The sequence below is a fragment of the Equus caballus genome, chromosome 10 (assembly GCF_041296265.1).
Source record: "Equus caballus isolate H_3958 breed thoroughbred chromosome 10, TB-T2T, whole genome shotgun sequence".
Taxonomy (NCBI): Eukaryota; Metazoa; Chordata; class Mammalia; order Perissodactyla; family Equidae; genus Equus; species Equus caballus.
In genome coordinates, this window is record NC_091693.1 from 6544803 (window position 1) to 6681750 (window position 136948).

General features: G+C 52.0%; 7 protein-coding genes and 3 long non-coding RNA genes across 17 annotated transcripts in view; 4 read left to right on the forward strand and 6 right to left on the reverse strand.

Moving 5' to 3' along the window:
- Positions 1-26885: 26885 nt before the first annotated feature.
- FFAR2 (free fatty acid receptor 2) lies at positions 26886-29994 on the forward strand. Of its 2 annotated transcripts, none has more exons than XM_070224049.1 (3): positions 26886-27417; positions 27822-27905; positions 28412-29994. In XM_070224049.1, the coding sequence occupies exon 3, from the start codon at positions 28413-28415 to the stop codon at positions 29394-29396; it is 984 nt and encodes a 327-aa protein (XP_070080150.1). In that variant the 5' UTR covers positions 26886-27417; positions 27822-27905; position 28412; the 3' UTR covers positions 29397-29994. The 2 variants fall into 2 exon arrangements, with proteins under 2 accessions (XP_070080150.1, XP_070080149.1); XM_070224048.1 differs by lacking the exon at positions 26886-27417 and adding an exon at positions 28047-28199 and having other exon boundaries at positions 27820-27905.
- Positions 29995-33652: 3658 nt separating this feature from the next.
- Positions 33653-38920, forward strand: LOC138915886 (uncharacterized). The gene is made up of 2 exons (XR_011422306.1): positions 33653-35107; positions 38356-38920. It is a non-coding gene; the product is annotated as an uncharacterized lncRNA (long non-coding RNA).
- A 17341-nt stretch (positions 38921-56261) lies between these two features.
- KRTDAP (keratinocyte differentiation associated protein) lies at positions 56262-59998 on the reverse strand. 2 transcript variants are annotated; one of them, XM_014733647.3, is made up of 6 exons: positions 59055-59998; positions 57757-57795; positions 57621-57662; positions 57410-57454; positions 56680-56727; positions 56262-56414 (listed from the first exon to the last, which is right to left on the reverse strand). In XM_014733647.3, exons 1-6 carry the CDS (start codon positions 59139-59141, stop codon positions 56376-56378), a joined length of 300 nt encoding a protein of 99 aa, XP_014589133.1. In that variant the 5' UTR covers positions 59142-59998; the 3' UTR covers positions 56262-56375. The 2 variants fall into 2 exon arrangements, with proteins under 2 accessions (XP_014589133.1, XP_014589135.1); XM_014733649.3 differs by lacking the exon at positions 57621-57662 and having other exon boundaries at positions 59055-59206.
- A 4678-nt stretch (positions 59999-64676) lies between these two features.
- On the reverse strand, positions 64677-77043 carry DMKN (dermokine). 2 transcript variants are annotated; one of them, XM_023649560.2, is made up of 18 exons: positions 76659-77043; positions 75876-76055; positions 75716-75772; positions 75404-75454; positions 74756-75235; positions 73585-73647; positions 73312-73362; positions 71795-71842; positions 71600-71647; positions 71385-71432; positions 69091-69147; positions 68721-68768; positions 67215-67262; positions 67058-67099; positions 66699-66767; positions 65668-65691; positions 65514-65560; positions 64677-64982 (listed from the first exon to the last, which is right to left on the reverse strand). In XM_023649560.2, coding segments are annotated over exons 1-18 (1488 nt in total). In that variant the 5' UTR covers positions 76785-77043; the 3' UTR covers positions 64677-64981. The 2 variants fall into 2 exon arrangements, with proteins under 2 accessions (XP_023505328.1, XP_070080139.1); XM_070224038.1 differs by having other exon boundaries at positions 71795-71839; positions 76659-76989.
- Positions 77044-83149: 6106 nt separating this feature from the next.
- On the reverse strand, positions 83150-87986 carry SBSN (suprabasin). The gene is made up of 5 exons (XM_070224073.1): positions 87079-87986; positions 85807-86808; positions 84347-84409; positions 84196-84240; positions 83150-83320 (listed from the first exon to the last, which is right to left on the reverse strand). The coding sequence occupies exons 1-5, from the start codon at positions 87937-87939 to the stop codon at positions 83297-83299; spliced, it is 1995 nt and encodes a 664-aa protein (XP_070080174.1). The 5' UTR covers positions 87940-87986; the 3' UTR covers positions 83150-83296.
- A 2871-nt stretch (positions 87987-90857) lies between these two features.
- On the forward strand, positions 90858-101710 carry GAPDHS (glyceraldehyde-3-phosphate dehydrogenase, spermatogenic). Of its 3 annotated transcripts, none has more exons than XM_023649564.2 (12): positions 91821-92009; positions 93214-93441; positions 94539-94680; positions 95440-95536; positions 95729-95835; positions 98756-98846; positions 98930-99048; positions 99446-99527; positions 99826-99977; positions 100141-100303; positions 101313-101410; positions 101492-101710. In XM_023649564.2, exons 4-12 carry the CDS (start codon positions 95477-95479, stop codon positions 101562-101564), a joined length of 945 nt encoding a protein of 314 aa, XP_023505332.1. In that variant the 5' UTR covers positions 91821-92009; positions 93214-93441; positions 94539-94680; positions 95440-95476; the 3' UTR covers positions 101565-101710. The 3 variants fall into 3 exon arrangements, with proteins under 3 accessions (XP_001492038.3, XP_023505332.1, XP_005596217.1); XM_005596160.4 differs by lacking the exons at positions 91821-92009; positions 93214-93441 and adding exons at positions 92528-92638; positions 92957-93071; XM_001491988.7 differs by lacking the exon at positions 93214-93441 and having other exon boundaries at positions 90858-92009.
- On the reverse strand, positions 96520-101849 carry LOC138915885 (uncharacterized). The gene is made up of 2 exons (XR_011422305.1): positions 101712-101849; positions 96520-101407 (listed from the first exon to the last, which is right to left on the reverse strand). It is a non-coding gene; the product is annotated as an uncharacterized lncRNA (long non-coding RNA).
- A 24-nt stretch (positions 101850-101873) lies between these two features.
- Positions 101874-103648, forward strand: TMEM147 (transmembrane protein 147). 2 transcript variants are annotated; one of them, XM_001915953.6, is made up of 7 exons: positions 101874-102065; positions 102134-102203; positions 102667-102726; positions 102810-102946; positions 103083-103167; positions 103245-103366; positions 103450-103648. In XM_001915953.6, the coding sequence occupies exons 1-7, from the start codon at positions 101989-101991 to the stop codon at positions 103571-103573; spliced, it is 675 nt and encodes a 224-aa protein (XP_001915988.3). In that variant the 5' UTR covers positions 101874-101988; the 3' UTR covers positions 103574-103648. The 2 variants fall into 2 exon arrangements, with proteins under 2 accessions (XP_001915988.3, XP_023505335.1); XM_023649567.2 differs by lacking the exon at positions 102134-102203 and having other exon boundaries at positions 101893-102065.
- A 2781-nt stretch (positions 103649-106429) lies between these two features.
- Positions 106430-119405, reverse strand: ATP4A (ATPase H+/K+ transporting subunit alpha). 2 transcript variants are annotated; one of them, XM_023649561.2, is made up of 22 exons: positions 119397-119405; positions 119160-119300; positions 119006-119065; positions 118378-118581; positions 117121-117234; positions 116629-116881; positions 116085-116353; positions 115263-115461; positions 114788-114897; positions 114576-114710; positions 113876-114068; positions 112699-112874; positions 111459-111595; positions 111222-111372; positions 110959-111127; positions 110715-110869; positions 109425-109548; positions 108926-109071; positions 107724-107857; positions 107227-107328; positions 107047-107138; positions 106430-106867 (listed from the first exon to the last, which is right to left on the reverse strand). In XM_023649561.2, exons 1-22 carry the CDS (start codon positions 119403-119405, stop codon positions 106839-106841), a joined length of 3102 nt encoding a protein of 1033 aa, XP_023505329.1. In that variant the 3' UTR covers positions 106430-106838. The 2 variants fall into 2 exon arrangements, with proteins under 2 accessions (XP_023505329.1, XP_070080175.1); XM_070224074.1 differs by lacking the exon at positions 119397-119405 and having other exon boundaries at positions 119160-119342.
- Positions 119406-136049: 16644 nt separating this feature from the next.
- The window catches only part of LOC138915887 (uncharacterized), a 1492-nt gene continuing 593 nt past the window's right edge, over positions 136050-136948 (reverse strand). The window contains exons 2-3 of the long non-coding RNA XR_011422307.1: positions 136725-136948; positions 136050-136366 (exon numbers count right to left, since the gene is read on the reverse strand). The exon at positions 136725-136948 is cut by the window's right edge and continues 128 nt beyond it. This is a non-coding gene — a long non-coding RNA (uncharacterized lncRNA). The remainder of the gene's footprint in view (positions 136367-136724) is intronic.

The following is a 136948-nucleotide window of genomic DNA, read 5'->3' on the forward strand; positions in this document are numbered from 1 at the left end:
TTGGTATCTTCCCCTCCTGGAGGGGAGAGTGGTTATGGGACTCTAGGACCCTTACGAGAAGGATGAGAAGTAGAAAGGGTGAGAGGGCTAGGAGCTGGTTTCCATGAGGTGCGTGACAGAAAATCCAGGAAAGAAAAGAAATGGCCAGGTGAGATTAAAAAGGCAGTAGGCACAGTGAGCTGTGAAGGAGAGGATGCAAGGCTGTGGTCCAGGCTAGTGTCTCACCCCAGTTATCAAACAGCAGCATCGCGACTTTACCGTGTCACATGCCACCTGCACTATGATTTACTTACAGATTTTTAAAAAATTGACTTACTTTTCTCACATATAACTTAGCCTTACCCTAAACAAAAATGAAATAATAACAGTAACAGCCAGTACTTATAAGTTCTTGCTATGTGCCCGGCACACACATACATACATACATTTACACACATATGTACACACATATACACACACGTGCATGTGCACACACATACATAGCTGTTTCGATCCTCACAGTGACCCTGTGAATGAGGACATTGAGGCCTGGAGGAGACAGGTGGCCCCGCTCAAGCTTCCCAGCTAACAAGCGGCAGAGGCGGGATTCCAACCCACAGAGCTGGCTCCAGAGTCCATGCTCTGAACCCCTGAAATTAGGGGGTAAGGGGGTAACCATGGGTTAGGTAACTTGCCAAAGAGCATGTAGCTAGCAATGGGATGGAACCAAGATTTGAAGACAACCAGGATGACTCTAAAACCGGAGTGTTAAACTCCTGCATCCATTCCCACGTGGGTTACGGGCAGTGAGGGACCTGAGGGTGCTGAGCTGGGACAGAACCGTGGAGAGGAGCTTGGAGCTCAGCCTAATAAATCCTGGAGGCAGCTCCCTCCTCTGAGTTGGGCCTGAGATGCCATCCTGCCGTCTCAGTACCTCGCAGCCTTTAGTAAAAAGAAACCAAAGGGTGACTTTTCCTAGTCCGTATCATAAAGACAACTGTTTTTGGTTTTGTTTTTCAAATATAAAATTATATCAAATACACTTTTTCAAAGTGCTTGCTCCATCCTACCCTATACCCTCTCTCTCCAGATACCCTGCCACCCTCTGCTCTTCAGAGATACTAAAGGGGGTGGGTCAGCCAGGCCTGGGAAACAAACACTGGTTTACTACAAAATTACTCAGGATTCTGCAAGCCAGAATAGAGTCTGCCTTCAGTATGACCCTCCAGTGACCCCAGGAAGGCCCTAGACAGGGGTGAGGGTGTCATGGAAGTGTGGCCCTCCTCATACCACGTCAGACTGGAGGGTCATAAAACAGGGAAGGAGGTGAGGCCAGCTGGCGGAATGCAGGAAGAACTCAGCTTTGCCCCAGTTTGGTCCTCCCATGCCAGAAACTCTCCTTTCCTCTTCCTGCTTATCCGAGCTCAACATCTGCAGAGCAGCAGAAGACCCCTAGGCGACCACAGGCAGAAAGGAGCTAACAGCAGGGTCTAAGGTCTTGGGAACCACTTGTAGCTTGACTTCTCCTCTAGGATCCGTCGAGAGTCCTCAGTAATAGTCATAGCCTGTGGTCCCTTGTGTGTAGGCAAAGGGGCAAGACAATACTCAAGGGGAGAAGCAGAACTCTTCTGTTACTGAGCAAGGGCTCGCGGCCTGATGCTCATAGAGGTCAATACTAGAGCACCGGCTTTGGAGAGAAAGGAAGAGCTTCATTGCATGGCTGAACAGCAAAGAGTCAGGAGGCAAGGCTCAAACCTGTCTCCCCAAGCTGAAGCAGGCACACACTTTTAAGGAGTTGGGAGTGGGACTGGTTATACGAAATGTTAACTTGGTGGAAGGTGATTGGAGGCTGGGAGTATAAGTCCCATGTGCTACAAATCAAGGGACCCCTTGCTTCTTGTTAGGTTCCCCTTTCCGTTTTCTCTTCACATTGAGTTCCAAAGTTAGGGAACTTTTGGTTCTTAGGCAGCTCAGGCTCATCTGAGAACAAGGTTTCCGTCTTCTGAGCAGGCTCCAGCTACACAACTTGCAGTTTTTGTTTGTTGCGCCTGCAAAACACCTTTGACACTTCATTATTGATACAATAGGGCGAGTATGAATTGATCTATGATGGTTACAAACCCTCCCTTTCCTTTGTCCATTCCTCATTCTTGAGGGATTAGGGGTGACAACCATTCTACCTACATCCTGCTGGTTAGGGGTGCAGATTTGGGCTTTGAGGAATGAAACTGTCTTACCTTTAATTGCAAATATGCAGGGGTTCCAGAGTTTGGACCTTTATGCTGAATGGTCATCGTACACTTTGAGGCTGTGGGTTTAAGGATGTGAGACACACAGCAAATATAGAGTTTGACAAGAAGGAATACAAATCCTAACCAGCACAAAATAACGATACCCAATTTAAGTAACCCTTCAAGTATAGACTCTTATTCCCACTGGGATCCATGGGAAGATATTTCTTATGAGATCAATTCCAGGTTCTTGGGGTGACACCTGGAGCCCAGTTGCCTATTGTCTACCTTTATCTATATGAGTTTCAACCTCTGAAGAGTATTAACATAGACTCAACAGGAAGAGTTTGCTATAGCACAAACACCTCCTTGCTTAGCTAGTGTGTCATCTAGAGCAGCTTGGTTATCTACTACTACATTGGCCAAGGAATCTAAGCTTTTTCCTGGGTGGCTAAGGCTTGGGCCTTTCCTCTGGCTATCATTCCTAAGGTGAGAGACAGATTTCTAATCATATGTTCATGAGCTGCCACACCCCACCAGGGTAAAAGAGTTTGTCCAAAGAAATATCCAACAGAATCTGGCTGACCCCCAGGCAAATATTTGTCAGGTGTCCCCCAGATTGAGTCTCCTTCTAATATAGATCTTTTAGTTCTAGGAAAAAGTTTTAAGGAACTAATCCAATGCTGGGCTTTGCTTGAGTTATGTATAGAGAAAGGAGTGACTCAGTATCCTGACAGACAAGCACCTCCTGTGCATTAGCTATCAGAGCATTTACAGGCCCGAGGTTGCTGTCTGGACCCACAGACAAAGATGCACCCTGCGGGGCCACATAGGATACTGGACATAGTGTTAGACTTTAGGAGTTCCTTTTGGGAGATTTTATCCAGGACATGATCGAGCCAGGGCTCAGCGTGTGGCAACGTCCTGGAGGAATAATTTAACCTGCATATAGGCGGAGGTGTGGGTGCCCCTTGAAAATGCATTTTTTCTTGTCTTATCTTTATACATAGTGCAGTGTTTCAATTTTTATCAGCTCGGTTGAAACACTTAGATATTAAATATGGGAGGGACACCGGGTGGGAAAAATAGGTACAGTTTTTACAATATCCTGACCAAGAGGCACCTTGACAACGGTGGACGCCAGGGTCGTTCTTTTGATCTGAGGACACAGGTAGAAGACCAAATTTAGGCTCAGTTAAGAAAAAGCAGGGCCCAGGAGATCGTCTGTTGATCAACCTGACCCTATAGATTACTTCTAAAGGTTTTTCGTTATGGGTTCCTGGGGAATTGGGTAGACTTGAGAAATTGACTCCTGGCATCCTTATAGGGTCACTCTCATCAGGTCCTGAGTAGGCTTTGGGTGGCAGATCCAACAGTCAGGAAGGTTTCCTGATTTTGAATGAGCCTGTGAAATTCTTATTTAGGGATTATCTTTCTGAGCCTGAGTGACCAGGGTAAACCAAAGAACATAGGAAAGAAAAGTAGGGGACATTTTATAGTATGGATTTGAGTCAACAAAGAAAATGGCTTAGTTTTTCTGCGAGGAGGCAACTGGCTTGTAAGAAGTAGAAGGTCAGGACTATTACGGCGAGAAGAACGAGGAGGGTGCTATGTCAGAAGGAGTCAGGCAAAGACGCGTTAATGAGGAGCTTCCATCAGTCAGAGAGTAAGTCCCTGTGGAATTCCATCCAAGGGGGAAGCCATAAATTTTGCGTAATCTTTTGTGGGTTTAAAGCAGGGTGGCAGGGGTGATCAGCTAGCCAGTGCAGCTAGTGTATGAGAGCAGGGCAAAGTTAGGTCACAGCAACTCAGGGTCCTGGGTGAGCCATCTCCTTCAGCTGTTGGCTGCTTCTGGCCTCTCAACCTGATCAGGCGGAGGCTGGTGACAGGGACAAGAACAACTTCTTACCTATCTGGAGACTCAAGAGTTCCGTCAGTTTTATTGTTTGTTTTTCCTTTTTTTCCTGGAAAGTAACTTTAGATCAGTTCAAAGTTCACAAGGACCCTCCTGGGTGGAAAAGTCAGCCCTGGGCCTCCACATCACCCAGAGCTTGGATGGTTTGGCCCTTCCATTTCCTGTTATCCGGGAAGGGCGTGACCTGTTTGGGAATCATGGAGGGGACGAAGGGAATCCTGACTAGAAATGGATATAGTTTTTACTCGTGAGTGATATATCCAAGGTTTAACTCCCTTTAATTTAACTGGAGAATGTGTGACCAGAAGGACTTCCCAAGGTCCGTCCACTTAGGTTGCAGTTGGTCCTCAGGGTGTTGACTTTTCCCAGTCGCGAGGAGAACCCAATCCCCTGGGCTTATGTGGCTCAGGGTAACGTCTGTGGGAAACATTAATGGTCTAGAAGCGTATTGATGTACAGCAGATCAAGAAGCACCTAGAGACAGCACAATTTTACAGCATCTAATTCTCTTACAGTCTGATCATCTCCAAGGCTGTAAGGACACTTAGTTTTCAGGAAGGGTCTCACATACAACGTTTCATCAAGGCTCAAGCGGAGCTCGCTTCTAGTGGCTACTCTTACCCTAAGCAGGGCAAGTGGCAAGACCATAACCCCACGTTAAGTTGGTTTCCTGATGTATTTTGGCAATTGTTTTCTTTAAGATGTGGTTCATCTTTTCCATCTTTCCTGTGGACTGGGTCTCCATGAAGCATGTAACTTCCATCGTCCTCCGAGGGCTCCAGACTCCTCTGGTGTCACTGGGGCTATGAAAGCTCCCCCACCATCACTTTGGACTGAAAGAGGTAGCCTGAAGGGAGAACGTTTCTGTCAGTAAGGGCTTCGCTCCGTGGAAGCCTTTGCGGTCCTGCATGGAAAAGCTTCGACCCATCTTGTGAAGGTGTCCACAAACCCCAGCAAGTCCCTATGGCTCTTGGCATAAGAGGAAAGTCAATCTGCCCATCACCTCCTGGTTCTGTTCCTCGGGTTTGCACCCCTTTTTTTAACGGAGGTGGCCCGGTTTGGGGATTGTTTCTGGCGCAAATTAGGCGATTTTGTCCTACTTTTTGGATAGTCCTTTGCATCTGTGGACCAACAATAAAATTTCGTAGCCAATGATAGGTTGCATCTCTCCCATAATGGGTTCCTTGATGTAGGTGAGTAATAGCTCTTTGCATTAAATGCCCGGGTATAAGCACTGGTCGCCACTCATAAATCCAGCCTTCTTTGGTTGTTTGGTACTGATCTCCCTCTAAGTCTCGAGAGTGAGCATGAAATCCCCATTCGTCTGCTCCATCTAGATCCGTTTCTGAACACTGAGGCCGAAACAGGGACAGACGCACACTCGGAATGAGTGCTAGGGCCTTAGGATTCGGGTTTTTGGCTCTGGCTGCCCGTTTTTGCAGCCTGATCGATCAAATTATTTCCTTCGGCTACATAACTATCAGTCTTTTGGGGGCTTGGGCAATGTACCATGGCCACTTTTCCAGCATCATAACAGCATCCAGTAGGGCCAGTATCTCCTCCGCCTGTTTGCTCTCCGTCCTTCCTGAAGTTAGCAGCCCCCTCTCTTTCCACATGGCCCCGTGTGCAAGCACGACAAGGAGGCACCCTTAGAATCCATATAAAAGGTTGCCTTCCTCTCAGCTCCAAGGTGCAGGGCTCTCGTGAGCTTCCCCTTCTAGGGCTTCCTGAGGAGTTCCTACTGCATACCTGGCCGTCTGGAGGCCCTGGTCCATGCAGCTGCTTCCGTCAGTAAACATTTCCATACCTGGATTTCCCAAAGGCCGATCAGTCCGGTTGGTTCTGCTAGAACAAACCTCTTCAATCACTTGTATTCAGAGGTGGACGGGTTCTCCTGTCATGCTGGAGAGGAGGGTGGCCAGGTCAAGGGTGACCGCCTTGAGTCTTACATTTGGGTTGTCGAGTGGTCTGGCCTGACACTTGCCCAGTCTCCCTGAAGTAAGCCAGTGGCCCCCTTTTGTTCAAGCAGAGGTGGCACATGGCGTCAAGTGTGCACAGTAGTAGGCTGGCCCAAGGTAAATTTTTCAGCCTCTTGTTAAAGGTCACAGGTTGTGGCCACAGCCCGGAGGCAAACTGGCCGCCTTGAGTTATAAGGTCCAATTGTTTTGAAAAATAAGCTGCTGGCCTTCTGGCAGCACCTGAATTCTGAGTTACCACACCAAGACTTACTCCCTGTCATTCATGTACAAAACGGTCAAATGGCTTGTTAACATCTGGGATACCAAGTGCAGGGGCTGTTAGAAGTTTCTCCTCGATGGTATGAAATGCCGACGGCATTCTGCAGTCCAGTTTGAAGGTTCATAGTCATTTCCTTTAAAAGCCTCATACAGGGGTTTCGCCATAAGTCCAAAATTAGGAATCCAAATTCAACAAAGCCTAGCCGTTCCTAAAAGTCCTCGCGACTGTCTTCCGGTGGGAGGAAAGCCACCCGAGCCAGCGCCTCCCTTCATCCAGTAATAAGGTTCTCTGTCCTTTTGATAAGTCAAATCCTAAATAGTTTACAGTTGGTTGAGAAATTTGGGCCTTTCCCTTGGAGATTTTACATCCCCGTTCTGCCAGAAAGTTTACAGTCAGGGCTGTGTTTTGGTCTGAAGCTTCCTTAATTTTCCCGGCGATCAATACGTCATCCGCATGTTAGAGTAAGACCCCTCACTTAGCAGGAGATCCCTTGAGTCCTTGGCCAAGGTTTCCCCAGAGACGGTGGGGGCATTTTTGAATCCTGGAAGTACCATCCCGCAATACCGTTGTATACATGAGCCTCTGCATCATCCCAATCAAAGCCAAGCAGTTCCTGGGACTCAGGACTTAGGGGCTGTACCCTAAAAAGGCCTCCTTTTAGTCCAGAACTGCAAACTAGCAAGAGCCTCCAGACAAAGCCGTAAGCAGAGTATAAGGATTTGGCACCACCCGATGTCTAGCCTCTACAGTTTCGTTAATGGCTCTCAAATCCAGTATAAAACACTACCCTCCAGTCCCGGGTTTTTGTACCAGCAGGACAGGAGTGTTACAGGGACTGACACCGTCAGCTCTCAGAGGCTTTACACGTTCTTTCCTGTGCCTCTTTGAAGGGCTCTGCTTCAAATTTGGGATCTTGGCGCCTGGGTGGGGTTTTACCACTGCTGGGTCAGCCGCCTTGGCTCTGCCTGGCCTCCCTCGGCCCAAACATCCGCTCTTACCTCTCACGGAACTTCAGAGACTTCTGGCCAAGGTTTGTCTCCCGGCTACAACAGCGCAGCTTGAAGGGCACAGATGTGTTCCGGAAGGACTTTGGCTACTTCCTCTGCTGAAAAGGTCACTTGGGCACCTCGTTCTGTTATGCGACCTTGTGCCAAAAATGGGATAGGGCACTCAGGCACGTATAGACGGCTGTGCTTTAGATGCGTTTTCCCTGTGTGACACTCAAGTGGTTGCAGGAAAGGCTTACAGAGACTTCCCCAGATACGCCACTGATGGACGTGGTCTTGAAGCAAAGGGGGCCTGTCTGGTGTTCAGTACAGAATAAGGAGCTTCGGTGTCAATTAGAAAATCTACACGTCTTTTTCCCATAGCAGTTGTCACCCGGGTTCCTGGTGGGAAGTGTCAGTCATGCTGGCGGAGTCTAGAGGAGCCCCCAGGACCCCATCGTTCGTGGTCACTGTCAGCAAACTGGGGCGTCTGGTGGTCAGGCACACTGGCTTCCTCTCTCAACTTCTGAGAACAGAGGGGACGTCCCCTTTTCCAGTGGCCTTCCTGCTTGCAGTAGGCACACTGTCTAGGTCTCGGACTCGGGTTCCCACTAGGACCGGAAGAAGGGGGCCCTGGGCGTCTTCCCCCTGGCTGTCTGCCTCCTCCTGGGGGCGGGTGAGCTTTCGGTCTATCCCGACTGCTGAGGCAAGCGGGGCAGCCTACTGTTGCCTCTCCCGTTGCTTCTGTTTTTCTTGTACCTGGTCCCGGCTGTTAAACACTTTAATAGCAGTCTCAACAAGCTGAGACACAGGCCTCCCTAATCCCCTTCCAGTCTTTTAGCTTTTCCCTCCCATCACTGGTGCTCCGGCTGATAGAAGTCACATTGCCAGCCTTGTGTTCTCCGGACGCTCTGGTCACTGTCAGTCCACTTCCTGTAAGCTTCAAAGACTCTCTCCAGGAAGGGCAAGGCCTTTCTTTTGGTCCCTGCTGCACCTCCTGGACGGAATTTAGGCTCTTCAGTTTTGGGAGCCCCCTCTGTGTTCCAGTTATCAAGCGTGCTTTATAAGGGTTTAACCTTGCCGGGTCTCCAGGGTCGCTGGGGTCCCAGGCTGGCTTAGCCCCGGGTGTGGCCCGTGCCGCTGGCGCCCTGACTGGATTGTGAGGCTGGAACTCATGGCGTCTCCTGGCCTCCTGAGGAGTCTCGTCTAGAGCCACCCACACTCCTCGGGGCTGAGGAGAGCACTCACGATGGCCTGAATGTCGGCCCAGTTGGGGTCAGGAGTCGCAAAGATGGGTGTAATAGACTTTCCATCTTTTGAGATCCTCTTGGTAGGCAGGCATGTTGTTTTTCCTGTTGTGTAAGTCTGAACTTGAGAAGGGACTACACGCACACAAAACCCTCTGGGCTGGCCTTGATCGTCCAGACCTGCTGGGACTTGACTTAACGAGAATTGCCCTGCCTGGGCCGGAGCGTTCCCTGGGCTGAACTGAGCACCCTGACGGCTATGAGGAGGGGAGACCGTTCCTGTCTGCCTGTTAGGTAAAGGGGTGCAAGCCTGAGCCAATGGCTTCAGGGGGTTCATTGTGCCCTTCAGGTCATCTCCAACCACGCCCCCAGCGTACTGGTGGAGGTGCTGTAGAGGGCAGCAAACGGGGAAGGACAAGGTCATCCTCTGACTGATTCTGGAAGGACAGGTTTTCTCTGCGGATCCTGCCTCTGAATCATGATCTTGCCTCTCTTGTGCAAATTCCGATTTTGATATAAATACGTAAAAGATTGCACATAGGGGATCTCATCCCACTTCTCTTCCCTTTTACAGAATAGGTCTAACTGCAAGACGGTATCATACAAAGACCGGTTCTCAGGCCACACCTCACTTGAGCCCACTGAGTACTGGGGCCAGGCCGTGCGACAAAAGAAAATCATTTTCTTTTTCTTCATGAGCTTTATAGCTGAAGAATGCATCGTACAGGGCCGCAATTGAGTATAGCATTCCCACTTCCTATTGCAGGGGGCTTTTTCCCAGGTGGCCACAACAAACAAGGTCTTTCTAGGGACGGTGTCTACATTCGGATGGTGCGTTGCTTGTGGGAACAACTCCCTCGAGAGTGACCAAGGGGTCGGCCGTTTCCTGTACGTGTTCCGACACCAACAACGTCCAGGTGAGTGAGCCCCAGACAAGCTGCCGTGGCCAACTGCTTCGCCATGAGCAGTGAAGGTTCAGTAAAGCATATCTTGCAGGGGGCAGGGGGTTCCCTATGAGGCCGGTACACGCCACGGGCCGGCGCCCTGGCACCTCCTAAAATCCCGGTCACCTGGGAACATCCCCAAGGACTGGAGGGCACAGTGCCTGCTTCCCTCGGAGTCAGAAGACTCTCCTAAAGCTAATTCCTAAAGGGAGTTTGTTACAGTCGCCAAGAAACTCAGTCCCCAAACAGCCAATTCAATTTAGACAAACAACATTAATACACAATAACACACAATACAATTACATATCACACAGATCAGAACGCTAGCCAGATGGCCAGGAGCAGCTCGCAGGGGAACCTGCCATCCTGTCTCTAATTATCCCGGGCCAGGCCCAAGATTCAGGACCCGGTGCACCAGGACTCCCTGAACACAAGTCAAACTTCCATTTCCAGGGGATCAAACCAGAGAGACAAAGCAAGGGGCCAGTCACTTTCTTAATGTTACTCCCCCAGCGATGTCTTGATCCAGAAGCAGTTTCTTTCTCTAAAGTGAAAGTACCGGGAAGAGCTGGGGGTGTCACAGCAGGAGACAGGACCCCAAAAGTCAGACGGACAGACTGAAACCCAGGACGGTCACTCGGGGTCGATGACGAGGGCCAGTGCCCCACAGAGTGGCTGCCGAGATTTGGGCAAGCAGTCCAGAAACCAGAGGTCCCTTCATGGTGGCCAAACTAGATACCAGGCAAGGGGTAGCTGCCCAATGTGCACAGAAGCTGAGACGTGCTCCTCCTTGGGCATACGCCAGGCCTGTGGGACGCAAGCCAAAGGCTGCAGAATCGGGGAAGGGGGGCTCACCTGAAAAAGTGCAATTTGGAAGAGACTACTAGTTTCTTCACTCAGTAAAAAAGTCTGATTTTTAACAGCACATTGCACCCAGCCTTCTTTGCAGCTAGGTATGGTTATTTGAGTAAGTTCTTGCCAGCGAGTTATTAGCAGAAGTGTTGTCTATTAACTTGAGAAAGGGTGGACATTTCTTTTTCCTTTCCGCTATTCTGCTTCTAGGAACATAGATGTGATGGCTGGAGCTCCGGCTTTTATACTGGGCCATGAGGACAAGGGCCACCTAGAATTGGTAGAGCAGAGAGCTAGAAAGCTCCAAAGTCTTCTTGGGGTTGCCAAAGACAATCCTGGACTACGTATCTATAGGGTGTTTTTACGTGAAAGAGAAATATAATTCTATCTTATTTACACTGCTATTACTTGGAGTTGTTCTATTAAGTGCAACAGAATCCAGTTCTAACTGACTGGAGTTTCAGCATATATCAACTCTACAACAAACTAAAATCTCTATCTTAAGTTTTGATGACCTTTTAGAAGGAAAGTTTTCAAAATGGAATTAGAATAATTTAAGAGGCAAAGGAGGACAGCAATATCACAAAAGCAACCATTAACCTGGACTTCTTCTTCTTCCCTTTTGTCCCTCTCCAACCATCACTGGTTTCCCTTCCAACATTCATGATGGTTGATATCCCTCTCTAGGTGGTAGAAGCTGGAATAGTGGCTTCTCTGGGGGTGGGAGGGTTGCTGACTTCGGGGCACTGAAAGTGGTCTATATCTTGACCGTGGTGGTTACACAATGTATACATATGTTCACAGTCATCAGCCGTACCTCTAAGATGAGTACATTTGATTGTATGTTATACTTCAATAAAAACACTTTATAAAAACCCTCTCTAAATCCCACATCTTTTTATGGCCACCACGGATAGTGTAGTCCTAGAAATATTTTTCCTCCGCAGATTTGCTGTTCAAGATTTATATAGTTTTCGTACTCTCCCCTTCTTTCTTACCCAGTTTCGTCAGATTGGGAAAGTGCCCCATTAATAAACACTTTCCCTGACGCCCTTGCAACCAGGAGCTGTCACGAGACACAGTGCTAGCGAGTGAGAAACAAACAGAAGTCTGCTGGGTGGGGCTTCCAGAAAAGCTATAATTTTCTTGATTGAAGAAGGGATAGATTTGGGTGATAATGACACGTCAGTGCAGGTTCATCAACTGTGGCACAGTTCCACTCCGGGGGGCGATGCTGATGACAGGGGAGGCCCTGCAGGTGTGGGATGTACAGGACATCTCTGTACCTTCTGCTCAGTTTTGCTATGAACCTCAAACTGCTCCTCAAAATAAAGTCTCCTAAAAGAAACGTGTTTAAGGGCTCCATCTAGCTCTCATGGGTCCTTTGCTCTCTGTCCTCTCCAACCCGTTTCTCTGCTCAGAATGTCGATGCTTCTTAAGATTATGAAGCAAAAAGCCAAAACCTAGGGGTGGCGGAGCTAGGGGTGGTGCAGCAGAAAAGCCAGAAGGAGCCTGGTTGCTGAGGACGGCTCCTGAGCAGCCGCACCAGCCTTGGTGGCCCTATTCCCTTCCCATGACATGAGAAAAAGAAACCTCTGTGTTTAAGCCTCCTTGATTTGGGTTTCCAGGCACATGTGGCAATCCCCGACTGAGATCGAAGGCTTTTAGTTTGTATGACCAACGTGGCAGAGACGTCTTGACACACAGGGCACTCTCAGGTGCTGACTTACTGTGGCTTCTCACCACGTCCTCGCAAGGGCCCACGGCACCAAAGGGGAAGCCAAAGGCCATCTCCCAAACAGACTCTGCCTGCACACTCCCCTCCCACCTCCTCCAGATAACAGTCTTTACTGCTCACGCTGGGATCTGAATTCGTCTGGAGATGGAACGAGCTGGGGGAGGGATGACTCAACCGGTGATCTCAGTTCATATAAACTTTTCTGAGAGCTAGTAGTAAAGTATTAGATCAACGGCATCACTGGTTCTCAGTATTTTTAGCCAGTGCTCGCTTTTGATAAACACAAGCCGTACTTTCCTTTCTTTTTTTTTGTTTTTTTTGAGGAAGATTAGCCCTGAGCTAACTGCTGCCAATCCTCCTCTTTTTGCTGAGGAAGACCGGCCCTGAGCTAACATCCGTGCCCATCTTCCTCTACTTTATATGTGGCACACCTACCACAGCATGGTTTGCCAAGTGATGCCATGTCCGCACCCGGGATCCGAACTGGTGAACCACGGACTGCCAAGAAGCGGAACGTGCGAACTTTGCTGTGCCACCAGGCAGGCCCCTAAGCCGTACTTTCTTAGTTTGCATTAAGAAAATCAGGGCTTTCTCCTCTCCTGGAAAACTTCCAAGCATTTTTAAACCACCATCCTACCCCTCAGGAATTTCTGATGCTCTTCCCACACTGCTTGAGAATCAGCAGTCTAATTTAAGTTTCCTAAGATTCTGCAAACCAGAAAGAACCCCTGGTAACTCCAGTGATGCCACATGTAGTGGGGGAAGTCACATATGCGACCAAAGCTGGGAAAGGAGGAAAGTGGATGGAAGGCTGGGCTGGGAAAAGGAACGCAGAACATCCAGTTTTGCCCCAGCTCGGCTCACCTTTGCACCTGACTGCAAGCACATCCCACTTACTAAGGGAGTCCATACCGCTTCCACTCCGGAACCTCTCCTGCCCCTCCCCCTTCGCTCAGGGTCGTCGCTGAAAGGCCGCCCTGCAGCTGCCTGTGCCCTCTGCAGAGGGGGGCTCGGCCCCGTGGCAGCTCCCATGGGAGCCGTGTGCGTGGCTGAGGGGACTGGGGTGGGGATTCTTTTAGTCTTGTTCCTGGTCTGCAGGTCAACTCTGCATAGACGGCAGACGGAGAAGGGGGTCAAGGAGGAAGGAAAAGGTCAGACAATCTCTTCAAGATTCCAGGATAAAGTCACAGTCTTCTCCCCAGTTCTTATTTCTGTTTCAAATCAAATCCAGATCCTCACAAACATTCATGCTCATAAACAACAAACGACAGTGAATTTAGCAGGGAGAAACAGTAAACGGAGTCTCCCCTCTATTCTCCGCGTATCCAAAAACGGGGGGGGTGGGGGGGGGAAGGCGGGGGGTGGGGCGGAGATCACACGGCATCTGGGATGCAGGCTCACAGCAGGAACTGGAACGCTGCCTGGATCCTGGAAACCGGGGCTGAAGGTCATTCCTTCCTTCCTGGTTTCAGGGAAAGAGTGGCGGCCACCGGAGGAAGCCTGGCGACCGCGAGGACACTCCCTGTGGGAAGCAGAGGGCGTGACACTCTCGCCTGTGCCCTCGTGTCCTCCTGTGTGGGATCTGTGAGACTTGGGTGATGAGGGAAGTTGGGTCTAACCTGGACCAGCCCAGGACAGCAGGGAGCACGGTGCGGTGGTGAACACCACCGGCTCCAGAGCCAGGCTGCCCGGGTCCCAAGTCCAGCTGTGTGACTCCAGGCCGATCACTTAACCTCTCTACACCTCAGTTTCCTCATCTGTAAAATGGGGGTGAGTGTGCCAACCCCACAGAATGTCATAAGGATTAAATGAGTCCATCTTTTAAAGCTCTGAGCACAGGGCCCGATGCCCAGTACCATGGAATGGGCCGGAATGTTGGCTGGAGCACTCGTTTCCCATATCGGCTGGAACAAACTGCTACAAACTGGGTGGCTTAACCCAACAGGAGCTTATCCTCTTACGGCTCTGGAGGCCAGAAGTCCAAAACCAGCATCACTGGTTGAAATCAAGACGTGGGCAGGACCATGCTCCTGCGCAGGCTCCAGAGGAAAACCATTCCTCACCTCTTCTGGTCCCTGGTGGCTACTGGCACTGGTTCCCTTGTGGCCTCATCGCTCCCATCGCTGCCTCTGTGACCACATCGCCTCCTCCTCTTCTGTCTGAAATCTCCCTCTGCCTGCTTCTTGTCAGGACATTTGTGATTACATGTAGGTAATCCAGGATAATCTCCCCATCGGAAAATTCTTAGTCACACCCACAAAGTCCTTTTACGCCATGTAAGTAACAGTCACAGGTTCCAGGGGTTGGGACGTGATATCTTTGGGGTGGACTATGGTTCAGGCACTGTAGCTGGTATAACTGGCCAGGAGCGCAGTCTGATTACCACTGAGCAGGTGGACAGAGAGTGGAAGAAGGCGAGATCTCTGCAGAGAGGAGGCCGGGGGACAGCTACCAGCAGCGGGTGGCAAAGCCCCATGATACCCACTACAGAGGCCAACAGAGGTGAGTCTGGAGCGTCCTCCCCAGATGCCCGCCCTGAGCTGCTCCGTCTTATTTCCCTTCTTCAGCAGCTCACCAGCACTGGGGATGGGTGCGGAAAGGCTGCAGAATTGGAGGATGCCACTCTTGAAAAGCTGGACACGTGACAACTAAAAGAGGAGATGCAAGCCGAGAAGGGCATAAACTGCCACCTTCACACCTTCGTAAGGCCACTGCAGGGGCTCAGAAAGGGTAACACACAAATGGGAGGCAGGCAGACTGCACTGGCACAGGAGAGCAGTGAAATCTCAAAGTCCGCTCGGATGTGCTGGAATCCCCGTCCCTCTTGCTCCCGAGGAGAGTTCCATTTCTCTCTGGCATCCTGCAGTTCTTCCTTCACTGTTATTTATTTAAAGTTATGTCTCCCAAATCCCAAATGAGCCACTCTCCCTCTGCTGCTGCATTCTCCCGAACCCGCGCCACCATCCATACTCCTGCGCCATCAGCGAGGCTCTTCCAGGTGACCTCTGCTTCCAGCTCCGGCCCTCTGGAGACCGTTCTTCCCTCGGCAGCCATCACGATCCTCTCAATCGTAAATCTCATCATGTCACGCTGCTCCATGGCCCTTCCGTGACTTCCCACTGCTTACAAATGGAATCCCAACGCCCTCCTGTGATCAACAAGGCGCTGAGAAGTCTCGCCTGCCTGCCCCCCCACCCCCATACTCCATTCACACCGCTCTTCCTGTTCCGCACACGCTCTTCCTGTTCCGCACACGCTAAGATGCTTCCTGCCCCACACTTGCCGTTTCCTCCGCCCAGACCACTCCTCTGCCGGAACTTCACGCCCCTTCCCAGAATGCGGTGTCTGCTCCACGGTAACCTCAGAGGGAGCTTCTCAGACCCCTCCGAATACAGCAGCCCCGCCGCGCTCTGACCTCTCTCCCTGTCTCATCGCCCTGCTTCACTTCCTTCGCAACGTCTATCACTGCGTAATTACTGCTGTGTTCATATTTACTCGTTACCGTCTATCTCCCTCCGCTAGAACTAACCGCCCTCTGTGAGTGCGAGATCACGCCTGGTTTCTTGACCCTGATATCCCTGGTGCTTGGCACAGATCCCACCACATCCTAGGGAGTAGAGACGTATTTGCTGAATGAATGAATGAAATGACAGCTCTTTATCTACTGTTCATGCCTCTACTGGTGAAATCCTGTATTCTCCTCCACTTCTGAACATTTTATATCTATACCTTCCTCATATTTGCTAAGCAGGGCCTATATAATAAAGGCATATTAGCCTGAATTATCAGTACTGACCATAAGGAAAGATCCCTGGGGCTTCCACCAAAAGTACTGGGAATGTCTTAACCTCCAAGAGAGCTCGCAAATGATTACTGGCTGGCATTTGTTATGAGGGTCCCAGGAGAAGATACAATGAGGCATCTGAGGACAAATATCTCTGAGCCTTTGAAAACTCACTTCTCTCCATCCCAATTCTTCCGCTTATCCATCCACACATCATAAACTGTCGAGGTCTAATATGTGCCTGCTTCTACGCCAGGCCCTGGGCATACAAGGGTGAGCAAAGTGGCCATGTTCCCTGCCTTCATGGAGAGTCTTCTCAGGGGGATGGACATTAAGCAAACCCTCACACCAACAGTTGTATTACAAACTGAGATATGTGCTATGAAGGAATAGCTAAAAAAAATGCTATGAGAGTAACAAATAATGAGAAAACAAAATTAAAAAAAAATTAAATCTGCAATAGCAGCAGAAATACTTAGGAATCTGTTTAATAAAAGATGTACAAAGTCTTTATGCTGAACACTGGAAAGCACTGTGGAGAGAAACTAAATACCTAAGTAAACGGAGAGATCTGCCAGGTTCATAGATTGGAAGACTCGATATGGTTCCAGGGTCGATGATCCCAAGCTGATCTATGGATTCAACACAATCCCAATCAAAACTACAGCAGGCTTTTTTTGTAGAAATTGATTTATATGGAAATGCAAATGACCTAGAACAGCCAAAGCAATTTTATTTATTTATTTTGAGGAAGGTTAGCCCTGAGCTAACATCCACTGCCAATCCTTCTCTTTTTGCTGAGGAAGACTGGCCCTGAGCTAACATCTGTGCCCATCTTCCTCTATTTTATATGTGGGACACCTGCCACAGTATGGTTTGTTAAGCGGTATGGAGGTCCATGCCCGAAATTCGAACTGGTAAACCTGGGCTGTTGAAGGGGAGGATGGGAAGTTAACTGCTATGCCACCAGGCTGGCCCCCAAAGCAATTTTAGAAAAGAACAAAGTTGGAGGATTTACACTACCTGGTTTCGAGAGCTATGATAAAGCTACAGTAAGAGATTCAAAAATTAGACCCACTCGTATACAATCAGTTCCTTTTCAGTAAAATTTTGCCAGGGCGATTCAACAGGGAAAAGGAGGTCTTGAATTGGACAGGTAGGTAAAGATTTCTTAGGACATAAAAGCACAAACCATAAAAGAAAAACTAGATAAATTAAACTTTATCAGAATTCAAAACTTTTGTTCTTTAAGAGACAATTAAGAAAATGAAAAGTCATAGAGTGGGAGAAAATATTTACAATGCATACATCTAACAGATGACTAGTACAAAACATAATAAAGAACTCTCAGAACTCAATAATATGAAAATAACCCAATTTTTAAAAAGTGAGCAAAAGACTTGAACCGATACATCACAACAGAAGATACACCAATAAGTACTTGAAAAGCTGATCAACATCAAGTCATTAGGGAAACGCAAGTTAAAGCGCCAATGAGCTGCCGTGCCATTGGAATGCCTAAAACTTAAGACCAACGGATACCACGTGGTGGGGACGGTGTGGAGAACCTGGAACGCTCGTACGACGCTGGTGGGAATTAAAATAGTACAGCCACCTTGGAAAACTGGCATTTTCTTGGAAAAGTAAACAAAAAGTTTACCATACAACCTAGCCAATATACTCCCAGGTATTTGCCCAAGAGAACGGAAAACACATCTTCACACAAGGACCTAAACAACAATGTACACAGCAGCTTATTCACACTAGCCAAAAACTGAAAAAAAAAATCAAATAAATGGATGTCTATCAACAGGAGAATGGATGAATAAAATATAAAATGTCTATAAAACAGAATACTATTCAGCAAGAGAAAAGATGCTATGACAACATATAATAAGGAATCTCCCTGAGGTCAAGGTGGGCTTCTGGAAGGAAGAAGTGGGTATCTGAAAGAAGACTAGGGATTGACTGGGCAGTTGGAGTGGATAATGAGTAATAAAGAGCATTTCAGGCAGAGCTTGTTCAAGGGCCCTTGGGAGAAGGCCAGATGGCACAGTCACAGCAGTGAAAGCTCGTCTTGCTTAGAGAGCCGGGAGAGACAAGAGTGACATGAGCCAAGCCTGGCAGCTGGCGATGGCCAGGCCAGGAAGGCCTTAGAGGCCTTATTAAGGATTCTGGTATTTATCCTAAGAGGTCACTGCTAACCTTAGGAAGAGCAGATCCCATGAAAAAATAAGGATTAACCCAGATTAGAGTGGACCGAGGGGTGATGGAGAAATAAAGAAGTGGAGAAAGTGATTACACAATGTGAGATAATGAGTCCAACCTCCCACTCTATCAAGCTGGGTTATGATGATTTAGAGACAACACTGAACTTGGAAGAGACTGAGAAAGCTCAGCGCTTGAACTCAGCCTCAGAGGATGCGTTTCCTTTTCCTGTGACATAGGTGGGCATCATGAACCATGGGTTCAGAAGTTTCCTTGATTATGTGACCTCGTGACTACCACGCACATGGAGGACAGGGTTCACTGGGGACCTTCAACACGGGTGACACATGACAGTGCCACGAGAAAGGCAGGAGGTCGGGGGAGGACAGGCAGGGATAAAGAAGCAGGCCTATCCCTCAACACCTGCTTGCCAGGAAGTTTCCGCTTTGCAATTAAATCCAGATGCTCGTGAATATTTATAGAAAATCATAAATGCAAAATGACACAAATAAATTTGGAAGCAAGCAACAGAGAATGGTCTCTTCCTTTGTTCCCCTGGTAATATCTGGGAGCGCATGTGTGTGCAGGGGAAGAAAACAAACGAGAAGATAGAACTCGTTGCTTCTAGAGGAGAGCAGAGTGGAAGAGAAAGAAAAGCTAAGGATGAAGACAACTGGACCCCAGGGTTCTAGGCCACAAAACTAATGACTCAATGAATGAATGAATGAATGAATGAGTAAACAAGAGCAAATAAGTGTAAGTCCTAGGGAAGAATGGCAATTCTGTGAGTAGGGACGAGGCCACAGATGGCAAAGCAGAGACCGTCCCCTAGGTCATGAGGAAAACATGTTCTATCTTTGTTTCCTTGGGTGTGTGTGTCAACAGGATGTCGAAGAGCTTCTAACCTGGAGCTTTATAGGTCAGAGGCGGACAGAGTGAGAAAAGAACTGAGGTGGCTCAGAGGTTGGGCGCAGCCCAGAGGGAGAGGGAACATCCGGGGAAGGAATGGGGCCTCAGCACCACGCCCCTGTAGAGAATCGCACTGGCACACCTGGCCTCCTGAATCCCTGACATTTCCTAGGTCAGCGGGCGTGCCTGTGCCTCAGCCCCTGGATGTTGTACCCAGTGGCTCACTCTCTGCGAACCTTGGGAGGAGGGACCGCTTCCACTTAGGAGTGTCCCCTGGCCTAACATCAGCCTGTATGCTTTATATGTGCTCTCTCATTGACTCCCCACAGAAATCCTGGTGATGCGGGCTTGGCGAGCCGAGGAGTCAAAAGAAAGATTTCTTGGACTCTCAAGATCTGGCAGTAGTGCTCCTTTATTCAGAGAATAAATGCGGACAGGACCCATGGGCAGTGAAGAGCTGCAGGCATGGGGACGGGACCCACGGGCGGTGAGGACCTGCAGCACGGGGACGGGACCCACGGGCGGTGAGGACCTGCAGCACGGGGACGGGACCCACGGGCGGTGAGGAGCTGCAATGGGTTGAGGGTAGGGATAAATTTATAAGGCATGGGCACGTGAGTTATTTTTCACTAGACGAAGGAAAGATCATGTAAAAAAGTCATTAAAATGGTATCGGTGCAGGTGGGGTCTGGTTATCGAGTGGTCAGATAAATTTGGGTATGAGTCAGGTCACAACGTCCTATCCTTTCCAGAGGATGATATAGATGAGTATGTAGGGCAGGGCGCCTTGGGCTTCTCTCCCTGGGGCAGCCTTGATCCTCATCATAAAATCCCCCCTGAACCCATTTGGCCCAGAAATCCTTTGCAGATATGAACGATGGTCAATCTTCTGTAACTACTTCTGGCTGCACAAGGTCGTAGAGCTGTCCCTAAATGGGGCCATAGGGGTACAGGCAGGAAGTTCAGTGGATGGGAAGATTGTGCCCGTGGAGTCCAAGGCTGACAAGGTATACAGATCCTCTGGAGCAGAGAGAATCATTTGATGAGAAGTGGTCCAGGAGGAGAAACTTTGTTGACATGTGGAAGACAAACAATGAAACAGACAACAAATTATAATAAGAAATACAAGCAATATGATTAACCCAATGAACAAGGCCTTGACAGTAGTCCAGAGACCTGGACCTGACCAGGGGTCCAACCAATCATTTAGGGATAGGGTAGGGTCAGACATGGATTTAATTTGGTGACTCATATCAGATAGGAGGTCAGATATATTTTGATGGTAGTCAGGAATACACATACAACATTTGGTTTTTTATAATGGCGCAAGTGCACCCCTGTGCTGCCATCAAGACGTGCAGTTCCATTCGGTTCTGGAGGACTGCCTTACACATTTGGGATACTTCTAAACTGAGCAGTGAAAGGCTATGTTGCGTACTGTTTAATGCCTTTATGGTAAATTTGTTTAGGGCTTCCATGTGCCAGATGACACTTTCGATTCCTAACTGGGGAAGGAAAATTGAGGCAAGGTGATCATACCAGTAGAAGATAGAATGGGCCCAGTGCTGTTGCAGGTTGGGTAGGCTAACAGGAGGAGATATAATAAATGTAGTTCTACCTTGCATCCACACGAAGACTAGGGTGCAACGTCCAATCCATCCAGGCAGCAGCCAAGGCCGTAAGTTGGAGCCACATAACCATTGAGCAGCGCTAGGGGCTAACCAACATGTGCTGGGCCATCTATCTGTCAGTCTCAAACCAACCAGTATTTTTTAAGGCTATGATATGAGGACATATGTAACAGGAACTTGTCCCATAGGTCGGGTGCTATCAGGCCACGTATCACACGTGTGATTGGTTTGTTCCCAACATAGAGTAGCCTTTTGACTGAGTTGATCACTAGTAGGAGTGAGCCAAATATATTGGTCCCAAATTTGATATAGTCCATCCTATGTGTATCAAGAGGTTGGGGACTTTACCTTTGGAACTCATTGTTTATGATCCACCTGTGACAAGGTAAATTTAGTTACTATTTGGGCAGTAGAATTGGAGGAAAAGGTTTGACCATGGCCAAGGAGCTCCTAGGTATCAGAGACAGATGGCCACGATGGCCACAAGGAGACATTATGATTAGTAATAGGTGAATCTTGTAGAAGAGAAGATCTAGAAGCTAATATCCATGAATGTGTACTATAGTTTCTACTGAAATAATTTTTCTCTCTAAAATCACCCTCACTTTTACAAAAGATAGCCAAATTAAGATTAACTTGTTTGCAAAATAAGTATAGTTTCAATAAAACTTGGTCCAATTATTTACATAAGTGCAGCAAGAATAGCAATCAATCACATAGGCTCTTTTAAATTTGCTTTGCTGGAATTTTTTTATGAGAAATCTCAGATTGACCTTTAAAGCCTCTTGAGGCCAGAAAAGCCAAGCCAAGGACTTGCTATCAGATTTTGCCTGAAATACCTATAGGTTTGAGTGTGTTTCTCTCTTTTTGAGGTCTCCCAAAATGTTTTGAGGTTCCTTGCACCTGCCAGATAAGTGAGCTTTCTTACTTACCAGGTAAGATTGCTGGAACCTCTGTAAACAAGGTACCAGGCCAATATTTCCAAGTGGCTTTATTCCAGAAAGTCCACATTATTCCTCAAAGGCTGTACTGTCATATCTGAGCCTGTATGTTTCTCTCAAATACGACATTCCAGCCAAAGCCTCAGCAATATAACCAGCGTTTCCAAATGTGTCCTGTTATAAGGAGAACAGATTCTTATTGAACTTATGCAAATAACTATATTGCCATGAAAATAACCATACTCACTGAGTTTCCAAATTCTGGAGGGCTCAAGTAGGGAGAAAAAGATAAATTTTCAGCTCTGCTCACAACGGTATAATTTCACCAAATTGCTATAAGTCACAATTAACATAAGAGAAAAAGATTTCCTTAAATCTGAGAAAACAAAGCAAAACATTAAAAACTCAAGAATATTTCAAACAAAAGTCATAAAAATTATGATCATCTCATCCTCCTCAGTTCACACAGTCCTGTATAATTGGTTCTTGAGCTTAATCTATTGTTAGCAGATTTAGGAGGTCATCAGTTTCTCTGTTAGAATTCTGTAATTTCTTACCCAGTTCAGTATCACAATCTGAACGTTTATCAGAAACCTGTATTTTAGAACCCTGTGTCAGAATCCTTTCCATGAACTTCTCTGAAGATGAAACATATTTGCAAAAGCAAAAAGCATCAGAGTAAAACAGCAACCATCTGCAAATGACAAAAGACTCAAAAGGGCAACTGACAAAGAAACTTGTCTACTCCCATGACATAAAACACTTCAAGATAATAACTGGAATTATGGCTGACAATAAGGACAGATCAGAATTTTAGGAATGTTATATAATTTCAAAACACCTATATCAATAGCATTCACCCACATAATACCACCTAAGAAAATTTATCATCACTTATTTGACAATCCTTTCCATGTAATTTAATAGACCAAATAAGCCTAATTAGTTTAGCACTTTCCTCCTTATAGGAAAAGAGAGCAAATTTCTTTGAGAAGTCTCAGGGGCCCTCTGAAAATCCTCCGAGAAATTGTCTTCCTTCTACCAGGTCAGAAGAAAGACTTCATTCAGGATTTGAATATTTTTTTGAGGGAGAAGCTTGTCAAAAATATCAAAAAGTATTCAAACACTTGTTCAGATAGGAAACAAAGGTCACTGTGAAATAATGCTCAGGTTTATATTTAAAATGACAACAGAAACAGTCAAAAAATCTTAACAGAGAGACCTTAGTCTTTCTGAACATAGGGAATTATTTTAACAAAACAGATTTTCTGTATTTTAGGTAGACTTACTCAAAGAAACACATTTTATAACCTCTTTATCAAGAGCATACCAAAAGTTCAAGAAAATTATCCTTTTGAGAGAGAAAACCAAATTTTAATTTTTGAACCAGCTTATTTTTGACATTAAAACTCATTTACTTAATTGGATTTACTTTAATCTTAGCCAACCTGACCAGGCATAAATCTCCCTTCAGAATTTCTCCCTCACAAAGATACAACTTTCTTTTTGCTTTCAGATGTCCCATGCTTTCTGTCTTTGCTTCTAGGACTTTAGGACAAATTTATCTTTCTTAACCCAATGAACAAAAATACTTCCATTCTTTATACCTTCTTTAAAGAAAACATACATTTTAATTTCCTTGTATACAGAGCTGTTTTCTTTATTAATTTTTAGTAGCTTTAATTATATATATTAATTAGAATTTTTAACCCTTGCAGACCCTAGTAAAAACTAAATAGGTAAGCAGTTGTGAACTGTCTTATATCAGCATTCTAAACACTTTTCATAATTTCCAGAAACATGTTACTTCATAGTAATAAAACACAAAGCTTGTTTGCTAACAGACGAAAACACTTTTTAGCCTCTCTGCAATAAGAAGCCAAAAGTAGATAAACTTAGACATGTTCAGCAATATCCCATCCCAAAATGACCCAGAAGCTCAACAGATTTTTATCACTTAGCTTGGAAAAACACTAAAGTTTTAAGTTACCAAAAAGAATTTGGAAGCTTTTTTCCCCAAGTATACAGACCATAAAACATAATTATTGTACCCAAAAACTCTTACCCATTTTTATCTATGCAAATCATTTGTTTCCAACAATTATGTTCAGATTACCCACAAAAACCTCATGAGATATTAGACGAAATTAGCTATCAGTTAAAGCTATTATTTTGCTGATGAATTTCTAACAGACACCGTGAACTTCTTTGACTAGTAAACCCAGGCTGCAAGCCTGCATCATATCCAAATACTGACAGCTCTGAGGACATGTCCATTTTAATCAAGCCAACAAACTTAAAAACAAGCTTTCATTTATCAGAGATTAATCTATATCAAGTTAACTTAAAAGACATTAGGTTAATTTCTATTACATTTAGAATGTATGTAAGCACTTACTTTAAGCCAATTAAACAGAGCTCTTAATTTTGGCCATAACACCCGGAGGTAAAATATCACACATATATAACACACATATAGACACACATACACAGAGTCTCCACAGCTATTGTTTTAAAAGTTACTGCCAAGGGGGCCCGCCCCGTGGCCGAGTGGTTAAGTTTGTGTGTTCCGCTGCAGGCGGCCCAGTGTTTCATTGGTTCAAATCCTGGGCGCAGACATGGCACTGCTCATTGAGCCACGCTGAGGTGGTGTCCCACATGCCACAATTAGAAGGACCCACAACTAAGGACATACAACTATGTACCCGGGGGCTTTGGGGAGAAAAAGGAAAAAATAAAATCTTTAAAAAAAAAATTACTGCCAAGAATCAGGTACAGTAATACAAAGCTCACCAGTTACGAGTCCAAATTTTGTTTTGAGCCTTTTTACTAACATTTGTGGAGAAGACATTTAAGATGCTAGATTTTTGTCAAGGGTGCTCTTATGGCCGTTTTCCCTTTTTCCCTTTGTTTCCCTTCAGTCTTATGAATTAGTGATGGGCTAGATAGTCCACAGAGGATTTGCAAGCTCTTTGAGATAAGGGAAATGGGTAGAACCTGAACCACCTCTAGAACTGCTTTTCCAGTCTTACAAGGATTTTCCAAGGACAGTTGCTCTTGATTTCCCACAAACTGGGTTGTAACTCAAATGACATTATAGGTTGATCTACCTGTCCAACTACATCACAAAGGCACAGAGAAACCCCTCAAGTTTTCTCCAAAATGGAGTTTCTGGGGCATAACCCATCCAATTGAAAGGGTTTCCAATTAGTTAAAATGCACCCAAGGGGTGAGTCTCTGGGGATGCTTGGGGTGTTCCTCATGGCAGTAAAGCTGGTGTCCGACTGACAGCAGTTGGAGAAAGGGTGCAGAGCCCGACTGAGTGTGTCAACATAGTTATAAGATTTAGTCAAGTTCTGCTTAGCCTGGGCACTTAGTCCCTGAGCCAGCACAAGGCAAGACAGGGAAGCAGAAGGAAAAGGTCTGGAGCTGGCTGGGGGCTGGGGCTCCCAGTGTCGGGGTTGAGAGTTAAGCCCCTAGCAAAAGGTTTTCAAGTTTTTAATTTTACAGAGGGTCCAGGTTCTGCTCAAGTCCAGCCTGAACTTAACCTAGACTTGGTGACAACAGAGGAGGTGACAAATGAAACAGACAAAGACAGGAAAAGAGGAGATGAGGCTTGCCCTCACAGGCTCTTCCCAAGGGTTATCAAGATGAGGGTCACACAACAGTTCCCATGCCAGCAGGACAGTTCACAGAAGAAATTACAGATCTCCTACCCTCGTTAACAACTCAGTAGGCACCTAAAACACTCAACAAGTGAACCACCAAGAGAGGGCACACCGCTTGGGGTCACCAGGGTGATCAGGACTGGAAACCAGAGGTGGGGCACTCCCAGGGCTGAAGCCTTTGACTCTTTAAAGCTTTCTTTGTTTCTCAGTTGCAAAGCTCAAAAGGAGCCCCAAATGGCCACTGTAACTTTAAGAGAGATGAAAGAAAATGGTCCATTACCTTGAAATCCCCCCTGATTCTAGGGCAGCGTCCTGCTCATTGTTCCTCCTTTGGGTTCTTACAGCAAGGGGTGATAGGGGCGTCCTCCTGCATTGCGTCACTTATATATCTTCCCTATTATGCCTGGCAGTAATAGGTGCCTGGTGAATAGTCCCAGAGGTAAAAGAATAGAGAAAAACAGTGAGGAATTTTCTGCAGGTCTGGGGGACAATCTACCCAGCTGCATACTGGAGGCTTTCTCCCAAGAAGGCGTTCCCATACTCAACCAAAGATTCGAGTTTGATACTTTCCTTGAACCAGAGTCCTGGTTGAGACTTTCCCACAGTTCAGAGTGTGGTCAGGAGCCATAGGGAGGGATACCAATCCAACGTTAGGAAAAGAAACCTGCCACAGGAGTCTTGGCGATTGACAACTGTCCTAATGATTTAAGTGGTTGACCCACACCCATGTAAAATGTATATATTAGAGACAGGATTAGGAAGGAATGGATTAATTCATTCTTCATCACCCTCATGCTTAAGGTACTGATTCTCTTCAAGCTGAATGCCATGATTTGCCCCATAGAGTAGCCATGGGCGGCAAACTTGGATTCATACAGCTGTCTGAGAAGGTTCCTGATAAATAAGTGAATTTAGATCCATCCTTGAAAAAGAGGAAGGCACAGGAAGAAGAGGGCATTTACCAGAACTTCAGCTCACAAGCCGGTGAGGCAAGATTCCCATACGGGCCACCAGAAGAAATGATGCGGGCTCAGCAAGCCGAGGAGTCAAAAGAAAGATTTCCTGCACTCTCAAGGTCTGGTAGTAGTGCTCCTTTATTCAGAGACTAGCATGGAGACAGGCCCCATGGGCAGTGAAGAGCTGCAAGCATGGGACAGGACCCATGGGCAGTGAAAGGCTGCAGGCATGGGGACAGGACCCACGGGCAGTAAGAGCTGCAATGGGTTGAGGGTAGGGCTAAATTTATAAGGCGTAGGTATGTGAGTTATTTTTCATTAAACGAAGGAAAGATCATGTAAAAAAGTCACTAAAATGGTATCAGTGCAGGTGGCGTCTGGTTATCAGGTGGACCTATAACTTTGGATACGGATCAGGTCAGGACGTCCTATGCTTCCCGGAGGATGATATAGATCGGTATGTAGGGCAGGGCGCCTTGGGCTTCTCTCCCTGGGGCAGCCTTGATCCTCATCACTGGGATGTGAATATTCCCGTCCTCACTTGGCTGAAAAGGAAACTAAAGTTCAGAAAATTGATCTGCCCCAAGGCCACCATGAAGGCACTTGGATTTGAGCCCAGGTCGCCTGACTCTAAATCCCACGCTCTTTCCACCAGAACATGATGCAGGCTGGGAGAAACCAACCTGTCTCAACTGAGACAGTGGAAGAAATGGGGACTGAGGGCAGGAGATCATATAGAAAGGAAAAAAATGAAGAATAAAAGAAAGTATAGAAGAAAAGTAGGAAACCTCTTTTCTGAGTATGAGTAGAATCACAGAAGAAATTGCCTAGAAAAGAGAAGATAATCTGACTTGGGAAATGGGAAAAATTCCTGGGATTGAAAAAAATTCAGGAACTAGAGACAGAAAATCTGGGTTTAGAAGCTAGAGCAGGGATCTCCAGGGGGAAGATGAAGACACCTGCACCTTTTGCTTTGGGTCTGAGAGGAGACAGCACTCAATTACCGACCTTCCTCTCTGGTCACCTGACTCGTGCTGGTATAAAAGCTCTCCACCACCCAGGTTCCCTACGACGTTTTCCCGTGTGACATGCGCGGAGGCAGTGGCTAAGGCTCTGTTCCTCTCTCCCAGGAACCTTCAGACTTTCCTTCAGGACGACCCAAGAGGCCATCCACCCACAGTGAAGACAAGGCAAGGCAGCTGGCTTGGGAAGTGAGGCCAGGATCAGAATTGGAGGGGAGGTGCTGGGGGCTGGAGGAGGCCTGTCAGAAACTGAATGGAAGGGTCATGCCGGGAGACAGGAGCCAGCATCAGGGCAAGGAAGCTTGGACCGGGACATCCAGCCCGGAGAGAGGATGGAGGGGCCAGACTGTGTGTGGGCAGCGAGGGTTACAACCAAGTGGAAACTGAGTCACCCCACTGAGAAGAGTTCTTTGGTTTATAGTCAAAACACCACACTGGGGAGCCAGTTACTGCCCGTGGGCTTTTCTGAATATTCTCTAAAGTCTCTCGGGGAACAAGCCCCAAAGGATAGTGCTGGCTCCCCGTTCCTCCTGCTTCCCCCTCTCTGCACCTCACCAACTTCCCCTTTTCAGTATAGGCCCAGAGTCTGGACTGCACTGGACGGGGAGGAGAAGGTGAAGGTGGATCTGCGTTCTGCAAGAGGAGAGGGAAACGAGGTAGGGAGAGGGTTGGGGGCTGGGCACCTGCTTCCTGGCGGGTGGTGGGTCCCAGGGCCAGGTTCTCACAGCCCAGGTCTCCTGAGAGACCTCTTATGGCTCTCTCCTCGGTGTGATGAGGCTTGACCTTTCTCTCCACAGGTCTCTGACTGAGGAAGTGACCTAAGAAAAGTCGGAAACTGATAGCAGTAACTTCCTGTGTCTGTGAGGAGAGCAGAGAGGCTGGGAAACCGGAGGGGGAATTCCCTTGGGAAGCCAAGGGTTGGTCTCCCCCAGAGACACATGACAGCAAACGTAATAACTACTGCTTAATTCCCGCCCAAGGCAAAGTCAATAATTGCTCTGGGCAGCCCTGGCGGGTGGTGTGAGCCAGCAGTGGTGGCAGCGGAAAGCCTTGGCCTGGGAAGAGGAGCGTGCCAGGGAAGATGTCCACATCCTGAGCCAGAGGAGCATCTGCAGGCTGTGAGTGGGGCCTCCTGACCCTGCCCTTTCTCATCCTCTTCCAGAATGATCATGCCAAGCTCCTTGATCGTCGTGTTCTACATCATCATCTTCGTCACTGGTCTCCCTGCCAACCTGGTGGCCCTGTGGGCCTTCCTGAAGCGGGTCCGCCAGCCGCACCCTGCACCCATCCACATCCTCCTGCTCAACCTGACGCTGGCGGACCTCCTGCTGCTGCTGCTGCTGCCCTTCAAGATCATCGAGGCCGCGTCTGACTTCCACTGGTATCTGCCGGAGGTGGTCTGTGCCACTGTGGGATTCGGCTTCTACAGCAGCATCTACTGCACCACGTGGCTCCTGGCGGCCATCAGCATCGAGCGCTACCTGGGAGTGGCCTTCCCCGTGCAGTACAAGCTGTCCCGCCGGCCTGTGTATGGAGTGGTTGCTGCTCTGGTCGCCTGGATCACGTCCTTTGGTCACTGCACCATCGTGATCATCGTTCAGTACTTTAACTCAACCCAGAAGGCCACAAATATAGAAGTTACGTGCTATCGGAACTTCACCCAGGAGCAGCTGGAGGTGGTGCTCCCCGTGCGGCTGGAGCTGTGCCTCGTGCTCTTCTTCATCCCCATGGTGATCACCATCTTCTGCTACTGGCGCTTTGTATGGATCATGCTCACCCAGCCCCACGTGGGGGCCCAGAGGCGGCGCCGAGCTGTGGGGCTGGCTATCGTGACGCTCCTTAATTTCCTGGTGTGCTTTGGGCCTTATAACATATCCCACCTGGTGGGGTTTTACACGAAGGAAAGCCCCAAGTGGCGGGTGGAAGCTGTGGTAATCAGTGCCCTCAACGCCAGTCTGGACCCACTGCTTTTCTATTTCTCTTCTTCCACTGCGCGCAGAGCCTTTGAGAAAAGGCTGCAGGTGCTGCAGGGCCCAGGTTCCTCCCTGCTGGGACTCAGAGACAGAGGCTCCGTGGAGGTGACCAACAGGGTCGGGGGTTTGAGTCAAGTAGAGGGAGCACCCAGTTCCGACTTCACCACAGACTAGGGATGGGACCTCTGGACCTTCTGGGCTACGGGTGAGCTGAGCAGGCTGGGAGAGGAGAGCATGAGGGTGTCTGTCCCACACTCAGGAATCCTCAGACCCAGGCCACAACTGGGACTGCAAAAATCTCTCTCACCCGCCTGGTATCCCTTCCTGACTGAATTTTCCTTCTCAAAGGAGCACAGCTCCATGACAAAAGCAGAAATGGTTAGGCATAGCAGCAGTATCAGACCAGAGTTTCAAAAGCAACAAAGCTAATGCGAATCCAGTCCTTGTGAGGCGGGTGGTGGCGGGGGATGGTCGGGCTGAAGCACAGAGTCCTAAAGCAATCTTGCTGCAAGCTCTGAAACAACTCCTAGACACTGGTCTGGCTGTTGATGCTGGAAGGAAGCCAACAGGGACGAGATGGAAGAGAAATACTAAATGAGGTCAAAGACGACTTGGGAAGGTCCTGAGCCAAGTGGACGAGGAGGGAGGACTCGGGGCTAAGACCTCTGAGGATCCAGGTCTGCGCTGTACCGATTTGACCCGCTGCTTTGTAAGTACGCTCCGGTCGTCTTCATGTGTGTATCTGCCTCCCCTATTAAAGGGAGCTGCCTGAGGTCTGGGTCTTGTCTTCTTCCTCCACGGCACCCCACACAGGTCAGGACACAGCGTGGCACCCGGCAGTCAGAGGTCAGCAATGACTAGCACAGGAAAAGAACACCTGATCTGGCAGATTGAAAACAAAGATAATAGAACTCTGAAGTGAGTGCCCACAATCTGTGTAACCCTTCTGCAAGCACAGGGAGGGCAAAAGCGGGGTGGACAAGCCGACTCAGCAGCAGAGGGGGCAGGGATGCATCTGAGGCCGCAGCAACGCCTTATGGTAATGATGTAACGAGAGGAAGAGAGTGAGGGCACTGGTGGAATCCTTTTAGATGGATGGAGAGAGACCGGACTTAGAAGGAGGACGTGGGGTGAGTCCTGCCTCCAAGGCGTGTCACAAGGGCTTCAAACACCTTACCCTCCTGCTTAGAAACCTGTGGAGCTTTCCTATCATCAGAAGCTTTCCCCCTCCAGACTCAGATCATCTCCTTCCATTGCCCACTTTGTGTCTCCTCTCCCTTCCCATTTCCACCTGCCTAAGTCATTCTCCACAGCAGGGACCCCGAGGAAGCTCTCTCTACCTACCTGACCCTCCAGTCCTTAGCCTCCAGACCCTTGCAACAGAGGCTGCACATCGGAATTACGTGTAGAGGTATAAAAATAATACAGATGGCCTCAAATCTACTGACTCAGAATCTCCAGGGGTGAGGCCCCAGCAGGCGAGCTTATGAAGCTCGCCAGGTGATTATGATGTGCAGCTCGAGTTAGGAAGCACCAGCCTGGCTCAGGGGCCCCATCTGTCCAACAAACTATTCTCTTTTTTTTAATGCTTTTTGGTGAGGAAGATTGGCCCTGAGCTAACATCTGTTGCCAATCATCCTTTTTTTTTTTCTCCCCAAAGCGCCAGTGCATGGTTGAATATCCTAGTTGTAGGTCCTTCTAGTTCTTCTAGGTGGGACGCTGCCACAGCATGGCTTCATGAGTGGTGCTAGGTCTGCGCCAAGGATCCATACTGGTGAATCCTGAGGGGTCTAAGCGGAGTGTGCGAACGTAACCCCTCAGCCACCAGACCAGACCCCCAAGAAACTGTTACTCAGAGAAGCCTTTCCTGCTTATAAGCTCCCTCACCTCAACCCCACACTCCCTCATCTTCTGATTGCTTGCTTTCTCCTCTCTCATAAAACCCCACTCACTTTCTCCAGAAGGACTTCCCTTACGATTCCCAGCCAACTGAGAGCTCATTTTCTCTCTCTCCCTTCCTCCAAACAACACTGGGCTGGTGTCCTAAGGGCCCTGACGTCAGTGTTAGTTTGGCTTCCTAGCTGGATGATCTTGAGCAAGCCACGACCTCCCGCCTCCATTCCCAAATCATAACAATAGGGAGAAGGTACGCCTCCAGCGTTCCTCTGAGGATTCCACTGAGACCGCACGTATAAAACTGCTGAGAAATTAGAGTATTATTCAGCTTAAAGATAGCAACCCACGTGAAACACAGAGAAACCCCCACTTAAAAGAAGTCTAATAAGAAGAAATTTAAAACGATGGAAAGAATATATTTAGAGAGCCAACTATATAGGATGGTTTGACAGCCACGGGTGAGAAAACAATCTGGGATTTTCAGCTGACCGTAGGCTTCCTACGCGTCTGTGATGCAGTAGACCTGCCAAAAAAAGCTAATTGGGTTCTGGGGAGCATTAAAAAAAACAGAGTCTAAACAAGTCGATGACAATCCTGCTCTAGCGAGGTCTGGGGAGCAGCATGTCCAGTTCTGAGCAGCACGTCTCGGAAAGGATGCTGACTCAGGAACCAAGCTCAGAAACACTAATCCAAGTGTTTGGGGGATTTAAAACCATATCCTGATGATGATGATGATGATGATGATGATGATGATACATATTAGATGCCAGGCACTGTTCTGGGGAGGGAGCCTGAGACAATTCAGGGAACCTAATTGGCTGGAACGAGATGAGGACCGGTGGAAGATGCATTCTACGTGGCCCCGTGGGGAAGAACGAGGATCGCGGATGAAAGGAGCAGGGAGCCGCACTTCAGGCAGGGCTGTTTAAAATGGGCCTGACCACCTGAACAAGGCAGTCACTTCCCAGGCCCCAGGACATTGCAGCACAAGAGAGAAAATGACCATCTTAGGACATGGAGGAAACCCGCACATCTGATAAGGGCTGACCAGTTAACTGCCACACCCCTTCCACCTCAGAGATTCCAGGGTTTTAGGGCCATGGCTGTTCTTGCTAATCAGGAAAGTGCAAGAAAATCTCTGGACCTGGTCCGAGACCTCCAGAGTGAAGCTTCCGCTCTCATAAACAAGTATTTGATCCTCCTCAAGTCACTTGATATACAGCCCGTTTCTGCACTGGGAGATCAGTAATCCATTTGTTCAACAAATACGTGTTGATTGCCTACAATAAGTCAGACACACTTTCAGGTGCTGGGGATGCAGGGTGTGTAAGAGGCAAGGGACCTGCCCTTTTGAGGCTTCCAATCCAGTGGGAAAAAATAGTTAACAAACAAGTAAACAAATATACAAGCAAAGTAATTTCAGAATGTGGCCAATGGTTTTTACAAACAAACTAAAACAGGGATATGGGAGAAAGCGTACTGGGGGGTGGAGGGGGTCTAGAAGATTCTCCTGAGTCAGTGATGTTCAGCTGAGACCTGAACAAAGAGAAGGAGTCGCCCACAAAGGCCCATGGGCAGAGCACTCTAGAAACAGGAACCGTTGGTGCAAAGGCCCTGAGGAGAGAGAAAACCTTAGCATCTCAAGGGCAGAGAGAAGGCCAGCGTGGAGCTAGAGCAGTGGTCTGCAAACCTGGGTGTGTGCGAGAATCACACGGACATTTGCTGAAGCCTCAGTTACTGTCTTGCCTCCCCACAGTTTCAGAATCTGTAGGTCTGCGGTGAACCCAAGGGTTATTTCTAACAATCCCAGGTGATGCTGACACTGGTGGCTGGGGGACCACACTTTGAAAACCACCGGGCTGGAATACCGTGAACTGGGGAGAGAGCGACAGAAGATGAAGTCAAGGAGGTCAGCAGGGACCAGACGATGCAAAGTCCGTTGGGCCACAGACAGGAGTCTGAATTTATTCTAAGAGCTTTTGAAACCATTTGAGGGTTTTAAGCAAGAGAGTGGAATGATCCGATTTCTACTCTAAGACACTCACTCTGGTATCTGTGCCCACCAGTGAAGTGAAGTGGTTGTTAGGATCGAGGAGATAATGTGCATGACAGAGTTAAGAATCATAAAGTACTACAGCAAACATGCAGGGTTTGCATCAGGCTGGGAGCTCCCCGAAAGTGGGGGCTGTTTCCTGTTTTATTAGCATTGGCTGTCCAAAGACCAAACAGCCGGGAGGAGCCCTTATAAGTTTATCATACATCTGCTTGATAAACAGACGTCCCCAGAGTATGCTGGAAGTTGTTTAACTACAAGTTCTGGGGATGGGGGTTTGGGGGCGGGGGAAGGCCCTGATTTGTAGCACTTGCTAATTTCTGTGGCATGCACACTCCCACCAGGGCCAATTGCCACCACCGTGAAGACGCTGGGCACAGGTTTTGCAAGTGGTGTTAATAATCAGCTCTTGCAAGCCAGTTCAAGCACGTCCCTGGAAGCACCTCCCAGCACATATGTTCAGCTGGCGACAGATCACATCCTCTTTGAAAAAATTTTCTCTCTCCCTGGCTACATATAGCACGGGCTCCAGCAGAGGACTTTTGACACGATAAACACTGGCTAAATATGGCTGGCTGGGCCTCATCCAAGAGGATCCGGTGGCTGGTTAGAATCTCCTGCAGGATGACAGATGGGTAAACAGAAATATTAGTGCTTGGTTAACGAATAACACAGACAGCAGCCTTGAGCTGCTACCGGGAAACCTGGCTGGAGGGAGCCGGCTCAGCCTGCCCTGGGGGCTTGAAACGGGAGCAGGAAACGGGAGTCCGGCACAGACTGTTCCACTGCCCCTTTCTGGAAAAGATGCTGTTGCGCCCCTTCCTCAGGAATTCTCATCTGACCATACGGCCAGAGAGCACGGGTCGCGTGGTTTTGTGGTGATCATTGTGGTCGGAGAAGGCAGGGGCAAGGCGGGCAGGGAGAGGGCCGGAAGGAAAGCACACAGCCAAGACTCTGACTCCACTCCTTTTGACTGCCTGGCCCCTCAGCTCCAGGATTCTGTCAGTTCTCTTTTTTCCAGCTTTCTCTACCTCCTGTGGTTAGATATTTTTGCCCCATTTTTTCTTTTCATTACTTTTCTCTAGTCACAGAAAATGAGGACATTCTCATCAACAAAGTGTACATTCGACCAGGAAACTGGGCCAAAGATCTCTAAGCTCTCAGAAGCAGTAGTCCAGTAACACACTCGGCAAACTTTCAAATGTCTGGTGAGGTCGAAGACGTGAGGTCAAGGGGTAGAGGTGGGAGCCAATGCCACCGACGCAGGCCACGGTCAGCCGCCCACCAGCAGCTTACCCAAGGAGGGGCCACCCACGGCTCTATTATAATCCCGGGCTCCCTCTCCCGGGCGTTGTCCCCTGCCACCTGTCAGCCAGAGCAATGATTGGCCTCAAGGAAACAGTGTTAGGAAAGTAAATATGATGCCCCCAAATCTAGATATTTTAGATAAAAAGCCACATGTATAACAGTCTAGAATTTCTAAAGTGTCACAGCAGACATTACGTCACTGGACTTTCCACGGGTGTAGGCATTCCTTCTGCCGCAGACGTTTGTGGAGGCCTCCTCTGTGTTACGCCCTGGTCCAGGCGCTAAAGACACCACAGTGAACGAGGATGAGGTCCCTGCTGTCACGCAGCTCACCGTCCAAGGAGAGAGGCAGACGGAGACCAATAGACACCCTGAGGCGGGCTGCGAGCTGTGAAGACAGGAAGGCAGAGTCGGGGCAGAGAACGCCTGGAGGAGGGCAGTAGGTGGCTACTCTTGACTGACTGGCTTAGGAAGGCCTCTCAAAAGTGACACTGGAGACGCGACCAGAATGACAAGAAGAATCATGCACCTCAAGAGCCTGGGGTGGGGGGGGGATCTTCCAAGCAAAGGGCTCAAGGCGAATGCAAGGCTGGAACAAGGTGAATTTGCCAAGGAACAGAAAGGCCAGGTAACTGGGGCTTAGTGATCGCTGGAGGGGCGGGCTAGGGTCAGATTTGGGGCTCTCCGAGGTTTATGAGAAGGAGCACAGCACATATCTTCTCCCCGGTTACCAAGAAGAGAAGCTGCGGCTCAGAGAGGTAAAGTGACATGCGCCAGTCCTCATCAAGACGGTCTCTTGACCCCTGGTCCCAGGCTCCAGGCTCCCTCTCAAAACTGGATGCACACGCTCCCCTTCACTCACTCATCCGGTATCTCGCTGTGGAAGGGAAAGGAGGGTGGGACCCCTGGCTCATGCAGTGTGCACTTGTCGGTGTAGAAAGCTGGGGAGAGAGCAGAGGCTGCAGAAGTTCTGAGGCAAGAAAGGAGCAGAGGTGGACCCAGTGCCTGAGCGCTGAGAGCACCGCGGGGACAATGCAGAGGGCCAGGTGCTGGGAGTGAGTCACGGCTGAGGACGGGCCAGACACCTGGGCTCTGAGAAAGAGACGGGAGGCTGAGGCAGTAACCAGGAGCCAGAGCCTACTGTCCCCGTGTCCACCGACCTGGGACAGAAATGGCAGTGTGAGGACAGAATGGTGGAGCTTTGGGGACTCTTAGAAAGCCTCCAGTCCAGTGATTTTCAGTCCGGGCTGCCCTCCAGAGCCACCTGAGGAGCTTCTAAAAAGGCCAGTGCATTGGGGTCCTTTGTTTTGTTAAACGTCTCCATGTGCTTGGAAGCCTGGTGAGGCTGGGAGTCACCATGTCTGGTCCTGCTCCTCCCCTGGCCTGGCCAGAGGGCTCCAGGGAGGCAGCGGGGCGTAGTGAGGGGTCGGAATCCCGGCTGACGCTGTGCAACTTCTCTGGGCTTTAGTTTTCTGACTGAAACAAAAAAATGGGGCTAACACACCTACATCATCACGGAATTATGAGGATGAAATGAGTTTAACACTGTACATACAGAACACTTAGAACGGTGGCCAGCACCCTGTACATGTTTATACACGTTTGTACACAGCAATCTCTTTGAAATGTAATTCCATCCTTCTGCTGAGAGGCCCTGAATGTTTCTCGCGGCTCTTGCAGAACAAATCTCAAGCCCTCGCCATGGTCAGCAAGGCCCTGCATGATCCTGACGCTTGCCCCTCTGCCCAAGCTCATCCTTCTCCCCCACACTCCCCTCGTTCTCTCTCCATCCTCCCTCTGCGCCATCAACAGCCGCTAAGCCTGCCCTCGCCTCCCCTTCCCGTGCCCTTGTTCTTCCCTTTCCTGGAGCCCTTTTCCCCCAGATTGTCACAGGGCTGAGTCCTCACCTTCCAGGCTGCCTGTGACTTCCACGTCATGGCTCCCAGGACTGTCTCCTCAACCCACAGTTGCCTCCCTCGGATACACTCACCCACACGATCCTGAGTTACTGACTTTGCCACGTCTATCACTCTCTGATATCATCCACTTTTGTCTTATGTGCTATTTTTATAAAAATTATACATGCGCGTAGTCTAATGAGGCAAGTGGTTTGCTGTGAAAAACAGCATCCCTCACACTCTGGCCCCAATACGGTCATTTACCCTTTCCCGGAGGCAACTGCTCTCCGCTGTCCAATTAAATATTTATCCTTTCATGTCTTTAAGGGACTTCCTTATTTTACTACACATCTTCGTTTTTCAACTTCAGGTGTTATCTGTTAACCCCCCCGTCTGGCTGATGAGGATTCAGCCCTTTCCCCCTCTGATTCATAAACACACGCGCGCCCTCCCCACCTTCTGTATCTCCCTAACGTGTTTACATGAGGACTGTGTCAGGGCCACGCGCCATGCTGACGTTACCATGACTATGCAAACAGCGGGGCTCTAGCAAACTATGATTACTTTTACCGTCCTGCACAACTTTTCCCTCACCCCTGGAATTAATAATTGCCTTATTTCTCATTTGCTTAGTTTCCTACATACTTATCACTAATTCGTCCCCAGACTCTTTGCCAATTATTTCCTCTCAAGACCTTCAGACCTATTAGTAGGAAACAGATTTCATCTTCCTGAAGAAATCACTCCCAGAGCTTTCTGACCTGCTCTGGTCTGGACCGGCGGCAGTTCGTGCCAGGTGTACCGCTGGCCCCTGGATGTTCTTCAGTTGAGAGGTGTTTTGCTTCTCTGCTCTTGTTTCTCTTCCTTGGTTTATGTGCTCTAGCAGCTTCTTTAAAAAGCAAACGTTTTGAGACACTGCATGTCAGGAAATGTCTTATTCTACCTTCATGCTTGATATTGGGCAACGTGTGGAATTCTAGGCTGGAAATCATTTTTCTTCAGAATTTTCAAGGCGCTGCCACACTCCCTGGCAGCTTCCAGTCAGACTGAACATGGCCAGATATTCTGATCCCTGATTCCTTGCATGTGGCCCATCCTTTCCCCACTGGAAGCTCAGAGGGTGCTTACCTTTCTCACAGATACTCTCGAATTCCATCCACTATGCCAGGCACTGGATGGCCTCTTCCAATCTGCAAAATGATACCATTTGGTTTGGGGAAATTCCCTTAAAACATTTTACAATTATTTCCTCGTCCTCATTTTTCTCTCCTCTCTCTTTCTGGAACTCCTATTATTTGGGGGATATGGGACCGCTGAGATTGGCCCACTAATTTTCCCTTCTCTGATTTTCCATCTCTCCATCTTTTTGCTCTGCTTTCTGTGAGATTTCCTCAAGTTTATCTTCCAGCTCTTCTGTCTAGTGAATGTTTCCTTTTTGCTATCTCTTTTCATTTCCAAGCACTCTCTTTTATTTCTTTCACAGTGTCGTGATCTTGTTTCACGGTTGTGATATCATATCCACTCTGATCTCTCAGGCATTTTCGCCTCCCTGCTCCGAGTGGCCTTTTTTTCGTATGGGTCTCTATCCTTTATGTTAGAAGTTGTCATTGGATATCTGGCAATCCTTGGTTGTCTGCTCATCCTGAAGAGAAGGAAGGGGACTACCTTTTTTTGGAGAGAGAGAGAAAAGGTAGATAAAGGCAACATGACATGAGGTCTAGAGTTTGTTTTAAAAGCAGAAAAAAAAAGAAAAGAAAAGGAGTGGAAGAAGCAAATATGGCAAAATCTCAATGACTGTTGAATCTGGGTGATGGATAAATTAGGTCCACTGTACTAGTCCCTCTACTTTGATCACGTGTGAAAATATTCATGATAAAAGTGTGGTTGTTGGCAGGATTCAGTTCCGTGAGGGCTGCTGAACTGAGGGCTGTGGGCCGGCGGCCTCCCTCAGCTGCTTACAATGTGGGCCTCTCCACAGGGCGGCTGACTCCCACCAGAGCAAGAAAGCAAGAAAGCAAGAAAGCAAGAGAGGACGAGACGGAAGGCAGCCTTCTTATAAACCTAATCTTCAAAGTGATCTTCCGTCGTTTTCGCTCAGCCCATTCTCAAAGGGAGAACGAACTACGCAGGGTGTGAACATCAGGAGGTGGGATCACCGGGGCCATCTTGGAGGCTGCCTTCCAAGCTAGTAAATAACCAACAGAGGCTGGAGCACATGAATTAGGCTTCACTGCAGGGTGATTCAACTGGGGCGTTTACTTGGGGACCCTTGAATGTCAATTCTTAGGGTTTTCCTTCTTGGGCTGATCAAATTTCCCAGAAAACACTTTTGTAATCTCCTGGCTGGAGGGTGAAATTTGGACTGCCAGACGTGATGGAGCCACATGGAGAAGAGGGCTGTGGGGGTCTCAAGACACAGCACTCCTTTAGTCTCCTACTGCGGTTATGGTGCCCCTCTTCCCAGCGTGTCTGGTACCTCACATTCCAAAGACCCTCTGTGTTATCCTCTCCAGAGAATAAAACTCCAGTCTTTTCCTGGGTCAGGGGCAGTTGCTTTGCATCGGGGAATTGGGGAGGAGATCTGGAATCCTTTTTAAATAAGCTTTCAACCAATTTTCCTCATGTTAGCCTGCCCTTCACCCCCATTTCTAGAGGTCCCTGTTGCCACCAGTTCATGAGCCTGGTGCGGACTCTGCAGGAGAAACTTGGTTGAGTCTTGGCCTTTCCCACTCCTGGCTTGGGATTCAGCTTTCACAGGTCTGCCAAGTCACTTACCACTCATTCATCTGCGTTCCAGCTTTCAAAATTGTAGTGGCATTGCATCCTGTTTTGTTCTCCCTGTCCTTACGGGTTTAGTGCCTTCCTAAAAGCTCTCTTTACTGCCATTATAGTCTGATTTCAGGAGGGAGCCAAAGGAGATGTGTGTATTCAATCCACCCTCATTAGCCTCAGGTATTTCTTCTTTATATTTGTTTGTTTATTTGTTTATTGTCTGTCTTTCCCTCTTGGATGTGGGTTCCAGGATAACTTGTCTCTTTCGTTCAACTATGCATCCTCAGCCCCTAGAACCGTCTTGACACAGGTAGGTGTTCAACAAATGACTGAATCCGTTTGCTGGAGGAGGAAACTTGCTACTCACTATCAACAAGTTGGTAGCAGACCCAGGTCTCCTGACTTTCCATCCAGAGCCCTTCCTGACACAGCACGGCTGGGATGCGGGTGATTCTGCTAACCAATGATACTGAACAAGCTGTAAAGTAAAGTTGTAAAGTTGTTACACAGTGATTTCAGAATCTTATCTCATTTGATCCTGACAACAGCTCATGGGTTAGACAGGGAAAGGATTATTATTGACCCTGATATAGTTATGATCCTTGCCAAGAACTGTCCAGTGCCAAAGAAATCGTCAGCCTTGTTCCTGACCTTTTATCCCATGCTGCTGGTGTTTGTCTGGCCCCTCCCATCACTTCCTCTGCAAAGGGGACTTTTAAGCCTTATCACCTCTCATGGAAATGGTCCTCAAGAATCCAAGGCCAGCTCTCTCATAAAGATGAAAACAGGTTCAGACACGGGCCTTTGAGCAAAGAAGATGTCTGAATGTTGTGACATGGTTGGAGCAGAGAAAGAAGTGGGACTGTCTGAATTAGGAGAGTCTAAAAAAGAAGGTGGCACTAGGAGGGTCCTGGAGGAAGAGGGACTGAGTCCCTCAAAAGAGCAGTATGTATATGGTGGGGAGAGAGAGGGGATGAGAGCAACCATCTATCATAACCAGTAGACTCTCTCAGGAAAAAAAGGAAAGAAAAGAAAAAAACTATAATACAATCATAAAGCCAGTTACAAATACTCTAGAACAGGTTCTATAAAACAATAACGTCAAGACCTTGGGATCCAAGACTACCTTGGTCTCTGGCCAGTCTGAACTCTGCCTGAGCCCCCCAGTGAACAGTGAAAGTCGGGCACATGGCCCCCTTGAGGGAAACAAGATGGACCTCAGAAGGCACACCAAGTCCCAAGGGCATGGGTCACAGAGATAAAAGGCTGTAAAGGGCCCCACACTTTCCTGGTGCTACTTGCTGTCCTCTCTTGGAATCTGCCTGCCCCCTCCTGGGTAGATAAGGTTATTACCTGCCTCCAAAGCCTGGGAGGCCTAGGTGCCACAGAGGCTGTGGCCTCTGCTGCTCACATGCAGCCAGGAATCTCTCAGCAGCAGAAACTTAGGAATGAGGAGTTGGCAAGGGGTCCACCGCCTTAACCCTGCATCAAATCAAGATGAGTCTTGGCACGGAAAGAGGCTCAGGACACCTTATTAAGCTACAAAAACAGTGGCAGAAGAGCATAAAGAAAGCAGTATTGTCCATAATGTTACAATAAGTCTATACAATAATAGCAGCTAAGTGTTGTGAAACTTCCGTACACGTGGACACAGCGCCAATCCCTCTCACTACCCAGCGACTCCTTGCAGAAGCACAATGTCGGTACTGCCACGACTTTTTACAAAAAGGAAAATCGAGACAGAGTGATTGTTAAACAACATCATATTGTTGCCCAACATCATATCTCACAGCAAAAAAGTGGCAGGGGTAGGACTGGAACCTGAGTCTGTACCACTCTGGAGTTGGAACTCTCAGCTGCTATCTTATACCGCCTCCCTAAGAAGAGCACAATGTGCGTGCACACAGGCGCACGGATGTGAAATTCTGAAAGGCTATGCAACAGTCAACAGGTTACGAGGGAGTCCGGGGAAGGGGAGGTAAGTCAACCTTCCTCTGCTTCTTTACATAATTCTGTACTGTTTATATTTTTCCAATGAGCATGTGTTATTTCATAATAAAAATATAAAGACTTATTTTAAGTAATAATCCTGCTCCCCAAACACACACAGATAAGAAAACTCAAATTGCTCCAGCATTTAGGCCCTGTTTACAGAGCAACCACTATGTCCTACACTGAGAGCTAAGCACTTCACATTCAAAACTTTGGTAAATCTTCACAACGGTGTCCGGAGGGAGGGCATTATTACTAATCCCCTTCGCAGAAGGGGAACCTGAGGCTCGGGGATGTGAATTGACCTTGCCAAGGTCACATAAAAGTGCAGGGACTCAACTCAGGTCTGACTGGTTTCAGAGTCCACACCTTTACCCACTTAGTATGCTAGCCGTGCAGGAACGATCATGATGATAATAATAGCAGTTTAAGTGCTTACCATGCACCAGACCTGTGCTTTTCGTGCATGATCTCATCAAATCTCCATGGCAATCCCCACTTTACAGATGAGGAAACTGAGGTGCAACAGAAAGGAAGTCACTTATTTGCCCAGGGTCACCCAGCAGAATTGGGACTAAAACCAAATCACCATCCATGGCACTGGCATCCACCCAGTTGCTCAGACCAAAAACTCAGTAGTCATCCTTGACTCCTTCCTCTCTTTCCTTTTCCTCCCCATATTCATTGATTCCGGTTGGTTCCAGCTTCCAAAATACATGCTTACTTCTCACTATGCAGCTACTGCTGCCCCAGTGGAAGCCACTGTCTCATCTCTCATCTGCACCATACGAAGGACTCCTCACTGATCTCCAGGCTTCCATGCCTGCCTCCTGGCCCCCATTCCACCCACTCTTTACACTGTAATCAGAATAATCCGTTTTGAATCTTTTGCTAAATAGTCTCATGCAGCCTTTCTCAGGGTCTTGGGAGAGAATTAAGCCCTGCAGAGCATGCCATGAGTGACTGTTTTCTCAATTTTCCTGAGGATGATACTAGCTAATACCATTCTCTCTCTAATACAATAAGAGATGACCTAATTCATTACATGCAACGGATGCCTTCGAGTGTTAGGGATTACTTCTCTTAATAAGAGAATTCTTAATAAGAACTGGGTAGGGGTGGCTGTGAGAGTTTCCTGTCTTGCTTCAAATACCAATGACCACAGCCTGCTAGGCCCCTGTGACCTGCTAGCCACCTCACCTCCACCTCACAGGCTCATTTCCTACTATTCTTTTTCTGAGCACAGGAGCTCTTTTCCATTCTTCCATTATTGAAGCTCATTCCTGCTTCAGGGCTTTTGCAGAGTCTAATCCCTCTGCCTGGAACTCCTGCCCCCAGGCCTTCTCGGCCCAGCTCCTTCCTGTTGTCATTTAGGTCTCAGCTCAAATGCTACCAGCTCAGAGGGGCCCTCCCCGACACCTTAATTAAAGAGACACTGCCAGTTTCTGCTGTTCCGCTGCCAGTTTTCTTTCTTTTACAGCACTTATTTATCATGATCTGAAAGTACCTTCTTTGTGTGTTCACTTGCCTGTGGCGTGTCTCCCCACTCAGAGCTGAGCACCACCAGGCAGTTCTATTTTATTCACGGCTGAATCCTCCATAATCAATTGTAAGCTTTTCACAGGGAAGCAATCTGTAAAAATGCATTTAGAGGATTTTGTCGATGAAAATAATCATAACCAATCTATAAATGAAAATTTGGGAGAGTTTATTCTGAGCTAAAATGTGAGGACCATGGCCTGGGGCCTTTCTTCCCAAAAGAAGAAACGGCACCAAGAAGTGAGGTATACAGAGTGGTTATATACCCCCATACAGGATGTTTTACATATGATTGAAATGTCCCTCCCACAATAGTACAAGATTGTCCTGTCAGCACAGCACTTGATGGGCACAGCAGGTAGTGGGTCTGCTATCTTGGTGGGCGTAGCAGGAGGCAAGTCTATTGTCTTGAGCTGGGCGTCACAGGTGAGCGCAGCAATCAGTTTCTAGCCTAAGGAAAGATGCTTAATCCTTAAGGAAATGCCAACGTTGGGAGGGGGAGGGAAGTTGCACCTTTATCTCAAGGGCCTTTGTTCTCCCCATAGGAAATCTCTAAAGCAGATATACAATGCATGCTCAACGGCCATGGTCAGGCCCTTTTGGAAAAACAAGGTCAGGCCGAATTAGGTTTACACCAAGTGGCTTCCTCATATACTCCAATATATCCTATTACTTGCCATTTCTATTTGTCAATTTATTAGACATTTATTATGTGCCAGTCCCTCCACTAGGAGCTTCACAATGGATCCTTCTACCAACCTCAGCGCTGTCCAATGGAAATGTAATGTAAGCCAGTTTTAATTCTCTAATAGTCACATTAAAAGAAGTAGGAAGAAACATGAAATGAACACTGGGTTTAATTTAACCCGTGTTCAAAGTATTGTCATCTCAACACACAATAGATTTTAAAAGAGAGAAAATATTACTTTTTTTTTTTGTACTCCCTTTCCATCCCTCTTCTCTGCTTTCTGGGTCCTGGGTTGCTGAGTGCTGCCTCAAAGTTTGGGCTTTCACAGCCTCCTGCTTCGGACCGAGACTCACTGTCCCTCAGTGAGCTGAGCGTCTCTGCTTTCCGGTCTTTCCTGTACCTCTCTCAGTGTGCATGTGCCCTGCAGGGCCTGCATCCCGGGAAAAGCAGGAGGAAGTCCTCAAGTGAGGTCTGAAGATGGCTGCCCTCAGATCCTCAACCAAAACACGTGTTGTAAGGCGCCAGGGGTGCGCTCAGGACCAGCAACTATCTTAACCGGAAGTGAGTAGGAAAGAGCAGAAGGAGGGACGCCAGAGCCGGGGAGCATGCGCAGGTTGGCTCCGACCGGAAGTGGTGAGGGGGAAGGGAAGCCCAAGTGCGAAGCTCAGGGCCGAAGTGTCCCACGTGACCGGAAGCCCCTGGACGCGGACCGCAAAGCTCGGCATCCTGCCCAGGCCCCGAGATGGGGGCGCCAGAAGAGGGGTCAACGTTGTGTTTGAAGCCAGGCAGGAACTGGAAATTGACTTCTCCTCTGAGGATGGTAAGAACTGTGAGTGTGGGTCTGCAGCTGGGAGGGTTCGTTCGCGCAGGGCCTTATCGGGGAGGAGGGACGCAGCTTCCCTGCGGGCAGGAGAGAGCTGGGGAGGTTTCTTCGAGGTGTACTGAGCAATGAATCAATGCCAGCAAAATCCTTACCAAATTGTGCCAAGTTTTAAAGGTTTACATCGAACGAATTACACAAAAATATCTCCAGGGCAATCTGGTTGTCCAGATGATTGGATTTAGGAGAAATAACGGGTGGCCTGGTCATGGGACCCGATTTTTAAGTTGTGCAGTGACAGACTTTGGTTTCAGTGCGGTCAGCCCGCCTCTGTAACTCTGAATAATCCCATTCGGAGATAACTAAAGGTCAAAAATTGGTCTGCCTGGCTCCTGCTTCCATAGGGCAGGGCTTAGGAATTAGTGAGGAGGCTGTCTTGAGAATAAGCTGTAAGGGAGATCAGCCATCATTGGAGGGCCTGAGGGGTCTTTTCATCGGGTCACCGGTTCGGGATGGACATTGATCCGTGATGCTACACTGGGGATGCATGATGAGGGGCGCTGTGTGTAGGGAGTGAGGTTTGTCATGGTGGGGAGGGGTTCTGGCTGAGGCTGTCGCAGTGATCCTCTGACCACACATCAGGTCAGGAGTGTGGGGCGTCAGGAGAGAGACGCTGGGGATTTTAAGGTGGGTTCCATGCCTGTTGGAGAGGGATTGAAGGAACGATATGGGAGGCTCATGCTGTGGGAGATGCTGGAGCCGATGTTGGAGGGCCGGATTGTGTGGTGCCTTGGAGAGGGGGCTCAGAAGGAACGTGTGAAGGGAAGGTATTGTTTGGCAGTCTCTGAAGGAGGCTTGATTTTGCCTGCCCAGGTATAGGCTTCAGCATGGACGAGGCGGTGGCCCTTCATTCATTCACGTGAGGCTCTGCTCTGTGCCAGGCGCTATGTGCTAGGATACAGCGGGAAACGAAAGAGTTCCCATCTTCACAGGGCTGACCTTCTCCTAGGCCAGCTCTGTCTAACAGAAATAGAATGTGAGCGGCATACGGCATTTAAAATTTTCCAATTCCCAAAACTGTGCAAAAGTAAGAAGAAACAGATGAAATTAATTTTAATATATTTCCTTTAACCCAGTATATCCCAAATATTATTTCAACATGTAATATAAAAAATATTAGTGAGATATTTGTATGCTTTTTTCTTTTTTTGTCATATGTTTAAAATTTGGAGTGTGTGTTTTACACTTGCCCTATATCTCAGTTATGACTAGTCACATTTCAAGTGCTCAATAGCCACATGTGGCTCGTGGCTACTGTATTGGACAGTGCAGCTCTAGAACGCTATAAAGATAGCAAATTAATAGAGATGTTTCTGGTAGTGATAAATGCTGTAATGAAAAATAAAGCAGGATTAGAAGATCAAAAGAGTAGATGATACTTTAGGAAGGGTGGTCAGACTGGGAAGGTCTCACTGAGGAGGTGTCGTCTCAAGAGACCTGAAGGAAGCGAGGGAGCATGGGAAGGAGGGAATGAGTCGTGCAGGCAGAGGGAGCAAGCCTGGCCTCTTGGAGGAGCTGGGTGGCTGGACCAAAGTGAGCAAAGGAGTCGCGGGAGGTAGATGAGGCTCATGGTAAGGTCTGTAGGGTTTTATTCTGGAAGTAATGGGGAATCATTGGAGAGTTGAGAGTGGAAAGGTGGCATGACCTGGTCTAACCTAAAAAAAAAGGCACTTTCGGGGCTCCTGGGAAATGACTAGGTATCCAGAGGCGATGGAGGGTCTGATAGGAGGGTAGCTGGAAAGAGGTCGGCTGCAGCAGGGGCCACTGAGGAGCAGTGCCTCCGGTCAGCAGCCTGGGAGAGAGGCTCAGGTGCACAGGAGGAATGAATGGGTGGGGTCAGTTACTGGGAGACAACTGGGGGCTTTTCGTTTGTTTGAGTTGTCATTGGTTTGGGGGAGGGGCACCCAGGAGTGTTGTCGCAGGTTCATCTGTTGGGTGTCAGAAATGCAGTGGGAGGTCTTGATGGGAGGATAGTCGTCAGGGGTGGCGTGTTGTGTTGACCTCTCAGGAGCGTCTGAGGACATTTCATCTGTGGAAGTCTCCACCGTGCTCTTGTTTTGGGGGTTTGTAAGGAAGTAAACCAGGCTCCCGGGAGGAACTGGGTTTATAGGTGGTAGCAGAGGAGTGCGTGTCAGCCACAGAATTCCCTCATGGCCGAATGGCTTTGGGCAGCCTGAAATTAAGGTGTCTTTATTGTTCTTGCTTGAAAACATTCTATTATAAAATAATTCAAACATACATAAAAATGTGAGAAAGCATACTAACAAAGCCTGGGGTACAGATCCCCTGGCTTTCTCCATCTTATCATTTTGAACTCTTTCCTTCAGACTTGTTTTGAGAACTAAAACATTCCAGATGGAGCCAAAGCCCTCGTGTTACCTTTTTTGATCCTCTTTTCTTCCCTCCACAGAGGTAATGCAATCCTCAAGTTAGTGAAAATCCTTCCCATCCATGTTTTTACACTCTTACTGCAAATAGATGTACCCACAAACATATAGTATTGCTTTGCACGTTTTTAAGCTTTGCATTAATGGTTTTGTACTGTAGGTATCATTTGGCAACTTGGTTTTTCACTTAACATTATGTTTTTCAGACTCAGCTGGTTGATACATGTGTAACTCTATCTCATTTTCGCTGCTGGATACCTACCGTTCCACTGATGGATATACTGTATTTTATTTATCCGTTCTCTTATTAACGGACGTATAAGTGGTTTCCACCCTTGAGCTATTGCAGGCATTGCTGCTCTGAAAATCCTTATGGCTGCCTCTCCATGGATGTGTGCAAGTTTCTAGTGTGTCCCTAGGATGACAATGGCTGGGGTGCACAGATCCGCAACTTTGTACTACGGTCCTGGTTTGATCATTCAGGAGCCTGATGAGAAAGTTCCTGGACAGAAAGTCAAACCCAGCCACGCTCTCCCTCTGTGAGTTTTATTTTCCTTGCTGTAAAACGGGCATGATAATAGTAGTTACTTTATAAACTTGTAAGAATTAAGCGAGATCATGAATGTAAAATACTTAACACAGTATCTTACCCATGTTAGGCGCTCAGTACCTGTGAGCTTTGTGTGTGTTATGGACAGCAAATTAAAATTATTCAAAACTCTAGGGCTCTCGAGTCTAACAGAACCTGGGTTCAAAACCTGCCCCTGCTGCTCCCTTTGTAGGTGCCCCAGGGAAGGTCACTTCACTTTTCTGAGCCTCAGTTTCCTTGTCTGTTACAGGAGAGCAAATACATGCAGTTAGTTCTCTAAGCCTGAGTCTGCCTGGGTTGTGATCTGACTGGAGTTAATGTAGCATAATAACAGTAGCTACCATTTGTTAATATGAATAAAATTAGGCTAACATTTATTGAGTGTTTCTTAACTCCTATGAAGTATTGGTATTATTCCAACTCTACAAATGATGAAAGTGGGGCCCTGACACAGTGGCCACCTGAAGGTCACAGAGCTAATAAAGGGCTAGGAACAGAATGTGAAAGCAAGTCTGACTGATTTTAAACCTCATGTTCTAACCACCAGGATACACTGCCTTAAATGCCTTCAGCAGCTGTCCATTATTCTCAGCAGGGATTTGTAAACTTTTTTTAAGGAATGGAAGCATTTTGTCCAGCAAAATCTTAAATGGAACCCCAGTTTATAAGACAAATAAACTGGAAGTGGTACAACTCCAGGTAAAGTGGGCGTAATGTTGTAGGTACGTTGGGCTTAATCCTGGCTCTGCAAGCCTAAACAAATTACTTCATGTCTCTGGGATTCAGTTTCTTCATTTGTGTGATGGGGAGAATGATGCCAAGCCAACAGCGTTGTTTCGTAGATCAACTGAGATAACATGCAAAGCACTTGGCAGGAAGCCTGGCTTCTGATGAGACCAAATAAGGATGGCTGCTGTTGCGCTTGTGGCTGTGGGTGCAGTTGTGGCTGTGGTTGTCACCACCTTCGGGAATCTCTGCACTGACCACAGGATGGAGTGGAAATTTCTCAGCTTTGCGTTCATGGCCCTCCATCGTCTGACCCGACCTGCCTTTCCAGCCTTCAGCACTTACACGGGAGCCGAGCTAAATCACAATGCCCCCAGTCTGGTATCTTGCACTGCCAGTTCTGTGTTTATGCTCGGCCCATGGGGGTCACCCTCCTCTGTCCCCTCCCTTGCTCCCAAAGTATGAAAGTGTGCTTTTTTAAAAAATGTTTTTAAAAACCTTCATTAGAGAACTTGTCAAAATGTACAAGTAAACAGCTAGTATAATGAACCCTCATATATCTGTCACTTAGCTTTAGTTATTACCAACCTTATTTTCTATCTATACCCCAGCCTTCTCACTCCATTAGATGATTTTGAAGCAAATCCCAAACAGTTTATCATTTCATCTGTAAATTCATCATTATGTACTGTCGTGCGTGGCTGGACGACAGGGATGCATTCTGAGAAACGTGTCAGTAGGTAATTTCATCATTGTGTGAACATCATAGAGTCTACTTACACATACATAGATGGTACAGCCTACTACATGCCTGGGCTGTGTGGTGCTAATCTTTGGGACCACTGTCGTATATGCAGCCCGTCATTGACCAAAATGTTACACAGCATATGACTATATCTCTAAGGTAAAGACTCTTTTTTTAAAAACGTAACTACAAGACCATTTTCACATCTAAAAAGTGAGTAATTTCTTAATATCATCTTATCGGTGTTCAAGTTTCCTTCCTCATCTCATAAATCTTTTCTTTAGTTGATCTGTTCAAATCAGGGTACAGACAAGATCTATACATTGCACGTAAGTGATATATGCTCCTTAAATTTATTTTTATCTCTAAGTTCCTTCCCTCCTTCTCTTTTTTTCCTACAATGTTTTTGTTGAAGAAACTGGGTTATTAGTGCTCTAGAATTTCCCATAGGAGATGCCAAGCGGGTTTGCCCATTTCTTCTCTCTGGAACCCTTTACCGTGTTCCTCTGTTCCTTTTTTTTCCTGCAAACTGGTAGTTGATGTCACTTCCAGAGGTTTAATCAGATGTGGGGTTGACTTTTGGCAAGAACACTTCACAGGTGGGGATCTGTCCCTCCCTTGTTTCAGCTCTGCAGGAGCTCAGGTCACCTTATCTCCCTTTCGGTGTTGGGTGGACCCAGGGGTTCACAGGTCATCGGCCTGATCCACCAAGTTCCCTGTCCCATTTTAGCTGATGGGCTTGGCGGTCATGGACGCGAGCCTAGATCCATCCTTTTGTTAAGTTCTGCAAAATGGTCGTATTATAATTCTGTTATTCTATCTGCATTTATTAGCTGCAAAACTTTACATAAAGAAAAATTTGTTTGCCCTGAGGTGCAATTCATACAGGAAAGAGAATAAATGCTTGATCCGTTCCCTTGATTTATCAGTTTTAAAAATAATGAATTGGTTCTCAGCGGCCTGTAAAGGTAACCAATGAATTTGCTGTTATTTTTGAGTCCCATTATGAATTCTTCAATGCCCAGCTCAAAAGTTACTGCCCCTAGTTTCTTATTCTGACTCAAAAGGAATTTCTCCCTTCTGCCCAATTTAAATACATCTTTTCTAGTGGAATCCAGCACTTTCTACCTGTGAGCTTCCTTCATCTTCGGTTGGATCAGGAGCTGCTTGAAGTCATTCTCCACACTTAACCTACCACCTCAGTTGTGCATATGAATCGTGGTGGGGGGGAGGTCCTTGTTAAAATGCTTATTCTGGTTCATTGGTTCTGAGGTGGGCTGAGACTGCATTTGTCACAACTGTAGCTGATGCTGATGCTGCTGGTCCAAGGACCACACTTTGAGTAGCAAAAGGGTGTGGGAAATGTATTTCATTCATTCAGCAAGAAATGACTACCCTTGGGGAAAGCCCCATGGCCAAGGGGTTAAGTTCGTGCGCTCCGCTGCAGCGGCCCAGGGTTTCGCCAGTTCGGATCCTGGGTGCGGACATGGCACCCCCTCATCAGGCCACGTTGAGGCGGCATCCCACATGCCACAACTAGAAGGACCCACAACTAAAATATATACAGCTATATACTGGGGGAACTTGGAGAGAAAAAGCAGGAAAAAAAAAAGAAAGAAATGACTACCCTGGGCCAGCGCATGGGCTGGGCTCTGCTACCTTAAAATGCAAAAGATTTTTTTGTGATTTTGTTTTATTAGAGAGTGTTAGTTTTTTAATTTAGTCCTTTGAATATGTAATAGTGCACATGGGAAAAAAATTTTTTTCGATAAAATCCAAAAAGGCACCCAGTGAAAATGTATCAGTCCCCAGAGGTGATCACTGTTGCTTTCTTGAGTTTTCTTCCAGAGATATTTTATGTATATAAGAGTGTATATTTGTACCGTCTTTCTTTTTTTAACATACTATTTACACTGCTCTGCCCCTTTCTTGTTTCATTTTATTGTAACTTAGAGATTGTTCCGTATTTCAACGTGTGTCTCTACATCCTGTTTAATGGGTGGCAGAGCATCCACACAGGATGCATTTATTGTTTTTATGAAATACGCATGATATGTGACTACTTCTTGGCTTCTTCCTCATCCTACACATCCGTTCCCCAGAGAGAATGGCTGTCATGTCTTCCATTCTTTGAATCCTCTGAATTACGTGGCCCCTGTTGGTACGTTTTTGTCAGTTTCCTTTGATCTAGAGAACATCCATCGCTTATTTACACAAGCATGGATATACTTCTTTTTTTTTCCTTCAGATTCCAGCCTCCCTAGACTCAGATTGTTTCTTTACTCTGTATTCCCTCAGCACTCACAAGTTACCCAAAGATATTCTCTTGTTTTAATAATATATTATTGTGAAATACTGCATATGTAAGTTGTATATGAAATGTGTATTGATGAGGTTCAGGACATGCTACCCCAAAATATGGTGCTTTGGCATATTGAATATTTCAAGCTGAAGGAATTTGAGAAAATAGATGTAGGAAGGCCCTCATCCCTTCCCCTGAAGCAGGTCATAAGACCTTCACGTGAGAAGTGCCCTCTTTGTACCCGGAGGAAAGGATTGTCTTTGTCCGCGAGACGGAGGGGCCCCCAGAGGACTCAGAATGGACAGACCTTGCGAAGTTTCCCCCAGTTTATTCCACTAAGATCACACCCCTTTTGTCCTGTCACATTTTCCCATGACCTTCTGCAAAAACACACAGGTTCAACTGCTTCTTCAGGTCCTCATTTCCTTACGAAGGCTCCCATGTCACGTAAAACTTGCAGTGGATAAACTTAGGTGCTTTTCTCTTATTAATCTGTCTTTCACTGCAGAGACCCAGCTGAGAACCTAGAAGGGTAGAAGGAAAAGATAGATTTTTCCTCTCCTACAATATAGTCAAGGAAAAATAAAACCATTAATAGGAGAAGCCTTCTGTCACCCCTCCTCCTCCATGCGCCCCTCCCCTATCACATGATGGTCTCTCCCACTACAAGGCAGCTACTATCCTCAATTTTGCGTTTATCATTCTCTGCCTTTCCTTTTCTCAAGCTTTAGTGCAGCAGAACCACCTAGAGAGCTTGTTAAAACACAAGTTGCTGGGCCCCACCCCCAGTTTGTCATTGAGTAGATCTGGGGTGGGGCGCAAGAATTTGTGCTTCCTGTAAATTCCCACGTAATGCTGATGCTGCCGATCCCACGAGTACACTTGAAGGAATACTCCTTTATCTCAAAGATGCTGTTGCCGTCTGTGTGGTGACTCTTGTCCTCCCCTAAAACCTGGCCACTCAATAAATATGTCATCTTGAGGACCTCCCCCCTTCTTCCTCTACTCCCTTCCCTCTCACTCAGTTTATGAACGCTAAATCTTTGCTAAATATTTTAATTGATTATGGCATTTGACCAGTCTCATTTTTTTTCTTTTCTTTTGATGATCCCATTAATAAGTTGCTTCTCATTTGTGTGTGTGTGTGTGTGTGTGTGTGTCTATTATTGTGAGTTAATCAGGAGGAAGGGGATAAGCAGCATTTACCTGCCTTATTCATCTGCTCTGTAAGCTCTTTGAAAGCAGGAACCAGGCAAAGGGGTTCAGAACATGCCACCCCAAAATATGCTGCTTTGCATATTGATTGTTTTGAGCTGAAGGCACCCGAGAAACAGCAGGTGCAGGAAGGGCTCTCTGGCCTCCCCCTTTCTGCCTAAAAGCAGGTCATGAAATTTTCCTTGAGAAAGTGCCCTCCCTTCACCAGAAAGAGAAGAACATTCTTATCAGCAGAGACTGGGAGTCGACTCCAGTCCCTACAAACAAACCTACTAAAATAACTCTTATCTTCCATTAGTTTCTTCCATGTATTTCTTAGTCACTGTTCCGTGATTTATTGCCACTAGTCCAAGCCCCTTTTCTTATCACATTCCCGTAATTTATAGTTCTTTGTCTAAAAAGGTATATAAGCTTTTGGGCTTACTGCCTTCTTCAAGTCTTCATTTTCCTTCTGAAGATTTCCATGTACATGTAAGAAAATATTAAATAAATTTGTCTGCGTTCCTCCTGTTAATCTGTCTATGTCACTGTAAGTCTTAGGCCAGCCACAGAACTTAAGAAGGTAGAAGGGAGTTTTTCCTCCACATACAGGAGTTTGATTTCCCTTTGTAGTCCACTTTCTCAAGTAAGCTATAGGCCAAGTAGACAAACTCAGTTGGTATAAAGACCAAAAGGCAATGTCAACGTGTAAAACTTGCCAGGTGGAACTTTACTGGTCTGGAGACCATGTCCTGTGTAAGAGAGCAGCTGTTCCTTGGATCTAAGCCAATATCAGATTCCCTGTTCTCTGGTTTTCCCGGTTTTTAAGAGAAACCAGGAATAACCCCGACTAATTTAACATTCTAAGTACACAGAACAGGCGCACAGAATACACAGAGATTTCACACAGAATACATCTGTGGGAACTGCAGCTGACTCCATTCCGTGTTCCAAGACCTTGGCAGTAAATGGGTGGGTGGATGGGTAGATGGGTGGATGGATGGACAGATGGATGGACAGACTAGTGAGTGGGTGAGTAAATAATGAATCTGGGTCACTGCAGCAGCTCTCTGGGGGAGCGGAGGGAACAGGCAATCGCTGCGTCTCTGCTCTGTGCCCAGCCCTGTGCAGGGGCTTTACGTACCTTATCTCACTTGACCTTCATAACAACACCGCAAGGTAGTTATTATCATTCTTGTTTATTTCCACACTCATTTCACAGATAAAGAAATGGAGGTTTAGACAGGCACAGGGTCACACCACTAGTTTTCTTTATTTATAACCTACCTAATTCCAAAAAGAAGGATTTCAGATGAGCTCATATGATTTAAGTTGGGTCATGAACCTTGAATTCCAGCTAGCTCTGTTATACCAAATGGCCACCACCAAAGGAACCAGGTTTTCGGAAGGACGTGAGAGAGGGTGCCAGTAGTTCAGGGAGCAGGTTTGATTCCTTGGGGATCTTACCAAACAGCTCACGGCTTCATGCTCCTCAAGGCTGTCAGCCGGTACTGAGGAGTAGACACAGGAGTCTCTTGCCGTGTCGATACAGGCGTACCTCAGAGATAGCACAGGTTCAGTTCCAGACCAGCGCAATAAAGCAAACATCACGATAAAGCGAGTCACATGAATTTTTTTTATTTCCCAGCGCATATAAAAGTTACGTTTACACTATACTGTAGTCTGTTAAGTGTGCAATGCACTGTGTCTAAAAAAACCAATGTACATACCTTAATTAAAAAATACTTTATTGCTAAAAAATGCTAACCGTCGCCTGAACCTTCAGTGAGTTATAACCTTTTTGCTGGTGGAGGTCTTGCCTTCATGTTGGTGGCTGCTGACTGATCAGGGTGGTGGTTGCTTAAGGTTGGGGTGGCTGTGGCAGTTCCTTAAAATAAGACCACAGGAAAGTTTGCCACGTCGATTGACTCTTCCATTCACAAACGATTTCTCTGTAGCATGCGATGCTGTCTGATAGCATTTTACCCACCGTAGAGCTTCTTTCAGAACTGGAGTCAGTCCTATCAAACCCTGCTGCTGCTTTATCAACTAAGTTTATGTCATATTCTAAATCCTTTGTTGTCATTTCCACAATCTTCACAGCATCTTCACCAGGAGGAGATTCCATCTCGAGAAACCACTTTCTTTGCTCATCCATAAGAAGCAACTCCTCCTCCATTAAAGTTTCATCGTGCGATTATAGTAATTCGGTCACATGTTCAGGCTCCGCTTCTAATTCTAGTTCTCTCACTCTTCCCACCTCATCTGGTTACTTCCTCCATGGGAGTCTTGAACATCAAACTCATCCGTGAGGGTTGGAATCGGCTTCTTCCAAACTCCTGTTAATGTTGATATTTTGACATCTTCCCATGAACTGTGAGTGTTCTTAATGACATCTAGAATGGTGAATCCTTTCCAGAAGGTTTTCAATTTACTTTGCCTAGATCCATCAGAGGAATCATAATCTATGGCAGCTATAGCCTTACAAAATGTATTTCTCAAATAATAAGACTTGAAAGTTGAAATTAATCCTTGATCCATGGGCTGCAGGGGATATTGTGTTAGGAGGCATGAAAACAACATTCACCTTGTTATACATTTCCATCAGAGCTCTTGAGTGACTGGGTGCATTGTTGATAAGCAGTAATATTTTGAAAGGAATCTTTTCTTCTGAGTAGTAGGTCTCAACAATGGGCTTAAAATATCCAGTAAACCATGTTGTAAACAGATGTGCTGTCATCCAGGCTTTGTTGTTCCATTTATAGAGCACAGGCAGATTTAGCATCATTCTTAGAGGCCCTAGGATTTTGGGAATGGCAAATGAGCATTGGCTTCAACTTAAAGTCACCAGCTGCATGAACCCCTAACGAGAGTCAGCCTGTCCTTTGAAGGTTGGAAGCCAGGCATTGACTTCTCTCTGGCTACAAAGTCCCAGATGACATCTTCTTTCAATCTAAGGCTGTTTCGTCTACACTGAAAATCTGTTGTTTAGTGTAACCCCTTCATTAATGCTCTTAGCAAGATCTTCTGGACAACTTGCTGCAGCCTCTCCATCAGCGCTTGCTGCTTCACTCGACACTTTTATGTTACGGAGACGGCTTCTTTCCTTAAACCTCATGAACCAACCTCTACTGGCTTCAGACTTTTCTTCTGCAGCTTCCTCACCTCTCTCAGCCTCCATAAAGTTGAAGAGAGTCAGCGCCTCGCTCTGGATTAGACTTTGGCTTAAGGGAATGTTGTGGCTGGTTTAATCTTCTATCCAGACTGCTAAAACTTTCTCCATATCAACAGTAAGGCTGTTTTGCTTTCTTATCATTCGTGTGTTGATGGAGTAGCACTGTTAATTTCCTTCAAGAATTTTTCCTTTGCATTCACAGTTTGGCTAACTGTGTGGCACAAAAGGCCGAGCTTTCAGCCTGTCTCAGCTTTTGACCTGCCTTCCTCACTAAGCTTAATCATTTCTAGCTTTTGATTTACAGGGAGAGATGTGCAACTCTTCCTTCCACTTGAGCACTTTGGGGCCCTTGTAGGGTTATTAGCTAGCCTAATGTCATATTGTTGCATCTCAGGGAACAGGGAGGCCCGAGGAGAGGGAGAGAGTTGGGGAGCGGCCAGTCAGTGGAACAGTCAGAACACACATTTGTCAGTTAAGTTCGCTGTCTCCTATGGGCGTGGTTCATGGCACCCCCGAACAATTACAATAGTAACATCAAAGATCGCTGACTACGGATCACCATAATAAATATGACAATACTGAAAAAGTTTGAAATATTCTTAGAATTACCAAAATGTGACACAGACACACAAAGTGAGCAAATGCTGTTGGAAAATGGCGTTGATAGACTTGCTGGACGCAGGGTCGCCACAAACCTTCAATTTGTTCAAAATGCGTATCTGCAAAGCACAACAACACAAGGTATGCCTGTATATCCTTCCCACTTCCTCCTATCTCACTACTTACTACCCTCTCAGGACTCAGGATTTCTGCCCGCCAGCCTTGGAGCCCAACCCATCTTAATTGCTTTCTAGAGCCCAGGAGGATAAGGACAGAGATGCAGATACAGGAGCTGTTTGGTTGGGAAACATTTTATTGGAGTTACTGAGCCACAACATTGATTGTAGGATGTTGGTCAGGTACCCCCCTTCTGGTGGGTGTCAGCAGCGCTGGGTCTTGACGAGAAAGGTCACTGGGCGTCAGGAGTTGCACTCCTCAGTCCTTTCAGCTGCAGGGAGAGAGGGAATGGTCAGATTGGGGACATCAGGTGCCGGGAGTTAGAATCCTCAGTGAGGACGCCCAGGGTAGGATGGGACACCACGGAGAGGACTCTCTGCGCCGGTCTGAGTTCCCGCCCTCCTCTAAATAGAGCAGCTGGATTTCCTTTAGTGTTGCTGAGAAGAAGGTTTACCCTTTCACTGTCTCCATTCTCCCTCCCAGATCCTCTGCTTTTCCCGAACCTCCATATCCTCCTAATGCCCACCAGCTCTTACCTTAGGAAAGGCATCCCAGTTGAGGAAAGGCAGCTTCTTTTTGATAGACTACAATAGAAAAAGAGAAGGAGAATGGTGTGTGACAGGTCAGGGGAGCATGGCTTGGCGAGCACTCGCAAATGAGCTCTCGTAGCGGCCATGGCATTAGTGTCTTATAATCACAGAAAGAACAGATATTTCCTGAGCCCTTATTCCGTGTCTCCCTTGTACTAACTGCTTTACAGGCGTGATTCCATCTGGTCTTCACAGTAACCTTTCAGGTTCCATACTGTCATCATCCCCACGTCACAGATAAGGAAACTGAGGCTCGGAGAGCTGAAGACATCTGCATGAGGGCACCAAGCAAGTGTGTGCAGAGTCGTGCAATGCGAGCTCTAGTTCCAGCTCTGTCACTGACCTAGCCTCCTAAGTTTGGGTGGACCACCCAACCGAGGACCTCACTTTCTCCACAGAGGATGCAGGATTCAAATGAACTCTTGACTGGTTAAGTTCTTCCTTTTCTGGAATTGTCTGTGTGGCCCTGCTCCCCCACTGCCATGTTAGGAAAATAGGGTGTAGCCACGACAGGCTTCTGGGGGAACTTCCTTCAATTGACAACACATTGGGCAGCATCCAAGCTGGACGGTTACTCTCTTCTGGAATTCAGAAGGGAGCACAAGGGCTAGAACTCGAATGTGTTGCCACCACCCCGGGAAGATGGCCGTGGAGTGAAGGGCGCCCAAGCCCTCACCTCGAAGAGGGCATGCCAGTTCAGGAACTCATCTGTCTTGAAAGCCTGTGAGGAGAGAGACCCGGAGAGCGTGAGTTCCGGGGAGGACGGCTCAGCCCCTCGCCCTCCAGAATGGTGAAAGGACCATGGCAGCTTTGCAAGCTCTCTACCAAGGTGTCAGTCTCCTTTAGGACGTGGCTGTTTGGGGGGCTGCACGGAGAATTGTACTCACAGATCGCAATTTGTCGAGGTTCAGGAACTGAGTGTTAAAGGCCTAGGCAGAGAAGCAGGGTGTTAAGAAAGTGGCTAAGGAACATGGAGAGAGAGGGGACAGAGTCCTGGCCCAAGGCGGGGAAAAGGTGGTTTACCTCGGGTCCCGCTGCGTAATTCCCGAGGGTGGTTTCTTCCTGGAAAGTGAAGAGGAGAAAGGAGCCGCGTGTCACATGATGGCAAGACCCTCTCCCCAGACTCTCTGCCCGCTCTGCCTCCCGCACAGGCCAGTCCCTGACAGGCATGTGTAGGACAGAGAAGCAAAAACCCAGCCTGCACCCTCTGTGGGCAGCAGCTGGAGAGGAAGGAGAAAGAGGACTCCTCTAGAAGGTTCTGCAGAAGGAGGTGTTCCTGAGGCCTGCAGGCTTGGTGGCAGAGCTGGGGGTGGAGCTAGCACGCGGGAGGGAGCCCAACAGCCAGGCACCCTGCCTGCCTTTAACTGATTCTGGTTAGTTTGTGACTTGTTTGCCACCAAAGTCAGAGTCTCCCTGTCCCTCCTCTGTTTGGTAGCTCCCCTGACCTTGGTGCACCCCATCTTGTCACTCTCCCAACCTCAGGCGCCCGGTTCGTTGTCCCTTATTCCTTCCCTTCCATGACAGAGGTCACAGACGGGTAGCCTCCAGGCTAAAGCCCACTGTTTAGATCTCATAGTAGTTTGGCTTGTTTTTTAATTTAAATTAAACATTTTTAATTAGTAAGAATTTATAAATCAGATTTCCAGTTTCTCTTGAAAAATTTGAAACTCCGGCCACACTATGCGTTTTCACGCTGAGCAGCGGTAGGATGGAGTGAAGACACCGCCTTCAGATCTGGCGACTTCGCCCCACCGCCCCTGGGCCCCACCAGCCCTCCTGCTCATTGACCTCACTTGCTTGGATCCTAAGCACTTGAGTCTGTGACCTCAGCTTAGACTTTTAACTCCAGCATGGACATTGCTTATCCCCCACCTTGGGATGAGAGGGGAGAGGGGCCTCGGGACTCCTCCTGGCTGGAGACCAGCTTATACGGATTATTTCTCTGGCCTAGGCTCCAGAGATAGTAGGGAGCTTCCAGTCACCTGGAAGCCATTCCCAGGGGTACGATCGAAACAAAGGCAAGGCTGAACCCAGATGACCAACTTCAGTCCCTTCTCCTCCCTGGATTCAGTTGTCCAGCCTCCACCCCAGACTTCACCATCTCTTCCAAAATACCAGCATCTCCATCCCTACATGTCTTCCCAGGAATACTTTCTTTCCTTCCTCCTTTCTTCCTTCCTCAGAGCCCCAGCTTCTCATTCAACCTCTGATAATATCCAGAAATAACAGCCACTTATCCAGTAATGGATAGGAGGTAAAGAAATTGAAGAGGAAGTGAGGAAATAGGTCTAAGAACAAGAGAGCCCAGGTGATGTGCTCACCTCAGAACCGCTCAGGGAGGCCCCCTGAGCAGAGTGGAAGGCCAGAAGAGAGAGGAGAGCCACAGCAGGAAGAACTGGGATCTTCATGGTGTCAAGTTGGGGTGCTCTGAGGCGGGGCCTCACCACTTGCCCTTTATATTCCCAGGGAGGAGGATGTGAACAGAAATGGGGTCCCCACCCCACTGACTCACCCCTAGATCCTGTTGCCCACACCTGGGGCTCTGGGATCGGGAGGTGTGGACTGTTCCCCACTTGACTTGGATTTCTCAATTCACATCTTGCCCCAGGCTCTAGGGAGGTGAGCCAGCAATGGGGTTCTTCATGAAAATGGAGCTGGGATGGAGACAGGTTGGACCTGTCCCTCCCAGGGATTGGCAATGGCACCCAAGCAACCTCTTCTTTTGTCTTTGTCTCTTTTCCATATGTACTTCATTCTTCTTGCTCTCTCTTTTTTTGTGTGTGAGGAACATTAGCCCTGACCTAACATCTGTTTCCAATCTTCTTCTTTTTGCCTGAGGAAGAGTGTTGCTGAGCTAACATTTGTGCCCGTATTCCTCTATTTTGTATGTGGGACACCACCACAGCATGGGTTTATGAGCAGTGTGTAGGTCCGTGCCTGGGATCCGTCCCTGCAAACCCCGGGCCGCCAAAGGCCACCAAAGCACAGCACACGAACTTAACCACTATGCCATGGGGCTGGCCCACGTTCTTCTCTTATAATTCAGGCCTTTTTCCACCCTACCCTATTCTGTCTAAACTCCCTAGGCTGGCATTGAAGGCATTCCACGTTCTGGCCTCTAGCTGCCTTTCTGACTTTTTCTTTTATTCCCTTCGCACATATCTCACGTTCTGGCCAAATTGAACTCTTTACCAAGTATACCCTTCCTTTTCCTCCTCCAAGCATCTGCCCATGTTCTTCTTTATACCTCAGTTGCCCTTCTCTCATCTCCAGGTCTCAGAATCCAACATCCACCCTTCTCAGAATTGCCATAGCAACTCATTGTGTCTCTCCAGCATCATACCATGGTTCTTCTTTTATTTCCCTCTTAGAATATTAACTTCCTTGAGGTCAGAAACTATCTTAATCACCTTTCTATTCCCCTAGAACTGTGCCTTTCACAGAGTGCTGGTGGAGCCAACAGTTGATAGACTGGACATGTTAGATTTCAAGCATCCTTCCACCAAGTCATATCTTTTCCTCCTTTGGGACTGGACCCCTCCCATTATCCAGCTCCCCATCTTTTGCTTTTAGGTCTTCAGAGAAAAGACTGTCTTGAGCTAAGAAGACAAGGAATAGAGAAACACAAAAAAGCGAAAACAGGTCTTAGAAGTACCCAACTGGAGATGGGCTCGAGGTGCAGAACTTTGAGTGCTGCTCCATTTCATTGAGCTTATCCCACTCCCCACTCCCCCACCCCCCAGCAGGGAGTTGTATTGCCTCAAAGTGACAAAACATCCTAATCAAGCAGCCTTCTCCGAAGTGAGGTTCAGGTGGCCCAACCGGTTCCTGTTGTAATAGGGCGGTGCTGGAACCTAGACTGGTGCTGCCGGGACAAAGCAAGAGCTTGTTCAAGAGTGGGCCTCTTCACCCCAACCTGATGCAATGCACAGATGGCAGGCCGAGGGTGGGAGGGCTAGAAGTCCTTCGTGAACAATCTTCATGAACCCCAGAAGCTGGCATTTCAGTTCAGCTCTGCTGCTGCCCCCACACCCCAGTCCCTGATGTCCTGCCCATCTTTAGCCTCAGGAAGCCTCCTCTCTTTTTACGATGGCATCTCCCCTTTGCAGAGCTCCCTGAGGAGACAGTGCTTGAGGAACACTGGCTAAGCACAGATGACCATGTCCGGTGGACCTCGTGTGCGGTTGGTGCTCCTGGAGGGGACAAGTGAGCAAATGACTGCAGTGGGTGGGGCACCTCCCCAAAGGTTTTCTGTAGGACACAAGTTTTCACGTGTAGTGATTCTTACCAATTAATTAACAGTGACTGAAGGAGCTCATTAACCACCATTTTGTCAGCATGGGGTCAACTCCAGGAGCAAAAGAATGATCAACACAGGAGAACTATATATTGATATTGTATAATCAGCTCCATTAGGCGTGCTGATGGAGGAACACTGGCATGCGCAATCCAAAGCAACACATGATCCAAACACCATCTCCATGTTGGCTCCAGATTTCTTTTGCAACAAATGAACTTCCTTCTGTTTTCCTCTCCACCTAATGCTAATGCTACTAATGATAATGTTAGCCAGTTTATTGATGTCTTGCTATGTAGCAGGCCTTGTGCTAAAGGCTCTGACTGCAGATCTGATTGAGACATCACAGTGATTCTGTGAGGGGGGGGTACTGTGATCGTCCATCTTCTATAGGCAGGGGAACCACAGCATGCACAGGTTATTTAACTCAGCCCAGGTCACACAGCTAGCATGTGGCAGGACCAGTGTCTGAACCCGAGGACTCCAGAGCCTGCTCCTTTGCTCTGCTGTGGAGTAGGGTCCTACAAAGGGCCTCGGCCAGCCCACGTAGCACCCGGTGTGAATTCAACGCACGCCCTGCGAGTTGGGGTGCAGGCTGCATTCCGTCCCCATTAGCCCCCTTGGCCAGGTGTCCTTTTGTGGTGTACAGCTTCCACAGGCATAAGTGGCAGCTCCGAGCACACATGCATCAATTTCAATGAAGTAAACTGTACACTCTTGGCAAAATGAAAACAGAACTGAGAGATTAATGGCCCTCAGTGAGCATATGCCCCTGCAGTTGCCCCAGTTTCCAGATGCCTCTTCTAGGATGAGCATCTTGCCATACCAAGGATGTGTTTAAAGCAGTGTTCTAGTGTTTAAAGTTCTAGTGTTTCAAGATAGGCACTTTTGTGTAATGCCTCTAAACACAAGCCAACCACTTCACGTGCACAACCAAAGAAATTCAGTTCTAATGCTGGAGAAAAGTTGGCCGTATGGGACTCAGGGTTTTTCCCCATTCGGTACCTTCCTGATGGGCTTTCAAATGTCATTTCAGCTTTCCATGACCTATGCTGCCCGTGCTAACTTGAGAGTCAGTGTCTCTCTCCAAATCCCCCTCCCCCCTCGTACCACCTCATGCGTTTGTGTTCCCTGAGTGTCCAGTGTCCGGTGGTTGGGCAGGAGGGGGAGGAACGGCTAAGCGACCCTCAGTGGGAGAAGGTCCCTGCAGTCATGTAGTGGGGGCAGGAGAATGCACCCAGGATTCAGCTTTGCTTTGGCTGCGTCGCATAAGGTTCGTGGAGTCGGGCAGTCACCGAGCCTGGCTCTGCACCAGCCCATCTCCAGGTCTGCCTGATCTCCCCATTCCCTCTCTGAGAATCCCAGTGAACCCCTGTTTTTCCTCAGGCCTGCCCCAACCCCACCCCAAATCTGCCAGAACTTGAGTGTGGGCAGGAGGTGAGGCCCAACCCTGATTGCTACATCACAGACACACCTAGGGGCTGGGAGCCGGCCCTCTGGGTTCCGGGGGATGGGGGGCTTGAAGGCATGCACAATGGGGCCTTGGGGCCTTGTGAACGCCTCGGTGAAGCGCCCAGACTCCTTGGAGAGACAGGGGGCTGGGGTGTGGGGTAAGGGCAGTCAGACAGCAGGGCACCCCGCCCCATCCTTTCCTCCCTCTGTCGGTGGTGCCATCACACCTAAGGAAGCAGCCACGCCACCCATCGGGTCTGGTTTCTTCCTGTGCCGCCCACCCTCTGTCCCCATGTACCCTTTGCTTAAACTTCTCCCAGGAAGACTTCCTGGGTTGAGCCCACTTCATTCTGCCCCTCCTTCCATTCTGTCATTCACAAATATTTACTGAACCGCCGCTCTGGCTCTTGGTGCTGGGAATTGAAGATGGACGAGATGCCTGCCCTGGGAGCTCAGGCTCCAGTGGAGGAAACAGATCATAACCTAACAAAATGTTAGGAAACCAGATGGTTTTGGAGAGTGACCGCTGTGTGAGGGAAAGGAGCAGGCGCTGTGTTGGTGACTGAGGAGGTCGCCTCCGTTCAGCGGGCTGGGGAGGTGGCTTCGAGTGGAGCCCTGAGCAGTGAGAGCTGCAGCTCCTGGAGAGCCGGGTCCCAGGGGCAGGTGCCAGCAGTGTGCTCCACAGCCTTTGCCAGCAGGGCCGGATGACACGGAGAGGGAGGCCAGAGCCAGGTTACCCGAGCCACAGCAAGGAGTAGGGGTTTCGTTCTAGGACTGATGAAAAGCTCGTAGGGGATCCTCCCTGGCTGTCATGGGAGAATGGATTTTAGGGAGAAAAAGAAAATCAGGATGCTGGGAAGCTGCTTCCGAGGCGCAGGCAGGAGAAAGGGGTGGCCCTCCCTTTTCTCAGAGGCTGTCGCACCACGGGGCCTGGGCCTGCTTCGGGCAGTACTGTAAACTGTAAAGAGCTGCTCTCTGCCTTCGGACCAAGACCTCCCAGGACTCTAGAGCCGTGCTGACCACCTCAGCTTCTCCCTCAGGGCCGGGCTCGGGAAGACCTGAGTGGCCCCTATTTCTGAGCCCTCACCCATGCTCCAGGAAGCCAGATGACAGCTGGAGGGACTGAGTGTCCACCCTGGGACGGCCGTGTCCTCCTCCTGGTGGCTGTGAGGAGGTACTGCAAGGCCCTCCCTACACAGCTGAAACCCAAGATGAGTACAAAGCAGTAGCCCCAGCTTCAGGATAGAAGTAAGCAGAGTCGTCGTCCTCATCTTTCTCCTATTCTGGTGGGTTTGATCAAGTGGGTTCCCCAAAGTCCATCTGGGGCCAGGTTTCTTTCATTGATTCATCAGCTGTTTGAGGCCCATCCTGTACCAGATGCTGGGATGGAGCGATGACCAAGGCAGGCAGGGGTCGTGCCCTCAAGGAACTTGTGATCTCGGAGGGAGTCGCTCAGGCTGGCGGGTGCTTCATGGCCTCCTTTTACTTGGCGTTCCCCGCAGGGACGTGGGGAGGAATGATGGGGGCTTGTTAATTGGGGTACACTGTACAGGCCAGCTGGGACTTTCGCTCAGAGACTAATGCAGACTCTCCAGCCTCGTCCCCAGGGCTCCTCCGCTTGTGATAAACCTGGGCTCAGCCTGAGCCTGGAACCTCTGCCTGCTGCATTGGCACCTTGATGGAGTGGAAGGGTTCCGCGCCCCCTCCGTGTCCTGGAGACACAGAGCCGCTGCAGATGATAAGGCACTGGGTGTGACCCGCTCCCCCAACTGTCCTGTCACCCGCACTGACGCACTGCACGTGTTTGTGAGGCTGAGGGGCCTTCTCTCCCAGCCCCTGCTCCGGGTCCCTGCCCTCTCCCCCGCCTCTGGGGCTGGTCTCCTCTCTTGGAACAGCCTCCTCACTCCCACCTCCTGACCTGAATACCTCCCTCGTGGCTTTTTCAGGCAACCAGAGCACCTCTGACTGTTTCCAGAAAGCATGGTATTCAGATGTGGGTTGGGCAGAGATGATTTTTACAGGGAGAGACACAGGCCCAGGGGGGCGAGCTAGCTACTTCTCATCAGGACTACGCAGGCCTGCTCTCTCTCTGCCCTCACCAACCCCAGGAGGAAGGCGAATTATCTGCCCTAAGTCACTCTTCCATCCTGCCTGATCCAGGCCACCAACATAAATAATAAAGTTCGAGAAAGTCTTGGGGAAACAGGGTTCATTTTTATTTCCACAGAGACACTCCAAAATAGGAAGCTCCTGAAGAAAGTCACAGTGACTCCAGGTCACAAACAGAGTGGGTGAAGAAAGTGGCCGGTTTGTCCGACGAGGCTGGTGGTCAAGGAGACACAGTGGGGTAGGAAGAAACAAGGGACAGACGGGCCAGGTCCCCAACCTAGAGAAAGCAGGTGTCAGCACCCAGACCAGGCGGGGCACAGGGAGAGAGCTGGGCGAGGGGCAGAGCCGACTGCTGTTTCTCAGGGCCTCAGCCATGACTGGAGATAATTTTCTAGAAGAAAAGAAAAGAGCGAATGGTAGAATGTGTCCACTCCCAAATCTGTTGAGACCAAGCGTCCTTTCCTCTGGCCTCTGTGCCCCACAGCCTCTTCGTGTTCCACCCATTGCAGCTGCGCTTCCCCTCACTTCTCCTCCCTGAAACAGATTTTGTGATTCTGCCGGGTTAATCTGCTACCTCTCCCCGACTGGCCGCTCCCTTCCTCCTGCCCCTGAGCCTTTACCGCTGACAGGCTCTCCTCCCTCCGTCCCCCATGCAGTTCCTGTCCCGCCTCCTTAGCCCAGCGCCGCCGTTCTCCTCCTCATAGCTGTCCGTGCGTGGTCCCTCCTCTGTCGGGCCTTCACCCAGCACCCAGAGTGTGCTTTCCAAGTGTCCTCCATCATTTCCTCATGAGTCTTTCTCCACGCTGGGGTGCCCTCCCCCTTAACACCTTGAGAGCATCACCCAGAGCAAGGACCCCAGCCCTCAGGGGCGAGGTGCCTCAGCCCCTGGGACCAGCCTTGCCCCGCTCACTCCGACACTCACCACCAAAACTTCACCCACTGCAGCATGCCAGGTTGCGCCCGGGAAGCCTGCAGGGCAAGGAGAATGTCTGAGTGGACATCGCACTGTCCCCTGCACACCCTCTGGCCTCAGACCCCTTCTCCCACAAGCCGCATTTTCTTGCCCCAGTACTTACCGAGGAAGAAATCGTGGCTCCCCCCTGTAAAGAGAAGATCAGAGCAGATGATGCGGGGGCTCCAGTGACCTCTGTGTACTCTGCCATGGCCTCAGGGCTCAGGAGGGGCCCTGTGGCACGGGCAGGCTCAGACCAGGAGTATCCCAAAGGCCCTTTGGTCGGGCTGCGGACATGGAGCCCACGGTTTTGTTTTCGCAGCAGATTTATCATCCTAAGTACATTTTACCCAAGATGATATTGAATGTGGTCCCTGAGCACACGCTGACCAAGGCGAGGGCAAGAGGGTGGGTGGGTCTCGCTCTGCTGCTGGGGGGATAGACATTGGCCACAAATGATTGGCCAGTGGATCCCTTAGGTGTGTTAGCTACATCTTTGCTTCTCAGCCAACTGGATGCTTTCTGCTCTCTCAGTGCCCGTCCCCAGGGCAGGGCTTTGTTGTGCTGAGAGATGGAGGGAAATACCGTCCTGTCTTCTTCACCAGCCTCATAGTATTTGGCGCATTCATTTACTGAATTTATAAGATTGCCTTTGCAACGGAACAAGACATTCTCAAATGTCTTTCCTGTTATTCCCTTTGTGGAAGGAAGCATTTATTTTCCCACCAACCAGGAGTTCCAGGACCAGCTTCCCCTAACTGCTAGTGTGCCTTCCTGTCCCCCAGCCCGCCCCCACAAAGGTCAGCAGTTAGAGAGGTGGAGACGGATGCTATGAAGGGCTGTTTGTCATGTGTCCTGTGATTTTTTGGAGCTATATATTCCCCATGAGAGGATACTGGTCCCCAGTGTTCTCTGTGGCAGGTGATGCGGCCACTGCTCCCTTGTAACCTTGGGTGGGTGTGAAGCACCTAGAACATTCTCCCCTCTACTTCCAAACTGCTCTCAGGGAACCTGGGGCTCCCTATGAAGGTGGGAGAGGCACACCTCTCAAAGGGAACAGGATTCGGCCTCAGCTGACCCGTGCAGAGGCCCTGGAGTGACAGCTCCCCTCCCGCCCCGTGCAGACCCGGGGAACAGGGCAGTTGCAAGTCTTACCTTAGGGGGGATCTTGGCGGCAGACTGCCCACCAGGGACTGTAGGATATGCCTGCTGGTTATAATTGTTCTGCAGAAGAAAGTGGGAGGCGTGGGTAGTCGGGGCCAGAGAGAAGGGAGGAGGCGTTTTGCTCTGGAGTACACACCCGCCTCTCTGCCCTGGCTGGCCCTTCTCGGCTCTTCTCCCTCCTTGGGTCACCTCCTTTGCCAGCCAGAGCCAGCACCCTCTGCCCGCATTACGGGCCCTGCCTCCTCTTCTCTGGGCCCCTCACCCACCTCCTCAGTGTCCCGGGAAGGTGAGGGAAGGAAACCAAGGGAAGAGGTGAAGTCTAACCCAGGTGGTCAGGGAGGGTATCTCACCTTAGAAGTTACGGCTGCCGCGTCTTGCCATCCTGAGCCGGGCTGAGCAAACCGCAGAATCAGGGGTGAAGGAAAGAGAATTTCAGATTGGGCAGATCCAGAACGAGACCAAGAGGGACCCAGGCCCTTTGAGAGCCGCCTGAGGGCAGAGACTCACCTGACCTGCGCCGCCGGCCCTCTTCTGGAGCGAGGTCACGTCAGCACCCTGGAGGGGAGAGGGTGTCTCTGTGGCCCTTCAGGCGTGACCAGCCTTGCCGGGTCCCAGCACCCTGCTGCCTGGGCTCTGCCCTCGTTTTGGAGCACCAGCCTGGCACCCACCCACCCCCCCCCACCCCGCGCCCCTCTTGGTGGTCTGTGATGAGCACTGCCTACAGAGAAGGCAGTGAGCCCCAAGGAAACTGATGGCCCAGATACATGACACATTTCCACACTCGGTGTTGGGGAGCGCAGGTGGGGAACGGGTTGGGCAACACCACCCCCGCCCATGTACCTAGAGCCGTGATAGGCCGGCCTAAGACAGAGCTGGAACAACACCTGAGTGGCGCCCACACACACTCTCGGGCACAGACCCAGGCATCTCTGCCCCAGCCCACCTTCGCCAGCACTCACCCCTGCTCCCCTCATAGGCCATCATTGCTTCTCCACTGAGCGCTCTCCCCCACCCCTACCACACAGGCCTGGGATGTTCTTTCTGACTGACTGAGCTCCACCTTACCCTTACCTGACCTTGCATGTTAACCCCACTAGTAGCCCTAAAACTGAGATGAGATCACAAACTGACTGGCCACAGGCCTCCAAATATTTTTCGCTTGGTCTGCATTTTATCATTAAATTGGTTGTAAACAATTGAAAATCAAATTTCTAGGTTTTCTTAAAGAATCAGGTGACATGGTCACACTGGTCCTATGTGAGCACATGACAAACTCAGCTGGGGGCCCTGGACCTCCCCCTGCGCATTACCCCGCCTGTCCAGCCTCCCAAGCCTGGCCCACATGGACGAGTGAGTGGGCAAGCCTGCCTCAGTGCCCATGGGGCCTGGTTCCCAAAGGCCACTGGCCGTGGGGCCTCCTGCAGGACCCAGAGGGCCTGCTCATCCTTCCCAGAAGCCAGATGTTCAGGCCTTCTGCACCTGTCTGCCCTTGACAGTGACCTGACCCCTCCCCCCATGCATATTGCCTTCCTGTTTCCCTTCAGCTTTCCTCCCAGTGCCCCCTTTCCAGTCCGGAGAATAGACCCCAGCTCCAGGTGCCTCCCTCTTCCTGCCCTCGTGGTCCCCTCCACCTGCTCACCCCGCGGTATAGTACACACCCAGCTGTGGCTCCCCCCAAGCCAGGCCAAGCCCAGCAGGGACAGCAGCAGAGCGGAGACAGTGGCTGGCTTCATGTTCCCGTGCCTGGGAGGCCCCAACCCTCAGGCTCGGCTTTTATCCTCGGCAGGACCTCCCACCCTGTCCTCCTTCAGTGACTCACAGCTTCTCTCTCCCACCCCACCTTCGCTTAGTGTTGCACAAAGGAGGAAAGTGGGAAGGGAAGGAGGCACCCTCCCCCAGCAGGGAGGGTGAGGAAATGGGATAGAATCTGCAAGCCCTTGCCTAGGGCCCAGAGCCCCGTGTCCCCAGAGCTGAGCTTCCTGACCCCAAAACGAGAGGTTCTGCCGCCCTTACCTCAGTAATTTCTTTCCAGTTCAAGAAAGGAGTGTTACGTTTGAAATCCTGGAGGGAGAAGGAGAGATGAGTGGGCCACCGGGAGACAGAATGCAGAGGGTCAGGTGTGGCAGCTTGTCAGGGAAGCTTCAAGGGCAAGAGTGGGCTTTGGAGCCTGGGTGTGGTTTGGGGTTAGATGGAGACGAGCTGCAGGAGATTGAGGGGTAAAATGTGGGATGGTGATATTGATGAGACTTAAGGGAGAGCATTGGTCTCCAGAATGAGAAGAGGTGGTGGGTAGGCTGGAGCCGAGGTGGCTGCCTGGAGGGAGCTCTGGAGGGGGCGGCATGACCAGGATCCCCAGTTCTTCCAGAAGCGAGAATGCTCCTACCTCCCAGAGTCGCCTGAAGTAGAGGAGGGCTCGAGTGTTGGGGGCTGGGGCTTGGCCCTGTGGATGAAAGGTGGGGAGCCAGTTAGGGGGGAGCCGGACCCCTGCTCATTCGAGCCCTACTCCCACTACCACCATCCCTCAGCCTTCAGAATTTCACCGCGACTAAGGTTTGCAGGAAAGCTGGGGGTCTTCGAGGACTCTAGAAAACCATTTTTGGAAACAGAGGGAGAGAGAGGCTGGATCTCTGGAGCCACTGACCAGCCCTCCCTCCCCAGCACGTTCGCAGCGTTCTTCTCTAGCCCAGTCTCCCAGCCTCCGGCAGAACTTAATTGTAGCAAAACCTCGGGACCAGGAGCTGCCCAGAGCTCCCTGCCTCTCACCTGCCGTGTGCCCTCCCGCCTGCTTCCCAAAGCTGTGGGGCTGGAGTCAACCCTTCAAACCGCCCAGGACCAACAGTGGAGACGGAAGAAAGGAGCAGAGACCAGGAGTGGGAGCACTAAGATTTATTTTGAGGGCAAGGATTGGGATTAGTGGTGAGATAGTGGTGTTTTAAGAAGGAGTGGGGGGGCTCCCATCCATCTGGTAGCTCCGTGTCTGGAGGTCACGGGGTGCGAAAGCTCCTCTGGTCCTGGGCAAAGAAATAAGTTCTAAGGGGGAGCTGAGGGAACAGGGATTCAGAGAGCGGTGGGCCAAGGCAAGGGTCGATTGGACCCCTTGCTCCAGAAACCTGCAGGCACCTTTTTGCTCGCGGCTGTCATCCAGTCAAATCCGGATATCTTGACATGGGTTTGAAAACCCCCATACTTGCCAAGAATGTTAGGTACAGTGCCCCTGCTGCCACTCTTCCTCAGCTCCTTTCCCTGCTGTGAAGGAGCTAAGGCTCCATTCTCTTCTTTGCCCGTCTCCGTCCTGCCCCCCCTTTCTAGATCTGCTCCTCCCGAAAGCAGGAAGCGACCCCAGACTAACTGTGAGCAATCGCTTTCCTGCCCCCTAGATGTGCAAAATTGCATGGCTGCCTGTGCTGACCCCCTGGGCAGCATCTGTTTGTACCCTGGCTCTGCCATCAGACTCCCAGGTCCCCATGCTCAGGGGCCTGGCCTCCTGGTGGTCCGCAGCACTTGTATACAGTTCTGTATACCACAGAAACAGTCTGCTGTGTCCATCTGGCTCTCCAAACCAGAATCCCGTGCAGCGGGGACCTCTGCGTCTCCTGTCTGTCCCTCCCCGCCTCGTCCCCAGAAGGGCAGACTTTGACTTTCCTGAGGTTTGGGCTGTCTCTTCGCCTCCCCCACCTACCACCACCCCGTTTCCCCGACAAGTGGCAGATGGCAGGGATTCTAGTCTTCATTCTTTTACATTCAGGGTCAGAAACTCAGCTGCTCATGGCGCCAGTCGGGTGCTAAAATGACTGCAGTGGGCAGGGGGAGTGTGGTGGCTGGAGAGCAAGTCCCTGGCAAGAAGCAGCCCTACTCAGCACTCGTCTGTTGCAGCCCCGTGGAAGAGGGGAACCAGTGTTGCCAAATTTTCCAAGAGAAGCCAGAAATCTAAGTCATTATGTGAATTTTTAAAGTTTGGCAGCTAATTCATAGTGTTTACAAAAAGAATGGCTCAAACAAAGCCGGGGAGCGGGCCCCCAGCTGCCACTTCTGCCTCCGTCCTTGTCTGGATCGTTCTCTGCCCTTCATCCCCTCCTTCAAAAAGTCCACTTCGACTCTGGACGTGCCTCTGCTACTCTGGTGTCAAGTCAGCCTTTCCAGGGGTTCCCCGCGAGAGGAAGGGGTGGGCCAGGAGGAAGGAGAAAGGGGTTCTCGGCCCAGCTGTCTGCTAAGACAGTGTGTGTGCGGGCCCAGACTAACGCCTGGCCCCCATCGTGCGCTTCGCAGGTCTTCACCTCCCCTCCCTTCTCTTGGGGTCACTCCTCGTGTGGCCTGCCAGCTCCACCTGACTGTTCAGTCTGTCCCCTGCCCTGGCCTCTGCTTCCCCAAGGATTAGGCCCGCTTACTCTCCCCTTACCCTGCAGGTCTCGAAGGGGAACCTGAGCCTCAGACCCGAGATGTGAAAAAGGCCATTCTTCTCAGTCCCCACTCCCAGCTGCTTCCAAATTCTCCCTCTCTTTTCAGTCTCTGCTGTCCTTCCTCCTTGTTTTGATCCTTCCTTCTTCTCTCTAGCACTGGCCTCAGTGCTGTCTTCATAGCCACCCTCACTGTCTGCCTGGCTCACCGAGCAGAGGGCTACTTGCTTCTCCCTGTCCCTCGCCCACGGAGATCAGGATGGCGCAACCTGCCAGCCCTTACCTTGTTGATGGCGTCCCAGTTAATGAAACCCAGTTTGGACTTAAAATTCTGCAGAGAAGAAAAGGAGAATGGCCAAAGTGGGTTAAAACATAATTGGCTCAGGGCCTCAGGATGAGAGGTCAGGGGCCGCCACTAACGGTCATCATAGAACGAGGCCAAGGGGCAGGGACTCGGTTTCCCAAAAGAAGGTGAACGGAGCAGTCTTGCAAACTCACCTTCCAGAAAGTGTCAAAGTTGAAGAGCCCAGGAGACGTCTGAGAGTTCTGAGGAACCGAGGAGAAAGGGGCGAAAGTAAGAACCCACTTTGTGGCACGCAGCAGGCGCAGCAGGGGGTGCGGGTGTCAGGAGGGGAGGCAGGCGTTGCTGGACACCCCAGTCCCTGCCCCAGGCGGCGTGATGCCTCCACTCACCAGCGTGTCGACTCCGCTGACAGCTTCACCTCCTCCGCTGGGCTGCCGCTGCCGAGTGGTGAAGAGAGGGACTGATGTTCAAGGCTCGTGCATCCTGTCATCCACCTGCTCCTGGCCCACCCGTCTCTGCCTCTGTTCCAGCTCTGTGTGTTCTCTCTAAAGCCACCTTCTTGCCTTCTTTACATGGCACCTGAGACCCCACCTCCAGAAAGCCTTCCTGGGATGACGTGCCGCTTTCCTCCTAGGCTAACCCTACCCAGTCCCTTCAATCATATTGATATTCTTGCCTCCTCCCACACCCTGCCCCCAAAACACTGCTGGTAGCTAATGTGTAGCCCCACTATGTGCCAAGCACTGTGCCGTATCCTGCCGTGTTCTGTGTGGAGATGTCTCCATTTCACAGATGAGGAAAGGGAATCTGAGAGCTGCCTGGCAGCTTGCCTCCATGTCAGACTCTATTGTCTGCACTCTGAACCACCTTGGTCTGGTTACAATGCAGAAAGCTCAGCAGTACCTGGGGGAGGTGAGCAAGCTAGGCTTCCCTGTCCTCATTTTACCCAAGGGGAAGCCCAGGCTCAGAGAGGTCAACTGCCTTGCCTGGAGATGCACAGATGACAAGTGAGACAGCTGACATTTGAACCCTCGCCTTCTAACTCTTTTAACTTCTAAGTACTTTCCCACTTCTCCACACTGCCTTCTCAAGTGTGGCTTTGTGACATATCCCCTTGACCATTCTGTTATCTTTGTTGGTTTTCCCCTCACTGCATATTTAAGACTTTGGTATGTAAAAACCTGGAAATAGAGTTACAAACTGGGAGTTTTCTTAAATCTGTCTATCCGTAAAAGGTCAGTGTCCCTGACATTGCAGGAACTCTTCAGAGAGCCTCCTTAAGGAGCGCCACCACCCACCGCCGCCTTCTGCCCTTCAGGCCCACTCCTCGCCCTGTGGGCCACACTCACACCGGCACCCGGACCAGCCTCACCCAGGAGCTGGTTAAAACCAGATTCCCGGCCCCACCTGAGACCTACTGAGTCACAACCTGCGTTTTCACAAGACCTCTAGGAGGTTCCTGTGGACATTCGCGTAACGCAGCCTCTGTCAGCACTGTGGGTGCTGACAGGAGCCCAGATTTCCAGAATAACGAGGAGGGAGATGTACGCCTTCCAAACACTGTTTCCAAACTCTGTCAAAGAGGTCACCAGATTCTGTTTACTGGCTGGGTATAGGACATTTGAAACAATTAGCTTTCTAAAAGGGCTCATTTTCATATGATTTTTTGCAGCCCAATCTCTACTATCAAGTGAGGTATGTCCCCTAAGGATTTGCAATGACTTGTTCCTTTGGAGGTTGTTAGTATTTTTACAAGATGCATTTAGCTTCTTCCCCCTTAACTGTAAATTTCCCAGATGGTGTTGGGATGGAGCTAGCGCTAAGAGCAGGGCCGAGCAGAGGTGGGGTACGAGGAGGGGGCACCGCCACACTGAGGAGGTGCGGTCACCCCAAGTTTGGCTCTCACCTGACCCCCGGATCCCCCGGACACGTGCACTTCGTTCCCTGGGTTGTCACACTGTGGGAGAGAGAAAGAGAGGCGTTCCTCCCTGTCCCCACCCAGCAAGGGTTCCAGCCTCCAGCTTGCAGCGTTTCCCCGCCCGCCGTGTGCTGAGGCCGGCCTAGGTCCCTGCCACAGCCCCAGCTGTCCCTCCACATCATCCGAGGGGCCTCAGCGCCTCTCATTCTCCTCCCACAGGTCGATGGAGGTCAGTGCAGTGACCGCTCAGCAGACACTCACCCCAGGCTTATTTCCACCTCTGATTCCGCCGCTGCTCCCCGGGGAAGAGCCGGTGTTGTATTCCTGCAAGGGAAAGCAAGAGTCCCTGTGGGACCTTCAGGGGACTTGGGAGGGGCCAAATAGTTCCCAGCGGGGTTAGGATTGTTTTAACCCCCTCTCCCCAACCTCCTTACCTTCCCATCTTGCCACTCAGTCACTGAGGGAAGTTGTTCGGAACACAGAGAAGGCCAGGTGTGGCCCAGTGTATTTGGAAATGTGGGACAGTTGGCCCCCCCCTCCCCACCGCCTGCCAGGGGTGGGAAGCCCTGTGGGGCCTAACTTCATCAGAGCCTGGCACCTGGGCTCGCTCTGCCTTCCTCCTGCCTCTCCTCACCCCTCACCCTCTTCCTGGAGCCCAGAAAGAGGAAGGGATCCCTAGCATCCTTCCCTGGGAGCCCGAGTAGCTGCTTTGATCAAAATCCTAGAATTTTCTAGGGTCTGTCCTAGCTGGAGGGCAAAGCGGGTAGTACCGTGGAGCTTATGATGTCTGACTTGTTCTAGTTACTTTCCTCCTCTGCCTGACACCTTTTCCAGAGGCCCAAGGAAGCCAGCTGTGCTCCTCTCTGCAGGCCCCCTCTCTTGGAGCTCCACCCTAAGCCGGCTGCCAAGTTGTGGTCCTCTGCTGGCCCTGTCACCCACCGTGTAGGGGCCTCATGTGTACACCGTATTTATTAGTTGGTCTACATCACAGCTCTGTAAATGTCCTTAACTGTCCACGTGTGCAGGCCTGCCCCCATTCTCCTGGGAGCTTCCCAAACAAGTGTCATGTTTTTCTGTGCCCATCTCTCTTCTTCTACCCGCCACCCCCAGCTCTAGTCAGATTTGCCAGTGGGCACGACTGCAGACACAGTTAGACGAAGATAGAGCATCCCGCTGTGACAGAGCAGAGAGAAGGGACAGAGGAGCAGAAGCAGGCAGAGCACCTCTTCTGGAACAGTCAGACTGCAGATGTAGGCAGCACTGCGCGGTGGAACGGGGAAGGCGGGGAACGGAAGCTGAGGAGGACGCTGCCGGTGATGCCACCCACCCCGGGGCTGGCCACTTTCAGAAAGACCTTGCAGTGTGTCTGCTAAGCAGGGACCAACAAGGGCCTCAGGCCCACCTCTGCTTTCAACAAAAGAGCAGCACTCACCCAGCTGGTCCCAGAACTGCCGTCGCTGCTGCTGCCACTGCTGCCACCACTGCTGCTGCCACTGCCACTGCTGCCACTGCTGCCACTGCCACCACTGCCACCACTGCTACCACTGCTGCCACTGCTACCACTGCTGCCACTGCTGCCACTGCCACCACTGCCACTGCCACCACTGCTGCCGCTGCCGCCACTGCTGCCACCACTGCTGCCACTGCCGCCACCACTGCTGCCACTGCTGCCACCACTGCTGCCACCACTGCTGCCACTGCTGCCGCTGCCTCCACTGCTGCCGCTGCTGCTACCACTGCTGCCACCACTGCCACTGCTGCCACCACTGCTGCCACTGCTGCCACCACTGCTGCCACCACTGCTGCCACTGCTGCCGCTGCCTCCACTGCTGCCGCTGCTGCTACCACTGCTGCCATCGCTGCCACTGCTGCCACCACTGCTGCCACTGCTGCCACTGCTGCTGCTGCTTCCCTGTGGGGCAAGAGGAAACCAGAGCAAGGACTAAAGATGAGAACACCAAGATTGCCTCCCTCCCGCTCCTTCCTCTCTTGCGCGGGCAGATTCCCCATCCCAGGCTGTGGGGAGCGGTCTCTCTGTTCCCTTCCTGTGCAGAAGTCCTCAGGTACCCCGCCCTCTTACCCCTAAGTGGCCAGAGCTTCCGCCGGAGCCAGATGGTGGGGGGTTGGTGCACTGTGGAAGGAAAGGGACAGGTGATTTTCACGGCTTCGGTCAAAGCCCTCACCATGGGCAAGGCTCTCCTGCTCCCTGTGGCTTGGCTTTCTTTCCCAGCGTGTTGCTCCCCATCCCTGGCTGATTTCCCTCCCCTCTTCGAGCCCTCTCCATGCCGGGCTCCTCTGTAGCCAGTCTGACTCTTCCCTCAGCGCCCACCTTCGTCTCCTCTGTCTCCCACGCACCCAGACACCCTCTCCTCCCCCAGACCCTCACTCTCACCTCTGTATGTGGGTTGCTGCTTCTCACTGAGCCAGGACCAGGTTGAGCCTCAGTTTCCTGCAGGGAGGATGAACTGAGTGTGGTCTCCAGAAGGACAAGGGAGACGCGGAGAGCGTGGGCCTGAAGGGGGCAGGCGTCAGGGCTGGGGCTGTTACTCTACCTGAGCACTGGCCTCAGAGGTGGATGGCTCTCTGTTGCCTCCGAGGCCCCAGGAGCCTCCCTGAGAGTTGGTTCCAGAGCTGCCATCCGCGCCTCCAAAGGGTCCCTGGCCCCAGGGAGTCACAGGCCCACCAGGATAGCCCTGGCTGTAGCCTCCAGGTGGGGGCTGGCCATTGGTTCCCTACAAGAACCACATGCCTGCACTCAGTCTGTGACCATCTCAGTCTGTGATGGAGAGCGCAGGCAGAGGGACTAAGACAGAGAGGAGCCGGAGCAGGACACAGGGAGAGGCACTAGAGAGAGGCCCCAAGGTGGAGGAGGAAGGATGCACAACATGGAAGGAAACTGCCCCACACAGCCCCACAAATAAGAGACCTTTCCATCCTTTCAGCTGATTCCCAAGATTCTGAACCCAGCTGCCTGCAGCCTCCCATTTCCACACGGGCTCCCAGCCGCTCACCCAAGCACCGTTACTGCCCAGCATCCCCTGCCAGGAGATGTGGGCAGCGTCTATTCCAGGTCAAATTATATTCTCAGCCGGTCTGCCAGCCTCACTCCCAGGGTTTCCTAGAGTGTGGGCTGCTCCTCCAACCCCATGGTTGATGGCCCCCCCACCCCCATGGCCAAAAGCCTCCCCCACCCCAGGGCTCCTGGCCTCCCTGATGCCATAGCTGGCTGCATCTCCAGCCCCTTGGCCCATGGCCTCCTTAATTCTGTGGCCAATGGCCTCCTCGATTCCGTAGTTAATGGCACTTCCCACCCCATGTCCAGTGACCTCTCCTACCCAGTGTCCGAAGGCCTCCCCAACACCTGCTCCAGCATCCTCCTTTCCACTCAGCAATGGGCCAGCATCCCCACTGCCCAGGCACAGGGCCAGTAGGAGACAGGCCAGCGACCCCTGTAATGTCATCTCTGCCTCGCTCCTCTCTCTTCTAAGTGTCTTCTTCCTGGCCCACTTTACTTCTTCTTGCCCTGTCTCTTCCTCGGCGCGCCCTCCTCCGTCCTCTTCTTCCTTCTGACTCTTCTTCTCCCTCCCTGTAGGTCTGCAGCCTTCTCTCTCCTGTCCCAGACTCCCCTGCCTTCCGGAGCCCTCCTCCTGCCACGACTCCTTATACTGCAGCTTGGGAGAAGGTGACAGGGCTGGGCAGCCCAGAATCCCTCCCCACAGTGACTCAGGGTCAGCCACCGATAGGGTAATGAGCTGTAATTGTGAGTCTGAGAGTCTGTGTTGAAACAGAGGGAGCCTGAGCTGCAGGAAGGGAGGGAGAAATGGGATGAGGCAGGTGCAAAAATGTTCCGATTTCCCAACCCCAGGAATTTGGGGTGCAGGGTGGGGGTGAGGGCATCTGAGGCAGTCAGGTGGGGGGACTTAGGAGAGAGGAGTCAAGGCAGGATCCCACCAGGGGGCAAGAGTAGGGACCCCGGCGGAACAGACCCACCCTAGGCGTGAGCCAGCCTGGGTTGGGGCACGAGAATGAGAGGCAGGTGCCTCTCTTGGCCTCTCTCTGTTTCTGCCACCTCTGTCTTTCCCCTCCCATACTGTCACCTAAAGGTGACTGCCCTCACACTCTTCCACACCTTCCAGCCCACAGAGAGCCCGGGCACTCTGAGACTGCCCTCAGTGGGGACCTCAGGCTTTGGGGAAGGAAGTGGCCATGCACGACCCTGAGAGTGGTCATCAGGGCATCTTGGTTAGCATTCTGGCTGCTCCTAGCTGAGGAGGCTGGGCGTGGAGCATGGAGCTGGGCGGGCCAGCCTCCCCCAGGGAATGAGTGGGAAGGAGAGACCTAGGGAGGGAGCAGCTGACCCAGGCATCCATCCTGTTTACCCGGCTGGAGGGGGCATGCGTGTGAGCCCGAGGTCTCCTGTGAGGGTTGGGACCGCACCAGCTCACCCCACCCAGCCCCCAGATCCCCCAGGGGCCAGGGCAGCCAGCAAGGGAGCAGGGCCAGCACAAAGGCAGGAGCGCTCGGTCAGCCACCCGGCTCTCTCCTTGTCCCAGCTCAGGATGCAGAACTCGGTCATCCTCCCCAGGGCTCATCCCTGCTCAGCAAGCGTGGCTGCTCTCCACTGCCAGGAGTCCCAGATCCTCCCACTTGGCACTGCCTCGTATCACCGGGACTCAGCACCCAGTTAGGAGGGGCCAGTTTCCATCCGCCTTTCTCAATGCCTCTCAGTCAGTCTCTCTCCACCCCAACACCCGCACCCCAACTTGTAACAGCCAGCACCTCTAACCAGGTAAACACAATCCCTGTCTGTCCTCCGCAGCTCCTGCCTCCCTGTTATTCCACTTCTGACTCTGATGATGGTAATAATGGCAGAGGTAATCATCCTCATCATGAAGCTTCAGTTGGTCCAGGGCTTTCTGTGGGCCCAGTATGGGACTAGGCACTTGAAGGCTCAGGCAGCCCTGGGAGATCAGTCTTATTATGCCTCCATTTGTAGACAGGGAACTCAGGGCTTGGAGAGGACATGGTAAGGATGTGGCAGAGCCAAAGCCAAGCCCAGGCAGGCCTCACTCCCAGGCCCCGGCTCCCGGCATCTCCTGTCAGCTCATTGTCTCCAACCTCCCACTTTTCAAAATGCGCTCATTCTTCCCTGGAGAGGATTGGTTTGGATCTTGCCCTGGGACCGTGTAGGGGAGGAGCGGGAGTAAATGCGAGGCCTATGGGATTGGTGATGGAGACCCCAGCCCAAGCTTGCTGCCTCCCACTCCCACAGGGCAGGAAGTGGAGCGTCCACGACTGGAAGACCCCTTCCCACACTCACCTCCCTCGGGGGCCACCACCTTCACAATGGCGTATGTCTGCCCTGCCCTTCTCTGTTACTAACGCTTTCCTTTAAGCCAGCTTACTTGCTTAAGAATATTTTAAGAGAATACTTGATATCTCTACTGTCAGTGGAAAGCCAGCATCACTTGCCCTAAATAGAAAGTACCAGAAAAACATAGTGAGAAGCCAACAGTTCTTACCATGGTATTACTGTGCCCTCCTTGTTCAAAAGGGAGATTAGCAAGCATGAGAGAGATGTTCAAGACATGCCAGCATAGAAATCGAGTCTTCCTTTTTAACAGAATCAGAAAGCTTCCAAAACAAATTGAGAAAATAGTAAGTTTCTCACTGTGCAATTCAGACTTATTCAAAGCCATGTGCACAAACCACCTAAATCCTCCCTGTGACCAGCAGGGCCACATTCTAGCTTCTTGGAGAAACTGCCCTCAGACGTCTCTGGAGCTGAGGGCTCACCTCAACTCAGTCTTAAGGCGTATTTATTAAACGCCGGTTGTGACCCACATAGAAGCCGCGGTGCTTTGACATGCGTGGTCTCATTCAACCCTCACCATAACCTCCAGAGGTAGATATTATTCCCATCTTACAGATGAGGTAACTGAGGCCCAGGGCTGTTACACACACACAAGGTCTGCGTGAAAAGTCATCGTAAAATGGAGCCGTCGGAGTTGGACCCAGGTCTGTCTGACTGCCAGCAGCTTTTGCTCCTACGTCACTGTGCCTCCATTGTTCCTGTGCGTGACCGCATCCACGGGTCTGACGTGCCCACATCATGCCCAGGACCCTCCCATCCCAGCTTTTCTCTCAAATTCGCTGCTTCAGTCGCTCCACAAGCATTTGTTGTGCACCTTCTCTGTACTGTGCCCGTCTGGGCCCTGGAGATACAGCACAGAGCAAGATCATCACAGTCACTCCCTGGGGAGTCTCATTCGTTGTGGGGGAAGCTGGACAATAAACATTTCAGGTGGTGATGAGCACTATGCAGAGAAACACAGTGGGGTGAAGGAACAGAGAAGATGGAGAGGGCATTTTAAATAGGGTGGTTAGGAAAGGGTTCTTTGAGGTGTGACCTATGAACTGAGACCCAAAGGAGGTGAGAGGGTGAGCCACAGGCTGGGGATAGAGTATTCCAAGCCCAGGGAACGGCAGTGCAAAGTCCCTGAGGCAGAAGCCTGCTTACTCTCTGGGAGGACCATTGTGGCTAGAGCAGGGAGGAATTGAAGTCAAAGAGGTAATCGGCCGGATCATGGGGCCTTAGGGGCCATTATAAGGACTTTGACTTTTACTCTGAATGGGGTGGAAGCAGCAGAGGGCTTTGAGCTGGGGAAGGCTGTGATCTGACTCAGGTGGCAACAGGGTTCCTCTGGGAAATATTAGGGGGCGGGGGGAGTACAGAGACCAGGGAGGAGGCTTCAGGGGGAGGATGGCAGCTGGACTCAAGTGTAGGGAGGAGACGAGGCTTGGGTCTGTGCTGTCTCTGCTCCCTTCTGTGGGGTCCGGGGCCTCAGACTGGCATCTCCTGGCTCACCCTGTCCACAGTGTCCACCGGGGAGCCTACGTTCAAATCCTAATGCCAGCACTTCCTAGACATGCTCCTAACCCCTCTGTGCACCAGTTTCCTGTCTGTCAGAGGGGAGACCGTGAGGGTTAAATGAGGCAGTACCTGCAGAGAGCTCAGCACAGTGCCCGGCACACAGGAGCGCTCACTGCATGTTCTTGGCAGCATTGGGCATGTCGGTATTGTTGGCATACTTTCTTGGCAGTTGTTCAATTCTGAGTCATATACACATGCGCGCACACCTCCTTTCAGAAGGAGAAACTTAAGTTTCTGCCAAAAGCAGGATTTATTTTGAAGTAGCCCCCTACCCAAGGGTCGCAGGGAAGTGTTCCCCTCACTGGCAGAGGTCACTGCAGGGAAGTGCTCTGAATAGAGGACAGCCGTCACCGCCTACTAGCTGGGTGACCTCAGGGACCTTTCTTCCTTCTCTGAGCCTCAACTTCGTCATCTCTAAGGGGGTAATCATGGAACTTGCCTCATGGGGAAGTTGTGAGAACGGAGTGAATCACATCTGTAAGTGCTCAGCACAGACACAGCGCGCACCCGATAAAAGACAGCCGTGAGGGTCCCACCCAAACTCCTCTCCCTGCTCTTCCACATCTGAGAGACTGGCTGTCCTGTCTTCCTCACTGCCTAGGCTGGCTCCACCTGTCTGTCCCGGGGGCCTGGTTCTGGCTCACACCTCACACTTACTCCACATCCTTTCTCACGTCTGCTCAGGTCAGTGGCCTTCCCTCTGCCAGTCACCAGACATTTGTGCCTGCCTTGACCTCTCTTCTTGAACCTCTTAGTCTAGGGGGAAATGCATATAAAACAAGTAAAGACATAATTACCAATTGCCATAAGCACCGTGAAGGCAAAGACCAGTGTATGGGGAGAGAGAATAACAAAGGGGGCCCTTTGTCTGGGCTGGGTGGTCAAGGGAGCTGAGACCTGAAGGGTCAGGAGGAGCAGACACGGGGACAGAGAGGCGTGGAGAGTATTCCAAGCAGAGGACAGCATGCTGGGCCTCAAGGCAGGAGTGAGCCGTGCCCCATTTACCCTTCCAAACCAGCTAAGCTCTTCTTTTCCAGAAGCCTCCAGGATGGACCCTTCACACATGATTGTCCCATTTCTCTGGCACTTCCAGGACCCCCGTCCAAGCAAACCCAGCAAGAAAGCGTGCACACAGATAAAACCAATGAAAGCTTTTCCTTCATGAAAGAATAATTCCCTTGACTGTTCCCTTTTCAGAAGGGACTCCAGTCTGTATGAAACGATGTCCACACAGCGTAAACCCTCGACAAATGAGAGATATGATCGAATGCTTCTATTTATTAAAATGCCGGAAACAGATGTCTGCAATTTCCTTTGAAATGCATCAAAAACATATCGATATGTGATTAGATGGATAGATGCCTCATCAAGCAAACACAGCAAAATGCAAACGGGAAACTCTGAACTGGTCAGTATGCAGGTATCCACAGTAAAATTCCTTCATCTTTATGGTATGTTTGAAATATTTTCCAATTAAAATATTGTAGGAGGAGGGGAGGAACATATGTGATAAAAACGATGGTATTCTACAAATAAGGAAAAACACAGTGAACAAAAGTGTCAGGAAGGTCGCCTTCACTGCACAGCCGGCCCCGCCCCTGCTGCTTTGTCCCTTGGTCCTCATTGGTGCATCACTTTGTATTTGTTGTCATATTCTGTTTATGTGCCTAGTCTCCCTGCGACGCCTGTGAATGCCCCAAGGGCAATTTTTGGTCTCTTATTTCTGGTCCCACGATTGATGGAATTTGGGAGCTGGAAGCCATGCTGTACTCCTCCCCTGCGGACACCCCACCCCCTTTATACGGAGGGAATTGTGGCCCCAAGGGGCACAAAGAGGGGCACAAAGAGGGGCAGCAAGCCGCCCACAGGCCCACAGTGCTGCGTGGGATGCGGGCCCGGCAGCAGGCCAGGTGCGGCCGGCACTCTACAGATTTTATAGCCAACTCTGAACCGTCAGGTTCTGGCGAGAGTCAGGCCTACCGCTCTCTCGTGGGTTACCCCAGGTGAGTGCACTGGCTCCTCTGAGCCTCAGTTTCCCCGTCCATACAATGGAGATCATAAGAGGACTTCTGCCTTCGGGGCTTGGGAGGCTTTCACAGGTATAGAGCAGAACCAGCTCTTCGCACAGTCCCGGGGACCTAGGGAATCCTCGGTACACAGTAGTGGCTCTCAGGATCCCTCGGGCTCCGAGTCACATGCAGATCCAAAAACGAGGCCTGCGGCGTCACCATTCCTGTCATCGTAAAGAGGCTGTCCCCGCTGCCATCGGCTGGCCTCCTCACTCAAGGATCTGCCACACGTGCCTCCCCTCCCTGCTGATGCCAAACAGGAGAAGTCTCGGCATCTCCTTTGTAGTTCTGAGGCTGCTAATCCCTCCCCTCACTGACTATGTGACTTGCTCTTGTTTCTTAACCTGTGGGAGCCACCATATGTTCTCCATCAAATGGGGCCAGAACAGGACCTCTTACCTAACCGGGTGGCTGGGAGGCTTCAGTGACATCATGCACGGGAAGCACCCAGCAGGGAGCCCAGCATACCGACACTGCCCAGTAAACACAGGTTGCTGTTGTCATTCCTTTGGGGCCATGCCCCCGAATGAGGATGCCGCCCCTCGGGCTCTACCTAGGTGTCCGCCATTCTCTTCCCTGGTGCTTCTGCCCCCACGATTGGCCCTGCCCGATGCTCCTCCTGGTGCCCAGCAGGAACTTTGCACACCAGGGAGGCATGGCGTGTCCCTGGAACCACCCTCTTAGATCTGACCAGCCTGAAGTCTCCAGCTCGACTCATCCTGTGCCTTAGATCAGACCCCCAGCAACTTCGGCAGAGGAGCAAGAGGAGAAAAGACCAGCCTTCCCCCACGCCCCCTCCTTAGGGAGCACAGAGGACCATGAGGAGAGTACATGTGTCATATTTATTCACAAGTCTCAGTAGAGCCCCCAGGGGACTCCAGAAATCCAGCCCCCACCCCCAGCTCCTCCAGGTCATCTCGACTGATGTGACAACAGGAACGTGTCTGCTCAGGAAGGCCAGGACCTCAATTTAGGGAATGATGTTGGCGACACTCTGGAGGAGAGAAGGAGAGAGAGAGTGAATGCAGGGCACACAGTCCTGAGGGCCAAGACCTCTGCCCTCAAGCCCCCTAGAGAACGGAGAGGGACAAGGGCTGCTCTGGCCCAGGAATTGCTCATGTTCTGGGGAATACCCTAAGGAAGGTGGCACTTAGATTCAGGAAAAACAGGGAGCCAGCCCTCCCAGGCAGAGGTGCCAGGGTCTCTGTAGGAACCGAGAAGACTTGTCCGCTTTGCCTCAGAGTGTCCCCTAGAGCCCGAGAGTAAACGAGGAGACGCGTTTGGCTTCCAAGTACAGTTTATGGGCCTGTGACCCAGCCTCACCCTTCCGCCCCAGGCTCAGGCAGCTGATGTACTAAATGCAAAGAGAAGAGCTAGGTCTTTACTTTGGGCCCAGAGTGAGGACCAGGATGCCACAGGAGCATTTATCCTGGGGGAGCCCTATCCTCCCAGGAAAGGACAGAGCTGCAGGGTCCCGCCACCCAGCACAGTGCTGCAGGGCAGCAGGGGTCACAGCGGGTGAGGGATGAGAATCGGAGGGGAGAGGACGAGGAGAGGATGGGCACACGGAGGGGATGTTTCAGCAGCACCCCCCTCCCTGGCGCCCAGATGCATGTGGGCCGGGAGGTCTTTTCTGCCAGCTTGTTTGCCTCGGTGGGAATGGAAAGCACCTGAAAGATGAAAGCAGGATTCGAAGGGCAAAGAACAGGTGAAGAAAGGGAAAACCAGAGCTGGGAAGTGGGTTAGATTGTCTCTGCAAAGGCCGAGAGTCTGTCCACAGTGAAGCTGTCTGTGAACCGGCCATGCGAAGGGGGTGGAAGGATATCTCCCAAGGCAGAGAGCAGAACGTAGAAAACAGGCAGCACTCACCCTCCACAGAGCTGAAAGGTTGATGAAGGGCTTGTTGACCGAGGCCTGGAATTCAAGGAAAGAGAGTCAGTCCCCAGCATCTGTCCAACCCCACCCTAGGAGGGCGCCCACTCTCCCACCTCTGAGCTCATGTTGTGCCCCAGAGACTCACTCCAGATGCTAATGTGGTTGCGGCCCCTCCGGTCTGGCCGGTGGAACCGCCGTGATGACCGCCCTGTGGATGAAGCCCAGATCGTCGTTACAATGCCTCGGCCCTTGAGGGTCTCCCAAGTTCCTTTTCCCCAACAATCTGCTGCCCTCTGGGGTGACTGGGGCTGGGGCGGGAGGCATCGGCTAACCCCTGGCCCCCTCACTGACCAGAAAGAAAACCCAAAGCGCATGTTGCTGTGGGAATTCTGTGAGAGATGGGAAGAAAAGCCACGAAGGACATCTGCCCCTCCTGACCAGTGTTCCCTCGATTCCCTTTGATTTCGGTTCCTGAGATGCTCTCAGTCACTGCAAAGGGGCCTGGCTGGAAGGGGCCCTGAGGACCAGTGCAAGGACCGGGACCCAAGTAACCGCAGCCCTGACCTCAGAGCTACACCTTCTACACGCACTCTAGCCTGACCCTCAGCTCTGACTAATCCTGTCCCCAGACACTCAGCAGTGCCTCCCCCACTGCTGCTGCCGCCAGCTGGAGTCCGGCAACAGCTGCCCTCTCCAGGCCTCTACCCGCTGAATCCTGCGCTCTGACTCCGAGCCCTTCCCTACTGGATACACTTTCTGCTTGGTCCCTTCCTCCCCACCCACCACCATGTGACTATGGGTTTGAAGTCCGGGCCAGTCCTCAAGATGGTGTCCCAAAGACTCCTGATGGAGACAGGACGATGGGGAATTGGGGCAGGCAGGAGTCACCTCCTGTTCCCCAAGCCCTTCCGTGGTGCCTGGTCTGCTGTGTGTGGCACTGCTTGCCTCTTGCAGTCTTCAGGATCTGTTCCCTCTACATAAATGGGGATCAGAAGTCCTCCAGGAGACCTCCTCTGATGGGGCAGTGTGGAGGAAGAGAAAGAACCCTGACCTTCGATTCGCCAAAGCTGTGTGCTGGCCACAGGACCTTGGCAGTCCCTTCAACCTCCCTGCACTCTGTTTCCTTATCTGAGAATCAGGGAGTCAGCATCCTCGCCCTGACTACCTCAGAGGCTTGTCATGAAAATTAGACAGAGGAGGGCTTATCTCCAAAAGCTGTTCCTCATGCTCACTATGATGCTCTTGGTTTCTCAACTGTTTGCACTGTAATAGATCTTGGCGCAGTAACTATTTCCTGTTCCCCAGAAGAGGCTTCCGATGCCTCCCTGTAGACCTCCTTAACTGGGAGGGCAGCTCCCTGAAGATGGGGCTGGGTCCTGTCCACACTGTCTGATATAGGGCTTTGCGGATAAGATGGCTTGATCTGTCCGATTAGCTGACCACCAGCTCCCTTGTAAGGGAGACAGAGGAAGGAGGACACGGTTACATAGCTTCCCAAGCTTCTTTCACTACATGAAGGCTATGTGGACTCCCAAGATGTCCCAAGGGTTTAACCTCCCCCTTCCCCAGCCCCTTCTCCCCATCTCCCCACCGCTGTTCACCTACATTCAGCAGCTGGTTGGCCTCCTTGCCGGCTTGGTTGACCCCATTATGAACATTCTGCTGCAACCTGTCCGCCTCCTTTCCGGCCTGGCCAGCAGCGTGGTGGACCCCTTGGCCAAGCTTCTCCGCTTCCTTTCCGGCCTGGCCAGCAGCGTGGTGAACCCCTTGGCCAAATTTCTCTGCCTCCTTCCCGGCCTGGTTGACCCCATTGTGGACCCCTTGGACCACTTTGTCTGCTTCCTTTCCGGCCTGTTCAACGGCATGGTGGACCCCCTGACTAAGCTTCTCAGCCTCCTTCCCAGCCTGGTTAACTCCAGGATGGAGCCCCTGGGCCACTTTCTCTCCCTCTTTCCCAGCCTGCCCAGCAGCATGGTGGACCCCCTGACCAAGCTTCTCAGCCTCCTTCCAGGCCTCATTGACCCCATGGTGGACCCCCTGGCCAAACTGCTCCGCCTCCTTCCCAGCCTGGTTCACCCCAGGATGGACACCTTGGACTGTTTTGTCTCCCTCTTTCCCAGCCTGCCCTGAAGAGTAATAAACTCCATGGCCAAACTTCTCAGCCTCCTTCCCAGCCTGGTTAACTCCACGATGGACCCCCTGGACCACTTTCTCTCCCTCTTTCCCAGCCTGCCCAGCGTCATGGTGGACCCCCTGACCAAACTTCTCAGCCTCCTTCCAGGCCTCATTAACTCCATGGTGGACTCCATGGCCAAGCTTCTCAGCCTCCTTCCAGGCCTCGTTAACTCCATGGTGGACACCTTGGCCTATTTTCTCTCCCTCTTTCCCAGCCTGCCCAGCGGCATGGTGGACCCCCTGACCAAACTTCTCAGCCTCCTTCCAGGCCTCGTTAACTCCATGGTGGACTCCATGGCCAAACTTCTCAGCCTCCTTCCCAGCCTGGTTAACTCCATGGTGGACACCTTGGCCTATTTTCTCTCCCTCTTTCCCAGCCTGCCCAGCGGCATGGTGGACCCCCTGACCAAACTTCTCAGCCTCCTTCCAGGCCTCGTTAACTCCATGGTGGACTCCATGGCCAAACTTCTCAGCCTCCTTCCCAGCCTGGTTAACTCCATGGTGGACACCTTGGCCTATTTTCTCTCCCTCTTTCCCAACCTGCCCAGCGGCATGGTGGACCCCCTGACCAAACTTCTCAGCCTCCTTCCAGGCCTCGTTAACTCCATGGTGGACTCCATGGCCAAGCTTCTCAGCCTCCTTCCCAGCCTGGTTAACTCCATGATGGACACCTTGGCCTATTTTCTCTCCCTCTTTCCCAGCCTGCCCAGCGGCATGGTGGACCCCCTGACCAAACTTCTCAGCCTCCTTCCAGGCCTCGTTAACTCCATGGTGGACTCCATGGCCAAGCTTCTCAGCCTCCTTCCCAGCTTGGTTAACTCCATGATGGACACCTTGGCCTATTTTCTCTCCCTCTTTCCCAGCCTGCCCAGTGGCATGGTGGACCCCCTGACCAAACTTCTCAGCCTCCTTCCAGGCCTCGTTAACTCCATGGTGGACTCCATGGCCAAGCTTCTCAGCCTCCTTCCCAGCCTGGTTAACTCCATGATGGACACCTTGGCCTATTTTCTCTCCCTCTTTCCCAGCCTGCCCAGCGGCATGATGGACCCCTTGACCAAACTTCTCAGCCTCCTTCCAGGCCTCACTGACCCCATGGTGAACTCCCTGGCCAAACCTCCCCGCCTCACTTCCCGCCTGGTTGACCCCATGATGGGCCCCCTGAATCACTTTGTCTGTCTCCTTCCCAACCTGTCCAGCAGCGTGGTTGGCCCCATGGGCAAACTTCTCTGCTTCCTTTCCTGCTTGTCCGACGCCATTGTTGATCCCATGGGCTACCTTGTCCAAGCCGTGGTTGAGCCCCTGGATGCCCTTGTCCAGCTCCTTGCCGGCCTGGCTCCCCATGTTGCTAAGTCCATTAAAAACTTTCTCCACTTCCCTTCCGGCTTGAGTGATTCCATTATTGATGCCTTCCAGGGCCTTGCCCACCTCTCTCTCTGCATTGCTCAGCCCTCGGTTGATTCCTTCAATGACCTTCTCAAACGGATCATTATTGGCTGCCCATCCAGGCAAGGCCCCCAATAGCAGTAGGAGGGAGCAGGAGCTGACCAAACTGGCAAGCCGCATATTGTTGGCAGGGCAGGGAGGACGCAGAGAGGAGCCAGGGAAGCAGAGCTGCTATTTATCCTCCGCCTCCCTCCCTCTTCTCCACCCCTCATGACTCAATTACCCCTGTGAGGCACTGACTTGGTCCCTAGTCGGGGAGGTATTTCCCAGGGAGATTTGGGGTTGAGCAATGAAAAGAAGGAGGAAGAGAGGGTGAGTCATGAATGGAGAAGACTTACATGGTATCTCTGCTCTTTGCCCAGCTTGGGCCCTCCACCCTGGAGCCCAAATGTCTGCCCTTCTATCCATCTCCTCTTTTCATTCCTCATCCACTCTCCAGGCCTCCTCTCTCCCAGCCCCACTTTCAATCACCCCCATCCCTGGGACCCAGGCCTTGTTCTTCAGCATCTTCACTCCTCTCAGAGCATCTGGGGATCCAGCTTCCCCAGCAGTGAGAGTCTGTAAAGAGGGGAGGCGCAGTCAGCAGGAGGGGATCACTCTCGGGGAGTTGAGGGAGTCATCAGACCTTGTTCTTATGCTTCTTGTTGACCGCCTCCCCCCAACTTACTATGCGCCGGCCACACAGGCCTTCTCCTTGGTCCTCAAACACACCAAGCTCATTCCTGCCTCATGGCCTTTGACTTGCTGTCCTCTGCCTGGAATGCAGAACTCGAATCTTCACATGATGCGTTCCTCCTCATTCTGTTCTTGGCTCACATGTCACCTCCTCAAAAAACCTTCCCTGGCCGTCCCCCAGTTATATCCTGTAATATCATCCTGTTGTTTTCATAGCACTTACCACAATCCCAAATTATCTTTTTTATTGTCTGTCTCACCTACTAGATTGTAAACTTCCAGAAGACAGGGCCTTTGCCTGTGTTGGTCACTGTTATATCCCCAGCTTCTAAACATTGCCTGGGGCTCAGTAAATATTTATAGATTGAATAAAGGATGGACTAGAAGAAGCCAAGGGAGGAGAGGACAGGCCTGAGCCTGAGTCTCCTGGGTGCTGGAGGGAAGGGCGCCTGGGTCTCCAGAGCAGCCTAGGGTCCCTTGGGGAGGGTGGCAGATTCTAGGGCCAGGATCACATCCTCATCACAGAATCCTGGCCTCCTGCCTCCCAGCCCCCAGGCAAGGGCAGGGGGCTGATTGCCATGAGCTGGGACAGGACGCAGTGTCTCCTGAAAAGCCGGTTGAGGCAGCCACGGGGAGGGGCCAAAGATCAGGGGCAGCAGGAGACTGTCAGCCGGAGTCTGGGCTGGGGGCCAGGAGCTCACCCTTCCTGCCCTCCTCCCCCTCGTGCCTCCTAGGTTCCAACCTGAGACCCTAGGTGTGACATAGTGACACGGGTTGGAGGGGGAAACAGCGGTCAGTTTGGCCTGGGTGTGAAGAGGGGCATCATGAGGAAGGGCAGGTGGTGGTTGGTAGGTCTGAGGCAGCACCCCTACCTGGAGCAGGTTCAGAGGGAGGTGGAGACCAGAAGAATGAGAGCCAGTGGGTGGGTTCAGTTGTGCAGGGTGAAAGATATTTGGGTTTTGGTGCCAAGGGGAGAGACTGAAAGATGGAGTGGAGGTGGGATTTCTGGTGGGAGGGCCATGCAGGAAGGAATGTGTAGGGTGTGAGCAAGTGGGGGTGGCAGAGGTATGTTTGTGGGTGCCCAGGCGTGGTGAGAATCTGCACAAGTTATCAGGCTTTGCTCAAACAAGGGCAACAGGCCCACTCCCCTTGCAGGACCCAGCATTCCACCCCAGATCCTGGACACTGGGCTGCAGCCAGGCCCAGAGACCCAGGAGCTTCTGCCTGCTCTAGGGTCTGCCTAGGGAGGGTGACTAATTGAGCTCCAAGCTTGAGCTCATCAAATCTCTTTCCCAGTTTCACACTCCAGGGACAGAGCAATCTCTGGGCAACCTCGGGTGTGGCTTTTGTGCCCTTGTGCAGTGCCTAAATGAGGGAGTTTCCCATGCCCAATTGCGGGGTGGGGAAGGGTGGGGGCTGAGCTTCAGAACCCTAATCTGCCCCAAGATTGCAAGGTGGCTTTCTGTTTTTGAAATGTGCTCCACTTCTCTCTTCCAGCCCTCTCTGTCCCATCCGACTATCTTCCGTCTGCCTCAGGCCTTCTCCCCATTCCCCCCATTCCCATTTGCCACTGTTTGACTCAGGGCTTTGGCATCTGGCTCCATAAGTGAGCCTGGCCTGGAGCTGTTGTCCTTTCCTTGCATCCTCTGCTGATTGTGGTAAGGTGGCTGTGCCGGTTCCCTAGAGTGAGCGGGGGAGGTTTCAGTGGCCGAGCCATCACAGTGACCTAAGGACACACAGTGTGCTTGCCCATCTGCAGGCCTCGGAGCACGTGCCGGCCCAGAGCCTCTCACCCAGGAGCTGCCGCTGGGCTGCCCAGCCCCGGTGGAGATCCACACGGTTCCTGGAGACTGGCACGCATTCCCGAGGTTCGGCAGATCTTGCCCGTGAAATCGTCTGAATCTGAATTGGCCTTTGCGAGGACAAATCTTCACTCATGGCTTCCTTTCTTGTTACTGGCCTACTCAGATTCGCCATTTCTTTTTGCACCAGTTTTGATCCTTTATATTTTCTAGGAAAATTTTTAATTGCATCTAGCTTTTCATACCTATGATTGTAAAGTTGTACCAAATGGGCCCATTTTCAGTCCTGGTTTTATTCGTGTGGTCCGTCCTCCCCTCCTTGATGGTACATGTCAAGTTTGTCTCCCTTTGTTTTATTAATATCTGTTTGCTTGGTGAACTGAGCTCCCATGGAGGTTTGGGGAAGGAAGAGGTTATGTCATTCTGCCCCTTCTTGCTTCCACGACTCCCTCTGGGCTGGTGACTCCTTCCTGGCCCTAACCCCCACATCCCCTAAATCTTGGTCACAGCTGTGTGTCACCTGGCCCTGCAGGTGAAGGTGCCTGCCTGTGAGTCACAGATGTGCAAGCAAGCCCCCACCGCCAGGGCTGTAGGGGAAGGGGGCCATCTGTCACAGCATTTGCTCTTCCCCGTTCAGTGAGAGCCTGTTTTGTGCCAGGCCCAGTTCTAGGTGCTGGAAGCCCAGTGGTGAGCAAAACAGACAACAATGCATGCCCTGCTGGGGGCTTACAGCCCACCGGGGAGACGGTGAACAAATCCATCAAGAACTAGATCATGACAAACTACCTAAAAAGCCACAAGGAAAAAACGAGGCACTGTGAGAGCCTAGGACTTGGAAGTCGCTGTAAGATTGGGGTCAGAAGAAACCTGAGGAGGCGACATTTACTCATTCATCCTGGTATTAGTTATTGAGCAAGCACCCTCCAAGTGCCAAATATCCTTCTAGTCACTAGGACATAAAAGTGACGAAGGTGACAAGCACTCTGCCCTCCCAGAGCTTACAGGCCCGTGGGCAGAGACAACTGGCAAGAAAACAAATGAATAAACAAGATGAGTTTTCGAGAGAGACATATTCTGTGAGGAAACAGAAACATGGAGACCGTCACCCTGGAGAGGTGTGGCACATTGGAACATGTAACCCAGGACAGGACGTCAAACAAGGCTTCCTGGAAGATGGGTCGATTGAGGTGGGTGGAGTGTCAGCGGATGGTGACTGAGAAAGAAGAAAACTTTCGATGGGGAGTCAGGAGGGCCTCTCTGAAAGGGACATCTCAGGGAAACTAAGAGGCAGCTGAGGGAAGAGCTTCGCAGGGCTTTCCTAGCAAAAGGAGCCAGCTAGGGTAACTATGCAGAGTAGGGTCAAGGAGCAGCACGGAGCCAGTGTGCCAAGGGAGAGAGAGGAGAGAGGAAAGGGCTTTGAGGACCATCGCAAAATCTGGATTCCATTCTAGACCTCGGTGGGTGGCCTTGGAACAGCAGCGCCAAAGTCACAGGCATCGACTGGGATGGGGCCTCTGTGACGTCACTGGGCACTGTGACGTCACCGCAAACAGCTCCAGCCCCGGGAGCCCCGGCGTCCCGCATCACATCGCAGTAACACTACCGCTGGGTCTAGGGACATCTGGGCCATGAAACCTTAGGAGGCCATGTCGAAACGGGACGTCATCCTAACCAATGTCACCGTTGTGCAGCTGCTGCGACAGCCGTGCCCTGGTGAGGGAGGCGTCGGGGCGACCTCAGGGACGGGAAGAAAGGGCGGGGGGGGGGAGCACCTCCAGCGCCGCCCAGGGCGCTTGCAGGGTCCGAGCCCCCTTCCACGGGAGCGCGCCGTGTCTAGTGTCCTCGAGGGAGGCAGTCAGGAGGCCCTGGATGCTGCCGCCCCTTACCGGGTGGGTTACTCCATCCCAGAGCAGCTTCCCTCCCTCCCTCCAGTCTCACCCTCCTTCCCCACCTGGATTTGCTGGCCAAGTGGTTTCGATGGCGATGGTGGAAGGGATGGGAGACCCCAGCCCTCAGGGCTGGCTTTGCCCCGTTAGCGCGCAGTGGAGGGGTAGGAGCAGGGCCAGGAGCGAGGCTGGAGCCCGGTTTACGTGGGGGCATCGCTGAGGAGAGCCGCTGGTTGGTGAAGATCCTCGGTGAGCCGGGTTTCAAGTGAACGGCCGCTCCTGTCGACCCGTGGGAAAGGGCCGCTTGGGGGTGGGTGAGCTTTGTCCTCCCTGTGTTGCACAAAGCGAGGAGAGGGCAGTGCCAAGCATTTCACAGGCGTGCGCTCATTGAAGCCTCACGACCACCAGTTGAGGCCACTGTATTTACTGTCCCCACTTACGGAGTGGCCAACAGAGGTAAGAGAGCGCAAACTATTTCCCCAGGTCTCAGCACGGGAATAGTGGAGTTGGGCCACTGGGCAGCCCTACCCCACCCAGCCAGAGGTGCACACACACACTCCAGCCAGACGAACCTGTGTCTGCGGGAGGGCAACCCCACTCCCCGCGGCCTCGCGCCGACCGCGGCTGGGGCAGCCCGGAAGCTCCGCCCCGCGGGGGTGGGCGGGGCCGGGCGGGGCTCCGGGGCCCCGCACGCAGTGTAACGCCGGCGCCCCCGGAAGCCCCCGTCGTGCTCAGCACTATCTCTGCGCCCGCGGGCCTGGTTTCCCCTCTGAGGTGGATTGACAGCGCGCGCCTCCCGGGACTCAGAGCTGATGCACGTGAGGAGCTCAGCACCCACGCGGGGCGGCCCGGGAAATGGGCGCTCCTCTGCCCTGGCTTCACCTGCCAGGTGACGCTTCGTCACTGAAGCTCCTCCGGGCTCTTCCTTCCCAGCACAGCAGCTGTCCTCCAGCCCCTGTACCCCACCCCTCGAGGGGAGGGGAGCCTGGGGGAAGTGGAAAAGGAAGACCACCTGAGTTTTCTTTCGAAAGGTCTCCGACTGGGCTCAGATCCCCACTCTTAACCTAGAAGAACAAATCTCCGCCTTGAGTGAGAGTAGAAACAGAACCCCCAGGAATGCAGACATCCTTCGGGCCACCAATAACCACAAGGCTGCTGCCACCAATAAACTGACTAATACCTTTATGGACTTGACTGCTCATGGAAACACCCACTGCCCAGCCTGAGGCCACAAGGTCCGTCCGTGGCAGCCCGGAGAGGTCAGGGAGACAGACAGGCCAGCTGGTCCCGGCTCCTAGCCCACCTACCCCAAGGCGCTTTTGATTCTGGTGTCAAACACAACTCTCACCTTCATCCTCCAACCTCTCTCCGACCCCCTCCTCTCCCTTTCCACATGAATCCTCTTAGTATCAGACTTCCTCCCCACTATTAAAACCAGCAGCTACTAGGCCTTGAGCTCTCACTGTCCTCACAGCAGGCCCCAGGTGGAGGGTCAGATGTGACACCAGGAAACAGGCCAGAGAGGTTTATTAACTTGCTCAAGACCACACAGCTGGCAGGTGTCTGAGCCAGGGCTGACATCCAGGCCCGATCCCCAGCTTGAAACCCTCTGCCGGACAGGGCCCTGTCTGCTGTCCCCACCACGCGCCCCCTCCCCCCCCATCTGTAGCTCAGGTAGACACCTCCAAGCACAGGTGCTTTTAAACGCGGTGTGGGAGTGGAAGTGTGTGTGCGTGGAGCGGTGGAAGCTGATAAGGCATTCCATTTCTTGCATATGTTAAGATACACCTGTGTTTTCTAGACTTCTCTCGGGGTAGGAATCCCCCGGAGCGCTTGCAGGCTGTAGGATCCCCTGGCCTCAGTGGGGACCTACTGAGTCAGATTCCCCCGGGGAAGAGTCCTCCCCGTGATTCTCATCCTCAGGACAGTTTGGGGACCACTGGGCTAGATCAATTATCAGACAAGCTTGGGAAATGATCTTTGAAATACTACGTATGTGGAATGTTCCCTAGGTTCTCTCATAAGCCCCACATACATCACCTCACATAATCCTCACAGTGATCCTCCGAGAGTACTACTATCATCTCCATTTTAGAGGAGGAAACTGAGGCACAGAGAATATCACCCCAAGCAGTTGTTTAAAATACATGCCTGCTGAGATGGATTCTCCAGGGAAGAGGCCCTGCCCTGATATTGTACCACATGCCCAGCCCCTGCTCATTCTGTGCATCAGGGAGGTTTGGGAAACTCTAGGCTAGATGGTTGGCCACCAGGGGCCAGGAGCCAGCAACAGGTCCTGAGCCTGAGCGGCAAAGCCGGTCATTCTCTCTTACTCATTGCTCCCCTCCCCCCACAGTGATCAGAGCACCGCCCCCACCGGAGCCCAGAATTGAGGCAGAGCGGGAGCCCAAACCCGAGCCCAAGCCAGTCGAGGAAGTCGTGCTTCCTCCAGCCAAGAAGGCTTCTCTGCTTCAGGAGCTGACAGTCGGCATCAATGGGTGAGCGGGCCCGTTCCTGAAGCCTTGGGACCCAGCCCCCCTCAGTTACTAACTAGGGCCTCTCCACACTCCTCTCTATCAGTGCTTTCATTCTGCCCACCCTGGAGAAACACAGGGAGAAGGCAGATAGGGCTCCCCACAGAGAGCTCACATTGCGGTGGGAAGACAACAAGAACACGACAGTTCAGTGCTGTGTTGTGAACAGTATCGAACTCAGGGGCAGAGTAAGACTGGAGAGGGCAGTGTTCCCCGGGGGGCAGGGAAGGCCTCTAGGAAGAGACACTGGAGTTGAGGCCTGAGTGACAGCTGTGCAGCAGGCAAAAGTGTGCTAAGGGCAGGCAGGAAGTCAGTGTGGCTGGTGTGGGGCAAGCAAGGGAGAGGAGGAGGGCAGTGGAAGCCCCAGAGGGCCACGGTGAGGAGTTTGTATCTGGCTTTACTGATAAGAGAGTCATGGAGGTTTTCAGGCCAAGATAATATGACCTGAAGTTCTCCAAGATCCGCCCAGCACAAGGGTAGGAATAGGGGTAGGGGATGGGTGAGCAGAGGAAACAGGGAAAGCGGTTAGGAGGCTGGAGAGGTCACCTGGGTAACAGATGACAGTGGCCCACACAGGGCTGGTTGCCTTCTTCCCAGACTGAGGAGTCCCACCCAGTCCCCTTGAGTGAGCCTCCCCTCTGTTACCACCTCCCTCCTGTCCCCTCCTCTGCCTGCTGGCTGAGGATTCTGAGGACAACCCCCAAAACACTTGTCCCTGGTCAGATTTGGACGCATCGGTCGCCTGGTGCTGCGTGCCTGCATGGAGAAGGGCGTTAAGGTGGTGGCAGTGAATGATCCGTTCATTGACCCAGAATACATGGTGAGCAGCAGGCTGGGGTGGCGGTGGGGGGCAGGATCGGGAGGGGCATGTCTGGTGGGGAGGGGCTGAGGGGAGCTCCATGGAAGACTCCCAGCTGCAAAGAGGCACCTTCACCAAGGTGGGAACTCCCTAAGGATGCTTGCTCTCCCAGTCCTGCCACCCCAAGACTATGAGCCCCTCTGTGTCTCGCAGGTGTACATGTTTAAGTACGACTCCACCCACGGCCGATACAAGGGGAATGTGGAGTTCAAGAATGGACGGCTGGTCGTGGATAAGCAGGAGATCACTGTCTTCCAGTGGTAAGGGCGGCTCTCTGATGCACACCTGCGACATACTAATGCAGGGGATGTAGAGATGACTGAAATGGGATCAGCCTCTCACGTGGGGTCCACAACCCCCCAAATTGTCTATGTGCCTGCCACCAGATACTGGTTTGGAGACAGGGTCTCAGAGAAGACCCTGAGCCCTAAAATGGTTAAGAAGTACTAATCTAGAAAGATGCTCCACTGTACTCAAGAATACTTTTTATTTAACACATATCTGCCTGCTTTCTCACAGGCATATCAGCTCAACATGTCTAAAACTCAACTCTTGCTTCTCCTTCAACCCCCAACCTATTCATCTCCCTTGCCAGGAAATGGCATTGCCATCTAGCCAACCATTCCACTCAGTTCCTACAGAGCAGCCACAGAGGCCTTTTTAAAATATCGACTGGACCTGGTTACTCCCCTACTTAAATCCTCCAGTGGCTTCCCTTCACCCCACGAATAAAATCCCAGATGCTGAGGGGATCCCCAACCACTCTGTGCCCCACCTCCTGGCCTTCCCAGGTCACCTCAGCCACACTGGCATCCCCATCCTGGGACCCTGAGCCAGCACCTCTTACACCCAGCAATGCTGACTCCTTAGTACCCACTTCACATAGTTCTCACTGGTATTAATACTCTTCCTTCATTTAGAGAGATGTTTGGAATCTGTAAGTAAAAAGCAGTAACATTAGATGTTTAATGAGCTTCAAATACAAACATTTTCAGGATATCAAAACAAAAACTTATAAAATAGGAAACAGCACACCTACTTTATCTTTCAAATATAATTAGCCACTGCTGGCCCCATGGCCGCCTCACACTTTTGCACACACTTGCATGTGCATGCTCACAAGCCTTCCCTGCAGGTCCTCTCTGCCCAGCCCCTTTTATTTGTTGGGAGTGGGGTGAGTGACAACGAGGGCAGGGGTCTGGTGGTGAGGTGGTCAGGGTGAGCTCAGGGAGGGGCAGGATGGGTGGAGCGGGAGACTGGAGAGTGGGTGAGATGGGAGAAGCTCCTTGACCCAAGTTTGGAATCATGACACTACAAACAATTCCAGCAGAGAAGTCATCACTGAGACAGACCGTGTCCTTTCCTTCCTCAGCCTGGGCACCATCATTCCTGCCCGTTGGACCATTCTCCCCCCTTCCCTGTCCCCATACAGCTGTCCCTCAATGTGTGGTGCCACTCAGGTGCTGCCTTCTCTGGTGACCCCGTCTTGCTTTCCATCACTGCACCGTGGGCGTTCTCCAGGGCTCGGCACAAGCCACACTGCTTGTGTGTGGACCTTAACCTGCTCCACCTTCCAAGCTGGGCACCTTGGGCAAGGGAGGGACTTCCCCGAGCCTCAGTTTCCTAGGGCATCTGGTGGGAATGCTAGTCATACCCACCCTCATTGCAGGCAGGCCCTGTTGGTTTGCGTCACCGTCATTGCTTTGGCACTCGCAGGCACAGGCGCAGGCCTGGCTCTGAGTAGACTCAGCACTTCCTTGAAGAAGGAGTGGACAGAATCCTCAAAACAGCCCTCTGGGCAGGAGGGCAGGGCCCACAACAGCCTGGAGAAGGGGCTGGGGTCTCCTGGGGTGCCAACTCTTTGCCCCATGCCAGCTGAGCAGTTGTTGTGGAGGTGTTTGTTGAAGTGCCCCTCCAGCGTGGAAGGCAGGAAACGGGGGGCATCAGGGAAGAGCTGGTTAAGCCAGATGATAAGTGTGCCCTTGACAGAGCAGATGATGGGGGACAAAGAAGCATGTGTGGTGGCCCAGGGAGAAAAGGGGCAGCTGCTCATTCATTCATTCATTCTGGCAGTGCGGCTAGGAGTGCAAGTCCTAGGCCAGCTGGCCTGTGATCCCAGCCGGCTCTGCCTTCTCCTCCATCCCCTCTGCCCTGACGCTGGCTCCTCTGGAAAATGCCAGTAATAAAAACAGCCCTTACCCTCAGGCCAGGAGGGCTGAGTTCAGTGCAGAAAAAGCACTGAGCATGGGCACCTGGCAGGTGTTTAGTAAACGTGTGTAGAATGGCTAATAAAACAAATCCCCACAAACCTCGATCAAACCCCTCTGCGGGGAACAGGCTCAATGGCCAGCCCTGCTGCCACAGAGTGGCCTAGAAGATGAGACAGATGCTAACAAATGATCACAGAAGCAAACACTGCGCTTGTGATAAACCTTGTGAGGGAAAGACTAGTATGTGGTTTATTAATTTACAGCTTGTTTGTTGAAGGCAAGTAGAAGACAGCAATACTAGATGTTTAATATGTTTCAAATCCAAACATTTGATCAAGTATCAAGTAAAAATGTAAATTTATAAAAAGGAAACAGAAAATCTCCTTTACCTTCCCAGCGTACACCACTAGCCCCTGCTGGCCGCAGGGCTGCCCCAGACTTCAATCCTCCCCCCGGAACTGCTCTCTCAAGGGAGCGTCTTCCCCAGGGACTTGCCCGGCCTCTGGCAGCAGGCTCCCTATTGGAGGAACTGAGTAGTAAAGATAAGAGGGACTGGGAGGGCCGTGGTGAGGTGGCCAGGGCTGCAGACCAGAAGCAGCGGGGCAAGCCCTGCCCTCCTGGGGTCCATGTTCTGGGAAGTATACAAACCGAGGGCCTGACCTGGCTGGGAGGAGTCAGGGATGGTCCCCCTGGGAGGGCTGAGGCCTAAGTTGGGGAGGTGGCAGCTTGTACCCAAGTATGGCAGGGGTGGTACAGTCAAGAAGTGGCCCACAAGGCGGGTTAGTGCTGAGGCAAGACCAGCGGGGTGGAATCCATCTGGGGCAGCCAAGTGTGCGTGGGGTGAAGGGACCGATGGTGGCAGGCCAGGCAGGAAGGTGTCTGGTCAGCCTTTGGAAAGGCAAAAGCGGTGGACTCTGAGGGCAAGGCCATGTTGGGGAGAGACTGACTCGGCGCTGCCACCCCTCCCCAGCAAGCAGCCCAGAGAAATTCCCTGGAGGTCCGTCGGGAGCCCTTTTGTGGTGGAGGCCACAGGCGCGTACCTGTCCCTAGAGGAAACTTCGGTAAGCAGGGGAGAGGGGCCCAGGGCTGGCTGGGGTGGCAGTGGCACTCAAAGCACCTCAGGACACCTGTGCTCCTCCCCTAGAGCCACATCGAGGCAGGCGCCCCACGTGTGGTCATCTGCGCGCCCTCGCCAGATGCACCCATGTTCGTCATGGGGGTGAACGAAAAGGACTATAACCCTGGCTCCATGAAAATTGTCAGGTACGGGCAGCAACATCCTGAAGTGTGTGGGTGGTGCCCAGAGGACACACCAGCCTGTGGTGGGGCGGGATCAGACTCACCCTCCCCGCCCCCACTCCCAGTGGACCCCTGGTGCTTCTTGCACATGGATCTGCTTCCCCTCCCCCAAGCCTTAGCCATCAGGTTAATGTTACCCTAAAACTATTTGTTAGACATGCACCACCTCTGGAGAATGTGCTCGGGCAGCTTCCGACCTCTGGTGCCTCCTCAGTCTGAAGGCATCCCCAGTGATCCCCTCTCCTCCCATCCTGACTTCTCACAAAGCCAGGCCTGTGTACATACCCCAAAAGACAGGTGAGGGTGGAGGGCTGGCTCTGCGACTCACCTCACACAGCCCTGCCCCCCCGGGCCCTTGCAGCAATGCCTCCTGCACCACCAACTGCCTGGCCCCCCTCGCCAAGGTCATCCATGAGCGATTTGGGATCGTGGAAGGGCTGATGGTGAGTAGGGGAGAGGGGTCAGGAGGGATGGCAGGGAAACTCTCTCTTGTTCTCAGGACTTGCTTAGTGTGTGGACTGCATAGGGAGAGACTGGTTTCAGGAGAGGCCCAGCAGTGGTGAAGTGTTTGAAAACGCTGTGCAGTTCACAGACAAGGCTGGACCATGCCTACATGTGCCCCTCCGGGGTCTGTGGTGGTAGCCCCACCACCTGCCATAGCTGGGTCTCCACCTTGGGCCTGAGAGAGGCCAGGGAGCTTGGGAGCGAGGAGGCCTTACCTCAGCCCTCTTCTTCCCAAAGACTACAGTCCATTCCTACACTGCCACCCAGAAGACCGTGGATGGGCCATCAAGGAAGGCCTGGAGAGACGGACGGGGCGCCCACCAGAATATCATCCCAGCTTCCACAGGGGCTGCCAAGGCCGTGGGCAAAGTCATCCCAAGCCTCAAAGGGTATGACAGCAGGAGGATGTAGCCAGGGTGGGGGACCTACCCCAGGAGGACTAGACTGGCCCCCAATCCTTGAGGGGTCTACTGAGGGGAAAGCAGAGGCAAGGGGGGATAGATGGAAAAGTCTCCGGGTTCTAACTCCCAGCCCTGATGTGGGACACTCTAGGAAGCTGACAGGAATGGCATTCCGGGTGCCAACCCCAGACGTGTCTGTCGTGGACCTGACCTGCCGCCTAGCCCAGCCTGCCCCATACTCAGCCATCAAGGAGGCCATAAAAGCAGCAGCCAAGGGGCCCCTAGCTGGCATCCTTGCCTACACGGAGGATGAGGTAGGGGCTGAGGAGAGGGGACCCTGGGAGGAGCCCTCTGGGGAGGCAGTGTGCTTTTCCACTTGCTAAGAAGCTGCTCACAATGTATCAAGATAGGAACTGCAAGACTGGGAAGGTCAGATCTGCCTGCCTCAGGCTCTTTGCACTTGCTGCTCCTTTGGTCGGGAAAGCTCTTCCCCCTGGTGGCCACACAGTCTGCTCTCACCTCTTCCAGTCTCTACTTCCACCTCTCTCAGCAAACTGTTCATTTTGTGCTCCTTTAGCTGTGGACCCTGCTAGCATGTGTGCTCCAAGAAAGCAGGGACCTGGGGACCATCTTTCAACTTCCATAGCTCCAGCTGGCTTCCCAGGGCCTTGCACATAGCAAGTGCTCAAAATATGCTTAGTGAACACGACAATGGCTCCCATTTTTCAACACTTCCTTGGGGCAGGCCATGGCCAGGTGCCTTCCCTGTGAGAAATGGAAGTCACTGTCCCTTTGCTCCCAGTAGTGCTACCTCTGTCCTTTAGCTCCTGCAGGCCCACCCTCACACAGCCACCAGGATTTCTCACTGTAATGAGATCAGATCACATCTCCCCCACTGCCCTGCTGGCCTTCCACCACACCAGGGCCAAACCCTCAGGGCCTCTGTGCCAAAGGTCCTTCCACCTCAGGCACTGCTCAGGGCTGACTTGGCCAGTTCCTCCTAGTCATCCAGACCCAGCCTCCTGCCTCCCTCGGAGAGGGCCTGTGTGCTGGCCCACTCCAAGTGCCTGCATTCTTCCCGGGAAGTGATGTTTCCTGCGGCAGCATCCGGAGGGTTTGCCATCTGTGTCCTTTGGCCTGCACCCCCCACCCCACCCAAGGCAAAGCCCCCATGTGCCTTCCTCGCCTCCAGAACCTAGACAGAGCAAGGCCCCATGAGATACAGTAGATGAGGGATGGACAGTGTGCCTGAGAGTCGGAGCCTGCGCTCCTGAAGGTCTCTGTTCTGTGACCCACACTTATCTTTGACCTTCTGACGTCCAGGTCGTCTCCACGGACTTTCTCGGTGACCCCCACTCGTCCATCTTCGATGCTAACGCCAGCATCGCGCTCAACGACAACTTCGTGAAGCTCATTTCCTGGTACGGGGGAGGGGATCGGAGAATGTGGGGGAGACTGAGCTGAAAGGGAGGATGCCCCTGACCCCCTTCCTAACTCCCCAGGTACGACAACGAATATGGCTACAGTCACCGGGTGGTGGACCTCCTCCGCTACATGTTCAGCCGGGACAAGTGAAGCGGGACAACCCCTCTCCCGATCCCCTGTGCTCCCGAGCCAGAACCCGTATCCCCCGTCCCGGCGCACGGCTCCCGGGGAAGTGGGCGCCCACGCGAGGGGCCCCGCCTCTGGTCCAGCGGTGAAATAAAAATCCGGAGTGCTCACGCCTGCGCCGCGTGTTTGTGCGCCGCTCCCGGCGGGGTCCCATCCGGCTCCCGGCCGGCCCGCGCCCTGCGGCCGGAGCCCCCCCTGCGAGACGGCCCGGTGCGGGTACGCGCCGCGCAGGCTCCCACTGCCCGTCCCGGCGCCGCCGTCGCGCTCTGCGTGACGTCACCGCGCCGGCGCCGGCCGGCTCGCTCCCAGAAAGCCGCGCGGCCCGCGGCTGAGGGGGCGCCGGGCCGGCCGAGGAGAGCGCGGTCCGGCGGGCCGGGCGGCAGGCGCCATGACCCTATTCCACTTCGGGAACTGCTTCGCCCTGGCCTACTTTCCCTACTTCATCACCTACAAGTGCAGCGGCCTGTGAGTGTGGGGCGGCCGCGGGGCGGGGGGCGCGGGCCCGGGCCAGCCCTCACCGCCCGCTCCTGCAGGTCCGAGTACAACGCCTTCTGGAAGTGCGTCCAGGCCGGGGTCACCTACCTCTTCGTGCAGCTGTGCAAGGTGAGCGCGCGGGACCCACGTTCCGCCCGCGCCCGGCTGCCCGGCTGCCCGGCTCCCCGGGTGACGCCCCAGAAGCCCACGGAAGGCGGACTTTGCAAGGGGCGGGACCTGAGGCGAGGTCTGCAAGCACTTTTGCATAGCACTTTCAGTGAAACGGGGAAAACTGCGTTGTATGGTTAAGAGGGTACTAGGTACGTTAAGAGCCGCTAATGAAGCCCCAGGGTGCCTGCGGTGCTGCTCACACTGCACTGGTAGGCAGCTCCTGCACCTCCAGGCCTGACCCCGGCCCCCTGTGATCACCAGAGACCAGATTTCCAGGGCCCTACCCTGTATCTCCCCTGGCCCTGTCGTCTTGCCCCCAGAACCCCAATGCCCTGCCCTTCACATGCACACTAACATCCCACAAAGACCACGTGGTTGATCCCCCTTACCTGGAGGTGGCCTCTCTGTTCTGTGTTCTCAGATGCTGTTCCTGGCCACTTTCTTTCCCACCTGGGAAGGCGGCATCTATGACTTCATTGGGGTGAGTGGGGCAAGGGAGGGGGATAGTGCAGGAGTGGGGCCCCCTGGCACCTGTGCTTACTCAAGCCTCACCCTGACCCGCAGGAGTTCATGAAGGCCAGCGTGGACGTGGCAGACCTGATAGGCCTAAACCTTGTCATGTCCCGGAATGCCGGCAAGGGGGAGTACAAGATCATGGTTGCTGCCCTGGGCTGGGCCACCGCCGAGCTCATTATGTCCCGGTGTGTGCAGCAGCCTGGAGCCCAGATTCCAGAGAAAGGACACCTGGGTTCCAGGGGTTGCTGGAGGGCGGGGGTTAAGATTCTGGGTGCTGGGGGTGTCTTGGTGCTGGAGAATCCCTCCGTTTGCCTTCCTCAGCTGCATCCCCCTCTGGGTTGGAGCCCGGGGCATTGAGTTTGACTGGAAATACATCCAGATGAGCATTGACTCCAACATCAGTCTGGTAGGCAGTCCTGCTCTCCCACACGTGCCTTTTCGCTGGTGGCTGTACTCCGGCCCTGACTTCCTCCCTCCCTCCAGGTCCATTACATCGTTGCGTCTGCCCAGGTCTGGATGATAACACGCTACGACCTGTACCACACTTTCCGGCCGGCAGTCCTCCTGCTCATGTTCCTTAGCGTCTACAAGGCCTTTGTCATGGAGTGAGCTGGGTGGGGTTTGAGACTGGGTCCAAATGGGGGTGGGTTATCTGTTCTCCTTCCCTCATTGTGATGTTTCCCCACAGGACCTTCGTCCACATCTGTTCCCTGGGCAGCTGGACAGCACTGCTGGCCCGAGCAGTGGTGACAGGGCTGCTGGCCCTCAGCACCCTGGCCCTGTATGTTGCTGTTGTCAACGTGCACTCCTAGGCTTGGTGTCCCAGGCATGCACATACCTTTCCCCTGTCTCCAGGTTTCAGTGAAGTAAACAACGTTTGGAAAGTTGTTTCAACTTCCATCTCTCTCTGGCGCTGTCTCATGCTCACCTGGGTCCCAGAGGCTCTCGTGGCTGTGGAGCCAGGTAGACGAACTGGGAAACTAGGCAGCACTGACTAGCCCTGTGTTCCTGGAGCGGTTCTTTGGCTCCTTGTTTTCCCAGGATAGACCGAGGGCTTGAAGTCTATTGTCTTTGAGTAGTGGCAGAGACCAGGGCCCTCAAGGAACGGGTGATGGAGGGGAGCTAGAATCCAGGACACGGTTCTTGCGGGCTTCTCCTCACAGCCTTAACCTGGCCCTCTCCCACATGGCTCTTCCCTGGCTGGTCACCTCCTAGGCTCCCGGCCCTAATCTCGCCCTCTGATCCATCCTTCATATGGCAGCCAAGGAGACCTGTCTGAAACCCCAGTCTCACTAGTTCACACTCCCTGCTCACACCCATCTCAGGCTCTCCGTTGCACACTGAATAGTCCAACCACTTGACCCTTGGGTTTGCCCTCGGAGGCAGACTTTGGTGATTCTGAGTTCCTCAGATCAGATCCTGGCCTGAGTGTTCTCAGGGCGGAGTACAGAGACAGCTTCAGCCAATGGCAGAGCAGAGCCCACCAGCTTGGCTGTTGTCCTGGCTGCCACCCTCCACCTCAGCCCTCCCCTAGTCTAGTGGGGCTGGTTCCCTGCCCCATGCCCTTCCCCTCCCTGAGAGGGATGTGTCAGAAGCCAGGGTTTAAATGTCACACTTAAGCTCCACCTTGATGCAAATTCTGCCCACCCAGGAAGGTGTTACCCCACCCTGGTGTTCCCAGTGGGCTCCTCCAGGCTGTGGGATAGGGCATCTGTCCCTCCCTCCACCCAGTTGTCAAGGTCTCACCATAATGTTGTTTAATCCTGGACCTAGGAAAGCACTGAGCACAGCTCTGCTGTGAGTCTTGGTGTTTTCAGAAGGACCCTTGACCCTCAGACGGGGCAGCCACCATCTAGCCTGCCCGCCCCCTCGTCCCTTGTCAAGATAGGGTCCATAGGTGTGTTGGGGGAAAGTTGGGGAGGCAAGTGATTGACTGGTCACCCTGACGTTGATGTGAGGAGGGAGTAGACAGGGCACTCCCCCAGCCCGACTGGCTGGATCTGTAATGGGATCACTTCTTCCCACACCTCCATCCCACGCCCCACGTAGGCCTTGACAAGTAGTGGGACAAGTGAAGGTTGCAGAAATGACTATTCAACAGCTATTTGCTCAGTGGGGTCTCTGAGCCAGGCCCCCTCCTGGTGGCCAACTATCTGTGAAACAGTCCCAGCTTTCCTGGGGCTCAGAGAGACCAGAGTGGTTGGGGCTGAAGTAGGGGTAGGACAGGCCAGAGGGATCTGGGCTGTGATGGGTGAAGCCGGGTTGGAGTGGTAGGATGATGAGCTAGACCAGTGGTCAGCACTGTGATGGGAAAACAAGCTGAGGGGGCCCAGAGGAGCCCTCTGACCCAGCTGGGGTTGGGATAGCCTCTCTGGAAGAGAATCTCTGTGAGCTGAGATTCAAGGGTGAGTTAGTGGGGCAAAGAAGAGAAAAGCAGATGTCAAGGCTTGTGTAAAGGCTCTGAGGTCAGAGAGATCCTGGCCTTTCCAAGAAAACATAAGAACTGGTTGGAACAATTTGAGGGGCCTTGTGAGACTTCAGAAGTCAGCAGGGGTCAGATCACAGAATGCTCTGAAGGCTGGGCTGGGAAAATGACTAGGGGCAGTGGGGAACCATGGAGAGTTCTAGGCAGAGGAATGACAGGGTCAGACTTGGCTCTAGGAAGATCTCCATGGCTCTTGTATGGATGGGGAGATTCAGGCCAGAAGGCCAGGTCTGGACAAGGGCAGCGCTGATGGGCAGAAGCAGAGTAGAGAAGTGGTGACCAGTGGGCTGTTTTTCTTTTGAGGGGTTGGGGGACAGGCTGTGGGGAGGTGGCGGGTGCGTAAGGACTAAGGAAAGAGTGAAGGAGTCCAGGGTAACTCAAGTTTGGGCTTGTAAACCCCCCGAGGGCCCACCACGTTTCCCAAGGAGAAGGAAACACATGGGACAGTGGATGGCAGCGGGTTCAGAGGAGGATGCAGAGGCCAGCATGGGTCCCCCTCGGACATGTTGAGGGGGCTGGAGACAGATGTAGGTGTCGCTGCAGAAACAGCTGAGGTGGGGGCAGCAGAGGGGGGCTGTTGGAAAAGAGGGAGAAGCCTGGTGCCCAGCCAGAGAGAGTCAGTAAAGAAAGGGGAAGAGGGGCAAGACAGGACTGGGAAAAGGAATGGCCAGAGCGGGGGTGGACGGGGTGGCATGGGTTGACGACAGGGGAGGGTTCATTTTTCAGGTGAGAGGGTGTGAGGAGGGGACTGTGACTTTAGCCTGCAGGAGTTGGTCGGGACTGACAGGTGATAGGGCACCCACTGCAGCGCGAAGGAGTGAGCACGTGGGATTGGAGCGGAGAGCCCTGTGAAGGGTGGGGCGGGGGCTGCTTGAGTGGAAGAGATGTTGACACCCTGTGTTAAGGAGCCTCCCGAGAGGGAGGATGGGTGCTGGGAGGGCCCGGAGGCGGTGTGCAGACCAGTGGTGTGTCAGAAGCACCATCTGGAGCGTGCCTGTGTCCACATGCTGTTTCCCTTTACATGCTGTGCTGAGGCAGAGAAATGGGAATTCAGTCCCCCAAGGAACATTTATTGAGTACCTACTGTATGCCAGGCATTGCATTCTAGGAACCGGAGATGCAGCCCTAAGATGTAGGATTGTGGGAGATCACAGGGGCTCAGGAAAAACACTTGAGCACTGAATGAAAGCACAGTCAGTATGAGCTGGTTTATTACTATCGTGCAGGTGTGAGTGTTTTCAAAGAAGGGCTTCAGGCAGCCCTCTTCCCGCCTGAAGTCCTCAGGACAGACCCACTTGACAGGAGCTGCTAGCTCAGACTCCCTACCGAAGCCCCCCACCCCCTCGGGAGGGCGCTTCCCCAAGGCCAGCACAGAGGACTTGACCTAGGGACTGCTCCTCCAGGAGGGGGTGCACCTTGTGGAAGGTGGAGGGGAATGGGGTCCCTCCAAGGTGGGGTGCTGTGGGCTACAGGAACAGACACAGGTGGGGCTAGGACTCAATTGCTCAGATGTTTTGGTGGCCATCCAGAGGGTCCCATGTGTCCACCCCAGCTGTGGTGGATGCAAGGATGGCTTGAAGGCAGCGGTCCCTCTAATAGTAGAGTTCCTGGTCCCACCAGCCTGGGGGAGAGAGAGGAGACTCAGTGCTGGCGGGGGTGTGGGTCAGGGAGGGGGGGCCTGGGGCTCAGAGGTTACGCATTAGTGGAGGTTTGATTTGGAGGTCAAGTGTTGAAGATCAGAGGTCAGGGCAGCTGCTCTGAGAATGTTTCAGCCTCCCGCCCCCCAGTCTGCACACTCACTCCCTGGGCAACAGCGAACTCCAAGTTTCCGGATCTCATCATAGACGAAGATGAGGAGGCCATAGGGCATGGGGACGAGCCACCACTGGTACCTGAGGACAGGCGAGATGACAAGGTGAAGGCTGTCCTCACGTGTGTCCCACATGCCCTTCCCTCTGCTCACACGTCACAAGCCCTCACCGAATGGGCATGAAGTTGAAGATGTTGGGCATTCCAGGGCAGTAGCACAGGAAGCAGCCGATGCAGACCTGGAACACGATGGCGATCACCAGGATCCTGTTCCTGCAGCGGGGGCAGGATGAGACAGGCTCAGACTGGGGCTCAGGACAAAGACAGGCCATGAGGAGTTGGGGACCAGATGGAAATGAGGGTACTGGGTCAAAGGAGGTCAGATGTCAGCAGCAGGGAGATGCTCTGAGCATTTAACACGGGCGTGGCCAGCACCTCCAACAGTGGGTCCCCACCCTGTCAGCATCACGCCTTTAGGTAATGAAACGTGGAGGGGCGGCTGAGAGGCACATGATGGAGCTCCTGGCTAGCTATTGATGAGGAATGCTAGCCCTGGCACCACACATCCTCACAGTGGTGCTGGCGTTTGCTGGCCGCAGTGAGCCCTGGTCAGGGTCTAATGGGAGTCTAGACCAGAGCAGGGCGGACGGGCTGGCCAGCAGGGACACCTGAAGAAGCCCTGCTGGAAGGCCGAGAGGCGGCGCGTCTTGCGGATGAGCACGTCGGCGATCTGACACATCTCGATGCTGATGAAGAACACCGTGTAGCAGGTGTACTGCTGGTACAGGCGCTGCCCGAATGTCTGTGGGAGGAGGGGACGACAGCAGCCTGAGCCAGGTGGGCTGGCCCTGCAGCCAGCTGGCACCCAGACCTGGGCCCTGCGCCCCTGACTGCTATGTGCCTGACACATAAGCTGGGGTGGGAGGAGAGGAGAGACGCGGGATCTGTCAGGTTGCATGAGCGTGGGGCCTGGAAACCTGGGTCCAGCAGAGCTCGGACGTCCATGCCTGGGCAATGGCAGGGCAGGCGTGGCTTTCAGAAGGAGAGGAAGGATGTAGGGTTTCCTGGGCACCCGAAAGTAGGCGCCTGGGAAAAGAGTGGGAGTCCTGAGGCAGGATTTGCGAAGTCCAGTGTGACTCGGGGCCCAGGGAAGAGGGCAAAAATGAGTGGAGCAGGCCAGGTAGGCCTCTGGGGACCAGGGCACATGCCCCACTTAAAGGGGGCAGCTACTATTCAGTCCATTTCTTCAATATAACTATTTTAACACTAGCTAATTGTGTGAGGAACACTTACTAAGCTCCAGGTACTGAGTGATTCCCAAGTATTATCTCAGTTAATCCTCCCAGTGATCCCATGAGGTAGCTGGGTGGCACTCAAATGTCAGCACGCATCAGGATCCCCGGCTGGCAGGGAGCCGTGGCAGGCCACGAGTCCGGCAGTCTGGCTCCCAGCTCTGCCTTCTTAACCATGACAGTAGTGCTAGAGGGGAATATCCTGACCTGGAACTCCACGCGGCAAGCTAACCAGACCTGCTAGCCAGATTTGACTTCTCCGTGCCCCAAACCTTCATTAAGGTCGGCCACACACAAATACTCTGTGTAAGTGATGCTGCAGGGACAATAGCACTACGGCCTGCTTCCCCACCTGAGGGGCTCTGCTACTGTCAGGGCAGGGAGGACCCGTCTGCAGCTGTGATCGGCAGAAGCAGGAGTTGGGAGCTCGAGACAGTGGTGAGAAAGGCCCCTTACCCCTGAACTGGCAGAGTGGGATGCTCTGAGCTCAGGCAAACATGGAGGAGTGAATGTGGGCCATACAGGGTAGGCGGCATTGGAAACAAGGGGGTCATGGGGTGGGGCAGGGCGGGGCTCACCCACTCCTGGCCGTAGCTGTCCTGCAGGTCTTGTAGGTGGTGGTCCTCCCACTGCGGCCGCAGCCCCACGCACAGCAGTGGGAACCAGCCCTCCTGGGCCATGGCCGTGAAGTAGTCAGTGAAGCCAGCAAATGACTGGATGGCACCTGGGGGAGAGGCAAGGAGTCACAAGGGGACAGCAATGGAGACAAGACAGGGACACAGGAGAGAGTCAGGGACACAGACAGTGACAGACATTGAGAGAAAGACAGAGACAAGGATCCCAAGAGATATCGATAGGGATGCAAGAGACAGGGCACAGAAACACACCCAGAGAACCCAAAAAAGACAAGGAGGCAATGACCCAGAAACAGGGTCATGGAGAACAGGGCGAGAGAAAGGACACGGGACCACAGAGACCCAGGAGCAAACCAGACACTGAGATCCAGAACAAGTTAGACACCCAAGGCAGCCGAGCAGCCGTGAAGGAGGGCCCAGCTCCCGGCCCGCGGGCACGCACCGATCTGGAAGTAGGAGTAGGCAGCCAGGGGCTCGTTGACCAAGCGGTCACGCTTTGGGTTCCGTGGACGCAGGTGCATGATGTCACTCTCGGCCTTCTCATATGCCAGAGACACAGATGGGAACTGGCCAGGAGCAGAAGGAACCCCGGTTAAGGGTTTACCTGAGCCCCTGTCCCCTACTTTCTAGAGCCCCCCATCCCCTGCCAGTGGGCAGGGACAGACTGAGGTTAGGAGACAGGACCTGCAGTGACCACACAGCCACTCCTGCCTGGACAGGATCTGGCTGGCCCCTGTTGGGAGTGTTGGCATGTCCAGTCCACATCTGTGTCCATCTCCATCAGAGCATCTGCAGTTATCTCTACTATTGTGCACGCTCTCTTTGTCTCTCTCTGTTTCCCTCCGTTTTTCCTCCTCCCCCCATCTCTCTGTTCTCTGCGGACTCTGGTCTTGACCTCTCTGTTCCCCTGTTGCTCTCTCTCTCTCTGTCCCTTACTCTCTTTGTTTCTTTGTCCCTGTCTCTGGTCTCCTTCTCTGTGACTCTGTCTCTGCTTTTGTGTCTCTGTCTCTATGTGTCTCTTTGTCACTCTATCTCTGCGTCTCTTCTGTCACTCTGTGTCCTCCCCCTCCCCCATCCCATCCATTTGTGACTACAGAGTGGCAGCAGAGTGTACTGAAGCTGGGCTCAAATCCCAGCTGTGCCACTTATTAGCCATGTGACCTAGGGCAAGCTGCTCAACCTGTCTATGCTTCAATAGCTTAGCCCGAAAATGGGGATGATAAATAAATGAAGCCCATCTCAGAGAGTCATTTAAGGACAAAATTAAGTAAATTACGTGTGCCTGGCCCAGAGTGGGCACAGCATGATACTGAATAAATGTGTCAGCATGGCCGTGCATCTGGCTGCGTTTGCGGCTGTATCTGTGGCTCTTTTCCATCTGTCTGCCTGGGGTCTATCTGCTGGGGTTTATCTGTCCATGTCTGTTGCGGGATGTTTGTCTGTCATCCAAGTCTATCTAGCCAGACATCTGTGTCTGTTAATATCTCTGTTTGTGTATCCAGATCTGAGCCCATGTTGTCTGTGGGTCTGCCCGTGCCTACCTGAGTGTCCACCTGTGCGTCCATGTCTGGAGTTCTGTCTGTGTCTACCTGCTTGCCTGTGTGTCCCCATCGGGCTGTCTGTTGAACACATGTCTTGTCTTTGTCACTCTGTCCAGGAGTGTCCATGGGCGTACATCTGTGGGCACTGTGTGTGTGTGTGTCGGGGGCGGGGGCTGGGGCTGCAGACTCACAATGTCGGTGCAGAGCTCTATGAATAGGATGGTGATGCACCCCAGGGGCAGGGGCACGCTGACAGTGATGTAAATGAGGTACGGCGTCAGTTCGGGGATGTTCTTGGTCAGGGTGTAGGCGATGGACTTTTTGAGGTTGTCAAAGATCAGCCGGCCTGTGGGGTACAGCAGGCACCTCAGCCTCCTTGCAGCTCACTTCCTCCTGTGCCCACACTGCCCACCCTGTCTCTGACCCGGCCCAGACCCTGCTCCACGCCTGTCACGATGGAGGCAAAGTTGTCATCGAGCAGGATCATGTCGGCTGCATTTTTGGCTGCATCTGAGCCAGCGATGCCCATGGCCACGCCGATGTCTGCCTTCTTCAGGGCTGGGGAGTCATTCACACCATCCCCTGTCACAGCCACGATTGCACCCTGCAGGGAGTGGGTAAAGGTGGGGAGTGGTCAGTGATAGGCCACCCCAGGGCCAGGCCAGCCCAGCTGCCCCCCTTTCTCAGCAGGCTCGCACCAGCCGCTGGCAGCTCTCCACGATCACCAGCTTCTGCTGGGGGCTGGTGCGAGCGAACACCATCTCAGGGTGGGTGCGCAGCACCTCGACCAGCTCTGATGGGTCCATGTCCTTCAGCTGCATGCCGTTGATCACGCAGGCGCGGGCATCTCTAGGGAGGGAGGTGGGAGGGAGTCGCTGGGGCACAGTCTGCGTGGGGTGCGGGAAGAACGACAGGGAGGGCTGAGGGGGGCTTACTTCCGATTCACCTGGTCCACAGGCACACGGAGGCGGGCAGCGATGTCCTCCACTGTCTCGCTGCCTTCCGAGATGATGCCCACGCTGGCTGCAATGGCCTTGGCCGTGATGGGGTGGTCACCTGTCACCATGATCACCTGTGGAGGGGACCAGCAGACCTTGACCCCTTCAGATCAGCCCACTCTCCACATCCTCTCTGCTGGACGTCTGCTGATACACTCATTCATTTATCCAACCAATCATCACCCCCTGCTACATGCCTGGGAAATAGCAAGGACAAAACAGACAAAAGTCCCTGTCTTCATGGAGCTGACATTCTAGTCTGGGAGACAGAAACGAAACAAAATAAATAAATGAACGATATAGCATGTAAGAAGGAAGGGGGGAAATTAAGCTGGGTAAAGGGAATAGCAAATGTCGGGTGGAAAAGTGGTGCTTCGATCGTAAATGTATCCAGGGAAAGCCTCTTTGACAAGGGGACATTCGAGCAGAAGCTTGAACAAGGTGAGACAGTCAACCACGTGGGGATCTGGGGGAAGAGTGTCCCTGGCAGAGGGAACAGGCAATGCAAAGACCCTGAAATGAGAACAATGCCTGAACTGTTGGAGGAGTAGCAGTGAGGCCAGCAGGACTGGAGGGTTGAGGAATGAGCTTAGAAAGGTAACAGGGCCTGGATCTTACAGGGCCTTTCAGATTGTGGGAAGAACTTGGGTGTTGCTTGCTCAGCATTGGCTCCCTCACCCTTGATTTGTTTGCAGGGAACCATCCATCTCCTCATGTTGGAGTGAGGTCCATGGCCAAGTTTGGACAAATAAGCCCAGACCTGGCCAATGTATTCCATCCCCCAGCCAGTGACTGGTTCAAGGATGAGCATGTGACCCAATCTGCTACACCTGCAAAAGAGGCACTCTCTGTGGAGTGGCTAAACAGGTGGGACGTGAGTTGGAGCTGCTGAGGGGTGGTCATCTTTGCCATCAAAATGGAGGGACCGCTTGAGAATAAAGCCAGCAGAGAGAAAAGCAGAGCTGAGATGTGGAGAAAGGCAAATTCTTAATGATGCCAAACTCCTGGATCCAGCTATACCTGAAGCCTCATTCCCTAGAACTTTTCAGTTTCATGAAGCAATATATTTCCTTTTGGTTCCACCTATTTTCAGGTGGGCCTCTGTCACAGGGTTCCTTTTCCCCAAATACTGCCATCCTTTTTTCACCCCTGCCCAGTCTTCTCCTCAGTGTCATACCCGGATGCCTGCTGTGCGGCACTTGAGCACAGCGTCAGGAACGGTGGCCCGGGGTGGGTCTATCATGGATACGAGTCCCGCAAAGCACAGACCACTGGATGGAAAGTTCATGGCCTCCACGTCAAAGGCGTAGCCAGGTGGGTAGTCCTTCTCACTCAGGTAGAGCTGGCAGAAGCCTGACAAGGAAACAGGGAATTCAGAGAGGAATCCTGGGCAGACCCCTCCCTAGCAAGGCCAGATGAGGAGTAAAATACCCATGGATGCCTGACCCTGTGCTGAGTCCATCATTCACATCCTCACAACCCCCTATGAGGCTATTAGCATGCTCATCTTGCAGATGAGGAAACTGAGGCTTAGAGAGGGGATAATTCTTGCCAGTGGTCACACAGCAAGTAAAATGAAAGATCCAGAACTGGACCACAGGTCTGGGCTTCCAGGGTTGAGGCAGGGGTTAGGGAACTTTAAAGAATCAAGACAAAAATTGGAGGAGGTCAGAGGGCAGGACAAGGATTGGAGAAAGTCTTGAGGCAAAGACTGGGGAATGTCAAAGGGTCAAGAGGGGGACCCTAAAAGGTGGAGGTGAAAGTAAGGGCAGGTCATCAGTTGGGGCAAAGCTGGGGAAAATCAAAGGATCACAGGTCAGGTCAGGATGGGGAAAGTCAGGTGAGGACAGGTCGGGAGGGGCTGGGTCAAGGAAGGAACTGGGGCTAGACAGGGGTCAGGACTGAGACAGGGAAAGTCAAAGGTGAGTGTGTGCGGGCGGCTCCGTGGCGAGTGGTTAAGTTCGTGGGCTCCGCTTTAGCCGCACGTGGTTCACTGGTTCAGATCCTGGGCGCAGACCTACGCACCGCTCATAAGGGGGCATCCCACACAGAAGAACTAGAAGAACGCGCAACTAGGATATAGAACTATGTACTGGGCCTTGGGGGAGAGAAGAAAGAGAGGAAGATTGGCAGCAGATGTTAGCTCAGGGCCAATCTCCCTCACCAAAAAAGCATTGGCTTGGAAACAAAAAAAGGGAAGACCGACTTGGAAAAAAAAAGTGTGTGTGGACTGGGGCCGGTCAGCTGTCAGCCAGGGTTGGGAAAGGTTAGGGTCGGGGCTGGACACGGAAGGTCGGGCAAGGTCTGTGCTAGCTCCTCGCACACTGGTTTACCCCCTACTCTAGGGGTCTCACCGAGCACGCGCTCGCCCAGGCCGCCCAGGCTGAGGTAGGCAGTCTGGAAGGCCTCACGCCATTGCTCGTCCAGCGGCAGCTCCTGGCCCTTGATGAGGATGGAGCTGCAGCGCTCCAGCACGCGCTCGGGGGCGCCCTTCATCACCAGCACGTGCCGCGGGTCCCGCGGGTCCTCCAGCGTGTGGATGGACAGCTGTGGGCGGGCGGAGGGGGCGGGGTCGTGGGCGAGGGAAGGGGGGAGGGCGGGGCTTGGGGGAAGGGCAGGGCTGCGGCCCGGGGCGCTGCCCGGAGAGCCGGCCGGGGTGAGGTCGGGGCTGAAGGAGAGGGGCCGCGTGCTCGGCAGGTTCTTGTAGAGGCTGAGGATCGGGGCGGGCCGAGGGGCATGGTTAGGGGTCTGGGCGCGGGGAATGGACATAATTAGGATCCAGAGTCGGGGTGGGGCGGGATCTGGATGGCGAGCTATCCCCCACCGAAGGCCTGCTGGCTGAGAGCAGGCGGAGAGCCCCCGGGGGAGGGCCTGCGGGCGCGGCCCGGCCATAGGTGGGCTTCGGCTGTGGGCTGGGCGGGAGAGGTGGGGCGGGGGTGGGGGTGGGGCTACCGAGGGAAGCCCCGCCCCTAGGTGTGGGTGGGGCTCGCTGCGGGCGGGCCTTCTTGTGGGCGGGGTCTGCTGTGGGCGGGGCCGGGCGCGGCGGGCGCGCACCTGGAACTTGTTGGTGGAGTTGAAGGGGATCTCGCAGACTTTGGGGAAGCGCTCGCGGTACCCCATGGCGTTGCCCAGCGTCAGCTCCGAGAACTTGAGCAGCGCCGTTTCGGACGCGTCGCCGATCACGATGCGCTGGGAGCGGGGGCCGGCGTCAGGGGCGAGCCCAGCTGCACCAGGCTCCAGGGATCCCGCGTCCCCGCGGCTCTCACCTTGGGCACGGGCACCGCGTCCTGGCCCGACTTGAAGGCAGCGCGGTTGCACAGGGTGAGCACGCGGCACAGTGCCCGCCACGTCTCCGAGGACTGGTCAAATGTCTGCCCTGGAGGCCAGGCGTCCAAGCTGGGACCGCGAGGGGACTCTCCCATACCAGAACTGAGCCCCTCCCCCTAAAGGCAGGACAGGATCCCCTCCCAGACCTGGGTGGGAGCCAAACCCCTCCTCAATACCCCGGACGGAGCCTTCTCTCCAGACCCGATATCAAGTCTCCTCTGAGACCCGAGATCAAGTCCCTTCGGAGATCTGGAAGACCCACAGACCCACGGCTTAGCCCCCCTCCCTGGACCGAGGACCCTCTTCTCCGTTAGTGCAAAGCCCTCTCCAGGCTCCCTTCAGGGTAACCTCATAGCTGCCCTTTGGGTCTCCACCATCTGCCTGCCCCAGCCCCTGCCTCCTCCCGCCCCACACCTGACTGGTCTTCCGTAGTGTCAGCCGAGTGGATGTGGTTGTCGAACCACAGATGGGACACAGTCATGCGGTTCTGAGTGAGGGTCCCCGTCTTGTCAGAGCAGATCACTGACGTGGAGCCCAGTGTCTCCACTGCTTCCAGGTTCTTGACTACGCAGTTCTTGCTGGCGAGCCGCTTGGCTGTCAGGGACAGGCAGACCTGGGACAAGGGTGAGAAACGCATGCCTGGGGACCAGTCCTTGCTTCCAGTCCACTTCACCCTCGCACAGCGCTGGGGACCCTTTATCCCAGCCACAGGACCACGGATGCTGCATTCCTCAGCAAAAGCCTGGCTTTTTCCTGCCTCCAAGCTTTTGTCCAGTCTGTGCTTTGTGCTTGGGATGCCCCCCTCATCTGCCCAGATAAACACAGCCAAGCTGCCAGAGCTGAGGTTCTCTAAGTTCTCTTATCTGCACAATCAAAGTGAGAAAACAAAAGTCCCCTGAGCCTCCTCTGGGGCAGGTCTCCGGCTGGGTGTGGACTGTTGAAGGCTGCCCACGCTGGGCCTCAGCTGCCTCTGGTGGAGGACCCTGCCTGTTGGTCTCTGAGTCCTCCGTGTGGACGGGACATGACCCAGAGTAGTGTTTGCTGAATGGATAGATAGGTGGAGAGATAGGGGGTGGGAGAGTGGGAGGATGCGTGATGGGAAGGGAGGTGGGTGGGTGGGAGGTGAATGGATAGATGGACAGGTAGGGAGATGATGGAGGGAAGCGTGCATTGAGTGAACAGGCACATGCACAGGCCTCTCAGCTCTCTGCACCCTCCTCTGCCTCCCCAACTCACCGTGACAGTGGCCAGCAGCCCCTCAGGCACATAGGCTACCACGATGGCCATGAAGAAGACCATGGCCCGCAGGAAGGTGTAGCCGATGCACATGGCCACCACAAAAAAGGTGCCGCCAAAGAGGATGGCCAGGCCTGCAATGATGTCCACAAAGTGTTCGATCTCGATAGCAATGGGCGTCTTCTCATTTTCTACTCCCGAAGCCAGTGATGCGATGCGCCCGATGATGGTGCGGTCGCCTGTGTTCACCACCAGGCCCTGTGCTGTGCCTGCAGTGGGGCCAAGAGGCTGCCTCAGGGCTGGGTGGGCAGTGGGGGGCCTGCACAGTGGTGTGAACCGACAGAGGGGGCAGTAATGGAAGGCAGTGGAGGCAGCGTGACCCGGGAAGAGGTCACAATAATGGGAGCGAGAGAGGCAGTGTGCCCTGAAGAGGTGGCGGTGATGTGAAGGGGGGCCATGGGTCTCAGAAGAGGAGCAGTGGAGCACAGTGGGGAGTGTGGAGGCAGTGTGGTCAGCTGGGTGGGAGGGCAGGGGCCTCACAGACCCTCGAGGCACATGGTGGAGAAGAAGGCGATGTTGCGGGTCTCCAGGGGGCTCTCGTGTGTACACTCGGGCGAGCGGGTCTGTGGCTCAGACTCTCCGGTCAGCGAGGAGTTGTCCACCTTACAGCCCTGGGCCTGGAGGATGCGGATGTCGGCTGGCACTCGGTCCCCGCCTTTCATCTCCACCAGGTCACCCACCACAAGCTGATCCGCATTGATCTGGAACTTGTCCCCATCTCGGATCACGGTTGCTTGCTGTGGGGCAGGGACACCAGAGTTGAGGCGGGCAGGGGATGGGGGTGGAAGTTGCTGAGCGCAATGGGGATGGGGGGAGGTGGAAACTGAGGAGAGCCGAGGACCAATGGAGAGAGATGGAGGCCACAGAGGAGGGGCAGGTTGGGCCTGAGGGGAGGGGGCCGCAGGGACACCTGGAACCTGGCTCAACCGTCGTGGAGACTTGGAACCTGAAGTGGCTGGGGGGCCGGGGGACCCACCTGGGGTACGAGGTTCTTGAAGCTGGCGATGATGTTGGTGCTCTTAAACTCCTGATAGTAGCCGAAGCAGCCGGTGACCACAACCACAGCGATGAGGGCCAGTGCCAGGTACAGCTGGGGGTGGGGGCTGATGAGTAGGGGCTGGAAGCTCCCTGCACAGGCCACCGCCTGCTCCCTGATCTTCTGGTGCCCCCAGGGTCACCGCCAAGGTTTTCCCCCCTCCAACTAGGAAGCCTCACGCACTATTTCCTGTGTCCCCTGTCCCCATGGTCTTCATAGCCCACATTCGACTGTCATGTATTCTCAGGGTCTTGTGTCCCTGTGTCCCTTTACCCCAAATTCTCTTGCCCCTGAATTCTAGGTCCCCATGTCCCCACACCCTACGACTGTGCCCCACGTCACCATGCGCCTTGGTCGTATGTCTACTCTTTCGCTCCGCCCCTAAGTCTTGTGTCCTGTGACTCCTCGTGTTCCCATGTCCTGTTCTCCCTGTGTTCCATTCTCCATGTTTTCATAATCTGGGTGCCATCCTCTATGTCCATGTCCCTGTGCCCTCATGTCCCCATTTCCATGGGTTTGTGTGCAGTAGAGCCTGTGCTTCATACTCTGTGTCCTCTGCAGTCAGAGTCCCGTGTTCCAAATTCCAAGTCCCGATGTCCTGTGTCTCCTCATGTCTGTGTACTTCTGAATCCCCCTCCCAGGTCACATATCCTATGACTTTTTGTGCCCCTGTCAATGTCACATGTCCCTAAGTCCCCATGTCCCTTGTCCTGACCTCTGTCATATATCCAACGTGCTCTTGTCCCGCATCTGGGTCTTCTTTATGTCTCTGTGCTGCTGTGTCTAATGTCTTATGTCTCTCCGTGCACTGTGTCCTGAGTCTTTTGTTCCTTGTGTCTCCATGCCCTTGTGTCCCGTGTCTGAGTTCCAGTGTCCCCTGTGCCCTCTGTCCTTGGTCTGTCCCATGTCCTCTGTTTCCCAAGTCCCATATCTTAAGTATTGCATTTCTATGTCTTTTTAGCCCCACCTATATCCTCCATCTCTGAGACACATTCTCCCCATGTCCCCTTTGACCTTTGTCCTTGGGTCTGTCCCATATCCCAATGTCCTTCATCCCCCATGACCCGTGCCTAGGAACTGCATTTCCATGTTTCTCTATCCCCAGCCTATGTCCCTCATGTCCTGAGTCCCATGCTCAATGTCCTCTGTTCCCCAGGTCCTTGTGTCCTGTGTCTGCCCCCAGGACCCACCACTCACATTGTCGTCAGTGGTGAGGTCACCCTCACTGGCCTGGATGGCAAAGGCAATGAGGCAGATGGCAGCAGCCACCCACATGAGGCATTGCAGACCACCTGCCAGCTGCCGTGCAAACTTGACGTACTCCGGGGTCCCCCGCGGCGGCCTCAGCGCATTGGGCCCGTCCCGCAGCAGCAGCTCTGCAGCCAGGCTGGCCGACAGGCCCTGGGGACAGAGCCGGGTGGGGTGTGGTGGCTTGGTGGCCGCTAAGGGCTTTTTCTCCCATGCCCTCTCTGTCTCTGTCTCCTTGCCCTCTTTCCCTGTGTCGCTCTGTCCCTCTGTCCTGTGCCTCTCCATTTCTTCGTCTTCACCTCTGTTCCTGCCCCTTCCCTCCTCTGTGTCTCTGTCTTTCTCTTCTCTCCCGTCTTTCTTTCTGTCTCTTTCTTTCTGCCATCTCTACCTGTTTCTCTCTCTTATCCCTCTCTTTGCCTCTCTCTGCCTCTGTTTGTCTTTCTGTCTCTTTGTATCTGTTTCTCTTTCTCTCTCTCTCCCCACTTGGCCCTTTCTCTAATGTATTCCTCCCTTTTTTCTCTCTCCTCTCCCCCTCGCCCCTTTTCTGCACCCACCCCTCCCTCTGCCCCCAGCTCACCTTGGTCGCATTGGTCTGGTATTTCTGTTCCAGCTCCGCCACTGACAGCTGGTGGTCATTCTAGGGTGGGGGGTGGACAGGACACTCGCTGTCCGGCTCTCACACGCCCCGCCCCTGCCCAGCCTCCCCCACAGCCCGCAGGCCCCGTGCTCACGATCTCCATCTCCTTCTTCATGTTCTCCAGCTTCTCCTTCTTCTTGCCCCCTCTACCGCCTGCCTTCTTCTTGCTCATCTTGGCTGCCATGTCCCCACCAGGGCCAGGACCCAGCTCTACCGAGTACAGCTCGTAATTCTCCTAGGGGTGGGGGGACAGGGGTGGCATCAGATCCCACTGGAATCCCTGCCTCCAACCCCTGACCCCTGACCCCCGACCCTGGGCCCCCCTCACCACCTTCCCCATGGTGCCCCGTGCGGCTGCCCTCCTTTGCTGAGACAGAGCCTGGGGTCGGGACTGGCCTGATATAGCTGGGGAGGGAGGAGGTGGAGCAGGCTCAGCCTGATTACAGCTGATTACGGGGCTCCTTGGGGTGACCTCCAGGCCCAGGCAGCTTGGGCACTCCCTGCTGGACTGCCCCAACCTGCCTGGACCCCGTCTCAGCCTGCCACTGAGGTCAGGGAGCCACTGGGAGTATCCATCGCAGCAATGAGGGGCACAGCAAACACGTGGTACTCATGACATGCCTGGCATTGTGCTGAGGGCTTTCACGCACTAACTTATTTCACCTCTAACAACCCTTTGAGGCGAGTACTATTCTTACCTCCCCCTTACAGATGAGGAAACTGAGGCACAGAGAGGCTAAGGACTTTGCCTAAGGTTGCGATGGACTAACTATCAGGGACAGGATTGCAGCCCAGGTGTGACCCCAGAGCCTGGCTTTCATGCGGTCCCATCAACGAGAAAACTCAGACTCCACAGCAACAGGGCCTGCACGTGCCAGGCCTGCAGATATGTGACCTCTTTGGTCAGACCTGTGAAGGCGGTGCTGTCATTCCCATTGTGCAGAGGGGGAAACCGAGGCTCAGAGAGGGGGAAACCGTGCCCCAGAGGTCCTCCACACGTACGGCCGGAACCACCATAGCTCGGTCATTCCCATCTCCACCCCAACCTGCCCAGACCGGGAAACGAAGGTGCAAAGTGGGGAGATGTGCCCAAGGGCTCCGCTGGAGCTTGGTGCCTGGTGCCAGGTCTGAGGGCTAGGGACGCCCTCCTAGTCCCCCAGGCAGGGACCTCTGTGGAAAGCAGCCAGGGGCTGGCCCAGTGGAATGCTTGGGCCTCCTAGGGTGGGGTGGACGTGTCTCCAGGGGCAAGTGTGGGTATATTGATAAGATAATTGCCTTGGTGATGTCCTTGTCCTCTGGGGCAGGTCACCTGGGAAAGTCGAAGCTTCTGATCAGCCTGAGCTCTTCTCTACCCCAACCCGGCTGGTCACCCCCTCTACAGGAGACCCCAAGAGAGGAGGCAGGGGGTGCTGCCGGCACACTGACTGCCCCTATATGAGTCTCCTTGCTCACTGGGGGACTTCATGCCACTGAGCCACGCCTGTAACACAGCTGTCTCACTCCCCTGCTGATGACCCTCCAAAGCTTCCGTTCTTCCTCAGAATAAACTCCACAATAGTTCCTGCAAAATCTGACCCCAGCTCACCTCTCCTGGCTCAGACTCTACTACGGATCCACAGGCACTGGCCTCTTTGCTGTGCTTTGTACAGGCCAAGGTCATTCCTGTCCCAGGACCTTTGCACGTGTGGTTCCTTCTGCCTGGGACTCTGCCTCAGATATCTGCATGGCTCTTTCTCACCTCCAGGTCTCAGCTCAAATGTCACCTCTTCCGAGAGTCCTCGGTTGTAATATGCACCCCATCAGGCTCCATGTCCCTACTTGCGCCCCTCACACCCATATCCCAACCTGATGTTGTATTTTTTTTTTAATTTTGTGGTGTCAGTCTTGTCCCACTAGAAGGAAGACTTGGCTGTGTTTGCTGTGTATGCCGAGCACCCAGAACAGTTCCTCCAGACACACAGTAGATGCACAATAAACGCTGTGGGATGGTTGCGAGATTTATCTCCTCGGGGGGTTGGGAGTACTCACTAACGGGCCTGGAGCGCGGATCAGGCCGTCAGGAAGTCTCGGTCATTGGGAACTCCTCAGGGGCCCCGAGCTGTCTCCAGCCCTTCCACCCTGGCCCCCAGCCCCCTACCCCTGACTGTCCAGGACCTGGGGCAGATGTGGGGTCGTGTCTGCACAGATCAGGGAACCCCCCAACCTGAGTCACAGAAGGAGAGACAAGGCTGCATCGCTGGCAGCAGGTGGCTGACCCACGACGCTGTGCAGACCTCAGTCAGAGCTCACGGGCTGTCCTCTGCTCTCTGCTTCATTTGCTTTCCCTTAATTCTCATTTCTTAGCTATTTTATGTTCATTTTCAACATTTTATTTTAAATATTTCAGACCTTCAAGTTATAGGAATTAGTAAAATGAGCACCCACCTACCCTTCACCTGAATTTAACGATTTTACCACATTTGTGGTTTGTAGATCGATAATAGATAGATACATTTTTTAAAAAGTTTTGCCCGAATCATTGAGACTAAGTTGGAGACGATGCTTGTTTATCTGTAAACGCTTAGGTGTGTGTCTCCTGTGAATAAGGACGCTCTCTTTCATAACCACAGTCTGATGATCAAATTCAGGAAATTAACGCTGATGTGACATTACTAACTAACGTAGAGGATTCATTTCAGTTTCCCCGGTTTTTCGCCTCGTGCCCTTTTCTTGGTCCAGGACCACACTTTGCGTCTGGTTGTCATTCTCCTTCATCTCCCGCAGTCTGCGACGTTTCCTTGTCCTTCCTGACCTCGAGTTTGGAGGAGGGTCAGTCATCCCGTAGGTTGCCCTTGGCATGGCTGCCCGCGGCTCCTCACGGTTGGATTTGCGCCGTGCGCTGCGGCAGAAACACAGCGGCTGGTGCGTCCTCAGAGCGTCAGGTCAGGATGGGCTCACTTTTGAGTCTGGAAGAGGGGAGACATTTGGGGCATATCAAGAGGCTTCAGGAACGACCAAGGGCTATTCTATGGTCTCTTTATTTTCTATTCAAAATACTGTCACAGCCACAGCTGGCGATCAGCCGTACTGGTGATGAAAGTCGTGGAAACTCTGACCTCAGGTCAGGAAACACTGCCCGAGCCCCCAGACGCTCCACATCTGACCACTCGATGGGGCTGCTGGCCCAGGCGACACTGCCCCAGCCCCATGGCCTTGTCCACTCTGACTCGTCTGTGCCCAGCCACATTGACGGTTAAAGGTTTTTACCAGCCCTCTGATTGCAGCCTTGGGGTACTCAAGTTCCACGTCTTTCAGGGTCTTTGTTATGCATTTATCTTTCATCGTGTGTCCAAGCGACCCTAGCCCTGTCTCTGGGGGGTGAACACAGGCCGTGGCCCACAGGCAGGATCCGGATGAAGCAGAGTGTGCCCGCATCGGCGCCCTGGAGCAGAGCCAGGGGCACTGTGTGCCATGCTGGTTCAGGCCGATGGGCAACTCCTGGCTTGACTTGGGGGTGAAGACTTCTCACAAGAATGTTGTAAGTGTGACAGTAGTGCAAGATTTCTCTGAGCCTGGGGCACACAGGTCCTTGGAGACTTTTTTGAGAACAATTAACAGTCAGAATTGAATTTTTCTTTTTTCCTGGGAGAGAGAGGGCAGAGGACAGACAATTAAATGGATAGTGAACAGAGTGGGTTTCAAGGAGAATTTGAACCCGAGTCTCCTGGAATCGTGAACACACACACTCTTAGGGACTCAGCACCCACCAAGGCCTGATGGGCTCAGACCCCGGCTGTCCCCCCTTCTTCCCATGTGCCACTTCCTCTCTCCTGCTCAGGGTTCAGCCACCCAGCCCTTCTGTTTGTCAAATGATCGTTTCAAGAGCTTGGCGCATGCGGCGTCCTCTGCCTGAAACACTCGTCCGGCCTCCTCCCTGGGTCCACCTGCTCCTCATCTTTCCAGCTCCAGCGCAGATGGCACTTCCTGAGGAAACCTTCTCCCTGGCCCCCACCCTGGCCCAGGCTGGGTCGGGTGCCTCCCCTGGGCTCCCACGGACCCCTGGGGTTCCCCATCCCAGCCCTGACCACTCTGACCTGTGATTCCTGCATCACAAGGCTGACCACCCTGGGCTGTCACTATTTGGTGACGTTTCATCTCCTCCTTGGAGTCGTGAGGACAGGATCCAGGATGTCTCAGTCACCGCTGTGTACCCTGCATTGCCCAGCGCAGGGCCAGCCCAGGCAGGCCTCAGGGAGTGTTTGCTGAGGGAAAGAACTCATTGTGACCTTGACTTTTGGTGTGTGTTTGGTCTCTCTGATAAGATAGTGGACTCAGCAATGCCCTTCGCCTCTTGGGCAGGTCAGCCCCCTGCCCCCCACCGCCCCAGACCCTGGGAAGATTGAAGCTAGGGGCTGGGCCGCGGGGACCTTGCCTCTCCCACCCCTTCAAACTGGCATAGGAGCAGGCAGTGGGTCAACAAGATGGGGGCAAGGTCTGGCTGAGCTGGCAGCCAGATCTCATGTGTCCTGCTCCTCTCCCCTCTATGTCCAGACGTGGAAAGGTCCTCAGGAAATTGCCAGCCTGTTCCTATCTGGGAATCTTCAACTCCAGAACCCAATCATCTCTCTGCTCCCCTCTCTGGTTCAGCCTCCGTCCCTTCCTGCCTGGACTCTCGCAGCAGCCTCCTACCCTGTCTCCCTGCTCCCGGCCCCCCTACACCCCACAGTCTGTTCCCCACTCACATAGCCGGAGGAGCCTGTGAACCCCGCATCAGGTCAGGGCCTCCTGGCTGAGGCCTCCCCGGGCTCCACCTCACTCCAGGTAAAAGCTAAGTCCTCACATCGGCAGCCAAGCCCCGGGGATCTGGCCTGTTGCCTCCCTGACCTCACCTCCTCCCACTGTCCCCTGGTTCAGTCCATTCCAGCCACACTGGCCTCCCAGCTGTGCCCCAGACACAGCAGACAGCCTCCTGCCTCCCGCCTTTGCCGTTTCCTGCCCTGGAATCCTCTGCCCCAGACACCTGAGGGGCTCCCCCTCCCCCATCAGGTCTTTACAAGACGGCCTCCCAGAGAGGCCTCCCCGACTGGCCTCATGGGCACCGTCACCACAGTCCGCTCCAGCCCTCTCCTTCTCCACTTTTCCCCCATTGCAGCCATCACCTACCACACGATCATTTTTCTTATTCACTGGGTTTCTTGTGTATTTTCTGAATCACCTGTTAACCTCAAAGTAAGGAGCCAAAATGAGAGGCAGAGAGGTGAGGCAGTTATCTGGGATCAAAGAATTGCAATTCGGGGCACACAGATCCAGGTAGCAACCCAAATAGTGTCCCACGAGGGAGTAAGAGGCAGGGGTTTTATAGACAAAGAAGGGGGGCTTGTGTTACGGAGAATGTTCATTGCGGTTGGCTCAGGAAGCAATTTTGGCTAAACAGAACTGCTTGCTCCGGCTGCCAGAGGAAGGCAAAAGTCTGTCACTGTGCCGAGCTGCAGGATTCTTGCAGCGTTACTCAGTTCAAAAGGTCATGTTCTCCTGGACGAGGACGTGCATGAGACCCGTTTCCTTGACGGCTCCCCGGCCCCATTTGATTGCCCTTAGACATAAGTCACCCTGTTTTGTTTCACATTTCACACCCCATGATAGAAGTGTGAGCTCCATGAGGGCAGGGATTTCTGCCTGGTTTTTGTTTTGCTTTGTTTTGTTTTGTTTCTGACAGATCCCTAGTGCCTAGAACAGCTAGCAGTTGGCGCTCAGTAAACTTTTGTTGAATGAATAAACCTCAGGGTCTGGGACACTCGGCGGCCATCACAGCCACAAGTACTGGTGGACATGTAGTCCTGCCTTGGGATGGTGCTTTTTGTCCACCAAAGACGCATGACCCCAACACAAACACAGGGATGGACACGCACAGACGCAACGAGAGGACACCGGTGACAACAGCTGACACTTCTGGAGAACTTCCTGCGCTCAGCCCTGTCTTAAGTGCTTTATGTGTGTGAGCTCATCTCATCCTCCTGACGACCTTATGAGGGAGGTACGTTATTATTCCTATTTTCCTGTGAAGAAACTGAGACGCAGAGAGGTTAAATGACTGGCCCAAGGTCACACAGCTAGTAAGTGGCAAAGTCAGGATTAGAACCCAGGCAGCCTGGCTGGAGAGTCCTCACAGAGCTGTGGACGCACAGAATCACACCAGGTACCCAGTGGCAGAGCCTCATGTTAAAACTACCCTCCGTCCAATGACTCACGGGATGTTTATTGAGCATCTCCTGACGCCAAGCTTTGAGCCGAGTGCTGGGCTTTGCAGAGAACGTCCTGCCCACGGTGCTTGTGCTCGGTAATCAGACAAACAAATATTTAACTGCAAATTGTGAGAAGAACATGAAGGAAATAGGGAACTCAAGGAGAGAGGCAGAGGCAGGAACCTGACTTACCCGGGCTACGGGAGCAGGCTCGCTGAGGAAGGAACGCTTGAACCGAGACTAAAGATGAGGAGACAGCCGGGAGCCATCTAGGTGAGGCCCGGCGAGCACAGAGCCCTTCGGGTGGGAACAGGGTGACTGTGAGGGTCTAGCCAGGAGGTGGTGGGGAGGCTGGAGCGAGGTTAGTGAGGGAGGGTCCGTTCACGTAGGGCCTTGTAGGCCGGGGTGAGGCGTTAGGATTTTAGTCTAAGGGCAGTTGAGGGCATCTGAGGTTTGGTCATGGGAAGGGCATGGGCAGGATTGAGCTGTAAGAAGATGCCCCTGGCCGCTAGGTGGAGGGTGGATCAAGGGGGAGACCAGGATTAGAAGCCCAGGGAGGAGGCTGGGGAAGGGACCTCGGGGAGACGAGGAGAGGGGAGCTGGGGGGAGGGGTGCTCCTGTGGGGACACAGGCTGGGGAAGGAGGGGTCCAGCCGAGGCCCATGGCTCTGGCCTGGGGGTGAGGAGGCCTTCCCGAGATGGGACCCCAGAGGAGAGATAGGTCAGAGGAAGTGCTAAGGCCAATCTAGGAATGGGGGGCGTGCAGGGGAGACACTGGGAGGCTGTGGGGCAACTGGGTCTTGGAGCTGATTGGAGAGGCTGGAATTAGGAACCGAGATGAGGGTGTTGTCAGGTAGAAATGTAAACTGAAGCTATGGGATGTGAGACAGCGTCTGGCAAAGGTAGGGAGAAGAGCGCGGAGGGGAGGGCAGGGCCGGGACCAGGCGCTGGGAGCCACACTGTTAAAGAGGAAAGCACAGCTGGGGAGGTGTGAGAAGAACCAGGAAGGGGGAGGGGTGCTCAGGAGGCGGAGGCAAAGGCAGCCTCATGGGGGAGGGCAGCGTGCGGTGTTTGTGAGTGTCCCCAGTGCCCGGCCCGAGCCTGGCACACAGCGGATGCTTCACCATTTACTGAAGGAAGGCACGGATGGCGGAGTGGAAGGCAAAACTCACATAGATTTTGGATACAAACCGTGAGAATTTAAGGGCTGCATTTGACGATTAGGGCAGCCAACTTCCCCGTCTGGCAGTGAAGCTTGAGAAAACGAGAGTTAGAAAAGGTATTCTTGGATGGAGAAGAATGCAAAAGCTCAGGCTGGGGTCCAAAAGCCGAGGATGAGGGATGCAGGCCTCTTGATCCAGTCATCCGATCCAAGAGTCGAAATCCCGAGGGCATGGGCCTTTTTTGGTCAAGGTTCTTACAACGTCCAGCCAATAAGAAGAGAACCCCAGGCCGCCGAAGCGGAACGTGCGAACTTAACCGCTGCACCACCGGGCCGGCCCCAGGACCAAGATTTTTCTAACTTCATTTTTGATTTGCTTCACGGGCATTGAGTATTCCCTCTACGCAGACATTTGACCTTGTATATTTAGCTTTGCCCTCGGTTTTGTTCCTCCCTAGGTGGCATGTGACTTACATCCTTCATATCTGAGTAAGTTTCTTGTATTGTTTCTTTGATAATCTCCCGTGTTTCTCCCTCTTCTCTCTCTCTGTGATTCCTGTTCCTCCTGGGATGATCTCCCGATGTTCTTAGCTTTTTCCTACTCCTTGCCTTTCTTGTTCCATCTTCTGGGAGATATTTTCAACTCCATTTTCCAAAAACTTCTCTTGAAATTTTTATTTCAGCCATCACATTTTTCATTCCAATGGGGTCTTTCCTGTTCTCCGAGTGCTCCATTTTCACAGGCTCCTATTCTGCATCCGTGGGTACATTATCTGTTCTTCTTCTTTGAGGATATTACATTTTTTAAAGAAGTATTCTTTTCGGCCTTCTGCATCATTCATTCTCTCTTTCACTCCCTTCTTTGCTTCCTTTTCATTTCTTTGTTTTGGACTCCGTGCTTTATATATTAGGGATTTTCATAAGTTACTATATTTTCATACTTAAGAAGCACCAGATGTTGCCTGGAAAGCTCTGTGTATATGCCAGGAACTTAGTGAGTGGTGGGCTTCGCTGTAGTTTTATCGGGCTGGTATTTGTCTGTCTGTGGCAGACCCCTAAAAGTCAGTGCTTGTGGGTGTTTTCCTGGGCTGGTCGGTTTCCCCAGATGGGGAGACTCCAGCTGCCACCAGAGGATACAAGCCTGGTCCCCAACATCCTGGAAGGGGAAGAGGATGCTTGGGAGCTCACAGCTTGTTATCTCAACTGTCGTCAAGTGACATTCCTGCCTCCCCCAAGCTAAGCTGACCCCTGTTCCAAGGCCTGATCTAGGCTCAGCCCCTCCAGGAGATGAAACTTGAGCCTTCTGTCTGCATGGGGTGACAACTATTCCGACTCTGTTGGATGGGACAGGCAATCTGGGGAATCTAACTGCCCCTTTTAAGATATTCCACCTGTGTTTCAGTTTCGACCCCCACGCCCACCCCGGCATGACTGCCCCACAGTCAGCCCAAGATCAGGACATGGGCTCTGCTGTGCCTGAGCCCCTCCACCACACTGTTCTTGCTCAGCTCCTGCCTGTGGCTCGCACATCAGCTTTGTCAAGAGTGCTGACTCAGCTACGACTCAGATCTCTGGTCTCCGGCTCCCCGAACCATACAGACATTTCTTGTCCTCCTTGGTTCTCTTTGTCCTCATAAGTTTATGCCTTTTAAAAAAATTCCTTTACTGTTATTGTCTTCAATACTCCATGTTATCCAGAAGTCTTTCCTGTCATTTCCAACTTGTAACAGATTCCAGACTGACCACTTCTCTCCATACGCACCCATTCTCTGCTGGTCCAAGCCACTCTGACCGCTGGAAGATTTTGGCAGCCTCCTCATGGGCGTCAACATTGGGACACCTTCCCACCCTGGAATTTACTCTTCACATGGCAGTTACAGAGATTTTTGTATTTTTGCCTTTTTTGATGGATGGATTACTCATGTGCAGTAGAGTGCATAAAGTGTACTCTTCTTGAGTGTACAGCTCGATGTTTTTTCTCGTGTATTTACACCCATATAAGCACCCCCCAGATCAATATATTCCACTTCCTGCCTCTGTATGGTTCCCTAATGACCTTCCCAGTCCATACCACCCCAAGAATTTGCTGCTATACGGGCTGCTATAAACACCAATTAGTTTTGTTTCTTCTTGAACTTGATAGAATGGAATCATGCAGTATGTACTATTTTGTGTCTGGCTTCTTTCACTCCTAATATTATGTGAGATTCATTCATTTTGTTGCATGTGCCCACAGTTCATTTTCTATTGCTGTGTAATATTCCATTGAACAAATATCCCCAAATTTATTTATCCAGCTTATCCATTGATGGACATTTGGGTCATTGACAGTTTTGGACCATTATGAAGTAAACTGCTATGAATGTTCTTATATAAATCTTTTTGTGGATATGTATGTTCATTTCTCTTGGTTTTATATCTAGAATGTAATTACTGGGTCATAAGATAAATGTGTGTTGGGTTCGTCAAACACTTTTCCCAAGTGCTTGTACCATTTCATCTTCCCGCCAAGTGCTGCTCACGTATTTTGCCCATTTTTAATTGAGTTTTTAATCTGTTTATTATTGATTTGTAGAGGTTTTAAGAAATATATTCTCGATATGAGTCCTTTGTCAGATATGGCCAATTTGCTTTTTATTTTATTAATGGTGTTTTTTTTTGATCAGCTGAAGTTTTAGTTTTGATGAAGTAAAATTTATTATTTTTATAGGGTGTGTATCCTGTTTCATCTTTGCCTACTCTTAGGTCATGAAAATACTATCACACTACTTATAGAAATTTTTCTAGTTTTAGCTTATACTAACACAAATTGATATTATATATGGTGTGAGGCAGGGGGTCAAGTTTTATTTTGTTTTCGTATATATATCCAGTTGTTCCAGCACCTTTACTGAAAATAACTTCTTTACCCCACCGAAATGTATTGATGACTTTGTTGAAGATCAATTGACCTTATATTTGTGGATCTCTTGCTGTACTCTGTCTCTTCTGCTCTGTTGGTCTGTTATCTGTCCTTATGCCAAGACAACGCTATCTTACTAACTTCGCAGTACTTCTTGAACATAGCAGAGTCAATGCTCTGATTGTGTTCTTCTTTAGGATTGTTTTGTTTACTTAGGTCTTTTGCATTTCCCCTACAAAATTTATAACTGCCTTGTCAAACCTGCTGGGATTTTTATTGGAATACAATTGAATCTATAGATCAATTTTGGAAAAACTAACATCATATATAAATTATATATGTTTTCTCTCTGGATTTTTCTGAGCTTCCTGAGTCTATGAGTTAATGATTTTTTCATGATTTGGGGAAATTTGTCAGCCTTTAGCTCTTCAAACATTGACTCCATCCTGTCCGGGATCTCCTCTACATCTAGGACTCCAACTATAAACTCTGTTAGACGATTCAACAGTGTCTGTTATGTTCTTTCCTTCCTCTTCCTCCCTGTGTTTCAGTCTGGATAATTCTTATTAAATTGGTTTTGAATTTACTGATCTTTTCTTCTGCATGCAGGTTGCTGTTAAGCCCAGCAAAACACTTCCTAATTTCAGATACTGTATCTTTCAGCTGTGTGTTTGGGGGCACTCCAGATTTCAATCTGTCGCACCGCTTGGCCTTGAAAAGTTTTGCTGCTTTCTGTCTCCCCAGAACGGTCCCTCAGTCACAGGCCAAGTCCCTCATCCACCTGTGCCAACATTTGGCAAAAATCCCCAGAGAGGAGGAAAACTGCTGATTTCTGCTTAGTTAAGATGGATCCTTCACTCACTGGAATTTAATTTCTTGAGATTTTATATTCATAGCTCTTAGAGTCCTTTAAAATATGAATTTTTAATTTATCCTTTTATCTATAATTGTTATGGAAGGAAAATGGCCTGCCATGACATTCTACGTCCTGCAGGTATGGAATTTTGACCTTTTAAGATGAAAATCAGATCTTGCACTTTCCTGATTAATGTCTCCAATGACTTCCCTTCACACTTAACACCCGAACTCCTTGCCGTGGACACACCATGACCTCATGGTGCGGGTGATCTGCTTCCTGTGCACAATTCCACGTTCTTAACATGTGCCATGGCTGTCCTCTGGGCGCACTGGCTTTTTTCCTTTTCCTACTCTTTCTTACCTCAGGAAGATGACACTTGCTATTCTGTCTGCTTGGATCTGTTTTCTCGCGCTTCAGCTCAAATCTCACTTCCTAATAGAGGCTTTTCCTGAACATATTATCATATGTGTCTCCTCCCATCCCCCAACCTCTCTGTTTTATTTCCTTTATATTATTTATGATGATCCGAAGCAACCTTGTTAATTTGCATTTTCCTATTTCAGTTCTAGCTCCTCTCAAGATAGCATGTATTTTGTGAGTCAGTGGCCTAATCTGTCGTGTTCAGCACTGAACCCTCAGGCCCTAGACCAATGCCTACAATGCAGAAAGTGTGCAACAAGGGCTGTTGAATGAATGAAAGGATGAAGCCCACAGGATACTTCCAGGAACTGCTGGTACATGGGGCCATGTAAGGGCATAGCCCACACACACCACCACATACATGCAGCCCCGTGGAAGGCATCATGTGTGCTGCTCTCAGAAGCACTCAGAAGTGCTGGCAGAGGGAAGACTTCTTCCACGGGGCAGGGGCAGGGCGCTAACATCCAAATCCAGTCCAAAGGTTCCCAGGGGAACAAGAAGGCCTTGTGGTACCTGGCACGGTGAGGGGCACAGGCATGCCAAAGAGGTCTCCTGGCTCATGGATTTCCGGGCGTTCTAAGCTGTCTGGTGTCATAAAGATGAACAGGTGCATTAACAGGCCCAGAAAGATGGCCATGGTGCTGAAGCCCAAGGCCAGCGTAGAATTTTTCTTTGCTCTGAATTTGTCTTCCAAACTGTTTGCTTTCTGTGCCTATGGAGGTGAAGACAGGCTGATGTTTTTCTAAAATGGGGCGAAATGGGGTAAGGGTCCCCTAGAGTGAAGCTGGAGGCCATAATCAAGATCAGGGGAAGGAGGATTAGGTGGAGGAGAAGAGGAAGCAACAGAGTGAGACGGTGCAAGGGGCCTGCAGGAGCATTAGAAGGCGGCACAGGGGGATCTTTGGAAAGAAGCAGGCTCAGGAGGATGGTGAACAGGGTGGGGACCAGCCCCAGGGTAGCAGGGAGGGTGGGATGAGGGACGGGCTGGGGCTAGCAACCAAAAGGGGGAGGTGGTTCCTGTGGCACCTGTGGAAAGGGGGACAAGGCAGGGTTGGGGGCGTTCTGGAGAGGGGGGAAAATGGTTAATCTCCACCCACAACGCAGGAGAACATGATGGCAGGTATTCCCAGAGGGAAGAAGCAGAAGACTGAAAAAATGGAGAGCAGCACATAGTCCTCTACAGGAACGTTGAAGGCCATCTTTTAGACAGGCTGTATCACCGTGACCTTGAATGCTGGGTCCCAGATGTCAGCCATGGGCTCCAGCAGAGAGGATGGTGTCTGCAGAGGGACCAAGAAGGGTCAGCAGAAGCCAAGTCATGGGGACCTGTAAAACTGATCCCACCAACAGGAGGGCACTGGAAATACTCGCCCCACAGTGACCCTGACCACTGTTGTGGGAAAACGAACCCTGTGACACCCCACTGACCCCATACAATATCCTCACTGGCACTATGACACCCTCCAAGTAACTCAGAAACACTGTGCACTTCTTCTGTCTCCCTAAACCTGTCTCTGCTCTCCAGTAACACACTACATCCAGGTCTGCCTGTGCCATCCAGGTAGTGAAGCCTGGTCCTAGAAAATTATTGAGAGCTGCCCTTTCAGTCTAAAGAGTGCTCAGTTTGGATGTTAAATTAAATGGTCACTTTGGCCTAGTCATTCTCAAACCTGAGCACACGTCAGAGTCACCTGGAGGACTTGGGCCCCATCCCCAGAGTTGCTGACTCCGTGGGTCTTGGCAAGGCCCAGGAATGTGCATTTCTAACAAGTCCCCAGGTGAAGCTGCAGCTGTGGGCTAGGGACCTCACTGAAGAACTCTTGCTTTAGGTTATTGCACACTCTCTGTACCCCTCTAACCATCTTTGTTGCTCTGATAATCCTCTCTCTGTACCCCGTGTTCCCCATCCTATAACTCTGTCCTCGTCCTGCTTCACTCCTCTCTCTGATCCTATGACACTCTGTCCCCCATCACAGCTCCCTGTCCCTATAAACCTTTCCCTCTCCCCCGTAACATCTCCCTGTCCCCCATAACTCCCTTTCCACTCTCCATAACCCCTCGCTGTCCCCCATGATCCCCTCCTATAACTTCTCTGTCACACACTTCCCTCGACTCTATAAACCCGTCCATTTCTTCACATCAATCCCTTCCTGTGTCCCTTCCTGAGACTGCAAAACCTCCCCCTGGCCCTTTCCTAATCCCCTCCCGATCCCACATACCCTGCTCCTCGTCCCCTAGAACCTTCTCTTGGTCTCTCATAGCCTTTTCTGGTCCCCTTCTAACCTGCACCTCGTTCCCACACAAATCCTTCCCTTTTGCCCAAACCATTCTCCTGTGACCCTACAATTCCCTCCTGGACACCCGGACACCCATCAGTCCCCAGTCTCTCCCATATTAACCCTCGCTATCCTCCCCGACCCCCTCCCTGTCCCCTTAAACTCCCCGCTCTTTCCGGATCATCATCCGCAAACCCAATTAATGCCACAGTCCTCTCATCCTGGCCCTGGGGCTGCCCAGGCAACTCGGGTCCGGGGGCGTGGCCTCTGTTGGTCACCACTTCATTGTGCTTGGCTGCCCTGACAAGGAGGAGGCGGGAGGGTGGTGTCTCAAGCGTTTAGAAGCAGCTTCTGGTTGGTTCAACACATTAAGGAGGCATTCCTTAGCCCCGCCCCCATCCCTGCCTGTCCTCTTGACTGATTCAATGAATAAAGAGGTGGGTTTCAGTTACTTATCTTTTGTTGTTGTGTTGACTCCAGTTTGAACTTGTGACTGGCTCAATGAGAGAAGTGGGCTGGCCTCAAGTACTGGCTAGTAAATTCTGGACTCATTCTTCAATTGATTCCATAAGTGCAGACGGCAAGAGGTAATTTTTTTTTCCACTGGAAAAGATTCTTTGAGCTATCATCTGTTCCCAATCTTCCTCTTCCCCCCCCCCCCCCCACAAAGCCCGAGTGCATAGTTGGATATTCTAGTTGTCTGTGCTTCTGGTTCTTCTACGTGAGCCACTGCCACAGCATGACAACTGACAGATGGGTGATAGGGTTCCATGACCGGGAACTGAACCCTCGGCTGCCAAAGCAGAGGCTCCAAACTTTAACCAGGCCCTCAGGGCTGGCTCGTAAATTCTTTTTACATGAAAGTAGTACATGCTTACAGTGTGACAGGCAGTGCTCTGCTCTTGAGGGCCAAGTGACGACCAAGAGACAAAGCTGTGGCTCTCTGTGTGTTCACAGTCCCTGGGGGAGATGGGAGTAAAAACCCAAATAAACAAACCAAATGATTTCAGAGAGGACCAAGGGCTACGGGGAACAACCAGGACATAGAAGGAGAGGTACTCAGGAGGGTGTCGTGAGGTGAGACGGGGGTTGAGGAGGTCAGGGAAGGCCTGTTTGGGGAAGTGGATATCCAAGCTGAGACCTTGGATGAGGGGCCAGCTACAAGAAGATCTGGGGAAAAGAGTTCCAGGCGGGGAAAACAGCACATGCAAAGATTCCGAGGTGAGAAGGAGATTTGTGTGTTCCAGAAACAGAAATAAGGGGAGTGTGGAGAGGCAGGAGGAGAGAAGGGGGAAGATGCTAGGAGTTGAATCAATCACCAATGGCCAATGATTTAATCAGTCATGACTGTGTAATGACACCTCCACAAAAACCCAAACGGATGGGGTTCAGAAAGCTTCCAGGTTGATGAAGACGTGGAGTTTGGGGAGAGTGGAGCTCTCAGAGAGGGCATGGAAGCTCCACACCCTTTCTCCATACCTTGCCCTATGCTTCTCTTCCACTGGCTATTTCTGCATTATATCCTTTTGTAATAAACCAGTAATCTAGTAGGTAAATTGCTTCTCTGAGCTCTGCAAGCTTCACTAGCAAATTAATCGAATCCAAGGAGGAGGTCGTGGGAACCTCTGATTTATAGCCAGTCGGTCTGAAGTACAGGTAACAATCTGGGCTTTTGACTGGGCTTCTGGAGCTGGAGGTGGGAGGGCAGTCTTAGAGGGGCGTGGGAGCCCTCAGCCTGTTGAATCTGATGCTAGGTAGATAGTGTCAGAATTAGCTGAATTGTCGGACACCCGCTGGTGTCCAAGAACAGCTCGTTGGTGTGGGGAATCCCCCCCACATTGGAACTGGTACCAGAACCTATTTTGAGACCTTCTACACTCAACTCAGACATGGAACTCAATCTCTTAGAAACAGAAACCAGAGTTTGTGTTCTCCCTACTTAATACCATTAAAAAAGAATCAGCTGAGTAAATTAGAAGGTCTAATTGGCTTTATTAAATGGCTCAAGAATCAAGCAGCATCCCATCTGGCAATTGGAAGGCAGCTCCGAGGAGATGAACAAAATGGAAGATTTTATAGGCAGAAGGAGGGCAAAGCAAGGAAACGAGAAAGGATTATTTCAGGCAAAGTTACCTTCCCTTAGGGGCCAGGGACGCAGGGGTTTTATCTGGCAGACACCTCACTGGCTGATCAGGAAATCTCAGACCGATTGGTTTAAAATTCCATTCCTGGGAGGGGCTGAAACTGCACTTAGGTTAGGGATTAAGTCTTGGTTTGCTGGGTGGGGCTTAGCACGGGTGACTCCATTTTGGGCCTGTTGTCTCTTTTTTAACACCCCAATGGCTTCACTTCACACTTAAAATCCAGCCTTCTTCCTGTGACCTTCCAGGCTCTCTGTGACCTGCCTCCTGCCCACGTTCTGTGCTTACTTAGTATCACTCCCATTGCTGCACTCCGGCCCCCCCTTGTCTTCTTTCTTTTCCCACAACCAGTCAGGCTTCTTTATGCCTCAGCATCTTTGCACTTGCTGTACTGCTTAGAACTCTCTTCCAGATTTCTCTATGGCTCTCTCCTTCTCTCTCTTCAGGTCACAGCTCACATATTAGCTCCCCAGTGAGGGCTTTCCTAAGCCACTCTGTCATGAGTCCCTCTTCCTGCTCCCCCAATTTGAGTCTGTTTTTTCGTAATGTTGACCAATGTCTAGAACTGTGCTGTCCAGGACAGTAGCCACGTGGGCCAAATTTAGTTTAAACTGATTATAACCAAATTAAATTAAAATTTTAGTTCTTCAGTTGCACGAGCCACGTTTCAAGTGCTCGGTAGGCACATGTGGCTAGTGGATACCATATTGGACAGAGTGGATTATAGAACTGAAAAGTCCTATTAAACAGCGCTGACCTAGAACTACCTCATTGCTTTACATTTTACTCTTTTTTCTGTGTCCTCTCAATATTATGGAAACAAATAGCTCATCTATCTAAATCAGCACTGAATCATTAAGCCTTAAAACAGTGCCTGGCACACGATGGTGGTTGCCCCATAATTGTCATTGAATATATGACTATGTATAAACCCCAAGATAGTTAGCGAAGTGAACACACAGGGGCGCATAAACACGTGTGCACATACACATACATACAGCAGATGAATGGAAAGCAGAAACCTCCTCATAAGCTTTATTGCTCTTAAAATGCTAATGGAGGAGGGACTTCCTCCAGCAAAGGTAGGTTACTGATGTCCAAGTTCAAAGACTCCAGGACGACCTGGGAGGTGCAGTTCATGACTCTCTGAGGGAGGTGAGCTTTCAAGATGATCTCACTTTTCTTGTTTCAAGACTCTGATTACAATGGTGCAAATGACCAGAAGAGTGCCCAGCAGGATGCTTGAGATGCTGAAGCCCAAGACCAGTCTGGAACTTATCTTTGCTTTCCTCTGATCCCCAAGGAAGTTGGCTTCCCGTGTCTGTGGGGATGAAAGCAAGCTGGTGGGAGTGCTTCCAAGGGAGATGGGGAGAGGTAGGGAGTGCAAGATCAGGAATAGTGGTGTGAGGAAGGTTAAGAGCAGGGTTCAGCCCCCTAGTGGAAAAAGGAAGAAAGAAGAGGGGAAGGATGAGGGAGTGGATCTGGGCAAAACACAGGAGGAAGAGACTCAGAGAAGGGCTTCCTGGGGAGGAGCAAGGGTAGCTAGATGGTGAAGAAGGAGGGAGTAAATCCCCAGAAGGAACATGAAGAGGACCCTGTGGAGGAGCAGGGAGGTGGGATGGGAAAGAGGAGGCAGATCTGGGGACAATGGGAGTTGGTGGTCGCCAGATGGTAACTACCTTGAGAGAGAACAACAGGGCTGGGATTGCCAGTGGAATGAAGAAGAAGAAGGCAATGATGGAAAGAAACAAATAATCCTTTTCTGGGGGATTCAAGGGCATCAGGATGACTGGCTGCGTTGGGATAGGCGGCTGCATCAGGTGGACCTTCTGCATTGGGTTGACCTGCTGCATTGGGTTGACCTTCTGCATTGGGTTGACCTGCTGCATTGGGTTGACCTGCT

What these genes read in the sequence shown, in the direction of transcription:
- DMKN (XM_023649560.2), bottom strand. Translation starts at nt 76,784, where the DNA reads ATGACATTACAGGGGTCGCTGGCCTGTCTCCTACTGGCCCTGTGCCTG. An exon ending in ACTTTGACACTTTCTGGAAG is followed by an intron (nt 71,433 to 71,599) that starts GTGAGTTTGCAA and finishes TCTTCTCTGCAG; the next exon opens with AATTTTAAGTCCAAACTGGG. An exon ending in GAGCCACGATTTCTTCCTCG is followed by an intron (nt 65,561 to 65,667) that starts GTAAGTACTGGG and finishes CTTGCCCTGCAG; the next exon opens with GCTTCCCGGGCGCAACCTGG.
- TMEM147 (XM_001915953.6), top strand. Translation starts at nt 101,989, where the DNA reads ATGACCCTATTCCACTTCGGGAACTGCTTCGCCCTGGCCTACTTTCCC. An exon ending in ACCTACAAGTGCAGCGGCCT is followed by an intron (nt 102,066 to 102,133) that starts GTGAGTGTGGGG and finishes CCGCTCCTGCAG; the next exon opens with GTCCGAGTACAACGCCTTCT. An exon ending in TACAAGGCCTTTGTCATGGA is followed by an intron (nt 103,367 to 103,449) that starts GTGAGCTGGGTG and finishes GTTTCCCCACAG; the next exon opens with GACCTTCGTCCACATCTGTT.
- FFAR2 (XM_070224049.1), top strand. Translation starts at nt 28,413, where the DNA reads ATGATCATGCCAAGCTCCTTGATCGTCGTGTTCTACATCATCATCTTC.
- ATP4A (XM_023649561.2), bottom strand. An exon ending in CTCCACCATGTGCCTCGAGG is followed by an intron (nt 116,354 to 116,628) that starts GTCTGTGAGGCC and finishes GCCCCACTGCAG; the next exon opens with GCACAGCACAGGGCCTGGTG. An exon ending in AGTTCGCTGTTGCCCAGGGA is followed by an intron (nt 106,868 to 107,046) that starts GTGAGTGTGCAG and finishes TCTCTCCCCCAG; the next exon opens with GCTGGTGGGACCAGGAACTC.
- KRTDAP (XM_014733647.3), bottom strand. Translation starts at nt 59,141, where the DNA reads ATGAAGATCCCAGTTCTTCCTGCTGTGGCTCTCCTCTCTCTTCTGGCC. An exon ending in CCTCCCTGAGCGGTTCTGAG is followed by an intron (nt 57,796 to 59,054) that starts GTGAGCACATCA and finishes TTCACTTTCCAG; the next exon opens with GAAGAAACCACCCTCGGGAA. An exon ending in ACTGGCATGCCCTCTTCGAG is followed by an intron (nt 56,728 to 57,409) that starts GTGAGGGCTTGG and finishes TTTCTATTGTAG; the next exon opens with TCTATCAAAAAGAAGCTGCC.
- GAPDHS (XM_001491988.7), top strand. Translation starts at nt 91,943, where the DNA reads ATGTCGAAACGGGACGTCATCCTAACCAATGTCACCGTTGTGCAGCTG. An exon ending in GGCTCCATGAAAATTGTCAG is followed by an intron (nt 99,049 to 99,445) that starts GTACGGGCAGCA and finishes GGGCCCTTGCAG; the next exon opens with CAATGCCTCCTGCACCACCA. An exon ending in GGATCGTGGAAGGGCTGATG is followed by an intron (nt 99,528 to 99,825) that starts GTGAGTAGGGGA and finishes TTCTTCCCAAAG; the next exon opens with ACTACAGTCCATTCCTACAC.
- SBSN (XM_070224073.1), bottom strand. Translation starts at nt 87,939, where the DNA reads ATGCGGCTTGCCAGTTTGGTCAGCTCCTGCTCCCTCCTACTGCTATTG. An exon ending in TCCACCATGCCGCTGGGCAG is followed by an intron (nt 86,809 to 87,078) that starts GCTGGGAAAGAG and finishes GGAGTTAACGAG; the next exon opens with GCCTGGAAGGAGGCTGAGAA. An exon ending in CAACCACATTAGCATCTGGA is followed by an intron (nt 84,241 to 84,346) that starts GTGAGTCTCTGG and finishes CTTGAATTCCAG; the next exon opens with GCCTCGGTCAACAAGCCCTT.